Below are 139512 nucleotides of genomic sequence, written 5' to 3' on the forward strand. Positions count from 1 at the left end.
CCCAGGACCTCTCTTGCCTGCGCATGTGGCTGCAGAGGAAGGCAGATCTGCCTGCCTGGGGCTCTGTGTGTGTAACACTGTTCTCTTTGCTCTCCCTTCCAGCAGCGATGCCGTCACCTGGGCAGACCCCGACCGCTGGAAGCCCCCCGAGGACGTAGGCGACCCCCAGGGCGTGGAGGCAGGGAAGAGCCTTGAACTGTGAGGGGCCGTTAACTCTAAGATGTCCTTGAGCAGCGGAGCTTCCGGAGGGAAAGGAATCGATGCGAACCCGGTTGAGACGTACGACAGTGGGGATGAGTGGGACATTGGCGTAGGGAATCTCATCATTGACCTGGACGCTGATTTGGAGAAGGATCAGCAGAAATTGGAAATGTCGGGCTCCAAAGAGGTGGGGCTGCCGGCACCCAACGCGGTGGCAACCCTACCGGATAACATCAAGTTTGTGAGCCCGGTGCCAGGCCCGCAGGGCAAAGAGGGCAAATCCAAGTCAAAAAGGAGCAAGAGTGGTAAGGACAGTGGCAAGCCAACCCCGGGGACCTCCTTGTTCACTCCCAGCGAGGGAGCTGGTGGCAAGAAGGAGGCTCAAGGACGCTCTGGGGACGGCGCGAACTCAGGCGGCTTGGTGCCTGCCGTCACCCCGAAGGGCTCGGAGAAATCAGCCAAGGCATCTCGCAGCGTGGCTGGCTCCAAGAAGGAGAAGGAAGGCGGCTCATCCAAAAGCAAGAAGGAAAGGAGTGAGGGTGCGGGGGCTGTGGCGGAGAAGGAGCCCAGCGTGCTGCAGCCCCTGGCCCTGGCCGTGAGGGTGGGACAGTATGATGGGGGCCAGGGGACAGAGCCTGCTGCTGCCGAGCAGCTTGGGAGTATAGCTATTGACACGGGAGCTGCGCTTAATCCCTTGGGAGTTAAGTCGGAGCTGGAGGATGGGGAAAGTGAGTGCCGGCAGCTGAAAAAGGTCAAGTCGGAGAAGGTAAGAAAGGTGTCAGGGTGCAGGGGGAGGTGGCATTGCCGCTCGGCTCTGGCGGTTGCTCCTGTGCTGGGACCTGCCGCTGTGGGTGACGAGGGAGCAGGAGCTTATAGTGGGACCATGTGTCTTGTGCTGTTGGGGGCCAGCACTGATGTATGGCTGGTGCCTCTTGGTTCTGGCGCGAAGACGGTTTGGCCATGTGCTGTGCCAGGGTCTGGACACGGTGATGGGAGGGCACCGGTCAAGCCGTGCCTGGCTTCTTTGAACCGTGCACCAGCAAATCGCCTGCAGTCACCGTGCGTCAGGGTACCGTCCTGCCGTGCCCCCGGGGATTTGGTTTCTTCAGCGCTGCAGCTCTGCTGAGCAGGTCCAAGCCTCCCCAGCTCCGATCACTCTGTGAGAGAAGCCCAGGCTGGTGGTGAAGGGGATGTCCCGGTCCTGTGCCCACTCCAGCTCTTGACAGGACAAGGCAGTGTCTGTTGGCTGCCATGCTCTGGCTTCCCCTTGCGTGTCAAAGCTCCCTGCGTCTCCTGGAGGAATTGATTTCTCTCTGGTTGCATCATTTGCAGAGAAGGAGACCTTAACGTCTTAGTAAATGTGGGATCTGCGTGCATGTGCCAGCAAGCACCAGGTGCAGGGTTGACAGGAGTTACCACCTCGTTTCTTGGTCTGCCATTGGTATGTGGGCTTTGTCCCACTTGTGGTGACGATCAGCCTCGGGCTGGCGGGTTGCGGTGGGTGATTTTTTACGTGTTGCTCCTCCTCTAACGCGCAGCAGTGATGCTGAGCCGGTGAAGCTGCTCTTCAAGATCACCGGGGGCACGAAAAGCCAGTGGTGTGTGGCTGACGGGGTGAACAGCCGTCTGTCTGTCCAAGTGGCGTTTGGCTCTGGGTGGCTGCGCAGCCGTTTCTGGATACAGCCTCTGGAGTGGCAGCTGAGTTAGCTTGTGTCTTAGTAATCACAGCGACTGATGTGATTTCTGTGGGCGGATGGGGGGAGACTTCGAGTTTGTGGAGCTCTTCACGCTTGGAGCAGAAGCTCCTCCGCAGTAGCTGCGTGTGTGGTGTCACCGGTCTGTGCCTGCAAAGCCGTGTGTTTGCCGTGCACGGGGTGAGCATCACCAGTGTGTGCCTGCCCGTTGCCATCAACACGTGCTGGGGTGTCGGGAGAGCATCAGGTGTGCGTTGCTGTGCTTGTGGCCAGCAGCTCCTAAGGAAGATTTCTGCTTTGACACGGGGATCACTGGATTTGGGAGAGTTGCTGAGACCAGTGAGATGTTGGGGAGATTTTTTTTTTCCATCTACAAAAAGGTAGTGCAGAGCATGGAAATATGGAGAGAAGACTGGTGGGGATGGTTGGTCATGGGTCGGCTCTGTGAGAGGAGCTGCTAAGCAGGTCGGTGCTTCCTCTGCTTGGGAAGAAGGCTCCTGGGGCGGGCGGCTGAAGTCTGTAAAATTAAGGAGTGGCATGGAGATGGCGTCGTGTTTCCTTGGCTTTTCTGGCAGCAGAACCAAGGTGAATGAAACTGGGCCGAGGAGCAGATGATCTTTTGCATGATGGACTTGAATGCTGCTGCAAAAAGCTGTGTAAGCTGAAAGTTCACCCATGTTCTGGGGCACCTGGGTGCGTTTGTGGAGGGATGTACGGGGCAACATCTTTGGCTTGGGAAAAGCTCAAAGAGGGCTGGAGCTTGGGAAGTAGTTTGGAAGGTATCTCAGTGTGCTTGGCTGTTACGTTCCTTCATAGCCATCTGCTGCTGGCTGCTCTCAAAGCCAGCACGGTTGCTGGCTGGACCTTTGGTCATACCCTGCATGGCTTTTCCTCTTTTATTCACTATTAAGATTTATTTCTTTCACTGATTTAGCTGCAGAAACCCTCTGCAGGTAGAAATTACGAAGCGAGGTGGGGATTATGAAGACAGGGACCAAACGTCATGGTCCTTGATAGGCTTGAGGAGTGGGCCCATCTGAATCTCATGAGGTTCAACCAGGCCACGTGCAAGGTCCTGCACCTGGGTCGGAGCAATCCCCACCATCAGCGCAGACTGGGGGGGTAAATGGATGGCGAGCAGCCCTGCCGAGAAAGACGTAGGGATACTGATGGGTGACAAACTGGGCATGAGCCATCACTGTGCCCTTGCAGCCCCGAAAGCCAGTCGTATCCTGGGCTGCATAAAAAGAAGTGCATGTGGCAGGTGGAGGGAGGCGACTCTCCGCCTCTACTCCACTCTGGTGAGACCTCACCTGGAGTTGTGCGTCCAGCTCTGAGGTCCCCAGTGCCAGAAAGAGATGGACCTGTTAGAGCAGGTCCAGAGGAGGGCCGTGCAAATGGTCCGAGGGCTGGAACACCTCTGCTGTGGAGAAAGGCTGAGAGAGTTGTGGCTGTTCAGTTGGAGAGGCTCTGGGGAGACCTTGCTGTGGCTTTTCAATATCTAAAGGGGGCTTATGGTAAAGATGGAGAGAGACCTTTGAGCAGGGCCTGCAGTGCCAGGGTAAGGGGCAAGGGTTTTAAACCGAAAGAGGGTAGGTCTAGATGAAGAGGAATTTATTCCCAATGAGGAAGAAATGTTTTTATGGTGTGGGTGGTGAGACACTGGCACGGGTCGTTCAGAGAAGCTGTGGATGCCCCATCACTGGAAGTGCTCAAGGTCAGGTTGTTTAGGGCTTTGAGCAACCTGGTCTGGTGGAAGATGTCCCTGCTCACAGCATGGGGATCTTTGAAGGTCCCTTCCAACCCAAACTACTCTATCATCTCCGTACAGATACCTGTGAGGACGTTTCTGCCATTTTACTTGTCCAGATTCAGCCTGGAGGGTTGAGCCCTGTTTTGAGAAGTGATTTAAGGTCTCAATCCGCAGTAAAATGCATTGTGTTTGCTCTCAGGAGGAAGCATCGGCTGTGTTTCGTCAACCTCCTGGGGGCAGCTTAGGTGGCTTCCTTTAGGTTGGGAAAGCTGTGGGCGAGGCGAAGAAAGGTGTCTGTGTGGCGAGGGGTGGGAAAGCAGTTTTATTTCTTGAGGAAGAGCTTGAGAGTGGGCTGATGGCTGGGGCAGGGTGGAGGATGGAGCGGATGAGACGGAGGCGAGCAGTGGTGTTGGGCTCTTCCTGGCTCCTGAAAGTTGCAGACGTGCCCCAAAAATGGCATGTGGAGTCCAAAGGACAAGCGAAGAGCTGAGGTACATGCCGGCTGTGGGAGTGCAGCTCCCTGGGGGAGTGAATGGGGGGACGAAGGGGACAGGTTCCTGCAGGCCTGGGGACAAACCCTGCCTGGGAAGCGAGAAACTTGCTCAGACCGAAACAGGAATGGCCACAACGTGACTCAGCCCAACCTTTGGTCTTCGGCAGCTTGTCCTCTGCTTAACCCTGTGCCGCTTCTGTTTCGGGCAGGGAGGCTGGTCTCCGTCTGGGGATAGAGAAAGAGAGACTGTCTCTCCCTCCACCGGCTTCAGCCCGGGGTAGGTGACCTCCCTGTGCGTACGTGCTAAGCAGTCAGTCTCCAGCCAGGAGGTTTTGTTGTATCTCCTTGGCTGGATTAAAAAGCTCTTTAGCAGCAAGTATTTTTTCCTTGATGAGGTGCTTTGGTGCCACAGTCAGCTCACTGTTTGCCCCTCCTTCTGCTTTTGTGCTCTTTAAATATCTCACTGTAGGCTTTTGCAGCCCCCCGGTCCTTGCTGAGTGTAGGAAAGCTTCGCTTTGGGTTTTTTTCAGACAGCATGTCAGCAGATGCTTGAGCTGACACGGTCTCCGCAGGCAAGATCACCTTCGCTCCCGTGTCTGACATCGCAGAGATGGAGCCTGTGGACATGGCCCATGGGCTTGATGGGACGTGTTTTGCTGGTGTGACCCCATGGCTCCGCTGGTTGCTGCTTCCCGGGGTGAAGCTTAGGGAAATGAGTATCTCAAACGCCCTTTTTCTAGGTGTGTGTCTTGGCCGTATCCAGCCTCCTGTTGCGGCATGCCCCGGCTTGCTACGCACCCTCCTCAAACCTGGTGCCACGGTGTGTCGGGACACAAGCGATAACTTCACCAGGGATGGGGCTGATCATGATGAAACCTGTTGGAAATAACCCCTCTGAGACCTTCCAGGGTCTCTGGAGTGGGACCAGCAGCGAACGCATGTTTCCTTCGGGCTGTGGTTCGGAGCCTGGGCAGCTCTTTGCACCAGCCTGTGTCGCTGGAGCCCCAAAACGTAGTTGGGGGACAGGAGTGGGAGCTTAATACTTCTTGCAGCAGGGAGCAGAGTGGGTCTATGCTGATGCACCCATGTCTGGAGCATGTGGACCAGCAACTGGGTCTGTCCCCAACTGGGTGGGCAGCAAGCCGTGGGTCACTCGGGATGGCCAGAGCTGAGCTGGGGTTTGGTTTTGGGGGGGGCACCGGTGTTCGAGAGGGAACAATTGCTCTTGGCGAGCAGCCACGCTCAGCAAAATGGCCGTGCACAGAGGAGCAGCGCTGGCCGGGCTTGGGAAGCCTGTTTTCACCGCTTGCCCCACCGGCTGCTTTCATGTGGCCGAGCCGGCCCCGGGGCCCATTCGCCGGGGCAGTGGGCACTTGCTTGCCGGCTCTCCACCCCGGCTCGCTGCCCACGCCATTGCTCCTGCACCCGCTCCTGGGTGCGCTGGGGCGGGCCGGCCCGGCCAGGGGATGTTAAGCATTAAACAAAAGAGCCTCCCAGCTCTTGGCTGCCGCTCCGGCTTTGTTTTGATTGAGAGGTTGTTCAGCAGGAGGAGGGCGGGTGGTTGTTTTTTTTTTTTTTTTTCGTTTTTTTTTTTTCTCCCCTCCTTTTCTGACAAGCGTCCAGATGCGACGCTGCTGCAAACAAGGGGAAGGCAAACAGAAGCTGCTGGAGACTCAGCTCTTCTGAAAAGCCTCTCTGGGTCATGTGTGCTGCGGTTTTGGGCAGCGAGGAGGGTGGATTCGGTCGTGTCCCTCTGTGGGAGAGGGGGTAGGAGCCACCACAGTGCGTTTTTTGCCCTGAATTTCCCCCCACAACCACAGCGTCGTTATGCCCTGCGTGTGCTCTGAACAGAGATCCCCTGCGATGGGTGGCCCGATAGCGAGGGGACATTGTAAGGTGGGGGACGCCGCAGTGGACAGGCCCCAAGGCTGGTGTGATAATACACTTCTGGTTCTGTGGGAGGACAGCGTGGCCTTGGAGGTGGTGCTCAAGCAGAGGCTGGGAGGGCAGATGGTGGTGGAGGAAGTGGGGTGGCGATGCCACACTAGTGGCAGCTGCCAAAAAAGAAATACTCCCCAAAAATAGAGTCCTGGACTCTCCCTAATGCCACTGTCTTGTCCAGCAGTTTGCAGTGTAGCTTTGGCATCATCTGTGTAGACCTTCTTCCCCTAAACCCATAGAGCCAGACCTGCATGGTGTCTTCAGCGCTGTTCCTACAGTTGTGACTGTCCCAGCCTGACCGGGACCTGGGATGACACCTCAGGTGCTAGGTGTCCCCCACCCATTAATTCTTTACCCAGAATCAAAGCACAGTTACCTTTTGTTTTTGCTTTTTTTAGCCATTTTTGGTGGGAGGGATGAGGTTTGGTGGTGGATGGAGCAGCAAGGGTTGGGGTGAAGAGGTGATTGCATGATTCCAGCTTGAAGAGTTGAGATCTTCCTAGAAAGCAGTAGCTCTGCTAGGTCCAAGCCCAACGGGAGATGGCCGTAGACTGTCTTAGGGACACTTCTGTATGTTGGATATGGCATTTGCTTCCAGCTTTGCACCTCAAAGAGAGTGATGCTCTGTGTAGAGCCTGGAGACCACCATGGGCTTGGCCTCTACCTGAGAGTGGAGGCAGCTCCCTGCTTGTGGCTGTGGAGATGTGGCCGCTAATCCTGTGCTGCTGCTTTGCATTGTCCTGCTGGTGGGTATAAAGGGCTCCAGCCCTTTATAAAAAACCCAACACACCAAAACAGCTTTTCCCACCCCAAATGTCAAGGCATTTGATACGAGGCTTTGGCAAAACCTGGGCAGCTCTGACCCGAGATCCCCATCGAGGTGAGGATGAAGAGGGCTCTTCTGTGTTTGAGGTGGTGGTTTGGGAAGCCAAGTCGCTTGATGTGGGGCAAAGCCAGGATGGGGCATTGCAGGCAGGTCCCGGCCTCGTGCTTCAAAGACACACGTGCAATTTTGACCCAAATGTGATGGGTAGCGCCCGACATGGGTTTGCTTGTCTTGATGCCGGAATTTGGGAGGAAAAACTCCCAATGAAGGCGTTTTGGTGAAAACACCCTTTAGAGCCTCCTCCAAAGCTTGCTCCATCCATCCCTTCAAAGCTGGCATTAATCCTGTAATTCTTTTTCTCTTGGGGTTTTTAGGACATGTGGGAAGCCAAATGCTTGGGGTAGGCACCTGCTCGTACTGAAAACCCTGGGCAGAAGCCGTTTTCCTGCCATCCCAGCACTGCTTCCCACCCGTCGCTCCGCAGGGCTTGGCTCTTTCCAGGGAACAGCAGCTGGAGCGGCATTGGCAGCTCAAGGAAGTGGTGGGGAGTGCAGGCAGCCACTGGCTCTCACAGGCTCCTCTTGCCGTGGTTTCTTTTCTCCAGCCACGCTGGAATCGGCCGCCTCCAGAGCTGCTGACAGGGCTGTGTTGGGAGGCCTTGGGAATTACACCGCTCGTTTCCTTATCGTCCCCGGACCCGCCGCCCAGAGCCTTCTGCTGCAGGAACAAGGCAAGAAGGGGCACGCAGCCAACATGTGTCAAGAGCTACAAAGGAGGAAATTGGCCTCGTTCACTTAAAACCATGGGGTTAGTCTTTGAGTTTTGGCTCCTGCTGAGAGGTTATTTATATGTGGGTTTGTTTTTTTTTTTTTAATAACCGCTAGATGTAGCAGGCTGGGAGTTTCAGCTGATCCCACCTCTGAAGTTTTTATGTAGGAAAACTTGGATTTCTCCCCATTTGCTTTCCCGGCTGGCAACGTTAAGAAGGACTAGTTAAGGGGTGAGTTACTTTTGATGCACAACCCACTGGCGTTGCTGTGTTCCATTTAATAGGTCGTCGTGCCAAAATGCAGCCCCATCTCCACCGGAGTGGGAAGCGGGACCTGCAGTTCCCCGTCAAGGACACGGTGGTAGGAAACAGAGCCGCTCTGGGAAAGCGGAGAAAACATGTCCCGGTTCCAGAAGCGCGAGAGCAGAATGACAGTGCACTAACGAGGAGGCTGACGGAGGGGGGATGGCTCCTTCTCGACGGGGTCGGTGCACCGCTTCCTCGGTGTGGGTGAGCTGCAAATCTGCCCCCCTGATGCTTTGATTAGGAGATTCTGATGAAAAGGCCGGCGGGTGATTGATCCTGCTGACTCATGGACCTGATTTCTCCTCTGGTGGAGACGGTAACTGCTTGAGATGGGTCAGATTTTGAGGCTAACCGGCTCGGGTAGACTCTCTTGTGTTTGTTGCTTTGCTTCCAGGCTGGAGGTGGCTACTTATTAGCCTAATGACCCCAGTTACCCAGCACCATTTATCTGCCTGAGTGAGATTTCTTTAAAGGAAGATTCACGCATCTCGAGCGCCGCGCGACCCCAAAGGCTTCAAAACCCGGCGAGCTGCTCCCACAGCCCTGCCGGAGAGCTGATGCGGCGGGAGTGTGCCAGGAATAACCCGCTAATGAGCAAAGCTGCTCCTCCACCCGGCAGCCCGTGAGGCCGCTGGAAAGGGCTGCGGAGCAAAGCACTGCCTGCTTTTCCCTTCCTCCGCTTTTGAAGGATGGCTTGTTGGGGATTTGCCACCTTTTGCCTGGTTCCTGCAGGCATGGCGTTTTCTGTGCCACGGTTTTCCCGATGTTTGCCATGCAAGCATGGCGCTGTGTCGCTCTGCTGCTGCTCTTGAGGATGCTTCGGGCTGGAGCTGTGAAATCCATCCCACCTGGGAGTCCTTGTGTGCAGGTGACCTCAGAGATGTGCTGGGCGAGAGGGCACCCAAATATTCAGAGCTGATGGCAGGCAGCACCCCCATGCAGGATAAAAGGTGATTGCAATGGACTTTTTGGGGTGACTCCTTGTGATGTTCCCATCTTGTGGTGATGAAGGCCTGGAGGTGGAGACCTTGCCGGGCTGCATGGGGAAAGCCACCCCAGGTCTCATAGATGCTGAGCCAGCGGCTGGAGTCGGAGAGATGGGGAGAGCAGCCCAGGGCTGGAAAGCAATTGCTGGGCTCCGAAATGATTTAAAGCTACCAGCAGCCTGATGATATGTTGTATTTGGTGACAACATCTGCTCGAGATATTCCTGTCCCTGTTACTCGTTCCTGCCCACAGACCAGATCAGGGAACTGATCTGATGTAAATAAACGCGCTCAGGGTTTTCTAGGGTGAGTTCAGGTTGTGGGCTGGCACGGGTGGGCATGCCGTGCCACTGGGATGGACGGGATCATGGGCAGCAGTGATGCTGCCTGGGGCTGGAGACAGGGGCTTTGCCGGGGTGATGCTGTGGTGTAAAGGGTTGGGGGCTCTGCCCGGCCACCGGCCTCTCGCAGGGCTCGCAGTGACTTTGGCCAACATCCGCTCAACCCAGGAGGGCACATGGTGCTGGTGCCATCCATCAGTCCTGCTCCCGTGCTCCCAGCCTTATCCCCGGCTGGCTGAATGGTGCCAGCTCCATCCCAGCACACCATGGACAGGATAAATCCCTTTGCAGGAAGACATTAACCACAAAGCTTTTACAGGGTGTGGTAATGGCACATGCTTATTTATATCTGCTGATGTTTCCCCTGTGCTTGACACTGAAATTGGTTTAAAACTTGGTAAGTGTTGAGGTTTATTTTAAAATATTGCCTGGCCCTCATTCACTTTGAGACTTTTGGAATGTGCCATGATGAACTTTACAGGCTTATGCTTTAATTCTTGTCACGACAACGTTTTACATCCCATCAAGAGGGTGGGATGTGATACAATGCAAAAACACTTTTTGTCCAGTGCCAAGGGAGCAAGAGGAGCTGTTGGGGCTCTTGACTGCCATTCTTTGATGCAAACACTGGAGTCTCCATGCCTCAGTTTCCCCCATCCTCCGCACGGATCAGGTGCTCCCCTGTTAGGCATGAGCATGGACTTTGTCAGGGAGAGCACCCAAGGTGCTCTGGGTGGAGAAGGCACCATTACAGCTACAAATCCTGTGGTTACAGTGGTGTTTGTTTTTTTGTTTTTTTTTTTTTTTTTTCCCCAAGCCAGAAAGTAATTTCATTCCAGGAAGCTCGCTCCTCCAATTAGCTATGTAAATGCAATGTTGTGATTTTTTTTTTTTTCCCCCAGGTGCTATGCAAACGAAGGCTGTTCCCAGACTCCCCCCGCTTGCCTCCCATCCCTCCCTCCAGTCGTTGGGATGCAGATACGCTGCCTCCTGTGCTGGGAACGGCCCCGCTCATCTGTTTAACAGATGGATGTGGCTTGTTCTGGAGCGAACCGCATGCCGCGTGGCTGGCGGCTGCTGCGAAGGAGGACCCCGGAGCTGGGGCTCGGTCCTGGGTTCAAGCTCCATCGCCAGCCAGGCTGGAGGAGGAAGAGCTGTGGCTGATGATGAACCCAGTGGCTCATCTGTGGATGGTGGCGAGTGGAGGGGTGGGGTGTGTTGTCTGAGAGGGGCTTGTTCCCTGGGAAGGGCATCCCGGAAATAATTGGTAGTGCTAAAGGGTGCCGGGGTGCTGCATCGCTGGTGTGGTGTGACGAAGGGGCTGCGATGTCAGCGATGTCCTTGCGGTCACGTCCTGGGCATGGTGCGGCTGTGTACGCCAAGAGCAGCGGCTAACGTGACTATACCAGATCCAAGCGAGTATTTCCAGCTGGTGCTGCCCTGCCGGCTTGGGATCCCGACCCACCCTCCCCGGCGGGATGCACAGCCCCAGGTCTCTGCTCTGGTGCCTCCCGTGTCCCCTTGACCCACCGTGGCGTAGGCGAGAGAGGCCCTTTGCAAGGAGAAGGCGGCAAAGCCATGGGAGAGGCTGGGGGACGTCAGTGCTGGAGCTGAGCTCTAGCAGTTGAGCGGGGAAGGGAGGCTTGGAAGAAGAGGAAAGAGCCTGGGCCGGGCCGTGTGTGCTCGGGGAGATCGCTTTGGAAGGCTGAAAAGGATCCTGTAAGGGGAGGATGGCTGGGCGCCAGCTGCTTCTTTGAGGTGGTAACTAAGTCATCAAGAAGAGCTGGCGTGTGCTGGCGAAGCCTCTCCCATCCGGGCGCTGGGGAGACGAGCAGATCTATAGGATACCTTTTGTAAGTAGAGCGGTGTTTTAGGGTTTCAAGTGCTGTTTGCAGTTCTGTGGCTTGGAGGGGAGGAAGGCAACCGTGTATATATATCACAGAGCTGAACAGTTTGCTAACAGGAAGGTTTCTTTTTTTGCTTAGCATTAACATTTCAAGGTACAGGAACTCTTTAGGTATTTAGTGTTTTATGGTCTTCCAGACTGACTATTAATACTCTGCTTTCTGTACGGGGTGAAGGGACCTGGAGGGGCTGAGCTTTGAATGTCCTTTTGAAGGAAACCAGCCTTTTGGTAGAAACCCTATGGCCACGAGCAGGGTGTTTCTTAGCTGCCCTGACCTGGGGGAAGAGTTAAAGCCCCTTGCTAGAAGGGAGAGCGGGTGGTTCAGCTCTTGGGCCATGTTCTGCAGGGACTGGATCTTGCATCAAAAAAGCAAAGTCTGCCCATGAAACCACCCTCCAGTGTAAGGGTGACTGAACGTGCCGTGGCTTTGCTGGATTGCTGCCTGGTTCGTTTGTGGGGGAGCCACGTCCTAGCAAAAGGCCCTGCTTTTGAGGGGCTCACAGCCTATGCTCCTCTCTGCTCCATCCTACAAGACCAGGAAAATGGGAGCTGTTGGTGTTCCCCACGGTGGATAACTCAGTGGTAGCTATTGGGAGCTCAGACCCACTCGTGTCCTGTCCATGCAGTCTGTGTAAGTGGGTTCAGTGTTTAGCTGTTCCCCCAAGGGCATGAGTAGGTGCATAGTATTAAAAATGGAAATTCTGGGATTTCCAGGCTGTGTACTTAACAGTAGTGCCTTGGCTTCTGGCAGGAGCACTTCCCTCTGTGGAGCCCTTCAGAGACGGAAGACACGGTGGAGAGGGCAGCGGCAGATCCGATTCTGGTTTTTCTTGTGTGAATGGAGACTGTTTTGGGGTTCCTGCTGTACCACCTCCATACCCAACGCTCCCAGTGTGCTTGAGCCCTGGGGCTGAACGCATCTGCTTTCCCGCAGGGAAGGGGCTCTCCTCGGCCTGTCTTGGCCGGGAGAAGAGGATGAGTGAGATGCACCACATCTTTGTGGCATCCTGACGGTCTCCAGCCTTTGGCCGCAGGAACGGGAGCGACCAGACTTGTAGGTGCCTGTTGTTTCTGGGCAAGAAACCAATGGCTTCATCCTCCAGGCCACAGAAGCAGCCAGATTTTCTGGGCAAGGAAGGGATCCAATTTGGCGCAGATCCTGAGCCGGTAGCGCAAGGAGCCCATGATGAGAGGTTGGCTCCTCTTTTGAAGCCACCGTCATGAAGTGGAGCATGTGGAGTAGGGGTGGAGGATCGGGGTTTTGTTAAATTGGACATTTCTGGGCACGGAGACCTGTGTTACGATGCCGTGCTTTGCTCCTTACCCACTGCTCTGCCATTGTGCATTGCCCAAAAGACTTTGGGAACCGTCCTCCCCAGTCAACCTGTTTCACGTGGCACTAAAGCAGCACAAGGCGAGAGGTGCCACGGCAGCCCATATTGACAGAGCAATTCCAGCTTCCTGCCAGCAAGCAAGGCGATTAAAACCCAGTCTCCTCTGGGAGCTGATGGTCTGATACGGGAGATGGGAAGAGAATCGCGTTCAATTTCCCATTGATCCTAAGGAGCTGGTGTGGGAGACTCGGATGGCCCAGCTCTATCAGTGGCTATTAGCTCTGGCACTCAGTGCCGCTCTCAGGTCCGCTTTACTTCTCAGTTCTAGGAAATCGAATAAAGATAAAACCACTTAAGAGGATTTTAATCAGAACTTGGCAGAAGAACTTAAGGAAACCCAAGAAATCTTCTGACAACCATGCTTCACGTTGAGATTGCCAGTGAATGGAAAGGGCAAAGACGGGGCCATGGCTTGGGTGGGTTGGGTTTCTTCTGGCCAGTTTAACGGGATTGCATTAGCATTCCTGCCCCCCACCTCCGGGTTGGGTGAGAGGAGGGAGAAAATAAGCCTTCTTCGATGCGCTGGAGGCTTGCTGTCAGCTGGAAATGAGGCAGATTCCTCTGGAAGCAGTTGATGAAAGTTGTCCCAGACCTGCTGGAGATGGCCAGTGTGTCTCAGGAGGAGAAAATTTCTTAATTATTTATAGTAACAGTGGCCTTGCTGATTGGGGCAGTAGTGTGATATGGTTGGGTTTCTTCAAGAAGTTGACCTTGACAGGCTTGAGGAGTGGGCCCATCTGAATCTCATGAGGTTCAACCAGGCCACGTGCAAGGTCCTGCACCTGGGTCGGAGCAATCCCCACCATCAGCGCAGACTGGGGGGGTAAATGGATGGCGAGCAGCCCTGCCGAGAAAGACGTAGGGATACTGATGGGTGACAAACTGGGCATGAGCCATCACTGTGCCCTTGCAGCCCCGAAAGCCAGTCGTATCCTGGGCTGCATAAAAAGAAGTGCATGTGGCAGGTGGAGGGAGGCGACTCTCCGCCTCTACTCCACTCTGGTGAGACCTCACCTGGAGTTGTGCGTCCAGCTCTGAGGTCCCCAGTGCCAGAAAGAGATGGACCTGTTAGAGCAGGTCCAGAGGAGGGCCGTGCAAATGGTCCGAGGGCTGGAACACCTCTGCTGTGGAGAAAGGCTGAGAGAGTTGTGGCTGTTCAGTTGGAGAGGCTCTGGGGAGACCTTGCTGTGGCTTTTCAATATCTAAAGGGGGCTTATGGTAAAGATGGAGAGAGACCTTTGAGCAGGGCCTGCAGTGCCAGGGTAAGGGGCAAGGGTTTTAAACCGAAAGAGGATAGGTCTAGATTGGGAATGAGGAAGAAATGTTTTTATGGTGTGGGTGGTGAGACACTGGCACGGGTCGTTCAGAGAAGCTGTGGATGCCCCATCACTGGAAGTGCTCAAGGTCAGGTTGTTTAGGGCTTTGAGCAACCTGGTCTGGTGGAAGATGTCCCTGCTCACAGCATGGGAGTTGGACTAGCTGATCTTTGAAGGTCCCTTCCAACCCAAACCACTCTATGATTCTTTGATGCTAAGTTGTTGATAGCGACGGTAAATGCTGTTGGGAGTGAGAAATGCTGCTGTGAGGTTCAAAGCACTTGTGGATGACCACTGGGTTCACACAGAGGTGTATGCTTAATGGCAGATTGCAGAGTCTGCAGCCAGACTGGCACTGGGAGGTGTGTCTTATTGCTTGGACAAGCTTGTTCCTGTTGCTGTGGTGGGAGATTAATCTCAGCTCTCCAGACACTTGCTTAGAGCTGATGGCGAGTTTCCCATAACATCTCAAGTTTCTCATTTTGGGGTTTGGCTCAGTTGTAACTCCTTCTGTAAATTGTTATTTTGGAAAACTTGATTAAAAATCCATTGAGTGGTATCAGTCGTTTGACCACTTAGGGGAAGGAGAGCTCGGGAGTGGTTCTTGCTTGCGTGTCCTGCAAATGAGTAACCCAAACCAGCTTTTATTTTCCGATTCCGGGCGAGGTGAACATGTAGTTTTGGTTTATGAGTGTGGGCTTGGCACTGCTGAGCAGAAACCCCCCAAAGTTGTGTTTATTTGTAAAGGGCTCTTCAAGACTGCATTGTACCATTGCTTTTTGTTTTATTGATATTCCAACATCTGGACTGTTTTTCTAAATTTGCTTTCATCCAAGAAGAGGTTAAGGGAGTGCGAACCGTTCTGATAAACCTGCCAAAAATAATCTTTGCTTGAGACTAAGTACCACTCTCGGGACTTTCTCTTGTAAAACAATTTGTGGGTGAGTACAATGAACAGCCCTAGGAAGCCCCCAAATGCTCCAGCTGGTTGTTCCTGCTGGGGCTTACAGGACTATAAATTCTCTGCAAGAGTGTTTGAGCTTGTAACATGCTGTGTGAGGTGATCTAACAGCGGTCAGGGAAGTTGCAGGAAATCGTGGTTGAGGTGACCGAATCCTTGAGAGGGAGGGATCTGCATGTGGTTGGGTTGATGGGAACAGTGTGGAACCTGCTGATGCATGCATCCATCTTCCTCGCCCCTCTCAATGGGCTTTTGCTCCTTCAGGAAGACATTTGATCCTGCAACAAGCTGACAGAACAAGCCCTGATAGCTGGCATAGCTTTAGGTGTTGAGGATGCAATGGTGACGACGTGAAATGGATAATCTTTAGGGTATTGTATGAAGAGCCATCTGAAAAGTAGGTTGGTGCAGCATTGGAGTTGAGTGTTCGGCTCTCGGCATCTGGGAAGTGCAGCGCTAAGCTGAGTGCAGCAGCCTTAACTCTGCCCCCTTCGTCATGCTCCTTCTGGCAGTGTTTTCACTAAAAATCACACGTCCGTATGCTATGACTTTGTTTGACAACTTGTGCAGTGAAGAGGAGCTACGCTTCTTCCTTGATGAGATATGTAGGTATACGTGGCATGTGTTCTCCAAAGTTGCGTGGTCATGAAGCAAAATATGTTTTGATGCCGTCTGCTTTGTAGGGGGCAGTTAGATCCGCTGCAGGAAGCTTGATGTGCTCCCTTGGCTTGCATGGGATCCAACCCTGGCTTTGTGCTGTACCCTGCCTCTCCCGAAGGACCTGGGCTTGGTTGTATTGGGCCAGTTCAGTTAATTCACAATTAACTGAATACAGACATCTCTTAAGGTGCTGTTAAGAAAAGTGTGCTTGTAGGAGGGCTTTCTTCTGAACCTTTTGGCTGGTGGCTTGCATATCCCATCGAGCTTTAGGATTTATGTTCTGTAGGTGGGACTTCCCTGGTGAGAACATAGGTGGCTGTCGTGTCCTGTTGAGTAATATGCAAAGCCAGGCCTTGAGCATTCCTCCGCTCAAGTTCATTTAAAACAACCAGCAGCTTTGGAGGGAGCAGGAGTGAAGGGTGAGGGCAACCAGGGGATGACACCACCACCAGTGAGCAGAGAATTAAAGTCATGACCAGTGGTCTTGTCTCCATTAACAGTTTTGATACTAACTTGGAGGAGGTAGCATTGGTGGGACAGCGTGTCCCCTTCTCAGGGGCTTCTCTTGACTATAGAAACACGAACTCTGGAAAGCACTATCAGGCTTGGTGGCTCTGCCCACAGAGCTCCTCAAAGCACCAGAACACATCCACGCTAGTCAGGAGTTGCACCAGGAGAGTGGGGCAGGATGTGGAGCACAGCTCCAGAGACTTGCTGGAGGATTCCAGCGGGCTTGGAACCTGACGGGGCTGAAAGCAGCCACTGTTCCATCTGGGCCAAGAATTTGTAGGGGCTTAATTGACCTGTCCTGGCGTCGGGCTGTAATGCCGTTCCAGTGTCAGATTTATTGGTATTGGCAGGCGAGCGCGCGGTGTTCCTTCTGCAGCTCCTGCGTTCCTGGTGGGGCAAACGCTGCTTGTTTTTTTTTCTGGACCGAAATTAAAATCTCGGCATAGGGTTTCTCGTTAGGCTTTTTTGAAAGTCCACTACTACAGGTCCTGATGCTTCATCTTGTTTCTTATGGAGAGGCAATCGTATAGTGTATAGTTTTTGAGTGGTGTGTGCTCAGTTTGGTGAAGATTTTGGTCCTTCCTCTTACTTGGACCTTCTCTGCGTGGCAGGAAGGAATCTTTTACCTGTGTATATTTTTCATGAGCACGTTAGCAGTACGTGGCCTGGGCTTTAGGTGCTTTCCTGGGCAGTTTGCAATCTGGTGGTATTTTGCAGGGAAGAAGCTAACTGCTGGAGCAGAGCTGCCTGGGCTTCACCTTACAGAGGAGCTGCTTTTCTGCGGGGACAGGAGGGCTGCCTTGGGTTTGCAGCTTGGTCTGAAGGATGACCTGCTTGAATTGCAGCAGGACGTGGGTTGCTGGCACGTGGGTGTGGGTGCACTACCTAGGGAAGTGGAGCTTGGCTCTGGAAGGTGATTGTTTCAGAATGGTGGTGTCTTGCTCTGCAGGTCTTTTCCCCAACATCTAAGCCTGTTGTCTTGTCTCTGACTATTTCAGCACCTCTGCCATTCCCACCCATTGTCTTTGTAGAGGAAGCAAGGGAACCGGAGAAGCGAGGTTTGGTTCCACCTTTGGTCTCGGCAGTATCTGACTTGCAAACCCCTTGGACGGGTGGTGCTCTACGAGAGCCTGCCATGCTTGAGATGATGTTCAGCATGAAGATTTTGCCTGGAGGCACTGGATTGGGATTCACTGGTAAACGAGGCAGGCCAGTCATGTAAAACACTCCCTTTCACATGCCCCAGTGGTTCCTTACTGCCAGGGTGTCCTACCAAAGCCAGCTTGCATGTGGAAGCAGCAGTGTCAGCATGTGGGCACATGCTGAAGCACACCTGCATCTTGGGACATTGCTTTCTTCTAAGCTGAGTGTGAAGAATAGAGACCACAGCTGTGCTGACAAGCTAAATTGTCGCAAAATGAAAGTCTGCATTTTCTTAGCTCCTCCATAAATCTGTCTGAACATCAGAAGTGGACTGTTCCACCTCCTCTGCCATGTTGTAGCGTGTTCTCCTGGCCAACATCCTCTGGGTGCCTACATACAGCTTGCCCATTGCTCGGGGGCTTGCCACTACTTTTGCACCTTTTCTCTTAAGTGTCAGGTGGGTGATGGCTGGTTGAGATGTGAGGTCCTTCTGTCCTCCCTGCTGCCCAGGGGAAGACCACAGCCATGGTCTTCCTGCTTGATGGCTTCTGCCTGAAGAAGGAGACAGGGTACATGGGGACAGGAGGCAGCTTTGGGATCTCCAGTCTTTCCTGTTTTCCCGAACTGCTTTCAGCTCAGCCAGGTTTCAGGAGAGAGCTCTCTGGACACAGCAAATGTTTGATTATGATCTCTTGGAAGATAGGAAATCTCACAAAGTTCATGTTCACCCTGACCTTGGGCACAGGAACTTTCGTGCCTGCTTTCGTGATCATCAGAGCTTCACTGCTACGCTGGGAGGTGTTTGCTCCTGGCCACCTCTTCCCACACGGATGCTCAAGGGTTTGTGCAACCATGTGGGGAACTGGGTCAGGGAAATGATCCAATTAAAAGCTATGCTGAGCAACATCAAAAGCAGGTTTTAACCAGGTGGTTTCCCAACACTGCACAAATGCTTGTGTTGGTAAAAGAGGGTAGGAATGGGCAGCTGTGGATGGAGCGTGGTGGGATGGTTTCTTCTGGTGGTGGTGCTGGTCCATGAAGTCTTGGTGAACGTGGCCTGTGTTGGTAGGCAACTGTAGGGACAACAAACCTGACTCCTGCTGGGATTCTGGCTGGCAAGGCTTTGTTTTCTTCCCAGAGAGCCCGGTCTCGCATCCTTGCAGATGGGTTGATGTTTCAAAGCTGCCGTCACTCGCGGAGGAGCCTCCTTGCCACGCTTTCGGTAGGCTGCTTCTCTTCCAAGGGCGCAGCGCAAAGGGCTGTGGGCGCAAGAGGGGAATGCCAGAGCTGCACCGCACCCATGCCCATCCTCGCTGCCTGGGGCGAGGGGGGTTGCCTTCAGTAATCCTGACTAATCCTTTAATCTGTATCAACACTGATAGGTATTAAAGCAGCAGATAAGGTTCAGACCATGGCTTGCAGCTCAGCTGTATCCCCACCCTCTTCCAGCTAAATCTGTGCTGGTTGTGCTTTCTCTTAAGGGGACCGTGCTCGTTTGCTGAGCAGCTGGAGTGGGTTGAGCAGGTAGATTAGCTTCTCCCAGCTGGAGCATGCCCTTGTTGCTGGGCTCCAGCTTGCCAGACAAGTCCATCGATCTGTCTGTGTATGTTCCCAGTGACCAGCATCCCGTGCTTGCTGGAATAAACCCTTCCAGTTGCATGTTCCTCTGCCAGTCTGGAGCAGATCTGCCTCCTCGTGCCCTTTATCTGTTGCGCCCACCTGGATATAAGCCTGATTTGGTTCTAAACACTTCACAGAGCTCTTAGGCAACAAAGGTGAAGCTTTCCTGGATCAGCTGGTGCTGCCTATCTGTGGTTCCTTGCTGCCTGCTGCTCTGTAGCAGGATTTCCCTCTTATCCCACCTCCAGACTGAGACTACCACCACCACGTCCTTCTCTTCCAGAACTTCTGCCCTCTCTTCTTTTTGGGCACCTTTGCTCATGACTGAGGGCTGTGGTGTTCTCACTTGTACAGCATGCGGGCACCTTCAGTTCCCCAAATGATCCAGTGCTCTCCCATGAAGATGGGACTCCAGAGCGATCCACCGTATTTGGTGGACAGCAAATGAAGGTTGTTAATGCCTGGAAAAGCAGCTCCTGGTTGAGTTCCCTACACAAAGCAAACTGTCCCTGCTGTTTTTGCTGTTGTGGGCTTGTCTCCCTTTCCCTGTCCTCTTCCAGCTTCTCCCCATGCTCATGGCATTGTTTTGAGTTTGCCACCGGTTCCCTCATCAGCAAAGCCATGGTTAATCCTTCCCTTAAATCCGTTAAGCTGCCAGCAAACAACCCCCTTCTTAAACTTCTAGCACGCAAGCTCGTCTGGGACAGAGCCGGGCTCACAACCACATGGTTTTATTTTTATTCCCAGATCATCAGCTCCTGGTCCCATTTTCGGCTGGCACTGGAGGCTCTCCCGCCGTTGCTGTGGAGCAATGGGTGGCTCGCTTGAGCGTGGCCTGCAGTGATATATCCTAGGTGTAAAAATATTCAGGTTCTTAATTACCTAATGACAGCTTCCCTGGTGTGTCACGTTGTTTGAAGTCGCGGGTGCAAATTTGTTGCTTAGATTCAACGTGGCTGAGGTCTTGCCTCTCCAATGAGCTGCCTGTCCCATGGGGCAGTGCGTGTTGGCCTTGCTCCTGGTCTACGTGAGCTGTCCATGCAGCTGGTAGGGCCAAAATGGGCTAGAAAACTAGAATAAAGCTTTTTCCATAGGCATGCTTGCCTCTCTGCACCCAAACCCTCAAATCTTCGTGTAGCTGTTTCACTCTGAGCGACGATGATGGTGCATTGACAGTTTGGCTCTTCCAGGCTTGTTTACTCCTTCAAAACACAAGGTCGTATAATTGTTTTAGGTCATATTTTCATCAGTGATTAGGTTAAGTGCTTTGGCTGTTGCATGTCATCTTTTGGAGGATCTCTGAATATCCCCTCCTCGGAAAATTGGCGTCTGCTAAAGCATTTGGCAGAACCCAAGGGAACAAAAAATCAGCAAGCACTTCTCAAACTCTCAACCTGCGTGTCTTGAGTTTCTCTCCTGTGTAATTTGGTTTCTCTCTTAAAACTCCGGATAAATACGCTTCAGAGGTGATTCGATTTGCATTGCACTTGCTCTCTAGGGCTGTCAAACAAGCATTGCAAACCTTTTCCCACTCTTGATCCCAGGAGGAAGAAAGGCTCTGAGGCTCCCTGAGGAATATTGGATAGCATCTTGCCACAGAGTGGCTGTGTCTGGGGATTACTTGGTAAAACAGAAGGAAGGAAAAAAAGGTTAATACGGCATTGGCAGCCAGCAGCTCCAGAAGCTTGCATCCTTCAAGCTGCGATGGTTCAGATCGGCAACTCTCGGCTGACTCAGGTGCAGGTGGTTCTCAGCTTATCCCTCCGGTCTGGCAGAAGAAACGCGATTTGGAGGAAACAGTGTGTTAAATGTGAACTTCTGGAAAATTCATTTCTTAAAATTGATTTATTGGAAAAAAAAAATTGGTGCACTTGTTAGCATAGACTAATTGTGAAAGCCATGTGGCTTGTGAGAGCGGACCTGTGAACACCCTGTTTTTGCACAGGCTGTTTTGCTGCTTGCTCCTCGCCCGGCAGCGCAGGAGAAGGGACCACTGAGCTCCTTGTTCAGGCGGCGTCGCACCAGCTGTGGATTCACGGAGCAGCCAGCTCTGCCTCCCAAGCCTGTAACGCCGTGAAAACCCTGGGGCCAAATCAGGGGTGAGTCGAGGTGGGAGAACACCCACGGGCAGGTGTCAGGGCAGCTGCAGAGCTGCTCCCATGAGCGATGCTCCTGCCTGCTGGTTGCCATCACTCTTTCCAGGAGCTTGAGGGAGGATCAGCCTCCCGGCGTTACATGCTTTCACGCAGGCTGATGTACTTGCTCACCTACCACCAGCAAGCATGGGCTTGAACAAAAGCCCGTTGCCTGCATCTGCGTGCTTTTATTTTATTTTCTCTTTTTTTGCAAACAAGCTGGGTGATCTCGGCTTGGCTGTTGGCACCGTGTCTTGCAGCATATGACAGATAATCGGCCTGGCTCCCTGCCCGCGGGGGAGGCGAGACTCCTATCGATATGTGACCTGGAATGGCACGTCAGCTTTATAAATCACTGCCTGCTGCCGCCGGTGCTTCGCGCCTCTCTCCCGCTCCTCGGCAAATTCAATATCTGCCGCAAAGCTACCCCATCGCTCCTTGCCGCTGGGCAAGCGTGCTGCTTGCGATTGGAGTCTGCCTGGGGTGAGGAGGCATGGCAGGCTTCCCTTCCAGTCTCTTCTCTTCTTTTAACGTGGTTTCTCAAGGGATGAGCAGAGAAAATGACTGATAAACTGCAAGCTGGTGGCATGGCTCACCCCTCTGCCTGCGCTCCTTGCTGCGTGGAGGACGTCTCCTTATGGGCACCGGGACTGCCACCCAACTCAACCGACAGCCTAAATCTTTAAAAACCAAGGATCGGTGGATGAAGGATGGTTTTATGTTGGTTTTGCTGTAGCAAAGCTCGCTTTTCGAGCAGTTGCCCAGTGCTTAGCATTGGCGTTCATCAGGTTTCCAGCTCGTAGGAGTTAAACTGCACCAACTCCCCACAGATCTGCCATGATCGGTTGTGAACAGTCCTGGGAGCAACAGCGAGCTGGGAGTGGGGTCTGCGCCTCTGATCCTTTTTCTAGAAACAGTGAAATCAATGCAGTGAAATGTTGTGGCATCTCCTTTGGGGGTGCCAGGCAGGCTGTTCCTGCCGGCATCGTTGGAGAGAAGCCTTTCCTGCCAGTTCCCCACTCAAGCCGGTGGCTTTCCAGCATGGAGTGCCTTGTGCCTTTTCTCCAAGGGTACCTGAATTTGGAGCCCAGCTCGTTGGATTTTTGAAGCCACCAGCAGGTTTGCTTAACAAGCAGGAGGAGGGCTTGGGATCTGGCCAAGGATTCCGCTTGGCTCCGTGCTTGACGGGTGGACTGGGGCTGAGTTTTGGGTATCTCAGGCTGTCCTGTCTATTGGAGGGAGATGGGAGGATGAATCCCCTCGTCTTGGCACAGGCTTGCTAATGAGCTGAAAGCCATTTTCTGTTGCTGGATGAACTGCAGCGAGAATCGCTCGGCGGGGGCACGGTCAGGCCCTGAGCTTTGCGAGCGCTGGCAGTCCCTGGCACTTGCTAAACAGAGCAAAAAACTGCCGTAGCGCTTTATTCCAACAGCAGGAGCAGAGGCGAGCGGAGCTGCCAGCCTGCCTGCGCTCGGCGGAGCACGGGGGGACTGCTGCTGCCTGACTTTGCCATCCTGGAGCAGGCATCATCACCAGGCTGGGCTGCCAGACACGATGAAGAGGAGGGTTAGGTGAGAATGCTCCAAACTGCTTGGTGGACAATTCCCACGGATGCTTTCCTCATTTGTCTGCCTTTCTTTCAGGGCCAGCTTTTCCAGCTGGGGATCAGACCAGCAGCTCCTGCTTGATTTCCCCTTCCTTTAAGGTTTTTGCGCCAGCTGTTGGTGCTGCTGTATTCAGGCTTTTCCTGAAGCATCTACTTCTTGTGGCTAAAGACACAGCAAAGCCAGCCATGGATCCTGGCACTTGGTTTGCTGCTTTTTGGCGATGGTGGTTTTCTGGCATCCCAGTGTCTCCGCTTTCCAGGTTGCGTTTGGGGAACTGCAATCTCTGGGATCGAGCCGTGGAGGCTTTGAAGGACGGTGTCTCCCAGGGACGAGCTTCGCTGTTCTTGCTGTGGTCGGTGGGACAGGCGGGGGGTGATGACGCGGACTCAGCTCTGCTTTGGGTGGCACCTGTGGTGCCTTTGCAGACCAAAGCCTTTTGATGGTGGGAAGCTCTGTCTCCAGTCCCCGCTCGGCCTTGGCGGTTTGGGGTTTTGTGATGGCTTGTGGCTCTCGGGAAGTGTGTGGGAGGGTTTGTGCATGTGGAAGGGTCGGAGACCTCTGTTTGGGGCTCAGAGATGACTTCAGGAAAAGGACTTTGGGGCTTAAAGCATAAAGCAGGCCGCATTAGTGGTCCGGGTACAGCTCAAGAGATGCTCTGGGAGCAGGATGGAGCGGGTGAGGCCACCGCAGCTGTAGCTGCAGCTGTAAATAGTGCTCCTCTCCTTAGGGGAAGAGTAAATTGTTTTCCCTTGCTTACTGCATCCCTTTCTCTCTCCCAGGGCCCTGTTGTTCCTCCTCCTCCCCCTTGCCATTAATTTCTTAGTGATTGCTGATGCAATTAAAACAAGACGTGTCTGCAGCCTCTGCGCTCGCCTCCCTCCTCTAGGGTTTTCCTCTGCCTGCATGCGAGGAGGTGGGAGCTGTTGGCTTGGGAAAGCAGCTCAGGTTGCCGCGTTGGGCAGCAGCCGTGTGGTCCTCCTGGAGCTGGGGAAGCGACAGGCTGGGGCTGGAGCAGGGATGTCTCTCTTGGCCCGAGAAGCTGGCTGTTTGACTCTTGCCGCTCCTGACGAACAAACTGAAGCAGAGGCTGGCTGGCTTCTTACAGCTGGTATCTAACAGAAAATGTGTATTTTCCTTTGCTTGGGGATCAGGGTTTGGTTTGCAAGTGCGACGTTGTAGGCATCAGCCTGATGAAGTGTTGGGAAAAGCCTACAAGGTTAAGGAAGACTTACACGGGGGAAGCAGGAGGTGAGGAGCCCACCTCTTTGGGTTTTTTGGGTGGTCTCCATGCTCCAGAGTATCCTCCCGCTCTCCAACTGCAGTGCACGTGCTCCCGCGGCTTTGGTACGGTTGTGAAATGCTGGAGCTGAAACCCCAAGCTGGGCCTGGCCCCCAGGAGGACTAATGGCACTGGTTGTCCCAACATGGCCATGTCTGGACTGGAAAGCACGTAGCACTGGACGGGCCAAGGCAGGAGGGTGGGCGAGCGGTTGGGCAGGGTGGGTTTGAGTAGAAGGGTGCGATGCCGGCACTTGTGCTGTGACGGCTGGTGGAAACGCTCCCAAGGCGGCATAAATGAGGTCTCCTCTGTGTCTTTTGTTTCCAGCTCTGGAGCGGCTCTCCGTGGCCTGCGGTTATCACCTGCATGAGGTTTGCGTGGGTCAGTGCCTTGCCAGCAGAGCCAGGCCTGGCTGCGCTCTTCCTTGTGCGTCTGCTCCAGGCTGTCCTGTAGCTGCCAGGCTGAGGTGGTGATGACTGATGGGCAGGATCAGGCCCCCCCAGTGGGGCTGGGGATCATTTGTGCAGCAGCTAAAGCTGGATGACTGATGACTCGCAGTCCCTTGGCTTTCAAGGGGAGAAGAGTGACAGCCATGGACCATAGGAGATGCTCAGCTAAAGGAACGGGACTGTGGCTCAGTAGTCTCCAGGGACAGCAACTGCAGAGGCTGCTGGTAGGGAGGCTAGAGAAGGCACAGGTGACACTTGCCCCGCTCCAGCTGGGGAGGGAGGTTGCTAGTGTCATGAGGAAAGGGTTTTCTCCTCTGCTAGTCTGCATCTCACATCTCTCCCTGCCTGAATAGCTCTGCCCAAGGCCGTGTCCCCTGGTGTGATTCCGTCTGGGCGCCTTCCCCTCCGTCTGAAGCCTTGTGTGTCTTCTGGTCTCTTTTTTTGCTCCTTCTGGAAGTTGGCGCTGCTCCTCCAGCACTGCCTGTTGGCTTTGGTGTGTTGCTTTGGCTTTTTACATCCTTATCTGTGTTCCTCTGATTACTGCTACCTTCTTCAGGGACCTTTTTCAGATCACCTTCTCCATCATGTCTGTGGTGGTGTTCGTCTATGTGAAGGGAGTAATTCCTTGGCTTTTTACCAAGTTTTAACTCTTCAATCCTGTTGAATCCCTCCCAGCCTCTGGACCTTTCCTAGTCCCCATGAAGCTCTGCTAAGGCTTTCATCCCTGCAGCCGTCAACTTTTCTCTCCGAGCCAGTGCCATTCAAACAGCACCATTTTGTCTTTAGTCTCCACGTCCCAGAAACATCTCTTGGATCTGACATATCAGCTGCACCCCTCTCCCTTCCTGGCAGCCTCTGCTGCCATGCACGTTTGATCCCTTGAGCAGCGCCTCTCCGACTTCAGGTCTGGGGCAGCATGGCCTCTCCGAAAGGCTGTGTTTTGCTTCCTAATTCTTTTTTTGCCTCTGTATTTCTGCCTTCATGGTGGGACTGGGTTGGGTTGGCCAAGGACTGTGTCCTTGAGTTGTGCCGCTGGGCTGCGTTGTGTTGGATGCTCTTGGGGAGCTCCTTGGTTGTCCATGCGTGAGCTACACTATGTCATTTACGGGATGTAGCCACGACCTGCTCTGGAGAGGAGCTTGGCGATGTTCAGACAGGCGCTGGGGCTTCACCTTCTGCCTCTGCTTGACGAAAGCCACCATCAGGTGCAGATGTTGGCAGAGACCCAAAGCGATGGATGTTGAGGGCAAGAAGGGCTTTTGCTGCCCACACCACTCTTAAGCATGGGAGTTGCCCCAAACAGCTGTCCATCCATCTGCCTCTTGCCTTCATGTGTACCTTCCTGCCCCTTCCCAGGGTGTCCAACAGTTGTGCAAAGCCCTGCTGCTCCCTGGCTGGTTGCCCTTCATAGTCCCGACGTGGGACAGCCCTGGAGTCTGCAGACAAGCAGCCCATTACCATGCCCTGGCATCCTGGAGCTGCTGCTTGGCATGTTGGGGACCTTCTCCCTCAGTCCAAATAATGTCTCATATGATTATTGGCAATAAAAAGCTGTTATTCCTTTCCATCAGGTATAAGGCAAGAGTAGGAGTGTGTACGGGCACGCCACCTCCATGTTTTCAATAGAGTTGTTATGATTGAAGGTCAGGTGGGTTTATTCCAGGGATTTGCAGGCAAAAATATATTTCTGCTTCTTCAGGCTGAAGTAGAGGTATCTAAAGCTGTTGGCCAACCATTACGGTAGTCCTGTAGCTTCCAGTGTAGGCTCTGAAAGATTATCCCATTGGTAACAGGGAATCCTCTCTTACAGGGTGCTGTTGGATCATGACACCGATCCAGGACAGGCATGTGAAAAAGACATGCTTGGGAGGGACTCTGGTATCCTGCCTTGTCCCATTTGCCTTGGTTTTGTGTTTTTGGGATCTTCCTCCCAAGAACCTGGACTTGAAAAAAATATTTTAAAATCCCTAACTAGGAATAAAAGGTCAAGAAATGCTGTGGGACCAGCTTCCCAAGGAGCCTGGGAACATGGTGCTGTAGGCTAGTGGGGTCCCTATATAAGGGCATGCTTTTTATGGAAGCAAGCAGAAAGATGGCTTGAATGTCATGGGATGCCCACCCATGGCCTCCAAGGCAGCTCTGAGCCCTCAGTGGAGTCCAGCTCTGAACCCTCAGCATTTCTTGGGCAAGATGATTTTTTAATCGTCCCTCAAAGTCATCCATTGGGCATGGAAAGCCCTGGAGAGCAGATAAGGGCTCCCTGATCCCTTCCCACTTCTTATCAAGGCAGGAGGGGAGGATGGAGGAGGTGGAAACATGCAGTCAGTGGGTAATCAACCCCAGCACTTGCCCCTTGTTGACTTTTTTCCCCTGGGAAGAGCTTTCCGCAGCTGGGAGCCTCTGTGTAGAGGTGTTGGGGTGCTCAGTGGCTGCCATAGGCTTCCCTGGCTGAGCCCATGGCTGCTTTCCTGGGCCAGCTGGGGTCCTTGGGGTGCAGTGTCGACACTCCCCGTTCCTGCCAAGAGCTCCCTCTGTTGATGGCCTCCTTGCTGGGCTTAAAAAACCCTCCAGGCTCTGGTGTAATGACTCCATTGCATCTTTCCAAACAGGACTTCTGTTCTCCTCTGTGGGCTGCCTGTTTCAGCTGTCAGTGCCGTGATCCCTCTTGGCCTCAGTTGATTTTTAATGACGGGCGTCCAAGCTCAAGGCTGCGGTGGCCAACAAAGCCTGATACGTGGCAGGGTGCCTCAAGCGTGGCATCCATGGTGCTAAAATGACTGTATTAATCCTTATTCTGCTCTTTTTCATAATGTTAGGATTGCTCTGCCTTGGCTGGCTGTTAATTTGAAGAATCAATCAAATTTAAATGGGGAGGGGGAATAAGATCGGTGAAGATTTGGGCTTGCTTATGGTGGGTCTATCTCTAGCAGTATCTTTGCTTTATTTTAGGGATGCTAGCTAAAAGTCTTGGCTGAATATAACCTTGTCTGGCTTTCTGCCCCGCTGCTGCCCTGACCCGTGTGCCTGCCAGCCCCAGCATCTCATTTTTGCACACGTACATGCAAAAGGTGCTGCTGGGTGGAAAGAGGCACAGTGGCTGCAGGTGTAGGATGGCGTTTTTTTCAGTGGCGACTATTTTCCGTCTCATTTCAAAACAAGCGTTGGGCTTTGTTTCTTGGCGAAGGGGAGTGATTTCTCGTTAGCTGGAATTCGGTGACCTGTGGGTATCCCTGCGTGCAGCCTGAGAAATGCGAAGTTAGAGGCTAAAAACCTTCCTGGAGCTTAATTGGGCTGGAAGAAACCTTCAGCCATGGGTGGTGTTGGCATCTCCTTTCGGTGGGGGCTTATTTGGATTTCAGATACAAGCTCTTCCCCGCGCTACAGTCCAGAGGAACTGATGAAGCAGCCACTTGAAGCTATTTTTCTATTTGAGTGCTCTCAAGAAGGAGCATGGCTGCGGGCGGCATAGTCCTGCGAAGCGAATGACGGAGCTCTGCTCCCTTAGATCTGCTGAAAGCCCCCAGCCTGGCTCCACTGATCTTCAGCTGGTGGGTAGCCTGCAGGTGATGAGTTATGGTCTGGCTCGGGTCTAGCTTGTCTCCTCCCTGGCTGCTCAGCTTCCCCACAAGCGATCGATCCTCTGCAGCCATGCTGCTCGGCTGCCGGCGGCTGTCGGTTGTCAGCACAAAACCAGCCGGGTGAGACCTTCAGGCATCGCAGCCCAGCTGTGTCCAGCATCTGGGGCACCGGCTCACGGCGGCACCGGCTGTGTGGGATTCAGGGCACCGCAGTTGACGCAAGGGTGTTTTTTTCTCAAGGGCAGCACAAGAGAAACTGGACCCAGGATGAGTGTCCAGGGCTTGACTCGTGCTGCACGGGCAGGTCAGGAGGAGCGGAAGTGCCTCACTTGACACTGTCATGCTCGGGGTGTTAAAAATGGGCAGTGTTGAAGGCTGCGACTGAGCAAAGCTGTGGTTATTGATCCCGTTTGGTGCGAACCAAACTTCATTGGCAAAGCCCGGCTTGGGGTGGGATGTTCCCCCCGGTGTGGCGAAGCCCATGCTCCTGGGGCAGAACCCTCGGCTCGGCTCGGCTCACCCTCTTCCTGGCAAATGCTTTTGATCAGAACAGAGGCAACGAGAGGCATTTGAGACGAAGAAGGGGAGAGCTGCTTTTCATCTCTGAGGCTGGAATTAAAATCCAGAGTGATGGTAGGTGATGGGAGCCTGTGGGTTCACGTTCAAAGCTTGTACCCCCTCTTGCGACACATCAGTAGAGATTTCATGGCAATACACTGTGCTGCTTTGCGGCTGGTGGATATGACTGGGTGCCGTTCTGCTTGGGGGTTTAGAGAGGCAGTGGCTTGATATCAAGAATTAAAAAAATCCTTGGGAATTGTATTGAAAAAACTTTCTGTCGGAACTGCTGCATCCTGCAGGCACCGATGCATGTGTGTTCCCAGCGGGAGCTGATGGACAAGGGTGCAAGCCGTTGCTCGAGGGACTGGGGAGAGCACAGCGTTTGTCAGCCAGAATAGGAGTATTGGTTTGTGCTGCTTTAAAAATAGGATGTTTGAAAAAATTTGCTGGAAAGCTGGCATTTCGGGAGTGGAGGGAGATGTAGGATTTGTGGGACCCAGCACAAAAAGTGAAGGTGTTTGTCATCCCCCATCTTAGCGTGAGGTTTCTGTCTTGTGTGCTGGGGAGACAGAGGCACGTATTCACCAGGTGAGGGTGGGAGCTGCTCCTCCAGATGGAAGCCCTCAAAGGGCAGCACCATGCTCGTCCCTACTCTGCGGCCACCTTCTATGGGACACGCGCGGTGACATCCTCCTCTTGCTCACCCGCATCCTCGTATATCATGTGATTGGACTTACTTCTTGCTCTTTCCACTCCTGTAATCCCCCCATCAGGCTGTCAGACAGAGCCGGCTTTGTGTCTGGAAACTACCAGGATCTCTCCTGGCAACTTGAGCAAAACCTACAAAGAAGAGATGAGAGCCAAGTGGGCAGCTTCCTAAACGTGCAGCCTGCAGGGGCTGGGATGTGAAAATCATACCAAAATAGGTCTTTAATATTAAATAGATGGAAGGAAGATGTCTCCTCTTGCCTGAGGGATAAATAGATCTGAAAATCCTCCTAGACTTTGCTGCTTATCGCATCTGAAATACGTGTGTCTCACCCTGGAATTGAGCCTCTCCAGAAACTGCGAATAACCGGCTACGATGTGCCCATGAAATGCTCCTGCTTATGCAGCATGTGCGCAGCGTGCCAGCAAGTCTCCGGATGCAGCGCCCAGTGAATGAGTTTGCTTCTTTGCCCCCAGATCCATACCTGGGTTCACCCCATGGCCTGGACCGAGGAATGAGAGGTGATGCTTCTCAGCATGCCACCAAGGCTGCGGTTCCTCAGTGCCCTCAAAGCGATGCTCCCCTGGTGCTACATCTCCTCCAGGAGCTGTGCAGGTGGCTCAGGAGATGCACCCCACCTCGCAGAGACCTTGTGTCATCCTTCCCCACCATCCCTTTCCCAAGCAAATTTTCTAGGTGTGAGCACTGAGTGCACAGCTTGGCTTCTCATGCCTTGGAGACAAGAGTCCACAAGACCTTCAAGACCAAATGTTGTTTGTTGCCACAGGCTGTTGTGTTTCTTGCACAGGAGAAGTACTTAAAAGTTCTTCAGCTCTCCAACTGCCATTTGTAGGTAGATCAATGCAATGAGAGAAGGATTTTTTTTTTTTTTCCTTACCTGCTTGGCCATGGACCTCCTGGTCTGGCCATAGAGGTGGACTTTCATGCTCTCATCACAGCAATGCTCCTTACTGTGGTTGCAACGTGGAAGAGCCTCAGGAAAAGATAACCCTGCCAAAATTTGGCCAGCTTCAGATTTGCTGGTGCCTCATCTGAACTTGGGCAAGTCCAAAACTGCTGGATGTTGGCTCTCTGTTAAAGGACAAGGATTGCTGTTGTGTCTCGGGAGCACCATGAATGTGGCTGTTGGCAATTCAGAGCCTGTCACGCGGAGGATCTGGGGTGTCAGCAGCACTTGAGTGCTGAGGGGGTGCCATGGGGAGAGATGTGGCTGTCCCGTGGTACCAAACGGAGGGACGTGGGGAGAGGGGAAGGAGGAGAGCCGGGGAAGGATGAAGGATTTTCCCACTTGGAAAATACTGGTGTGCTTAGTTTCACTGCCAGTAAGCTGTGGCCAACATCTTTCTTAAATGTTCCCATCCTTGATTCATCCCATTCCTCCTTGCTGTTGCATTCCTCTGCATTGCCCTGCATAGTTCCTCTCTCCTTTGGGTGTTTTCATCCGCCATGCATTTGTAGATTACAGCTGTGTCCCCACTTAGCTGTCACTGAACAAAGTTATCCATATTTAGCTCTTTTAATCTCCTCTTCTAAACCAATCCCTTTAGCCTCTGTGTTATTTTTGTTCCTCTTCTCTGAACTTCCTCCAATTTGTCGATATCCTTTTTGGTCATGAGATGTCTAGAGCTGAGTGCAATTGCTGCTGACCTGAGAAGAGCCGTCAGGGCAAAACTATTTAATTTAGGAATTTTTAGGGAATATTTAAGGGAATTTAATTCCACCTTCTCTGATACTGTGTCCCAACTGCACTGGGGTTGAGAGAGCCAAGGACAATTTGATGTAGACATGGCTGAGCCAAGTACTGTTTGCTGCTCCTGGCTCTGCCTCTAGGTCTCTTGCAGTCTGATCTTACTGCAATAATACCTGATTTACTGCTGGTTGTGGAAAACAGGACAGGTGTAGCTGAGCCATCTTGGTGACACCTCTTTGCACCTCTATACTATCTCTGTGTTTTGAGGAACCCCTAGGCCATGTTGCATGGGCGAAGACCAAGAGTGTAGATTTAGATTGGATGTAACAAATTTTTTACAATGAGGTTGGTGAGACACTGTGAGAAGTTGCCCAGAGAAGTTGTGGGTGACCCATCACTGGAAGTGTTCAAGGTCAAGTTGGACAGGGCTTTGAGCAACCTGGTCTAGTGAAAGATGTCCCTGCCCATGACAGATGCGTTGGACTAGATGATTTCTGAAGGTCCCTTCCAACCCAAATCATTCATGAAGATCGCATCTTGGAGATGATCCCCTTCTACGTCACTGGAAGGACCACCTTGGGGTAGTGCGTTGTGGTGAGTTTACCCTGGCTGGATACCAGGTGCCCACCAAATCCACTCTGTCACTCCCCCGCCTCAACTGAACAGGGGAGAAAAAATAACAAAAGGCTTGTGGGTCAAGATGAGGACAGGGAGATCGCTCAGCAATTACCGTCACGGGCAAAACAGACTCAGCTTGGGGAAATTAGTTTAATTTATTACCAATCAAAACAGGGTAGAATAATGAGAAATAAACCCAACTCTTAAAACCCCTTCCTCCCACCCCTCCATTCTTCCTGGGCTCAACTTCACCCCCGAATTCTCTGCCTCCTCCCCCCGAGTGGCACAGGGGTACGGGGAATGAGGGCTGTGGTCAGTTCATCACACCTGGTCTCTGCCGCTCCTTCCTCCTCACGGGGAGGACTCCTGACACTCTGCCCTGCTCCAGCATGGGGTCCCTCCCATGGGAGACAGTCCTCCATGGACTTCTCCAGTGTGAGTCCTTCCCATGGGCTGCAGTTCTGCACCAGCTGCTCCAGCCCGGGTCCCCCCATGGGTGCCGTCCTTCAGGAACAGGCTGCTCCAGCCCGGGTCCCCCCACTGGGTCCCAGGTCCTGCCAGCAAACCTGCTCCAGCCAGGGCTCCTCTCTCTCCCCACGGGGCCACAGGCCCTGCCAGGAGCCGGCCCCAGCGCGGGCTGCCTACGGGGTCACGGCCTCCTTCGGGCATCCCCCTGCTCCGGCGTGGGGCCCTCCCCGGGTGCGGGTGGAGATGTGCTCCCCCGTGGAGCTCCATGGCTGCAGGGGCACAGCCGGCCTCCCCATGGGCTTCCCTGGGGGCTGCCAGGGACCCTCTGCTCTGGCGCCTGGAGCCCCTCCTGCCCCTTCTGGAGCTGGCTCTGTCGGACATGTGGGAAGCTTCTGGCATCTTCTCACAGAAGCCGCCCCTGCAGCTCCCTCCTACCAAAGCCTTGCCATACAAACCCAATGCATTCTCAACTGCTCTATGTAAGGCTGTAACTCTGTATCCCCACCGCTTTTCTTCCATGGTGACTCCCAAGCATGACTGATGCTTGCTTTTGGACCCATTCGCAGCCCTTGGATGTTGCAAGGTGCAACCCAATGCTGTAGTTCTGGTTGTTGTGGAAGGTACAGCCGTCCCCATGCCACATTTACAACTTGGTTGATGAAGAAACCTGCAAGTCAAGCCCATCTTCTACCCCACACCCCATATGGGGTTTTTTAGGCTTTTCTCTGAAAACACGGTGGCCTTTTTGCACAGCATCTCTTGTGCTTTACCTGATGTAAAAGCTGGTTCCTTACTGGTGTGATAAAGCCACATCTGCACGCACAGTCGCGTTGTCCATCATGGGTTTCCTTTGGCTCGGCAGCAACAGCAAAGAGGATTGCTGTGGCTTGTGGGCCGGGTTTTATCGCTTCTCACCTGGGCACGGCTAGCAAGGCAGTTGCTCTGGGTACTGGGATGGATGGGGAGAAAGGTGCTCCCTGGACCATACTCCCAGCAAGCACAGAAACCTAGATGAGGCGGATCTGAGCCCAGCTCATCATTGCTGCAAGTCTTGGATCCACCTCTCCCCTCTAAATTTACTAAATTTACATTTATGTTGCTCCTGTGCCTACTGTAATGTGCTGGTCAAAGAGTTCAGTTTTATACTGAAATTGTTAGTAAATCCTGAGCTGTGTCTCCTTGGGTTGACTTATATATACTGCAGCTTTCCAAAGATAAGAACTTTGTGCGAAAAGATGTGCATGGATGGGCATCATTAATTAAATAACTTAATTATTAATGCTTCAAGTTTGTGTGCCAGTGTGTGTGCTTATGTGGCTGTGCCTTGGTGCGAATTGCTAGGGGCTCGGCAGCCATGGCGTCCATGGCTTGGAGGTTTAGACTTGCAAGACTGAGGTTGAGAAAAATTGGGGGGAAAAAATGAAGAAAAGGGTGAATCAGGCAGGTGGAGCTGTGCCATTTCCTACGGCCAGTTGAGCTGCTGTGCCAGCGTCTTGCACTCAGCCTGACCTTGAGTCAAGGCAAGTGCCTTGGCTCGTGTTCCTTGTTTGCTAATCCTGGTCAAAGTTTGTTGTTAATTTCTGGGTTATCATCATCTTCAGCATCTCCAGAGACCTGCTTTCACCCTCTTATAGCGCCCAGCAAATTGGGAGTACCATGTTTTTCTCATCTCTCTGAAAGTAGTGGAGGCGGCAGGTACCCTCTGACTTGGACCTGGCCCAAGGTGTTTGTACAGAGACCTCTAACTGCGGTGGGAACCTGCTGCCTAGGGCTTATGCTGGTGTGTACCTGGCATAGGCATGGTGATGTTTGCAGTAAGAACTGCATACATCAAGCATAATATCCTTCTCCTTAAAAACAGAGATCAACTGCTTTCTTTATAGCCCCCTGGGAGTTACGTGATTACCCACGCTTACTGGCAGGGCAGACCTGTTGATCTGCCTAAATGGAGATGCCAAGCTCTTGAATATGTTCTTTGTCCCTAAAGCTGCTCGGGTGGTGGGTCATTCCTGGATGGACCCGTAGTCCTGGCACTCAGGACTGTGTGGCACAAGGCAGACCCCATAGGTCTTGTTGCCTGCCGGGGAGCTGGCAGGGTTAAAGCATCTTGCCGTGAAGATGCTGCTTTTTTGTGTGATTTCCCTTGCCTGCTCTGTGGATTTGGGTTTTAGGGTTGGCTTTAGCTTGGCTGTTTGCAACCTCCGTATGCTTCAGCTGGGTTTTATGTAGCCAGCTGGTGGTTATCAGCAGGCTTTTAACAGTGGCTGGAGCTGCATCACACCGTGGCAAGCAGCTCATGAAAGGCCTGCCAGATTTATATCCTCCTTCTGGGAGATTGATGCACCGAGGCGCTCGTGAAACATTTATGTTGCTCCTGTGCCTGCTGTAATGTGCTGGTCAAAGAGTGCTACTATTAGTGGTGGCCATTTGAGCACTGCTCAGATTTGGGCATGAATTTCATGTGGCCCAAAGCAGAAAATGTGTCTGCCTTGCTGTCATCTTGGCTTTGGTCGTCTTGCTTCTGGTCTTCCTAACGTGAACACCTTTTAGTGGGAACAGACCAGGAAGTGAAGGTGGGGTAGTTGGTTGAGAGCGGCTGGGCAACAGCAGCTGGTGGAGCCTGGTGTAGATGGACATCATGAGCTGGGGGGGTTCAGGGATTTGAAGAACTGCCTTCTGCAAGGAAGTCGAGTGCAGGGCTGAGACCTCGCTGGGGAGCCTATTCCCAGGGAAGAGATGGTGGCTTCCAGCCCAAGAAAGCAAAGAGAAGACAACATGCATGTCTCTGAAGGTGGGCACTGAAGAGGAGGGCTGCACTGGTGATTGAGAAGGTTCCCAAGAAAGGGGCCTGCTGTGTCTTCCATGGCAGGGAAGGATCTTTTTTCTTGCCTGGTTATTTTGCTGGGCTTGGAGGAAAGAAAAATAAAAGCAAGATTTTGCCCCATGGTGGTTCTTCCACTTAGTGTCCTGGTTTGATGGATGCATGGCTGTTGTTGGTGTTGCGGGAGGCAGAGCAGCAATCTAAGAAGCCAGCCATGCGTTAGTGATGTTGCCATGTTGACAGGAAGGTGGGCACTGGTTGGGAGGGTTAATGTGAGACCTGGGTTCCCAGTGGACACAACTTTGACAGCTGCTTGCTGTCATCAGAGCTTTCCTGCTCGGACAGCACTGCCGGATGTGAGGATGACTCTGGTGACCAGGAGAGCCTCTGCATGGCAGCAGCAGTGCTGAAGAAGGGACCAAAGGCTGGATCGGTCAACGCGAAGGATGCTTGCAGCTGTCTGCGGTTGTGCTCCCAGTTTCCAAATGTCTCTGCCCTCTCTTGATCCAGACGCATCTCTAGAGCTTTCCCGCTTGGGATCTTTCCCCTTTTTACCACCAGCTGAGCTGCTTCGCATTTTAATTCAGTAAAGGAGGTGAGCCTGGTGCAGCTGCTCTGGGGGTTATTGATTGTTGGTGGTAGGTGAGCCGAGACCCCAACAACATGTCATCAGTCAACAGGTGGGACCGATGCATGGAGGTCCCAGCTTGGATTTCTTTCCCATGTCTCTCACTCACGTCAACTGTCTCCTTTCATCACTGCTTTTCACTACCTCTCTCCTACCAGAGACACCTTCCCCCCCCCTTTCTTAGAGCAGATCTGATAGTCTTGTAAGTGGTTGGAGCAGGTGACTTGGTGCCAGCACGTCTGTCTTGGATACTATTCCTGGCTTTATTGAAGACGTGGTAATATGCAAGACTGTGCCTCTACGCCGTCTGCCTCCTCTTGATCTCGAAACTCTGCAAGCACCGAGATAAGACTTGTGTTCAAGCAGGGATTTATTCCTCTCTCCACCGGAGAGCGGCAGCCTGGGGAGAGAAAGTGGCTGGTCGGAGGTTGTGCTGGGTAATATTTGAATTTCTCCAGCAGTGTGGCTGGGGTTGATATGCATACGACTGCCTGGATCACCCACGAGCAGTGTTTGGATCAGTCCCTCATCACTACTTTGGTGGGAGGTTGTACCTCCAGCGTTACCGGATGGGCTGTCATGCCCCGTTGCCACAACTGGGTCTGTTTTCAGCAGTGCTGGCAGCGGGGCCATGAGCTTGGTGCAGGAGTCCTCAGCCAGGCTTTGTTTTTTGTGACTTGCTCGTGTGTGGCCGGGGCAGGCTTCCCTAGCTGGGTCCTCCCCAAAATGCCTGGCTAAAGATGAGTCTGGGTTTGAAAAGCGCCCGCCGACCTCAGCCGGTATGCCACGTTATGCTGGCTGTTTGGCCACCATCTCCTCCTGCTGTTCTGCAGGGACTTGCCGGCCAGGGAAGGGGTTTGCTTGGATGGGGGGAAAGCTCCTCCGTGCAGGGGACAGCTGAACGTGAGAGTTGAGCCCTGGCATGGCCGGGAGAGGATGCGCAGGCAGAGCCTTCCTGTCACATCGTGCCGTCAGCAGCCGCGCGGCTGGGAGATGCAGTGAATCTCAAGCAGGTTTCTGGAGGGGAGAGAGCAGACGGTGAGGAGCACTGGGGACAGGCTACCAAGGAGTGTGGGGAGGAATTGTCCTCTCCTGGTTTTTTTGTGGGGGTACGGTGAGGGTCCTAGGTGTCCACTCGCCGTCTCCCTCCCAGCCTGCTGTGCAGCCTGGGGCTGGCTTTACCTGACGGCTCCCAAGGACAAGCTGCTCCTTAAGGAGCATCCAAGGAGGGAAACTGGGACCGCTGCTCCTTAAAAATCCTTAGTTCCCATCCAAATTGCTTGGCTCTTCTGGTGGTGGCACTGGCCATGCGGTCCTATGCTTACTTGTCCTGCAGAGTGAATTCAGGGAGTGCGATGCTGAGCCTGCTCCACTCTGCAGCACGTGGAAGCATTAACCTGTCCTTGTTGCAGCATTTATGCTGCTTGCTGGAGGGGGCTGTTAGGAACGACAATCTTCCTTTTTTTCTTGCACCAGCCACCCTGATGTCCCGTGGGCTTGGATTTGCCAACTGAGAAGCCCAGTGTCCTTGGTCCGCAGAAATAACTGGCTTTGTTTATTTAAGTGACATCATCTTGACACAGTGGGGGATGTGACCAGGAGCTCTGGGCAAGTCTGTTGGAGCTTATTGAGCAATGCTTGCAAGTAGATTCGAGATTGAATTGTAGGCGTGGTGGGCACTGGTGCCAACAAAGGCATTTGTCTTCAGGCTCTGCATATCTGGCTTTGGGGGTCAGATTAGAGAAGACTTCGGTTCCTCTTTGAAATCCTTGCCGAGGTCACCACCGGTGGGGAAGAGGCACCTTGGGTCCTGAGGTTTGGAGGTGCCCACCAAAGCAGCTCATCAACTGGATGGATCTGCTCCCTGCTTATCTCTCTCCAAGGAGCTGGAAGCTCATGTTCCCAGGTCCTACTCTGAAAAAGCAAAGCTGTTGGAGATGTGGTGACCGAGCAGGACAAGAGCAACAACATCAAAGCTCCCAAACATCGGGCTGAGCCGTGCAGTGACATGGGAAGCATTGGCTGCAGCCTCGAGCAATGCTCCTGTGATGGGACAGTTTTGGTCTGTGTTTTGTCTCCTGGCACACGGCAGCTAAGAGTTTGTGGCCAGTAATGAGACTCCCTCTTGGCTTTTGTTGTGTGTCTGCATCCGCAGGAGTTGAAGGACCCTTCTAGATGAGGAAAAATGGGTCACTGCGCCGCGTGACTCATTAACATGGGGATATGCTGGAAGACTAGCCCAGTCTACGATGCATCAGTGGTCTCACTGCAGGGTCCTCGCTGACAAACAGGGTGCAGCTCTGTGGGTGCCCTACACCACGTGGTTGTTCGCACCCTCTCTGTCCTTGTAGATGCACCACAAATATCTCTGCTGGTTGGTCTTTTGTTTTTTTGGCATCCCTGTTGGCTTCTATTGCTCAAAAATGCACTTTTTTTGCCTGGTTGGTGTTGATTATTGGGAGCAAACCAAAATGCTCATAAATATGAGTGGGTGGTCTGGGTGGTTTAGGGGTTGGTATCAAGGTTAGTATGGTGTTTTTATTTTTGTTGCGCCCTCTTCTCTTTCTCCTGTTAGCTAATTGCTGCTGTGAAGTCCCCTTAGCGGTGACTGATGTTAACGAAGCCGCGCTGGCAGAGCTGTAAGATGGCAGGAGCTGCTTTGTGTGCATCTCCCCATGCCGACACCCACCGCCGTGCTTCCCTTCACGTGGGACCTTGTCCTACCTTCGAGTGAGTGCTATGATGAGGGGTAGGTTTTAATTACCCACCCGGACCCCTTTCCCCAGGACCGGCATCGCGTGGCGCCGTCGGCATCGCCCCGGACTCTCGGTGGATTTGCTTTTTCCCCATCGAGCAGCGCTTGTGCTGGCTGCCGCCTGGGCTTGGCTCCGTTCCACTTCTGTCCTCGGCGGTGGTGAAAGCACGTTCCTCGTGATGGGAAAGCCTCCGCCAGAAACACAAAGGGCTTTCATTAGGGGAGGCAGCGGCGGGCGGACGCGGACGGCCAGCGCCGGTACGGGGAAGCTTCACCCCGTCTAACTCTTGCGCAGGGGCTGCTGGAAACGTGTAAGCTCCCTCCAGCAGCGAGCAGGAAGCGGCTGTGTTTGCACTTGCCAGCATTTAATCTCAGAGCCTACCCAGCACGGAAGGAGAAATAGATTTTCCTTCTGCAAGAGGGGATTCGGGGCCCAGAAGTGTTAAGTGATTTGCTCGGGGGGTGGCGTGTGTTGGAGCTGGCAGCCAGGAGGGTGCAGGGTGTGCTTTGGGGAGCTGGAGATCTCCTCTAGCTCCATCCTCGCTAGCTGGAGGAGATGCGAAAGCTGCTGCTCGAGGGTATGAATGCTGCCCAACGGCCCCAGTGCCAGCATTGCCCTTGGCATCTGGCCCGGCAGAGGCAGCTGGGTGCCCGCCGACGGTGAGAGCGGGACCCGGGGCTGCCTCGGCTCCCCCCAGCCATCCTGCAGCCACCAGCGGCTGAATCTCCTGACCTTGCTCGATAAAGCAGGAGGATGAAAAGGCGCAGCACCGGGAGATAAGACACATGCAGGGTGGGGCTGAATTCAGGGGCTGATCCATCTGTCTCTTCCGCCGGCTTGGCTTTTGGCTTTTTTTCAGATGTGTCCCAGCAAGGTGGCTCTGTTCCTGCCCTCAGCCTTGGAGAGCCACCCCGGGCCTTTTTATTTTGCTCTTGAGCTTCGGGCGAAGGAGCAGGAGAGCCGCCTCGTCTCCCCACGGTTGCTAAATGAGGCTCTGTGTGTTCCAGTGCGGGGCGAAATATGAAATCCCATCAAGCCGCCTTGCTTATTAGAGAGATCTCAGCGAGCTGCTTATTATGCACCGTGGCGTAATGCAGATTACGAATGTGACCGGGCGATAATTAGCAGAGCTGGAACTGTAATTAAACGCTCCTGTGCTGCGCTGTGGTTTCTGTCACAAAGTGGAAAGAAGCCGAACGGTTTGAAAACCTGCAGGTCCTCGGTGTGCGCACATGACCACCGCGCCCGGGGTGGTGGGGGCGAGCACTCCCCATCACTGACTGGGCTTTTGCTCCTGCCCACCAAAATCAGGCAGCCCTGCCTGGTTCCTCCCTGCCTGTTTCATTAGCCAGGGACTTGTTTTTGGCTTGCAAAATGTGGTGTTCACAGAATCACAGAGTCATTAAGGTTGGAAAAGGCCTTTAAGGTCATCAAGTCCAACCATCAACCCAACACCACCATGCCCACTAAACCATGTCCCAAAGTGCCACGTCTGCACATATTTTGAACACCTGCAGTGATGGTGACTCCACCACCTCCCTGGGCAGCCTGTTCCAATGCTTGACCACTCTTTCAGTAAAGAGATTTTTCATGAGTGGTTTGCTTTCTTGAGCCCCTTCCAAGGAGCATGGTGCTGCCTTTGAGCATCTTTCTGGATCTGCCGAGATGCCCAGGATGGGGTTGCTGTATTTTGCGGGGGTGTGGGGGGTGGGATTTATCTGTGGGGGTGCAACCTTCCTCTCCAGCAGGTTTGTGGGGTTTTTTTAATACCGAAAAACCCCTTCTCGAATCTCACAGGATGCAGCTGGAGCACTGGCCGTGGGGCAGCCTTGGAGGTGGTGGTGATGGAGAGCTGGGGATAGGCTCCTGGGGGAGAGCTGGTCCTGCCGGTGGGAGGTTGGAGGCGGTGTGTGGGGAAAAGAGCTGTGAAGCATAAGCTGTGCTGCTGGAAGAGGGGACCTTGTGGTCCAGCCACTGCTCCTCGAGACCTTCAGGCCATCTTTAATGCTCAGTGGGGTGGACGCGCTCTGATGAGCTGTCAGGAGAGAGGACGGATGCAGGAGGACAAGGAGAGGGCTGCAGGCACGCAGGCAGAAGGTGCTTTGTGTTCTCCTGCTGGAAGAGCAAATCCACTTGCCCTGGCAGAGCCAGAAGACCTTCAGGTTCTCCGTGGGGGTCACGTTCGTGTCCCCTGCCTGCAACCACCCCTGTGGGAGCAGGCAGAAGCTACTGGGCAGATGCAATGTCCTGTCTGCTCCTCTGCCTGTAGATGTGCCTCTTGCATGTTCTCCACTTGTGGATGGTGTTTGTGTCGCTGAGGGTGTGGAAAGGCTTTATGGAGTCACGAGTTGACGGGGAGATGGGATGTTCCAGCCACTCACTGCAGTTGTGGGCACCGTATTGTGTGGGGCAGGCGAGGCTGGACATGCAAGCTTCTGCTGGAGTTACTTATCTTGCTTAAAGGATGGAGGCATGTGAGCAAGAGAGGGAGCAGATAATTTGGCAGCTGGTCAGGACCAGGATGCCAGCTCAGGGTGGGAGTCTGACCGTTTGGTGGCTGTAAGCAGCATTGGCCAAGGAGAGCCAGTAGTGAGGTTGGAAATGGTCATGGGCCGCTGTCCGTGTCCACTCTTGGTGACCAGCAAGCTTGGCCTCTCCAGGGTTATAATCATCTCTCCTCAGCAGAGGCTTTGGAGGACATCTCTGGGCGTAGTGCTGGATGCTCTAGAGGGATCTTCCCCTCCTTGAAACCGAAACCCAGGTCAGCGCTTACTGATGATTTGATTAGTTTCCTTGGTCTGCTTCTCTTTTGAGGTTGCTCAGTATCTTATCGAGATCATAAACCATAAAGAGAGGAGGTCTGAGCTGAGGATGAGCAGCTAGCCCCAAAACTGCTGCAAATCCTTGTGAGCCAAGGCAAGGGGATGACTGACTGCGGCTGGCTTGGCTGATGAACCCTGAAGGGCAGGGAGGTCTCCACCTTACCCTTCCCTTGGCCAGCAGCAAAATCGGCCCGTCAGCCATCCTTCTCCTAACGCTGCTGTAATCTGCTAGCGTGGCGGAGTGGCCAAGGGCCTTGGCTTGTCAGTGGCAGGGTGACTTGGCTGTGGTTTCACTTGGCGTGTTGGCTTGTTGGCTTTCCAAGCCTGGCTCTGGCTGTGAGATGTGGTTTCCATGCGCAAGGAGAGCACGATGGCTGGTGCAGTTGGCTTGGCTGTCAGCTGCATCAGGCGCTGAAGTGGGTACTTGTGCAGAGAAGAGGGATGTGATCTGAACGCCTGTGTCTTCAGGTGGTCACAGGGTAGATTTGGGAGTAGGAGGTTGTTGGTTTTCATGGATGCTGGAGGGAGACCGCTACTCGTTTGTCCTGTCCTGCCAGTTGAGCAGAAGCCTGTACATTTTTTTTTTCCTTCTAATGAGCCATCAGGTCTAAAGTCATTGACTGTGTTAACATCTGAGCCATAGCCAAAAGGCATCCTCACTGGGGATGATTACACCTTCAAAAGCCATTGGGGAAAGGAACTTGGCACAAACCCTTTCAAGCAGGAGAGCAGATATCTCCTGCGGAAGGACTTTTGGGTGTGATCTATATGACTACAAAGTGCCAGCTCTTCAGGGTTATGTGGGTATGGGCATGCCGGGGTGGGAGAGACCTGTGAGATCCTTGTCCTCTGATGGGGTGTGGGACTCGAACTGCCTGCTGGCACAGGCCTTGAGAAGGTGGCAGCCCTGGGCTTGAGGTTCTCCAGGAATGTAGGTGCCTGTTGATACTTGCTCTCCTTTCTGTGTTCCCGATGGTGACCGGCATTTCTCCTTCCCCACAGATGGAGTCTCCGGTCTCTACACCTGCGGTGTTGCCCTTGCACCTCCTTGTCCCCGTTGTCAACAACGACATCTCATCGCCTTGTGAGCAGATCATGGTACGCACTCGCTCGGTGGGAGTGAACACTTGCGACGTGGCCCTGGCCACCGAGCCCGAGTGCCTGGGCCCCTGCGAGCCTGGGACCAGCGTGAACCTAGAGGGCATTGTCTGGCAAGAGACAGAGGATGGTAAGTGTCACGGGAGAGCTTTTTGCTCTCCTACAATGTCATTTTGGAGTTACGGCAATCCCTTCCTTCCCATGTCCCTGCTGTGTTTCTTGTTGGCATGTCCCAGGCTTTCCCCACACCATCTGGGTGGTCAGCACAGAGGAGCTGTGTGGGAGCAGCCCTTAATCTGTCCAGCAAAGGGAGTAATGGGCCAAAAACTTGTGTCAGCCCAATGTGTTGCGTTATCCCCTTGCCCAGACAGTGGGCGAAAATCTAAGCAGCCATTTCTCTGCCTTTCTACAAGAGCGAACTTCTTCTGAACGTGCCAGAGGAAAGGCCGTGCCAGCCTGCACGGGAACTCGACAGAGTTGACTTCGTTTCTGCTTGGCAACCCGCAGGTCTGTCACAAAAACGTTCAAACCCTGGGAGGTGGCAGAAATCTCCTGCTGGATTAAAAAACCCCAGCGGAGCTTTCAAAATCGACTCGGCGGGAGATCGGGCTCTCGTCTTTCTTGCCAAGCCAATCGAATCTTTTTTTCCGCGGGAGCTCTTCTCATCTGCGCACAGCTTGGTTTGCTTTCCCAGGTCCTTTGATGGGTTTTTGTTGCTGTTGGGGCTCTGCCAAGTAGCGCAGGGATGAATAGGTGGCTCAGTGGACCACGGCGAGTGCTGGAACCTGGCCTTCCCTCCTGCCTTGTTGGGATGCTGGAGGTTTCTGCTTCAGGAGGCTCGGAGTGAGCTCCTCATATTTGTGGCTGGCTTCAGTTGGGGTCTGGAAGCAGAAACAAAGCCCAGAAGCACAAAGGTGAGAAAGAGCAGCGGTGGTAGAGGCTGGTTGATGGTTCATCTCTTGGACATCTGCGCCTGCTCTTCCATCGCTGTTGTGTACGGAGAACGAAGCTGTTGGCCCGTGGCCGCTCCTCACTGCGACTGTTTTTGTTATCTCTGATGGAAGCTGAACTGAAACCTGCGTTCCCATGAGCTGCTACTGGGGGGGCCCCTTCTTGCCCCATGCTTTGGGAAGACTGGGATGGGCCCAGTTTGCCTTTCCTCTCTCCTTACTGGGAAACAGAGATACAAACTGTGGTTGGCGCAGGACCGACTGCTGCAATGGCCCCTGATGCGGAGGTGGTGAGCACTGAAATTGTTCCTGGTGGGAAAAGTGTCGTGACCTGAGCTATTTGGGAAGAGAGGAGTGCATAGATCATGCTGGAGGAGACTGGGATGTGCCAGCTTGGGATGAGGACCTCCATACTCTTCTGCCCGGTCTGCTTCACTGTCCCTTCCTTATGGAAAAACTCATCTGGATTGGGGCAGCCGGGAGCTGTGTGCATTTTCTGCTGCTTCAAGGCAGAAGGATGCCACATGTTGTAAATTCGGGCCCAAGGATCCTCTTTTTGGAGCTAGTGGGGACAAGGAAACACAAAGCAGGAGCATTCGAGAGCCCTGCTCTGCATACCCCGGGGCTGGGAGATCTGCTGGGGGTATCTGGTCAGAGAAAACCTGTGGAAGGTCTTCTGCTGAGCTACCAGCGCGCTGGCACTGGTTGCTCGGTGTCTGCAAAGAGCCTGATGGCCCTACAAGATGTGGTACCTTCAGCTGGGGAAACTGAGGCACAGCTGGGCTGAGTGTTGGGACATGCAGCAGTGCTGAGGAGCATCAGCACCCCCCAGTTTTGGGGCTGCACGCTAAGTGCCCCACCTCCTCCCCATCCCCACCAGCGTGCCATTCTGGTGTCGTTTCCCTCAACGCAAAAGCCCCAGAGCTGCAGAGTTCGCTGAAAATCCTAGGGCTTCTGGAGACCCCCACGGGCAGCGGCAAAGCTGATGAGAGGTTGGGCCTTGTACGGGTGGGTTTTTTTGGGTGGAAATCAGAAAAAAAGGCTCATGGTGGGCAGAGGAGCCCATGTGGCCGTGCTGGGAGGGACGAACAGAGCATCCCTGGGGCAGAGAGTGCAAAAACATCCTCCCCCCTGCCAATTCCTGGTTGAGAGGCAGTGAGGTGGGAGCGGTTTCTTGTTTCCCCTTCCTTTTCTCTTGCTCTTCACCCCACTACGAAGCTCTGCGGCCTGTCTGCCTGTCCGTCCGCGCTACCCCTCGCTTCCGCAGCCACCGTTTCGGAGCACGCTTCAGAGGCACCCTGCGATTTCCCACAGCCTGGCTATTTTTAGTCTGTGGTAATTCGATGAACTCACGCAAAGATCCTTCTCCACCGGCTGCTGCTTGGTGGCCACCGTCGGGAGCAATGATTTTTATGGCCAGCCCTGCAGAAGACAAGCCCTGCCGTTGCCTTTGGCCGCTTCCAATCTGCTGTGTTGGCTCCTCACGTAGCAACATCTCTCGTCCTCGAGTGAAAAGTCAGGGTGAAACTGTCTCTATTTCCTGCCTGGCACCTCTCACCTGCCTTCCTCTTGTTAATGGTGGGGGACAAGGGCGATGCTGGAGGAGATGCTGGACCTGGCTGTCCAAAGCTGGAGCTTGTGAAATGTATAGGGATGCAGTGAGCATCTCCCCTTGCCCAAAGGATACAGGAGAGAAAGCTACACCGAGGGCATATCTACAAAGCCAAACTGAGGTGCTTTCAGCACATGTGAGCACGCCTGTGTGCCTGGAGACTATCCCCAAGATCTCCAGAGGGATCTCGACACCATCACCCAGACGGATCTGTCTCTCCCCCTGCTCTTTGTGATGCTGCAGCCTTGCTGGAGCACTCGGAAAGACCCCAGGGCCGCAGGAGCAGCTCTTAGCTTGCATCAAGCATCTCCTCCAGTGGTGGAGAAGAGCTTGCTGGCTCAACTGCAGCAGCTGCTTTTTCCCCAGGGGTGACATCCCTGAATCCCCTGGAGCGATTGGCATGGGGAGGTGTAGAATTACAGTTGCTTCCACTTATGTTCCAGTTCCCTGAGTGGGATGCTGTGGGCACTTCAGGGTCTCGGCAAGCCCCTCGCCACCGGGCAGCATCGCGAGCATTTCCCACCAAGCCTCTCAGGAGATGGGCATCTGTTCCCGGCGGCGTGATGCCTCCTTGAAAATTGTATTTGTGTTGGACGTGCCCCTTAGACTCCCACAGTAATTGCTCTGACGTGAACCTTTTTGCAAGCTGCTCTTCTCCCAGCTGCGCAGTAAAGGCACATGCCCCCAAGCCGAGGGGATGTGTTGCTCTGTGCATGCTGGCAAAACCATGTTTGGGCTCAGGCAGTTGCTATTTACCAGCTTGTTCACCCTGAACTGGAACTGACCCATCTGAGACGGGAGAATGAACATCCAAGGAGCCCCATGATGTCCCTCGTGCCTTGAACACCGGTTTTGTCCTCTGCCCTACTAGAAAACCTGCTGCAAGACAGTGATTGCCGCCAAAGGTGTCCCGGTGGGCTCCCACCACCAAGCATCTGGCTCCAGTTTTGGGCCATCTGCTCTGCTGCCGTCCCAGGTTGGTGTCGGGCCGAGGTCTGGTCGTGCCGGTGGTGGGTGCCGGTTGTACACGCTCTCCCGTGGCCGTGCTGGTGACACCGTCCCTTTGCCGAGCCCTTCTTGTGCCGGGATGTGTTTTATTGAAACGCTTTTGGTGAGGAGCAGCTGTCCTGGCAGTTCCCCTAATTCTGTTAGGTGTGATTTCGATCTCCAGGAACTATTAGCTGATCTAATTACACCGGAAAGCATCGCTCTGTCTGCTGCCTCGTTAGCTGCCAGGTCTCTTCCATCCCCCTCGGTGGAGCTGGTGTCACCTGGCTCAGAGCACGTCACCTTCTCGCCTCTGCATGCAGCGAGCAGGCTGGGTCCTGGCGTCACACGGCCGAAACAAGCTGGCATCTGAGACACAAAACCTCTGAGCAACGACGATCATGGTGTGGCAGCACCAAGAAAATGGCAGCAAACTCTCTTCACATCCCTTCCTCCAGCTCCACGCTGGGACAGTGGTGGCAGGTCACCCATGGCCGAGCTTTGCACGCTCTGGGTGTTTGGATTGCCCTTCTGCAAACATCTCTTGGGGGTGTGATGTAGCGTGCGTGTCCTCGGGGCCTGCAGATGCCAATGTGGACACATCCTCATTCGGAGCAGGAGAGAGATGCCATAGACTGGGAGCGGCTGGGGAAGGTTTGGAGGGTGAGGGCAAAGGCTGGAAGGTCACCGTAACTGTGAGGAAGCCTGACCCCAAATTTGATGGCTCTACCCACAGCCTTCAGTTGTGCCTCCAGTTGCTCTTTGCCCCTGGGGATGTTTCAAAAGGGGCATGTGCCAAGGCTGCACTGCTTATGGGTGGGCTTTGGGGCTTCAAAGGGGGACTACACCATCCCTTGCATGCACGCTCCGGTCTTCATAGCTGCGTGTACTCAAACCCAGAATCAGGAGGTGAGATTTTAAGGCTGATGCAGCAAGGGCGAGGAGCGGGAATGTGGACTTCTCGTTTGCTTTAATGGCATTTCCCAAAGTAACGAGCAGTTGTAAATCCCCTCCAAGGTTGCCGAGCCAACGCGCAGGCTCAACACGCTGCTCCAAAGCCTCCTAAAGCTGTGACAGTGTGGCTGTGACCGCTTTCATCTTCAGATCAGCAATCCAGCAGCTCACTCCGGCTGGGAGCATCATCCGGCTGATGGGGCATCTCGTCTCTGGCACTGCGGGGTTGTTGGTGTTTTGGGCTGCTGCCTTGCGCTCTCCTCCCATTTCACCGGCGGATGGGAAGGCAGCAAGCCCCCCAAGCGCGGTGGCTGCTTGCCTGTCGGCGCAGAGAAGCAGAGCTTTATTATGCATCGCTCCCCGGTGCTCCCCCGGCGCCACCGCTTCGTGTCTAATATCTGCTGGCTTGACAGTGCGGGGAGCTGGAGGAGAGCTAATGCACCGCTTATCGCTCTCGAAGCATCTGTCAGCTTTGTACGGAGGCTGTTTTGTCAACAGGTGAGCAATATTCCGCTCCAGACAGGACTATTGCTCGCGTCCATCTCCCTAAGGCGCGTCTGTAGCTGCCCCAGGTAATACCAGCTGGGGCTCCTGCTTTAGCTGCCGAGCACTGGATTAAAGGGCTTGTTTACAAGGAGGCTCTCGCGCCGCAAGCTGCTCTGCCACGCTTTCCTGGGAGATAAATTGGTTTTGATTCCTCTGCCTCCCTTCTCAGGGAGCATGAGGATGGAGGTCTGGGCTGCTTGCAGATGGCCCTGGGGGCTCGGTGCCATGGCTGTGCTCCTCCTGCCCTGCCAAGCCTTGAGAGGCACTAAGGTCCCCAAAATCCTGGAGGCATTTTCTGGATGGGCTTCAGGTCACAGAGAGGGAGCTGTGGCCCCCTGTCCCACGCGCATGCTGGCCACCGTGGGTCGCAGTGGGACCGCTTGCAGGACGATGTCAGGACCTCGCTCATAGTCACATCATCACCGTTAACCAAAGGTGGGCACTTGTTGCAGGGTTTGGGCAGGAGCGTGGCAGTGGATGTTGTGCATGCTCAGCAGGCCCTGGCGAACTAAATGCCCACGCCATGGGATCAGCAACAAGCGGTGCGACTTCTCACAGGCACTTTGGTCACTGGGACCCAGAAACACACCCTTGCTGGCTCCTTGTCCCTTGGTGTGACCCAAGCTGAAGCTTTTCCTGCTGCTTTTTCCATGCTCCAGCATCCAAGGCCCCTCTTGTAGCCCTCCTGTCCCTTGGAAAGCGAGGTGTTAGATGACCAGTGACGGTAATCCACCATCCGAGCATCCATCCCCACGTGGTTTAATGGAAAGATCCTCTCTCCCTCTGACCCTGCCTGGGTTTGCCAGGCAAGGTTTTGGCAGGAGAGGGCTGCAGGGGCGGCTTCTGTGAGAAGTTGCCAGAAGCTTCCCCCATGTCCGACAGAGCCAGTCCCAGCCGGCTCCGAGATGGACCCACTGCTGGCCAAGGCCGAGCCCGTCAGCGATGGTGGCCGCGCCTCTGGGGAAACAGTTGAGGAGAAAAAACCAGCAGCCGGAGAGAGCAGTGAGGAGGTGTGAGAGGAGCAGCTCTGCAGACACTGAGGTTGGCGAAGGAGGAGAGGGAGAAGGTCCTCCAGGCGCCGGAGCAGAGGTTCCCTGGCAGCCCCCGGGGAAGCCCATGGGGAGGCCGGCTGTGCCCCTGCGGCCATGGAGCTCCACGGGGGAGCACATCTCCACCCGCACCCGAGGAGGGCCCCACGCCGGAGCAGGGGGATGCCCGAAGGAGGCCGTGAGCCCGTGGGCAGCCCGCGCTGGGGCCGGCTCCTGGCAGGGCCTGTGGCCCCGTGGGGAGAGAGAGGAGCCCCGGCTGGAGCAGGTTTACTGGCAGGACCTGGGACCCCGCGGGGGCCAGGCTGGAGCAGCCTGTTCCTGAAGGACGGCACCCGTGGGGGGACCCGGGCTGGAGCAGCCTGTTCCTGAAGGATGGCACCCATGGGGGGACCCGGGCTGGAGCAGCCTGTTCCTGAAGGATGGCACCCGTGGGGGGACCCAGGCTGGAGCAGCCTGTTCCTGAAGGACGGCACCCGTGGGGGGACCCGGGCTGGAGCAGCCTGTTCCTGAAGGATGGCACCCATGGGGGGACCCAGGCTGGAGCAGCTGGTGCAGAACTGCAGCCCATGGGAAGGACTCACGCTGGAGAAGTCCATGGAGGACTGTCTCCCGTGGCAGGGACCTCACGCTGAAGCAGGGCAGAGTGTCAGGAGTCCTCCCCTGAGGAGGAAGGAGCAGCAGAGACCAGGTGTGATGAACTGACCACAACCCCCATTCCCTGTACCCCTGTGCCGCTCGGGGGGAGGAGGCAGAGAATTCGGGGGTGAAGTTGAGCCCGGGAAGAACGGAGGGGTGGGGGGAAGGGGTTTTAAGAATTGGTTTTATTTCTTAGTACCCTGATTTGATAGGTAATAAATTAAATTAACTTCCCTAGTTGAGTCTGTTTTGCCTGTGACGGTAATTGTTGAGTGATCTCTGTCCTTGCAGGCGAGGTGGTCCTTGTGTTGGCCATCCCATGTCTCATGGTGTCCCCTGCTCTCCTGGCAGCAGCAGTGGAGCTTTGCATGACAGCCGTGCATCAGCTTTGGGTGTTGTGTCCTAAAGCCTGGGCATGATGGGTCAGGGCTTATGGCAAAGCTGGAAGCATCCCACATCCCAAAAGTGATGCAGCTGGAGGAGAAATTCATGGTAGAAGGACCTTGAATGCTTCCAGATGCTGGAGGCTTGGTGCTGCCCCGGAGCAGGATCAGTGTGGGATGAATCCTTGCTCCTGCTCACCAGTGCAGATGGCATGTGGGGCTACACCGAGCTGGTTCATGGACCTGCAGGCAAACTGCCTCTCCTCAGGGTGGGAAATGCCCCTGGCTGTCACCCCATTGCCTTGCAGAGGGCTCCTGCACCCCAAAACTAGTGGAAAGCTAGCAGAGCTGTCACTGGGTGTCCTCACCACCTGGAGAGGCAACATCTGCTTGCTCCCCACAAGGCTGGGGACGTTCCTCCAAGCACCATAAGCAGTCCCCATGATGCCTGGGGACCTGGCTTTGCCGGAGACAGCTCAGTAGCATCACGGCTGGGTGATGTTGAGCCACGTCATGACACTGGTTGTGTGTCAAACCGAGAGCATCCCTGCTCGCTGCGGGTGCTGGCACCCTGGTTTCTCAGCAGGATTTGGAGATGTTCTTGCTTGGGCTTGGGGGCTTCATCTTTGCAAAGGGGGGAAACGTGCTCCAGGTCCCTCCAAGGGCCTGGGCACACTTCCCTCCAATGCGATGGCTCCTGGTGCCCATGGCCCCAGTCTGAAAGCAGAAACCACTGCCTGCATTTTAACATGGAAGAGCTGTACCCCGGCAGGGATTATCTATCAGAAGGGCTTAGTCTGGTCTAATGTAGGGCTCTGTTGGAACGGGGGACTTCATGCAGCGTTGTCCTTGTCCATCCCACTTCCGCACCAAGCTCTAGCACTGCTGCTACAGAGTTCCCACATGGGGATCATAGACGGACCAGGTGGTGCTTTTTTGCATCCCCCAGCTCCCTTCATCTCTTAATCCGGTAAAAATGGATAATCTCGTACACGGTCTTGCAAGACAGCAACTGGCATCGTCAACCCACCGTTAATTTTTCCTGCCAGGGCACGACTCTGCAGTGATGTGAACACTTGGCGGCCAGCATGTTTGCACCCAGATTAGTGCTTAAGAGCATCCAAGGTGTCACCTTCCCGTGAAACCAGGTGGAGCTGGAGTTATCCGAGTGGGATTCCTTCTCTGCAAGAGCATCGCTGCCAGCTCTTTGTGCATGAGCATCTCTAGCCCTGAGGACACGAGGGCATTGCCTCCTCACTGTCCGCCCTTGCCCTGCCTGTGCCTGTTCATCATCCTGCCACGGGAGGGGAACACGGCGGGTGGAAAAAGCTGCTTAGGATCTATCCCCGGGGTTTAAATTGTCCTGGGTTATTGTTGGAGGATTAGGAGGGGATTTGGTATGATTGGTTGCAGTGGGTTAAATATAGGCTGGTGTGTGTTGGAGGGTTGATGCTCCAGTGGGGATGGAAGGGAGGGACAGCTGTGTGCTGGCTCCTTCATCTTCCATCTCCCTTCTGTCATCGTGGCGGTGGGCGGGGGGGTAGAGAAAAACCAGCACGTCCTTTCTAATATCGCACACCGACCCCAGGATGCGCAGGAGACTCCGGTGGCTTGTCGTGCAATTAACTTCCAGCAGCGCACATGGTCTTCGCCGGCTTCAAAGAGGGATTGAACCGGCGCTGGCTACGCGGTGGGGAGGGTGGAGGGAGCTGCCCTGAGCCCTGTGCCTGGGAGGGACGAGCTGGTGGGGTCTGGTTTGGGGCTGCTGGTCCCTCAGCTGCCGCTTGGTCCTTCTGCAGCTCCTAGGACCATCCCGCGGCTCCACAGAGGTGTCCTGGGGATGGTGGGTTTGGGCTGGGGCACAGGACACAACTGTTAGCTTCCCTGGGTTTTAAGGAAAGGGGGGACAGGTTCCTGCCTGCCAAAAAAGCCATGTTAGGAGGCATGGGGGCTGAAGACCACCCTCTGCACACCCTCCTTGGGATGCTTGGGATCAGCATCCCCCTCTCTCCCTGTGTGGGACTGCGGGCTCGTGGTGGTTGGTTTCGCCGCTCATTTCTACCCGGCGTTGTCTCTGGCATCCTGTCCTGGCCCCGTCTGTGTTACGGCAGGTCCCCAGCGCCTTCCTCCGAAGGCAGGATCCAGCTCACCTCCTGCTCACCTCCTGCTCACCGGGATGAGCCGGCTGTAGCTCTTGACCACGGGGCTGGCACCACATCTTCCCACGACCTTCTCCACCAGAGCACCCATCATTATCTAGGAGGAGAAGGGGAAAGAGAAGACTTGCATTTCATTTCTCTTTCCGAAGGAGACCCACGTGTCGGGCCTCAGCTCCTATATTATCCCCCCTGAAGCCTGCAGCTGGCTGCTGGCACAGCACAACAGGGGTTACAGACTGAGATTTATAAATGTGCTTCAGGCACAGCTGCTCTGGGCTCCCTTGGCTCCATCCATCTCCCGGGGCTGCACGGCTGTATATCTCACCGCGCTCATCAACCCTTGCAAACGAGTTTCCTATCTCCCGAGTTTTACCCTGCTCAGGTAAATGTGCTCGATGCAACGCACTCCACTCCTGGTCAAATTAGTTCTGCGATAATCAGAGCGGTCCACGGTGGCGAGGAGATACCCACAAAGCTGAGTGATGCCATGAAAGACCCCCCAACTCCAAAAAGAGATGCTGAGGATCCGTGTCCTCGGCACGGGTGTGAGCCAGGCTGCTTGTCTTGTTGAATTATCATGGAAAAGCTGAAACCAGCAGGTTTTTGGAATGCCCGATGCTCCATGATGGGAGGAGATGCGGCCCCATGTATGGTTCTGCAGGCAGAGATACAGGGCTGATGGGTGTCCCAGGGGTTGCGGGAGTGAAGCAAAGCTGGGGGTTGAGGGTTGCTCCCCCGAGGCTGGGTTCTCCTGCCATGGTGGTCGCCTGTGCGGGGATGCTGGGCTCAGCTTGCCATCTAGTGGCAATAACAGCATTTTCCGGAGGGCCGTGGGGTTCATGGCCGTGCATAGGGGTTCATAGCCCTGCTGGGGGGTCTTCAGCTCCACATTGGGGTGCATAGCCTTGCTGGGGGCTGTCTGCTTTTCCCCCAGGGGATTCCCAGCCCTTGCACCCCAGAGATTGCCTTCCCTACCCTACTTGAGTGCACATGGAGCCAACGTGGATCTTCAGGCCTCCCCAAATCCTGCAGTCCATTGCGGGTCGCTGGTTTTAGCATCACCATGAAAATGGGGAAGAGCGGTGAGCAACTTCAAGGAGGAGAGGTTAGGAGGATGCCAGCCAGAGACGTGCCAAGTCAGGACATGAGCTGGGGGTCTCCAGCTCCTATCTTGGGGCCCTTCCAGCCCAGAGTGCAGGGTCTCACCTCTCCTGAGAGCCTAAGATCCCTTTTCCGCCTTCCTCCAGCCCTAGAGCTGAGCTCTTCCTCTTGCCTATCATCTCGAGGGGTAGATCCCCTTTTGCCCCCATGCCCAGGGAAGGGCGAGACACTGGGGGGGTCACACCTGGCCCCGTCTGACCCTCTCCCCTCGTCTTACAGGTATGCTGGTGGTCAATGTCACATGGAGGAACAAGACGTACGTGGGGACGCTGCTCGACTGCACGCAGCACGACTGGGCACCTCCCCGGTAAGCAACTGGTGGGGTCCGGCAGCGCTCTCTCAGCCCCTTTTGCCCAGACGCAGAGGCCAAACGCAGCCATGTACGGCCCCCGTGGCACCCCCAGTACTCTCTGCGCTGTGCCCATGGGGCTGTCTTTGGGGGTTGGCATCTCCTCCTTGCCCAACTGAGCTACTTCTGTGGCTCTTTGCCCCCGTGGTTGCAGGCTCCCTTATCCTGGAGGTTGGAGATGGTTGAGCATTTGCCAGTGGACCTCCCAGGTTCCTATGTACTGGTCAGTGGCAGGGACGAGCTCGCAGGACTGATAGCGAAGGGAGGAAGGGGGTCCCCACCACGCAGTGGGGATGGCATAGCCCGGCATGGCTGTCTCTCCATTAAAACCTCCGTGTCCTCCCGGCAGGTTCTGCGACTCTCCCACCAGCGACCTGGAGATGCGCAACGGCCGGGGCAGGGGCAAACGCATGCGCCCCAACAGCAACACGCCTGTCAACGAGACTGCTGCTGCCTCGGACAGCAAAGGGACCAGCAACAGCAGCAAGACCCGAGCGGGAGCCAACAGCAAAGGGCGCCGGGGAAGCCAGAACTCCTCGGACCACCGCACGCCACCCGGCGGCACGGCGGAGGACGTGAAGGCCAGTCCCTCCTCCGTCACCAAGCGGAAGAGCAAACCCCTCTCCGACATGGAGCTGAACTCCAGCTCGGAGGACTCCAAGGGCAGCAAACGCATCCGCACGAACTCGATGGGCTCGGCAGCTGTGCCACCCACCACTGTCAAGGTGGAGCCGGCTGTTCTCGACCGAAACTGCCCTTCTCCCATCCTCATCGACTGTCCCCACCCAAACTGTAACAAGAAGTACAAGCACATCAACGGGCTGAAGTACCACCAGGCCCACGCGCACACGGATGACGACAGCAAGCTGGAGGCAGACGTGGACAGTGAGTACGGTGAGGAGCCCGCCCTGCACACGGACATTGGGAGCTGCAACGGTGCTGCCGCCTCTCAGAAGGGCTCGCTCTCGCCAGCTCGCTCGGCCACCCCCAAGGTGCGCTTGATGGAGCCCCACAGTCCCTCCCCATCCAACAAGTTCAGCGCCAAGGTCCCCTGCAAGAAAAAGCTGTCTGGGGAAGGAGACACTGACCCGGGTGCCCTGTCCAATGACGGCTCTGAGGATGGTCCCTCGGTGGCCGATGAGACGAGTAACGATGGCTTTGACTCGCTGGAGAAGCGGTGTGTTGATAAGGACAAGTCAAAGAAGGCATCTGGTGCTAAGGCGGAGAAGATCCCCTCCAAAAGCTTGAAGTCTGCCAGACCCATTGCGCCAGCCATCCCCCCCCAGCCGATTTACACCTTCCAGACAGCCACCCTCACCACAGCCACCCCTGGTTCCTCCACGGGCCTCGCCACCACCGTGGTGCAGACGATGCCCAGTAGCCCTCAGCTCAAACCCATCCAGCCCAAGCCTACAGTGATGGGAGAGCCCTTCACGGTCAATCCTGCCCTCACCCCTTCCAAGGAGAAGAAGAAGAAGGACAAGAAGAAGAAGGAGCCCAAGGAGGTAGAAAACCCTCTGACTCCCGGCAAAGCCTGCAGAGCGGAAGAAGGCAAGAGCCCTTTCCGGGGGGAATCCAGTGACCTGGGGACGAAAGGCGAGGGGCTGCTGAACGGCTCGTCTGACCCCCACCAGAGCCGGCTCGCCAGCATCAAGGCCGAGGCGGATAAAATCTACAGCTTCACCGACAACGCCCCAAGCCCCTCCATTGGTGGTGCCAGCAGGCTGGAGAACACCAACCCAGCCCAACCCATGACCCCGCTGCACGTCGTCACCCAGAATGGGGCAGAGGCAAGCTCGGTGAAGACCAACAGCCCGGCCTACTCGGACATCTCTGATGCTGGGGAGGATGGGGAGGGCAAGCTGGAGAGTGTGAAGGTGAAGGATCCGGAGCAGCTGGTCAAGGAAGGCGCCAAAAAAGCTCTTTTCCCCCCGCAACCGCAGAGCAAAGAGTCTCCCTATTACCAAGGCTTTGAAACGTACTATTCCCCTGGCTACCCCCAGGCAAGCCCGGGGCCCTTGAACCCCGGCGGCCAGGCCGTGGCTGAGACGCAAGCCTTGAAGCTGAAGAAAGACGAGGAGCAGGAGAACCCAGAGGTGAAGGTGAAGAGTGAAGGCTGCGAAGAGAAGAAGGCAGAGCTCAGCAGCTCCAGCCAGCAGCCCTCGGTCATCCAGCAGCGCCCCAACATGTACATGCAGTCCCTCTACTACAACCAGTATGCCTACGTGCCCCCCTACGGCTACAACGAGCAGGGCTACCACGCTCACCTGCTGAGCACCAACCCTGCCTACCGCCAGCAGTACGAGGAGCAGCAGAAGCAGCGGCAGAGCCTGGAGCAGCAGCAGCAGCGAGGACTGGAGAAGAAAGCAGAGCTAGGCTTGAAGGAGAGGGAGACAGCGCTCAAAGAGGAGTGGAAGCAAAAGCCGCCCATGCCCCCGACGCTAACCAAGGCCCCGAGCCTCACGGACCTCGTCAAGTCGGGGCTGAGCAAGGCTAAAGAGCAGGGAGCTCCTGACATGGCCAAATCTGTCATCATCCCCAAGCTGGAGGACTCGTCCAAGCTGTCTGGCAGCCAGGTCGCCGAGGGGCTCAAGGTGAAACTGAGCGAGGCCAGCCACCTTGGGAAGGAGACCGCTGAGACGAAGCCTGGCTCTGAGTGCGGCCGGCAGGCAGAGGTGGACCCTGTGCTCTGGTACAGACAGGTAATGCCTGCCCGCTGCCACTCGGCTCTGCCCACCAGCCCGGTGGTGGGCTTTCTCCTGGAGGGGTTTGCTGGGGCCATCACCTCAGAGAACATGCGTTGTCCTCTGCTCGTGATGGGACTCCATGAGGTTCCCTTGGGGCCAGCAAAAGGATGGGGCAAGGAGAGCCCAGGGAAGGGGAGCGGGGTTTGCTATCTCCTCCAAATCCAGCCTGGTTTTGGGGGAGGCAGCCGCTCTGATGGTTGGCTGGTTCTTGCAGGAAGCCGAGCCCCGGATGTGGACCTACGTGTACCCGGCGAAGTACTCGGACATCAAGACGGAGGACGAGCGGTGGAAAGAGGAGAGGGACCGAAAGTTGAAGGAAGAAAGAAATCGAAGCAAAGAAGCCACATCCAAGGAGGACGGGAAGGAGAGCACCAGCTCCGAGTGCAAACTGACCCCCACCGAGGAGGCTCGTATGGTGGGCAAGGATCCCAGACCCAGCGTCCACGTCCCTGTGTCTTCACCCCTCACGCAGCATCAGTCCTACATCCCCTACATGCACGGCTACTCCTACAGCCAGTCGTACGACCCCAACCACCCCAGCTACCGCGCCATGCCCACCGTCATGATGCAGAATTACCCAGGTAGGGAGCTGGGGTCTTCTTGGGGACGTCCCCTCCCAGGCTGTCCCTGCTCCCGGAGCGGTGGATGGCTGTGGGACATCCTCTCATTCCTGGAGGCACACGTGCAGAGCTGCGTGCTCCTGCTGTGCCACCCGAAGACTCCTCATGCCCTGACTGCTTTTTCTCCCCTCCAGGATCATACCTACCCTCCAGCTATTCCTTCTCCCCGTACGGGAGCAAGGCGTCCGGCAGCGACGACAGCGACAAGTCCCGAGCCAGCCCCAGCGTCAGTTGTAAATCCAGCTCGGAGTCTAAGGCCCTGGACATCCTGCAGCAGCACGCCAGCCACTACAAGAGCAAATCACCCACGGTGAGGGTCAGGAAGGTTTTGGCTTTGTCCAGCTCCGTGCATGAGCTTCGGGATGGTGCCTGGATCCTATAACTAGCCTGGAGCAACTCTGCCTGCTGAGGGTTTTTGCCATTCCTGCTGCTGTAGGAGACCTGGGGCCGAGGAGTAATCCCACAACACAACCCCTTTGGGATGGACAAGCCCAACCTGCGGGCAGGGCTGGCCCAGAGGAGCACCGGGGCACCAGGGCAACACTTGTCCTCAGCCCTGGAGCTGGTGGGTGGGATGCAGGAGCTGTCTCCATCCCACGGCAATGTAGGGTCACAAGCTCCTCTTGGGCTGAGCTGGGATGACACAGTGGCAGGTAACCCTGGTTTTGGGCAGGAAGGAGCTGCCTGAAGTGGGACTTCCATCTGCCCTGCTCCTTTTGGGCTGGTCACCGGCCATCCCGTCATCTCCCAGCAGTGTCGTGGGGAGCCTTTGGGCAAAGGCAGGGAGAACATCGTCCCGATGGGGCAGCCTCGAGTGCCCGGTGTGGATCTGATGCTGCCCTGCGCCCCGGGGTAGCGGGTAGCATCCCTCAGTGTGCATCTGCTTTCTCCTCTCCAGATAAGCGAGAAGACGTCTCAGGAGCGGGACCGCAGCGGCTGCGGGGTGGTGGGAGGCGGTGGGAGTTGTAGCAGCGTCGGGGGAGCCGGCGGGGGTGAGAGGAGCGCTGACCGGCCCCGCACCTCGCCATCTCAGCGCCTGCTCTCGACGCATCACCACCACCACCACCTCGGGTACTCGCTGCTGCCGGCGCAGTACAACCTGCCCTATGCAACAGGTGAGAGCCCAACCTCACCCCGGCAGCCAGCCGGGGCTGTGGGCACAGCTCAGGGGAGCCGGGAAGAAGCCGTAGCCACCTTTGGGTGGCATGAGTCCTTATGCTGGGCTTCGCTTTGACCGTATCCGGTGCTTTCCAGCTCCCCCGGCACGGCTGGGTGCCTGTCCCAGGCTGCTGGCTCCTAACACCGCTTCTCCTCCGCAGGTCTCTCCTCCACAGCCATCGTTGCCAGCCAGCAAGGCTCCGCTCCCTCCCTATATCCACCTCCCCGGAGGTGAGAACGGTAAGACTCTCCTCCCGTGGCACTGGCACGGCCACCCTGCTTCGCCTGCGGGCAACCGGGCTGGGGTGGAGGTGGCCGGGACGGGCACACAATGGGTGCCCTTGAGGGCAGAGGGTTTGGGCTTTGCCTGGGGCTCGTGGGGCTGCTGGCAGCGGGAGCTGACTTGACCTTGGGTCGTGGCAGGACGTGACGCGCCGGGACGCCTGGGCTGTACGAGACATGTGACTGGCTCACATGGGGAAGTGCTGGAGACTCCTTTAGACATCAGTTGAATGGTGTTAATTGTTCTGCTTGACATTCCTGCCGCGATCTGAGGCAGACTCTCTCTTCTCCCCCCCATCGGACACACACTGACTCCCCCCTCTACACCCTGCCCTTTGGTGAGCGGGCGAGCTGGTACCTGCAGAAATATTTATTCTACTGGGCACTGGCGCTCGGGACGGAGGAGACTCGCCTGCCTGGTGCATATGAAGAGGAAACGGAAGCACTGAGGTTTCTCGATGGATTTGGGACCCCGCCGTGTCCCCGCGAGCCGCTGCTTCACGATGGGGCCGAGCGCCACGGGACTGGGGGCAGGCAGGGGCGCGGCCTCTGCCTGCTCCTCGCAGAGCTCGAAGTGCGGGGCTGAGCCCGCCGCGGAGTCACAGTCTCAGGAAAGGGAGGGCTGGCTCACGTGGGTGTCAGGGAGGCTGGTACGAGCTGGGGAGGGGGTCGTCAGCCTGACTGGGGGCAGCCATGGGGCACAGGGACGTGCTGCATGTGGGGCACGCCCTCTCCCAGCCCCACGGCTGCTCCCGCACCCCATGGCACCCACTGTTCTGTGCCTGTGTGGGCAGGAACCGCCAGCACGTGGTCAATGGCTGGAGCAGTGGGTCAGGGGAGCCGGGGGCTGCTCTCAGCCCCAGTGAAGCGGCCTCTGCCCCCCTGCACCCCGGGTGGCTGGGGGCAGCCGGGCGCAGAGCTGGGGGCTGTGCCCGTCACCCAGCCCGCTGCCAGGGTTCCTCCCCAGTGCCTTGCATGGTCCAGACCTGCCTGAAGCTCATGCCCATGGCTTTCAAGTTGGTTTCTGAGCTGTGACTCTGCAAACCCCCGGCCTTTCCTCTGCCCCCGCTACCCCAGCGAGTGCTCCCCAAACCCTGGGGCAACACATCCTGCTCGGAGTGGAGGGCGAGGGCTGTGGCTCCCCTTTGCATCCACCTTCTGCTTTTAAATCGGCTTCACCAGGCCGTGGGCAGAGCCCAGCGAGGAACAAGCACACTTAGGCTCTGCCAGAGGCACTTGGGGCCATGCCAGTTTGCCCTCCGGCCCCGTGCTGGGGCGCGGGGCACCGGGCCCTGGAGGAAGCCGGTCCCTGCTCCTGAGGACAGGGGCTTTCTGGTCCTCTGCTCCCCCAGCCCCGGAGCGGCTCTTCCCTGGGCCGATGCTCTACCTCGGCCCCGCAGCAGCCGGGCCGCCCCGGCTCTCTCCGTGCTGCTCCCCGCTGCCTGGCCAGGGGAGCACAGGGGACCGTCAGTCTCGGTTGTGTCTGTGTGTCCGTGTCGCACCCGGCCCCGAGGGGCCGCTGTACCGGGATGCTCTGCCCGCCGGGCTCTGTACATACTGTAAAAAGCAATTGTTTGAAAGCTGTTGTTTTGGGTTTTGTTTTCTTCCCCATCCCGTTTCCCCCCATCCCACATTACCCAGTTGGAACGGAGGCGCTCGCTGGTCTCACCCTGGGTCAGGTGCCGGCAGCACTGTGGCCCCAGTCTGTCGTTCTTCAACTCATTTTTTCTTCCACTCCTGTCTTTGCAACGGACGGGGCCGCGTGGCCCGGCACGCTCCTCGGGGACAGGGTAGGCGATGCCGAGCGACGGCTCAACACACTCCACGCCTGTTACGGAGCCACATGCAGCCGCCGGGCTGGGGACCAGAGGGGTCGGGGTGATGGTGGGAGCCCCGGATCCCACCCGTGGAGGATCGTCCCACCAGCTGCTCCTACCTGCAGCCTCGGCCGCCCCGGCAGAGCCTGGCTCCCGGCATGGCCGGGGCCCACCAGCAGCTCCAGGGGCGCGGAGGAGGGCGTGTGGGCTGTGCAGGGGGTGATGGGGGGTGCCACAGGCTTTGCTGGCAGTTGAGGGGGGTTGGGGGGCTGCTCCCCACCTTCCCAGTTGGGTCTCCCTTTAGGTGTTAACTGAAACAACGGTTTATGCAGAATAGGTTTGAGGTTTGATGTTTTCCGGGTTTTCCTGGTCAGCCCTTGCCCGTGAGGCTGGTGCCCCGGCCCCCCGCAGCGGTGCCGCTCCCCTGTCCCTGGGGTGCCCTGCCCCCCGGCCCCCCGGGTGGCCGGCCAGGGCATCAAACCATTGGTGTTTATAGCTCTTGTTTCCATTGGCGTTGCTGTGTTGGGTTTCATTTCAGTCTTCCTGATTCTGCCCTTCTGTAAAGTGTACATTATTACCAAGTTCCTTGTTTTTTTATATATATATATATAAATATATATATATACAAACTGTACTCTTCTTGCCTTTGTACATTTGGGCAAGGAGAGAGAATAAATCTTTTTAAGAGACAATCACAAACCTGTGAGGGTGGCTTTTTCTCTCCATTTCCACTCCCCCAAATTCTGGGTTTTGTCCCCCAAAAGCTGTGGCCAGTGATTTTTTGGGGTGGGGGGTGGGAAGGGGATTCCCATCTCTGGGGCATCTGAGAGGGCTTAAGCTTTGTGCTGATACCAAGCTCATTGGTCCACAGCCACCGAGGCTGTGGCAGGGTGGCCCAGTGGGGCAGCAGGTCCTGACCCCCAGCACCTTCCTGCTTGCCACCAGCAGACACAGCTGCACCTGGGGATGCTGCAGCCAAGCAATTGGGTCAGAAGCAACAACAATTTGGGTCAGAAGCCCCCAAGCTTGAATCCCTGGGCATCATCACCACTGGGCAGCTGCCCCACAGCGTGCGGGGGTCCTGCCCTACACCAGGCAAGCCCACCTTTGCAGGAGGCAGCTGGACAGAGCCTGGCTCCTCCGCCTTTGCCCTGGAGGGAACCTGTGCAGGAGGCAGCACCCTGCAAAACAGGAAGCACCTTTTAGATTTTCAAGAGGGAATATTTCTGAAGACACGGGGTGATCCGAGACCTCTCCCTTCGACCACACTTGCTTGAACCAGGGCAGGGCAGGCAGAGGCATACGCACTGGCACAGCCTCGTAACCACAGATTAACGAGCTCAGGAGAACATCCTCATCCCAAGCTCCCAGGACAAGAACCTTGCACTTCATTTCACCAGTAAGGCAGGAGCAAAGCAGTTGCCAGCCCCTGGCATGAGGGATGTGCCAGCAGAGCGCCGTGGGGCAGCAGCAGGGCCCCGCAGCCTGCGGAAAGGGCCTGGGAGGCAGCTCCAGCTGGGATAAAGGGATAAAACTTGGCCTTTCAAAAGCCAGAACCAGAAAGCAGCGTTGTTCCAAGCCAGGGGAGAGGTGCAAGGTCTCCTCTGTCCCTGCACCTGGAGTGAGGAGAGGAGGGGCAATGCCTGTTGCAGAGCCAACACTAGAGGGGCTAGAGATGGGCTACATGGTTCTACATCAGAGATGCTCCCACCAGCACAGCCCAGCCTTCCATTTCAAGCCAGACTTGGGATTTAATGCCTCACTGAAGAGGGATTAGAGGCACCAGCCCTGTCACTTCATTGGAAGGGAAGGAGGGAAAGAGACACACAGACTTTAAGATGATTTATTCACACAAACTCGTATCCCAGTCCCACCTCTCTCCCCCAAACAGAAAACACTGACCATGACGTTTATGGAATGGCTCGGCTTCAGCTTTTAACAAAATCCTCCACAGAAGGGCAAGAGCACAACAAAGCACACAAGGACAATTCCACACGCAAGCAGCCAGGCCAGGAAGAGAGCTCACGGCACACCTCCGGGGCCTTCAGAGAAAGCCAGCCGGGTTACATCCACATGGCACAAAGACAAGAGCACAACCTCCTTCTCCAACATCAGAAGGGGCAGGGTTGAAAGAGGAGCTACTGCCAGCACCACAGCCCCATCCCTCCAACCTGGGACAGCTCTGGACAGGAAGAGCAGCCCACCGCGACCAGCGGATCCGCTGTCCACGCCAGCCCCCACAGGCAACCCCCTTTGGTTTGCATACAGCCGTTGGCTCGGTGTCTCAAGTCTTGAGATCATCTCTTTGGAAAGGCAAGGAGGAAGAACAGAGGTGACGGCCACGGGCCTGCTCCTTACCCATCCCTGGGCAGAGGATAAAGGCGTGAGCTTTTTTGGCTCTTTGGACCTTCACAACCATCACACTGCAGGCAGGGAAGGAAACGTTCCCCCAGAGCGGACGTATCGCTCCGAACACTCACTTGACCCTCTGAAACCATCATGGCCCTGCAGGAGGCCCACCAGAGGCTCTGTTCCTGTCAAATAAGCAGCCCCAGCTGTGTGAAGTTCATCTGAATGCCCCTTTTATTGAACACTGTGATAGTGCAGTGGTAACATTGAACAGAGTTAGGACTGCTTAAAACAAAAGCTGGAAGAGCAAGAAGTTTAAAAAAAAAAGTTAGACCAGTTAAAACAGCATGGGTCGCCCCAAAGCAGAGACGCACAGGGGGTTTTAATGTAGTGTTAAAGGTTAGCTTGAGCATGTCTCCTCCACACACCTAACACCCAAAACATGCCTTCTACCTAAAGAGTCTGAGTGAAAAACAGAAAGGTAGTTGTCAGATGAGCGCACATCGAGTGATTGCGAAAGGACCAACACGGGTTCAGAGAAGTCAAGGAGTTGATACCGCATCTACTGCTGTGCTCCCCCACGCACGGCCTGGGCACCAGGTGCCCCTAGGCTAACACACCACGCAGCTGCACGTAAAGAGCTCCTATACCAGTTCATAAACATCTTCCATTTACTATTTGGTGATTACATGTGTGTATATATAGTTCTCTAGGCAACACATTTCAATGAGATAGTCAACTCTGAGGATACACAGGCCAATCTAACAATGAGAAATGCAGTTTCAGTCCAACAGATGCTTGTTTTCCCTTTCCTCAAGAAAGGAGGTGCAACCCTCTCTCCCCTCAACAGCATCTTCAGGTCACACTGGAGTCCCCCGCTGCAGCTATTCTTCATCAGAGGAAGAGTTCTGATCCAGGGGGTACACCATGAACATCACATCTGGCCGCGATGGGACAGAGGGGTGACCAGGCCTCACGATTTCAAAGCCCAAGAAGCTGAATGTCTTCAGGAGTGGAGCTACCAAAGAGAAGGAAATCTGTTACCACCAGGAATAATCCTTTTTACCTGCGTCACCCTAGAAGCCACAGGTATCAATGTGCACCAAACACCCTCTGCAAGCACATCCAGAGCTTTCTGCACAGAAAGAAGCCATTCTAACATGACAGCCCTCCCAGACAGGAGGTTTTGTCTCTTCCTGCATTCATCACAGCTGCTGCTAAGCATGAAGGGGATTTTCATTGTGCAGCAGAGCAGGTTTGTCCATGTTTATCCTGCAATGTCTGTTCCATCCTCTCTGAGAAACAGCGACGGCTGGTTATCTACCTGCACCAGCTGCACAGACCCGCTTTGCCAGGATGCACGTGGCCATCCTGCAACACGTCAAAGTTTTTATTCTTCGTTATGTACCTACATGGATTGCAGCACCCTTTGAGCCCTGAGTGGGTCAAACAGCAGCAAACAGGAATCTACTTACTCAGGGTCTAGATAGAAATTTGCTGCCTCTGTGAGGAGGACCAGCAGCTCAGTGGAAACTCAAGACAGCTCAGCAGAGCTTGGTGCGGTCCCCCAGGAAAGCCACCATGGGTTACACACAGAAATTCAGAGCGAGGTCAGTCTGGAAGCCCCCCCACACACCTTGTCTCACTCAGACAAGGCTGTGTCACCCAGTGACTGGATGCACGCTCGCTTGTTACTAAAGCGATCACTTCCCTGTGACCCATGAAAGTTACCCTGGTGCAGCATCCAATCTCTACAGCATCTTCTGATGATCAGCTTCAAGCCACCTAACGGTCATGCAGAGGAGCTCCTATATATTCTCAAGACAGCACTGAATTTCAGCTGCACAGACAAGGACCCAGGGTCTGGAGCGCTCCAGAACGCATATAAATAAGGCAGGTCCAAGAGCAACACATAGCCCATTTTTAAAAACAAAACCCATTATCAGATGTCTCCTGTAACCAGCCACTGCAGAGGTCACCTGTGGTGGCAGTGACATTATAGCAAGAACTTAATCTGAAAATTATTCTTGGCATTGTAACACGGAATGACATCTTCCTGGGCTGAGCACAGCTTAGCTCTAATAATGCACTTTGTTTCAGAGAAGACAGTGCCACTTGTGAAGCAGCAGAGTAAAATTAGAATTAAGGTTTGAATTACTCCTGCCATGGCAATTGCTTGGTTACTAGCCTGCGTCTAGTAAGATTTAAAATGACACATCCATCGCTTGGTAGCTCACCACAAATCTCCTCAAACTTCCATGCTGTAATCATCCAACACATCTATCTTTAGATCCTAATGCAGCCCCCTTAAGCCATAAGCATTTATAGCCAGGGTCAGGATTAGACCTTCCTGTAGGTCTAGGAAGGGCAAAAGTGCTGGGAGATCTTTAAAAAGCAGATGAACATCAGGGCAACAAGCTACAAGCGTTCATTTCCCATGTAATAACCTCTCCCTGGTCTCTCCTTCCAAACTGCAGAAGCCTGGTGCCAAATGGAGACCTTCACTCCTTAGCAAAGGAGAAATACTAACCAATTTCTGGACAAGAAAATACTCCAAGTTGCTCAGGAGCAGCTTTCCACATACAAGTACTAGTAATAATTTAGCTGCAAGACAGTAAAGCATACCTGCTGGAGAAACCCAAAATACCTAAGTCTCAAGAAAGGACTTATTTTCTCCACGAGAAATTATTTCTTCCTTTGCAAGAACAACATGAAAATTATGCCTGTAGCATTTGCTGCAGTAGGAAGTGTGCTGTGGAGCCCTGCCTTGGGATTACCAGATTTCTGTGCAGCTCCAGCAGCACCGTTTTAGATCTAGGAAGCAAACCTGACAGCGGAGGCGAGTTCTCACCTCGATCTTCTCTGCTTTTTCTGAAGCAAATAAAGACATAGTTTACTTTCATTTTTTCTTCAGCAAACTCCAACAGTGCTGACAACCTGCCAAGGAGGAAGAAAACAAAAGAACATGAGCTATAGGAATTCCTGTCCCAAGGAAGCCTCTGAGCATTATCAACTGTTTGGATGTTTTCAGGCAGAAAGATTACTTGTTTACAGACCCCTTCCAGTGAACAATGGGTGCTGAAACAATGGGCTTCCTGCTTCACTATCCAGCCCTGCAAAAGTAGGAACTATCCTCACACCAAGTCACCCAACGCGTCACTGTCCTCGGCGTCCGCATGCCAGCGTGCACCCACCCCCACCACCCAGTGATTTTGCCCAGGAGCCTTCGTATGCAGGAAGCTGAATACGGCAGCAGATCCCGAGCCAGGCCACATCCCCTCTGCCAGCACCATACACGAGGGGATCTGCAAGTTTTGCACCTTATGCGGGGAAAAAGAAGCTCATGCCAGGCAGAAGAAAAAAAAAAAAAAGCATTACTGAAGGAGCATGTGCACAGGCAAAGCTGTTTCCTGAACAAATCAGCTGGATGGCACAGCTGATGGACCCCGAATCCACGCTTCCTGCCTCTCCAGCTAAATTATTTCTGCCACCTCTTGACGGAAGCAGTGCCGCATTAACCCCTCTCTGAGCCCCGGGGATCGGCACGGCAGAGCCATCACTGTCACTGCTGACCTCGTCACCATTTACGATGCAGGCTGCTAGAGCGGTGACAAACAGGGCTTCAATCGACATCTAATTAAACAGCAGTCAGCGAGACTGGAGTGCAGTGAGGGAGATTAAATTTGCAAGGGTTTTGTTCATATGGTAATGAACTATTTTAATTATAGCCTCTACTAGGCTGTTTTACCTAGCTAAAAATAAATCTTACAAAACTGGCATTAAGTCACAGTGACACAGGCGGGTTAAGTACCCTCCTGGAAAAACCTGCTCCCAGGACACCTAAAGGACTTACAGGCCGACTCAAGAAATAACACAAACCTTTAGCTGGACTCAGAGTCAACTGAGACAAGTGCGAGACAGTAAGAATACTGGCACTTACTGAAGGTGCGCAGTGAGGTTTTTTTTTTCCTCCTTAGTTGGCTTGTGTCATTTACAGATGAACCTTACTTGGAGATTTAGGAGGACTTCAGAGAGCTCTGCAGAGGAATCCAGTAAAGCCACATCTACGCCAGAGTGCTCCCCGCCAGCGGAGATCTCTGGCAAAGCACTTGGCAGGAAGTAGCTGCTCTGGAAGCTGCGTTTACACAAACTTCCCAGAGCAGAGCTGTCTGGACAAAACACTACCGTATTCTGCCAACGGAGAAAAATCAGTGGCTCTGGCAGAGCCCAACGCCTGCGTGGCAGCACTCCAGGCACAGACCCACCTACTGATGAGAAGGAGCACATCAATATAATGGAGTTGGTTTTTTTTTTTCCCTTGAAAGAGAGGAAAATGCCTGCCAAAATAAGCTTGCCAAGTGGCCAGCAGAAAAAAAATAAATATTGGAGAAAGGCTTGTAGATTTTCCATATCAAAGTATGCAAAGAATCACTCCGCTCATTTATTGCTCGTTTTTCATTAGGATAGGGACTCGAAAAAAACCAGTAAACCATCTGAAATGATCAATAAAAAGGGAGAAAAAAAAAATATGGAGGACTAACAGGAGGACAGTTTTCTGAGGACAAGGGAGTAAGGACATACTTCAGATACACAAACCTGGAACTGTGCTGCTGTACGTACAGCCCATTCTCCCCGCACGCACAGCGTCACCCATGTAAGCAAAACCTTGCTCCCTGTGGAGCCATGGGCACAGCTCTGGGATCCTGAACTTACCCTTCTTTGCTTCCATCAGCTAATAATCCATCAGGGATTTCCACAAAGAGGCTCTGATTAGAGAGCACTGCATCCCAAGAGGAGGTCTTCACCTCTGTGACCTTGTACTGGAAGTGGACAATATGAGGCTTCCCTTCGTGCACTGGGACATCTTGGTTAACAGTGATCTTCTCGTCCTGTGCAGGGGAGGGAGGAGAGCATGCTTCGGGGTCAAAGAAAACTATCCATGAGATTGTAGACCAAAAAAAAAAGTAAGAAATCATGCTTAAGTGAGCGTGCAAAGGGACTGTGTTTACAATGGGAAGGCCCTCCTGAAAAAGGACCAGCCCTTACAGACTGGTGCGCATCCAGAGTTCCAGCCTATTGCTAATCTTCGCCCCCGCGAGACTCACCATGGCTCGAAGGTACACACAGTCAGCTGCAAGCTCATGTCCGAGCCCCGGCGCTCTAAACAAGGGCGTAAGCGGTTAAGAGCTTTTGTTCTGACCTACCTGTAATACCTTGCTTTTATTCTAACCTAACACAAAAATAAAGAACAAAAAAAGTGAAGTCCTGCATTATAAACAGCCATAACGACAGAGATGCAAATGCAAAATAATGTAGTTTTACTAAGAAGAACATTATACTCTTCCCTTCCCCTTTCACTGGCTCAGGGAGACACCACAATGATTACTCAGTCCTCGGAGTGATTTTCTAGTCATGTTTTCCTGTTCCAGGGAATGCAGTTTTGCATATTTACATTGTATTAGATTTCTGGGTAGTGAGAGTCCATTCATTCACCGCAGGTCCCAGCCGCATCTTTGAAGGGCAGTTCATGAACTACCTTCAAAGAACACAGCTTGAACCGACAAGCTGGAAAAGCATCTGCTGCCGCAGTCTGACCAATTTCATCGTCTCCCCAATCCCCAACACAGTCTTTTTGTTTAAGGTATGACCACAAATTGCTTTCCCAGATTTTACAGCCAACTGGTATGGCAAGTGGTTTGAGGGAAGAAAACACACAGCGCAGAGAGAATCCCAGAACAGAAAGAAGCTACACAGATTTGAAGATCGTGACAAGGTCTTTTCCAGAGACCACAAATGTACACGTCCCTCTCCAACACTGCTCTAACTAGAATGCCAAGCATGCAGTCCACCTCAGATTCAGCTCAGCAGTTCCTAGAAAACAATTTCATGGTTAAACTCCATTCCTCCTCCTGACAATTTTTGCAGGCGGTTGGCTTGCCCAATAATGATTTCCACATTTCACTGCAAAGAGCCCCAGTGAAACGGCAAACAAATTCACTGGGTTGCCCAGCTAACGCTGTCAACTGCAGCGGAAGCTGAACTGTTCCCATCTGCCTGGTTACAGGCTTACGCGTACGGACTCTCACACGTTGACAAAGTCACCTGCCCAGCTCTGAAGGGCAGAAGTAAGCCAGATAATACAAGTGACATCTGCTCCGAGTCACAGGAACAGCTGGGAAAGCCCTGTGCCCCCCTCTCCTCAACAGCAGCGATAAGTGCGGTGGAAGGTCCTTTACTCCATCAGGTCCTTAGGTGAGCAACCACCCAGCCTCCAGGCATTTTCTTTATCAGGGTGATTAATTCAGTTCATGATGAACTCTCATCTACTGGCGATCAGCTGGACTGACAATGACACAAGTGACATTGCTCACCAGACGAGGTTTAATAAATGCTTTGTAGTGACATATACTTATTTCTGTCCCCAACACACACAGGCAGCCAGTACAGCAAGGAAAACTTAGCCCAGTTTGGATCTGCAGTGAAGAAGCATTTACAAGCTGGGCAGCACAAACACATCGCCAGCCAGCGGTGCCCAGTAAGAGGGTGGACAACTCCTCAGTATCGCCGCTTTTCAAGCAGATGTTTTCTTGTAGGTACTGTGAGTTATTAAGGAAAAAGCATCACTGAAAGACCAGCAGTTCAGCAAAAAAAAAAAAATCTCTGAAGAACCTTTCTAGGCTCCTCAGGCCTGTGTCCCAGTGTTTTAATTCCTATTACCACATGTATTAAAATAGATGCCTCTTGGTTTGACTATTGTGACAAGGAAGAAGCCATGGACTATGTTAATGTTGGTGACAAAGTAATGCCACATGCAAATCAGGAACTGCCTGTCTTTGGTGAGGGGAAGCTGCCATTTGTTTAAAGTCCACAAAGCTTAGCTGAAAAACAAGTTTACACTTCTTCAGAATAAATATCCTGTAGGAAATAAGTTTATTCATCGAGTTTTGAAAGAAGTTTTTGTAGTTGCGCCTGCTGCCGGGTTTTACTACAGTTTTAAGCCAAGTGCACTAAAAAGCCTACTGACAGCTGCTCAAGTCAGGCTGCTGTTGATAAAGCCACCGCAGAGCCAGCAGCAAGTCAGATTTGAGCCCAGCAAGAGCTCCGCACTAGAAAGGTGTATTTAAAAAAAAAACAAAACCAAGATTATATGCACATCCTTCACCAGTGACTTTATAGGATCCTCTTACAGTTGTTGTCACTGTGCAGAAAGTGTGTCTGTTTCAGAAAAGCTCCTTCTCTCAAGAAAAGCTCACAGATGCTTCTTTTCTTATACTTCATGAAAACAAGAACAGGGAGAAGTTGAGAAAAGCAGGCTGGGACTGACACATCAGAGGGGGAGGCACATGCCTGCATTCGTGCAGGAAGACTGGCAGGAGCCTGCAACAGGAGGGGAAAAGCTTTCCAAGCCTTCTGGCTTAGCCCTTCTGTCACCAGAAGTTATGCCCTGTGCTCCAAGCCTAGCGAGGTGTTTCCACTTAAGAGCCCCCTAATGCGACAGCCCACTTAAACCAAACCGCAGGGATTAAGAGAACCAGTTCCCCCAGTTCAGTGGGAATTACGTTTACACAGCCTATCTTGGGCAGCTGGTATTTTATTTCTAGGCATCAAAATAGAGACAGCGAGATGCTGGGGAGAGAGGCTGTTCCTGTGAAGCAGCAGCCCAGAATTCTTTGGAAGCCGCTCAAAGCAAAATCCTGTTTATGCAACAAATGTTCGGTTTTAGTTCACCCCTGCAAAATCTCCCCGCTACGCTATCGTGGGCAAAAAAACCCCCGCGAGGCTATCTTTTATACACAGCAGCTTAAACCACCGGCTCTCCAGCCCTGGGCTCCATTTCAGTGAAGTAAAGCCGCAAGGCCCAGCTTCCACTTGGTTACAATTCATTGAGCGCAAGGTTTTCCAACCCGGCTACGCTCCTCAGATGTCCCGAGAAGGACGGGGGGGAGGCCCCTACGTGTTGGCAGCGCAAGAAGAAAGGATGTTATGATCTACCATAGCCAAGCGACTCGAGAAAACCGTGCAAGCAGCCTCCTGTTGGCATGTGCTACACCTGCAGCCTCCTGCCAAGTTTGCTAGCCGGAGCACGTCCCTTCGCAGAAAGCCCGTCCTGGCTGCGCGGCACTGATGCCGATCACCATTGCACTCCCAGCTCAAAGCTCCCTTGACGAAGGGCCGAGTATTAACTCTCTTAACACAAAAATCGCAGCAACTACAGGGAGCCCCAGCTGCTTAATTTATAGCGCTGTTGTATACGAGCACCAGGCTGCGTACTCCGAAGGAGGCAGGCTCCTTCCGAAAGGTCATCCCTTGAACTAGAACAGCTGATACAGCTGGAAAAAGTACTTAAGCTTTTGGGCCCAGATGCTTTTCCAGGTCACGCTGAAGCTTGCTGGCTGAAAACCTCAGCCTGCTGTAACTACGGCACCGCTAACTTGAGCGGACGACTGAGAGGGGCAGAGTCCCAGTAACCCCTGTCTGATGCTGGACTTTAAACCACTGGGCAGCGCAGCCCACTCTGCTCTGGGGTGAGCTATGTTACAGAAAGGGCTGCTTTTCTGAGATTCTGCTAGGTTTTGTCAGCCAAAAAACCAGAAAGAATTGCATCCTCATTTCTGGGATGCAGCTATCTAGGTCCCCACAGGCAGCAACCCCTGCACCTATGCACTATGCACCACTGCCAAAAGCTTCTGTGTAAATTCGAGGCCATACTGAAATCAACCACCTCCAAAGTGTGGTTCTTTCCACCAGCACCTCCTCCACGTTGAGCCCATTTTCTGCCTTCGGACCTTGCGTGTACGCCAGGCATGGCAAAGCTGGCCTGCAGGAGTCCAAGTTGCAAGGTCCCCTATTTCTCAGCCCCTCCCACCCAGAGGGAATTGGTTATTTGTCCTGAACCCTCTTGAAGCTATTTATGCATCTTTTTCATCCAACAGGAAGCCTGCTGTGCTCTTTGCTACCTCTCCACTGCTCCTCTGCATTTCATATCCCTCTAACATCTGTGACAAGTCAACTCGATAGCATTAAGCTGATGTTATTATTAAGAGGCTACAGAGGTTGACTTTCATTCACAAGGTAAGCGGGTGAGGCACATGCTAAAAACTCACCAAGGCTGCATTTAGAGAAACCTCCTCTGAAAGCAGCCATGAGGTCTGTGATCCTCTCATGAATTTCAAGAGGAAACTTTGGTAGCTGTGACCCAAAAGGGCCTGTATCTATTCATCATAAAAGTCTGTGTGCCTCCCACAGGGTAATTAAAAATCAAGTCTAACGCCTATGACAACACTCCTGTCTGAACAGCCAAGTTGGCAAGCTTAGCACAAATTCAGGCTACCTCATCTGATAACACTTTGGCTTGTGGAAAAGCAGTCCCCATCCCCGAAGGGAGACAGATGTGTGCCACCCTAACACAATGCAAAGTTGCACAAGTGCCAATTATTCTACAGCAAGGAACAGGCAGGTCTCCTCATTGGAAAGGAAAGGTCCCGTAGGATGAAGAGGGCCAACCGCTACACAGATCCACGTGCTGCTAAGCGAGTCTCAAGACACCAAGCCTTCCTGATCTTGCCTCATCCTAGGCAGATGTTCTAGAAACGTTCCAGTCTGCGAGACAGCCAGCCGCCTCGCCCTTTTGTGAAGTCAGGAGTAACTCTACATCAGTTCAGGCCGCTGCCAGGCCCCGACAGCTCTACTTTCCGGACTACGGCGCAGGAAGGAGCTTATCAACCATTCTCTCTCTGTGTTTCACCTTTCTGCTTCCCACTTCCTCCTTTTGCGAGACATTTAAGAAGTTGTTTCATGTTTTGATACTGCTGGCTCTGCATTCAAGAGCCAAAAACAGGCCTCTGGGAACAGGGCTAGTAAATTATTTGCTGCACACCTTTAAGAAAAGGTGTCTTGTTTCTTAACAAAGAGGTGATATTTAAGCAGGAGAGCGCTGCATGCAGCTCAGCAACCTGCCAAGAGGGTCGCTGAAAAATTAACTGTTCTCCCAATTATTACCTTGGAGTTATTCACATTTATTCCCACCAGACTGTGAAAGGAACCGAACAGAGTTGCAACACGGGTACAGGTCATTATTTAGATGTCAGATCTTTCTCACCTTATATATCAGAGCTGAAAGAGAAGGATCCCTGCTACCCCCTCGCCCACCGGGGATCTTCGACAGTGGGTGAGGGGCATCAGGAGCACCACAGAGGCCCCGGAACAATGTGCCTGCAGCACTGCAGCTGGGGACAGTTACTCAAAGGTAAAATACTACTGCAAGAAAAAGAGAGAGAACACCAGGTTACATTAGCAGGGATCACACTTTGGATGCTACAGCTCCTCAAGACCCCAAACCACTCGTATCCCTGCTCCTCCACAGCACATCAGAGGCAGCTATCGAGGCTTTAGCACCCAGACATCTACATTAAAACCAGTCGCTGCCCAGGTCGTACCAGAAACCGGGGCTGTTCTGTTAGACGCGGAGGAGGGGCTTTGCAGCCAAGAACCCAGAGAGAGTGCTGAGCAACCTCATGCTAATAAGGGACGCCTGGAAGGCTGCCGATACCAGATGGCTGGAAACGCATGACCAGATGAGCACACATGTTCTGTAGACAAATATCTACAAATAGATCAACAGGACCCAGAAGGAGGAGGTTCAAGTTTCACATTGTCGAAACGAGGAGGAGTGAAAGGGCTGGTTCTGCAGATATTTTCAACAGGTTCTACGACGTCTGAGCTGACATTTTTCACATGCAAATGAAACATCATACAAGCATCCTTCACCCCAACCCTAAAAATTACAAGCTTGCCCCACAGATCTACTTTTAAAGAGCAAGAAAATAAGTTTCCCTTGCGGTTTCTAAGTTTGTTTGGATGCCCTACACGCAGTCTTTCAGGATCACTTTGAACGCAGGCTTTAATATCTGCCCTAGCTTTTAGGAAGTTCATGAAAGCAAATTATTTTACTTCTGGAGCATTGCTCCCTTTATCAGCACCACAAAAGCTCTTTGCTGAGGCACTGTGCAGCAGCCGTATTCCTCTAACAAAACCTGCAAAAGCAATGCACAGAAACCAATCATTCCCTGGTGTTCCCATTAAGAAATATGCCAGCGCAAAGGTATATAAACATGACCAAAATAAAGGAGAATTTGAAGAGTTTTCAATAAGCACACGGAGCGAGGAACAAGGCTATTAAGGGACAGCCTCTGTAGCTGTCTTGACAGCTTACTGTCTGTCCTAAAACTTCTCACTCGAGCTGTTTGTTCCCAAGACAGTGGTTTTCTACTCTAATCCCTCTCCACGAGGGAACAGGCTTAAGTATACAAAGACCAAGTACCAACCTGCACTATCAGAACCATGTGAACCACCTATACAGTATGCTGGAACGTATACCAGACTGCAAACAAACTACTGAAATTTGGCATTTCTGTATGCCAAAAAGTGACTCGCAAATGCAGTTACGACACAGGCAGAATTTGCAAAGAACTTGGCTTGCCATCTCATACCAAAATAATCTTTCTACAGGAAACTCAAAAGATTCTTCCTCCACCTATTTCCTCCTCCAGGTTCGCTAGACGGGGCTCTTCAGCAGCGTTCCCATGTGCCATGGCCCACAGCAGACGTTGCCTGGAGAAAAGGCTGTTTAAACACTCTAGGAAAAGATATTAAGCAGTTGCACTGAAGATGTCTCAGGGCAAACCCCTCTGCACACATGCTCAGTGGCGTTTTGTATTAATGCAGTCCCTCCGCACCGCATGACTGGGGCTATCAATGGACCAGTGTGTATTCAGTAGTAGTGGATGTCGAGAGGCATGACAAAGCACTTTGCTGTGCAGTTCCCCACCCCCAGAAAGCTGTTGGCAGCTTTGTTATTCCCTTCCCTCCTCCCTCACCCCCCCAGTCAACAATGTACTATTGATAGCTCTCTCCAACTTGTGGCCAAGGCATCAAGAAGCTGGATAATGAAGTGTAGTTGGGGGGGGGAAATTAGAAAGAGAGAGGCTGTAGTTTTCATGCAAATCAGTTCAAGACACTTCCCAGTTCTGCTTCCTCTGGCACATGCAGAAGTCAAAACACAAGACCCCTTCAGCCGCTGAGCCCTGCCTGCGGCACGAGGGCCTTGCCTAGCCCAGACCTGCACACCACCGCTACCCTCCTCCAAAACGTGGCAACCAGTTAGGGTCCTGAGAGCAGCGCAGGCAGGGCAGCACCACCAGGCAACACTGGGGAGCGAGCGTGTGTGCAGGGCGCAGGGTTAAACGGGGTTCTGCTTCCTCCAGAAGCACGTTAGCACCCTGGGAGGAAGTTCGTGCAAGCACTCAACAAAGCCTGATCCCTCGATGCACCCGCACACAAGCGGCCGACTGCAACTCTGCTCCTTGAGGCCTGTTTAGAGCTTAAAAATTAGGACTGTGCTCCCTTCTAGCCTCTCTTCTCTCTTGAGAAGCTGCTTTCCAGCAGCTTGGTTTAGATTAAGATGCATTTAGATCACCCAGGGCCTTTCCCTGAAGAAACTCTCAAGCGAGTCCTGCCTGAAACAGGAGCTGGAAGCAAGCGTACGTTTTCAGCCAGCGGGTATAATTTTAACTTGCTAAGCTTCCAGCGATCTCAACCCCGTGCCCTGTCCCTGGGAAACACGAAGGACAACTCGGCAACTTCTGAAGCCCGTCACGGCCGCTCTTCAACAGCCGTGGCACCTCAAGCCCCAGGCCAGCGCTGCTTTCAGTCCACGACAGCAACCAGCACCTTGCGGTCTAGAAAGCTGCACATTTTCTTGGATTTTGGGGGTTTTCATTTGCACCAAACACATGCACCTGATGGAAGAATCCACGCAGCACCCTTGACATTAGAGAAACCGAGTTTTTTTGTTTTCTTTACCCACCGCCCCTTTTTAAAACAGGCGGTTTGCACTTTTAGCCCGTAACAAGAAGATACTATGCTGCCAGCCATTGCAAGTCATACACTGAGGAACCCGATTTGAGGATCAACTTGTAAACAACCATCTGCTGAACCCAGCATAGCTCAAGTGTTGGCCATACATGCAGCGGCCAAGAAACAAGGCCGGTTTACACACATCCTCCAAGCGCTTATCTGCACCGTACGATAGAGGCTCAGGAAATGACACTTTTGGGACTCTAAACACGGAACAGACACACAAGATAATTTGGTCAGCTGAGAAAAACACCCACAAATCATGTAAGTTCATGCTCGCTGATAACCAACCTGCCGGGGGGGGAATCACCTTTCCTTTGAGATGCGCAGGGGCTGCGGGAAGGGCGGGCACAACCCCCCCTCGGCGCTAAAGGTTTATTAGCAAAAGGGTGCTCAGACACTCGCTGCTGAGGTGGCCTCTCCCCGCCACCCCCGGGACCCAGCCCCGCTGCGCCCAGACACCCGCCCGGGAGTCTCCCTCCACGCAGAAGGGGGGCCCCGATGGGGATTTTAACTCGGAAGAGGCGGTGGGCCCGCTCCCCCTGCCCCCCGCCGCCTCCTCAGCGCCCGCCCACGCCCCCGACCCGGCCGCCGCCGCTCTGAGGGGGAGAAAGGCCGCGGCGGGGTGGGGACCGCGCCGGCCCGCACCTGTCCTGGGTGTTTATCATCCTCGGCTCGCTCCGGCGCGGCTGGCTGGGAGGCTCACTCGCTGGGTCTGTCTGTCTGTCTGTCGGCCGGTCCGCCCGTCCGCTCGGCTCCGCCGCCCTCGCCCGCTGCCGCCGCGCTCCGACTGACCCCGCGGGCCCGCGCCCGACCCCGCCCCGCCCCGCCCCCCCCCCCCCGCGCCGCGCCGGGCAGCCTGGGAAACCGCCGCCCCAAACAAAGGCGCGCGCCGCGCCACGCCCACTCACCGCGCAGGCGCGCCGCGCTACCCCGCTCCCCCCCCTCCCCCCTCCCGGCTCGCCTAGTGACGCTGCCGCGGCGCGCGAGTGTGCGCACGCCTTCGCGGGGCACGCGCGGCGGCCGTTTGGTGGCTTTTGGGGACCGTTGGTGGCCGCTGGGCCCCGCCGGCTCCCTGAGGGGGCTCTGCAGCGCCCCGCACTCTCCCGTTGGGCTGCTGGCGCCCCGCAGGCTGGGCGGGGAGCGCGGGGGCGACGGGTTCTCGAGGCCCCAGGGGCCGGTCCCGGGGGCCGGGAGCTGGGCCTGCGGGAGCACCAGGAGGCCTGGCAGGAAAGGGGAGAAGCGACGACGCCGTGGCGGGAAGCTGAAGCGTGTCTGCGTTGTTTCTTACAGTGGAAGAGGCTGGGGCCCTTCACTTTCCAGAGGCGTTTTGGCTCCCGGTGAAGCAGTGGGAGAAGAGGTTGGGGTGCAAGGAGACTTAAGTGATGAACTGCTGGGCCCTGGTGGTGCCACTACGGAGCGAGCCACTGGCACTGGTGTGTGGTAGCCTGCTTATAAAGTATCATGCCGGTGCTTAAAAGGTGGCCCAGGGAACTGCAGGCTCATAACCTGGATGAGTAGGAGCTAGAATAAGGAAGAGAGGAATGAATATGTGGATAACTGGATGCCGAGCTGCCCATGGCGAGGCTCTGCAGTGGCTTGTGATGAGCAGCATAACCATAAGGGAAAGGCAGTGGCAGTCATCTGGACAAAGACGACGAGCCTGGAGAACTAGGCAGTGTAAGCTGTGATGTTCAGTCCCACAGAGCTTAGTGGATGCTGAGCCTTCACATGGGCTCAGAAACCGAGCAGCTCGCTGGAAGAGAAGTTCTTGAGACCCTTTGGACACAACCCCTGCAAGTTGGAGTCCTGGGGAAGTCTCACACCTACTCACCTGGTCTCACACTGTCTGTCTGATGGTGTTCACACAGCATTGGAGAACACAGGCCTGGCCCTGAGTGGGAGCGGAGCAGGCTCCTGAGTGACGTATATGGCAGCCCAAGGCATGATGCCCCCGCCGAGCGGGTGGACTACAGGATCTGACAGGCGGCCCTCGGCCTGGGCTTCCTGGTTCCCAGCACAGCGACGCTGCCCTTCGCTCGGCAGGAAGTGACCAGCTGTTCTGCAGAAAGCTGGATGCTGGCCAGAACCCGAGTTCAAACAGAGCCCGTTAAATGGCCTTTTCCCCCTTCCTCTGCGTTTAAAGCCCTGCTTGCAGCCGTAATTCTATTTATAATACCCAGGAAAAGCGAGCTGAGACTTTCCCACAGTGCCGGTTTCTCAGGCGATTGTTGTTCGGGAAACTGGAATGTACGTGGTATTATTTTTGTATCCCCACAGGAAGGTGTTTTTTTTTTTCAATTGCATGTCACTCCGCGTCCCCATTTGTGCTGAGGAAAGTTTGCAAAGCGCAAGGTCTCCGGCTGCTGCTTGCAGCTCTCGAATGCTTTGCCGAGATGCCGCTGGTTCGGGTGCCTCTGCCTGCGTGTCCCTGTTGGGGAGGGTGGTGGGCGCTCTGAGGGGCGTCCTGTTAGCCAAGTAGCTTAAAGGCAAAGAGGGTATCACTGGTAGCCCTGTCTTGTTGATGAAACCTGGGAGAACCTGTCATGTTGCTTGCTTGCTCTCTGCCTCAGTGTCCCCCATGTGCGGAGGAGGGAAGACCGATAATCCTGCTCAGAGAAACAGGGGCTCACTGTTACTGCCCTGCCTGGGGTTTTGGCAACGAGAAGTGAAAGAGAAACCCCTGCTTGTCTTCTCCTTAGGCACCTGTCACCTGGTAAGGCTGCCTGCGGCGCTTGTGGCTTTCCCTGCTCTGCGAGGCCCTGCGCCGCTTTCCTTCTTGCTTGGGCACGAGGGCGTTTCTGCTGTCCCTTGTTTGCTGCCCTCGCTGTAGCAGGGAGGCTCTGCCAGGCGTTGCCACCCTTCTCCCAGCTGAACTGTCACCCTTCTCCCCTTTTCTGTTTCTCATATAAAAGCTGTTCGCAGGCAGCGTCCCAGGTCTAAGAGCTCCACATGTGATTTCAGCCTGGTAGCCAAGAGGCAGCCCAGCAGAGCGCTAGCTGTTTCTGCCATGCTCCAGTTCTGCCAGCGCTGCGTCGCCCCTTTCCAAAATTGTTTCTGCTCTGTCCTCACCCGGCCGGGAAATGGTTTTATTGCCCTGCCCAGAGTTTCGGCAATGAGAAGTGCTGTTGCGCCACATTGTTGGGCAGGTTTTTTTTGCTACAGCCAGTGTAACATAGGAAGGGTGCCTCTGAGTAGCTTTGCTGTTTGTCGCGCCGGGTTTTGGTGTTGATTATCCCAAATTCTAATTGCGGAACAGATGATGTCTGCAACCTTTCTATATTACAGGCTTGCAACATTAGTTGTGCACCTCCTTAATTATTAATTATTGTGATTAATTGTGGACTATGTAGCGCTCAATACTTTCCATCAGGACAAACTACAGAGAGAAGCGATGCAGTTTTTCCCAGCTGGGGAGTGGAGACTCAGAGCTCTTCTGCGCCTGGAGCTGGTGACAGCTTGTGGGCTGGGGCTGGGCAGGCAGGTAGCCCCAGCCTCTCGGCACTGCCTGACACCGAGATGGAAGACACTAGATGGAGACAGGCGAGGACAAGATGACAGGAGGACAACCACTCGGCCACAGCCTTCTTGTGCACGGGACTGACAGCAGAGACACTGCCCAGATGTTTAGGGCCACGGAGGAAAGCAGGGTCCCTGTGGGACGGGCTGTCTCTCCAATGTTTGCTTCATGCTCTTCCTTGGCTGCAGTCCTGGTCGCGCTGTCTTTGCCTTTGTGTGAGAAACGGCCAGAAGCGAGTTCACCCGCCCGACCGGCTCCATGGCAATGCAGTCACAGGGTCTCTTGCTGACCTCGCAGTGATGCGGCTGCTCAGATAAGGAAAACGGCGCTATGGCAGAGGCGGTTGTACCAGGGAAGCAGCGGGCTGTAGCCCTTCCCTGTGCCCATTGCCCCCCGTGAGTACCACACACCTGTCCCTCAGCTGTGCCGTCCCCATCATAGCGAAGCGCGGCCAGCGTTGGGGTGCCACGTCCAGCCAGAGCCTCAGATGCAGTTCCTTTGTACCTACAGCAGCGCTGCATAGCTGGCTGTGTTTGAAAGGTGTTGCCTAATGGAAAACACTTCCAAACAGAGGTTTCAAAATAGAGAAGGGGGTTGGTAGCTTTATATGTAATTCATACCCTGTAGTTATTTAAAAACATCTTTAGAAATGTGTCATTCAGAACTTTCTAGGGCTGCATGCATACCTGGGAATGTAATTATGTTTTTGAGAGCTGCCTTTTCATCCCCTGTTCTGTGATTGCTCTTTTTTGTTTGTTTGGTTGGTTTTGCTAGGGGAAAAATAAAAACGAACACTGCCAGGGAATTTTGTTTTCATACCTAAGTCCTCCCAGCCCAGGTGCCAGTTCGGCCTTCCTGTGCCAGCATGTTACAGCCGTAGTAGCACCAGGAGTGTTCCTGGGATTTTGGCTCCCTGTGTTTCTAGGTGAGCCGTGGATAAATTCCCTAAAGCCAGTCCATCTGTTCAACCGTGAGGCTGGAATCGTGTCTTGAGGTTTTGATGTGCGTGTCCACTTCAGAGGTGGATTTTCATTGTTTAAACTGTTGGACTGTTTAGTGTCGCTAACCCGTGTCTCCTATCTGCTTCACACCTGTAACAAAACAAAGAGGTTCCTTCCAAGTCGTTCTGATGCAGTATTCTGATGTTCCTTTCAATTTCCAACGGGATGAGTTGTTTCCTTGGCAGACCTGCCTGAATCTGGGTGTCAGATTTAAGGCACATTGCTGACATCAATAGCTTTCTTTTTTAATGAACTTGCTAGAATTTGCTATTTAGCCATTAAGTGGTGCCAGCGCAGAGTTCACGCATAAGCTGAGTTGAAAATCTGTTAGGTGTGAATTAGTGATGAGAGAAAAGCAGGTCAAGGAACATCTTGTTTCAGAGCACACTGAGCATCTCAAGCTTAGCTTGGGTGATAGCTGGTGCGTCCCAGGCCTTGAACCAGGGTATGCGCAGAAGAACGAACGTAGAAATCGTGGCAAGGGATGACTTTCCTCTGCTGTGCTCTGAAGAGGCATCGTCCCTCTTCATGCCAGTGGAATGTGCATGGGCACCAAGTGAAGGTGCTCCTGTGCAGTGCAAATTTGGGGCATGTAGGAGTGGGATGAGGAGCTGAATGGTGTCAGGGGGATGAGAGCTGGTGATAGAACATGGCGGCCCACCTCAAGATGGGTCTGTCATGGACTTGTGTGTCACCGATGAGCCCCACGCTCGGGGATGAAGCTCTGGGCCAGCCCCAACACCTTTGCAGACGCTAGAGAGGACTCTGCTGGGATTGATGGGACAGGCATGAGGTGAGATGCTACTGCGAAAAACATGGCAGAGCGAGTCTTTAAACCTGCTGTCCCTCCAAGCACAGAGTAGTGGGATGGGTTGCCCTGGAGAGGCAAGCAGGGGTTTTACCAGAAAACACTGGAAAAAAGGCCCGTGATCTCCTGTGTAACTGAACCTGGGAATGGGGCGTGATGGAAAAAGTAAGCCATGATGTACAAAGCCTACAGCAAAGACAGGAACATGTAGGTGCGAGGTTCAGGCATGTGGCTCCCAGCTCGAGACTGCGTCAGCTGAGAGCTGTCAGCAACACCTACCTGTGGAAGCAGCGCTTTCCCAGCAGAGGTTAGCTCAGGAGGTCACCTCTTTCTTGGCAAAATAAATGCTTCTGTGTTTCCCTGCCTCTGTTTCCCCTGAAGGAAGCTTGCCCGTAGCCATTTCTCTGCGTCATCCCTGCTCCTCTGTGCCTGGAGCTCTTTTCCATGGCTGCTCTTGGAGCAGGTCAAGCTCCAGGACATGGGCAAAGTGCAGGGTCTGGTGAGTGGCACCAAGAGGCAAAAAGGGGGAAAATCTGAGGACAAATTGGTAAAAAAGAGCATACAGGCAGTGAGGAAGTCTCTTGCTGCTGGCACGTTGCACAGCTGAATCCACCTAAGTCTTTGTATTGATTTTTGTAAAAGCTCTTTCAATTATTTTTACAATGAGCTCATCTTTTCTGGCATCTCTGCTCCTGTGTTCATTTAATACAGGCATGGCAGGCTTTGTTTCACCTCTCTTTAGTTATCTGCGTGTGAAGCGGGAACAGGCAGCTCTGCTTGTTGTCCCTGGAGAAAAAGTTACCTTCAGGGTGTCTTGTCTTGGCTTCTTTTAGATGCTGCATGAAGATGAATGGATGCTGGAGGTGTTTCTAATAAGAGCTGCCTGAACTTAGCCAAAATCAGGATACTGCCTCTGTACAACGGGACTTGCTCAGAAGCTGGTTTTACTTTTCATTGTGGTTTTGCTGGTTCGGGATATGTTCCCATGAATGGAAATGAGGTTGTGGAAAAGGATGTCTTGAGTGCTGTGTTGGTGTGAAAAGGCACGATGGTGATGGGAGCCACTGCTAATCCAGCCAAAAATCCAAAAGGCATCTTGGAGTTGCATTTTTAAGACCACAAGCTGACTGCACATTGCAAGGACAATCTAAAAATTAAGGCCTTGCATCTGCTCATGGCATTTCTCAGTATTTGACCAAGGCTTCTCAGAAATTTCACGTGACAAGAAGTCAGAACTATGCCTTGAGGGAGCTTGTTTTGTATCATTTGTCTCAACCTACGGCTATACCATAAACTAAGAAATCTCAGAAGGGTCAGCTGGAGTCCCTGCAGATCTGAAATCCTTAAAGCGCTGTCTCAAAGCTCCCTAAGCAGAGGGTGTGTGGTGGTGAGGTGACACTGGCAGCACGGTAAACCCTGCTCTCGCATCATCTTAGCAGCACAGATTTAAGCAGACTTAGCCTTGGAGTGGGTCCCGTGGGTCTGACATTTGGGTTTTGGTCCCATTCTCCAGTGGAGCCTGTGTGTTGTTTTTTGGGGAAAGGTCTTGGAGATGCTGCGCTGCAGCACTGGATGCCTTGGCGTGCCCGTTCCATGGGGCTGCGCAGGTGGTTCAGGGCCGAAGGTTCACTCATGGCTGCAGAGCGCCTGTTCGCTGACACCTCTCAAGCTGGCGGTGAAGCTGTTGGAAACAAAGAGCTGAGAAGCTTGAGGACCTGTCCAGGCAAAACACCTCCTCTATTTGCTTTAATAATTTTGTTTTTCTCAATTCTACACCCCCATAATAATGTGTCTGGGCCTGTTTTAATGCACTGGATCACTCAGAGGCTTCAGATGAGGTCTGGTATCCAGAGATTTCTAGAACCTGGTCCTGCCTTTGTCCTCTTCTTTGGAAGAGGTAACGTTCCTCTTTCCGTGCCACAGGTGCAAATGTGGACTTTGCTGCCTGGTCCTGGGGATGCGCTCCCTGCAAAAAACCCAAATCTGCATGCTTGGATTCATCTCTTTCGTGGCTCTTTGTGCATGTGAGGCTTCTGCTCAGTGCATTTCCGTTCCTGCGCAGCTGGATTCATAAAGTTCATGTTTTTGCAGCCCCGCAGGAATTTGCAGGCTCAGTGAAATTGCTGGGGGCTCCCTGCTAAGGCTGGCTGGGTGTTAGCCCTCTGGATCGTTTGTGAAGAGAGGCAAAGAGCTGATGGAAGAAAATATTTCTGCAAAGCTGCCTGCCTTGCTCATGACCAAAGCATGATTTCTGGCTCCTCTCTGCAGCTGCAGCATGTTAACCTCAAGCCAGGGTGCTGCTAGCCCTCAAGCTGCTGATTTTCTGGAGATGAAATCCTTTGTGTTTTCCAAATACTGTTAAAACTCTCTCTGGATAGTTTTATTATGAATGTGTATATATATGTAGGTGCTTGTCTCCTAGAAGTTTGTGGCTCTTTATGGTCTAATGGATATTTTTCCAAGAGATGCAGATCAATTATTTATTCACAATATGGATAGCTAAATTGCTTCATACGATATAAACTTAAAAACCTTTCCTTTAGGATAAAACAGTTTCATTTCTGTTGGCTGTTTCAAACCCTCCAAATACACCTTTCCCTAGTGATTCAAAGTTGCTGTATTCTGGTTTTTTAGATGTGATTTAATTTACTGTTATAAAACTACATTCAAAACATCCCCAGAAGTCACTTCTTGGGCATGCAGAGAGGGAGAAATATCTTGGATTCTGAAGGAGTTGAAAGTTTAACTTAGCGGACGGAGGGCAGTTTGTGCTAAGAATGAGAAAAATGCCATGAGCTCTTTTACAACCAAGGTCTATGCTGTCTTCATAAAAGTCTCAAAAGCTCAACAGTTCGATCACCTGCAACTCTGGTAGCAAACTGGTAGAAAGGAAGTAAAATCTGGGTTTCTCATGCAATTTCCTTTAAAAATAGATGATTAATGACTCGTTTTTTATCTTGCAAAGAAAAACTGCAGACCCTTTTGGGGGTTGTCACCACGCATCCGTATCATGCCAGGGTGGGACGTACACCCACGCTGGAGCAGGGAATGCAGCTGGGAAGTTTTCGTGTGCCCACAAGGTGGGCAAGGAAGATCTCCAGCGCGTTTCTTTTGTCCGCAGAGCCCCCGCGAGTGTTTGTGGGTGCCTGAAGTCGTTCTCTGCCTGCCTCTGCCTGACGGGCAGCTCCTGCCCTGTCTCGTGCAAGTGCTCTTGCTGGTGGGTTCGCAGCAAGGGTGTGTGCTGCCAATTGTTTTCCAGCATTGTTATAACAGCAATGGAAAACGTGATGAGGGTTTGTCAGCTCAGAACATGTCCAGATGCCAAACCTTTTCATACCGATTACCTTGCATTTCTCCTTGTTCCAGGGAAGTGTTATTTGAACACAGCTTTGCACAAAGAATGGAGAGAGGAAAGAAACGAGGGGGAGACAGGAAAAGGGCCTCCCTGAGCTCTGCACAGTTTTGCTTCTGATTTGGGACAGAAACACCTTTGCATTGCAGGTGACTCCGGCTGGGTTCATCCTGGTCCATAGGCCACCGAGAGGCCTCCCTGAGGAACCAGATGCCGCCTTCTTCAAGAGCCCACAGCTAAAAATGTTTCCACAGACCTCTCTCCTTTGGGAGACCCAAACCAGGTGCATGGTTGGGCTGTAATGCTGGTGTCTTTGTGTAAAGCGGCAGTCTGCAGTTCTTGAGGCTCCAGTTCCCGCTGCCAAGCGACCCCAAGCTCAGAAAGGTCTAAATGTTTGCAAGAAGGAACTTGAGAAAATGTCCATCAAACAGCCAAGTAAGGGATACCTGAGCAGGTCATCTGTAGTCCTTTGAAACACTGATAAAAAGCTTCACGAGCTACCTGCATGGAGGACATTCCCAAATATGGTACCAAGAGCTGAGTGTACGTGTGATGCTGGAGCTCACCCTTAGGTGTAGGATGTGGATAAAGGTATTACACCCACTGAAGTGGCATAATAGCCTCGTTACAGACCATAGGAGCTGGTAGGAGAGCATGCCGTCCTGTGGTAGGGGCTCATGAAGCCTCTCAAAGGGAAGCTGGCACTTGGATCCTTCGGATTTGAGTTTTTGCATAGTCCTGCCTTGCTATCTACGCAACTTACCTAAGATAGATGCCACTAGCAGCTCTGGTGCCCAGTGTGCAAGGGCTGAGCCTGACCAGGAAAGCATCCTTGCTCGCTGCCTCCTCCTGCACGTGTCTGGAAGAAGGGATGGGAACCGCTGCAAGACCAGCACTGCCGACATCCACCTCCCAGAGTGCCCCCTTCAACCGGCCCTTCAGGAGCAAGAGGAAGTGGTTTTGGGCTGGAGCCAGCCCTGGGCATTTCGCAAAATGTCACATAACAGCTCTGCTCAGGGCTCAGCCTTGCTCTGGATGTCGAGGAGAAATCACCTGAGATAAGTTTCCCAAGACCTGCTCTCCCGTGGCATCTGCTGGCCAGCTGGGTAGCAGGCAGACCAGCTCCTGGCTGGGAGCAGATCCCACCCCAGGTGTCATGGCCGGGGGGAACGCCGCGTGGAGGCTGTTCCCAGGCTGGGGCCAGCTCTCGGCCTCTGCTTCCACCCAGATCGCAGTGCTTCCGCCACCACGTTCTGGAGCCGTCCAGCGGCCGCCAGCCGCAGGAAGTGCAGCAGGTCGTGGGAACCGGCCTGAGGACAGGAGGCTGAGCCGCTGCAGGAGCCAAGAGCAACGCCCCAGAGTGCTGCCTCCGCGCTGCCGGGCGAGGAAGCGCAAATGACGCAAGGAGCTGGGGTGCACACACCACCGGCTCAGGCACACAGCCCCTTGTAGGCTGGCATGACACGTGGACTCATCCTTTGCGCATGTTCCCGCCATCGCACTCCATGTGCCCCTCACCAAAGTGTGGGTGCCCAGTGTCCCTCTTCACCCCTGTTCCCTGCTCGGTCGTTGCTCCCACTAGCCGTGCCCCCTGACTGAGCTGGTGTTGGTCGTTGCATGAAGCCCAACAAAGGGGCAGGTTATCATGGACCAGCTGAAATGTCTCATGTGCCTTTTAATATTTTCCTCCTTTTTATTAAGTGAGGAGCCTCTTCTGAACACTAAAACCTCTGAATACTTGGGAGATTATTAAAGTGCCACTTTTGGCTATGCCAGCATTTTTTTTTTTTTAAGCTTTTTTAAAACTACTTGCCAAATTCTGCTTTCAGTTGATGGAAAAATGGCATGTTTTGGAGCTCCTTGTCCCCCAGATCTCTCCCAGGACTTGCTGGGGCTGTCATCCTGCCCTAAGAGCCCCAGGAATGTGGGCACAGCAATGCCCTGTCCTCGTCCCTGAGCACAGCCTTGTCGGGCACACATCACCCCATGGCCCTGTGGTCTTTTTTTATGGAATATTCAGCCCAGCCACATCTCCTGGCTGTTTTGTTCGGTGTGTTTCCAGCTCACTTCTCTCACCATGGGGCTGGATGCATGCAGGGAGGGTGGTTTATTCGGGATGGGACTATGGGATTGTTTGGAAGCCAAAGGGAACAGCAACAGGGGGTGAAGCAAAGGCAAAATGCCAACTGAGATTTTCTGTAGAAATTGCTATTGGTGTCGTGAAAAAATAGTAACTTTCTGGCCCGAAGCTGCGGTTGCCCCTCTCCGTCGGCCCCCCGGGCTGTGGGGCAGGCGCAGCCACGGGATGGCAGTGTGCTCTCGCATGCGGCACTGTCTGGCTCCGCCGCGTCTGGGCCCTTGGCCAGCTTTATTGCAAGCTGGGTGTCCTCCATGCGGGACTGTGCCTGATAGGCGTGGGGTGGATTTCCAGGCACTTGGTGGGTTTATTATTTTGCTCTGTATTTCCCTGGCTCGCGTCAGTCACTGAGGGTGTCCAAGCTGGGCTGCGATGGAGTGAATCCAGGCGTGAGTGGGATGCTGAGGGAGCTGCACCGTGTCTGTCCTGCTGCCGGAGGGAAACAATGTGGGCTGGGGGGCTCCCCGGGACCAAACCCATGCCTTATCTTCACCCTACGGCCACCCTGTGCTCCCTCTGTGCCCCAGCTCCAGGCAGCCCCTGTCAGTGTCACTTGCCACCCCATCCATTACCTGGTCTTTTGTCCCTCCCTTGGTCTTCTGTCCTCTACACTCCCACTAGTGAGTGCATCTTCCTCCATTTCGTGGGGTTTATGTCAACTCCTGTGTGATCTTCGCATGGCCTTGTAGGGGCACAGATGGCAGGTGTGGACCAGGAGGGTTCCTTGGAGGTGACACGAGGAGCAGTGGAGTGTGTCACTGCTGCTGGCGGTGGAAATGGAGAGATCGATGCATTTAAATTCTGAAATTTGGGGGGCTTGAATATATTTTCAAATGTTTTAATGCAAACCCAGGTTCTTCTCCTCATCAGCCTCCTTCACCGCCTGGCCTCCAGTGAACTCCTGCTGGAGAAGGACACGGGGCTACCTTCACCTGCAATACTCCGAAACTTTTGTTCCTGTCTTGTGTCTCCCCGCAGTGGTTTTACTCTTTGCCCTGGAGATGTCGGCTCTCACTGTCTGGCATCTCACCAGCTGAGACACCGCAGAGGTTTCCTTCCAGCACGACGGTTGGGGTCACTCTTTCACAACGAGCGTTTTTCTCCGGAGCATGAGTTACGCTTTCCAATACAATGAACTCTGAGCATTGCATCCTGTTAATGTTGCACTGGACAGGATTTCAAGCTCTCGGGACTGCGTTCTCTGGGAAGAACGTGGGGTCAGCAGTATCTCTGATTTTAAATAGTGCAGCCATACAGGAATAAGCTTTTCATGTGGCCTCAGAAGCTCGATAAATTAGTGTTCAAGCTCCTTGGGCTTCTCTGGGTCTGGATCCAGCAAGGGAGCTGGGATCTGTTCATCATCTGGCCACTCCTGGCTGTCATCGGTGGGGAGAGAGTGATGTGGCTTAACCTCGTAGCGTCGTCCCTGGGTCTGGCACATGGCCTCACACCACTGCCATTGTCACAGTCACTGCAGCACCCTTCGTGGCACCCTGAAACCGTTGCGATCCTGGGGCCTGGGGAGTGTGGGGTGATGCCAGCACCCTGCTGGGCTCCCTGTGGGGAGGACTCATCCCATGCTTGGTTTTTCCCCCCTGCCAGACTTACAATTTCTCCCAGGGTGGCCAGTGGAAAATATAATTTGAAAGCAGTGAAAAAGACGTTGTGGCTCTGCCCTGGCTGGCAGAGATGGAGGATCTTCCCCCAGCTTGCTCCCTATCCTTTCCCTCACCCCTGCCCATCTCAGCACCCTCCTCAGCTGCTTCCCCCACCCTGGCAGTCTCCAAAACACCTTCTTGGCATGGAGAGGGCAAACACCCACTGAACCCATCTTCGTCCTGCCGGCACGTGCCCTGCAGCACCCGGCTCAGCTGGGGAGAGGAGCTGATGCTGCTGCGGTGCGCGGGTCTGGCTTGCCGTGGGCGCAGCAAGGTCCCTCCCTGGGCCAGGCTGAAGCCCGCAGGCTCTCCCCTAGAGGCGAGGGGCCGGGGGCGGCCAGGCTGGAGCACCCTCAGGGGGTCCAGCCATGCCGCCGTCCCATGTGAATGCGGCCTCTCCCAGCCTGCCCAGGGCACGCGCGACCACGCGGGAACGTCCTGCCTGGCGGAGGAGTTGGGGGGGACAGTGGGGGAAATGTGGGGGTGGGAGCAAAGCATTGCCTGGAGATGGGAACCGAGGAGGGGTTCTTCAGGGATAAATTTGGTGGCAGCGAAAGAGGCCAGCTGGCTCTGGCTGGTGCACGAGGAGCCGAGCGTGCCAGGAGCGTGCATGGCTCCCGCCGTCGTTGGGTGACAAAGCCCTGCCAGGAAGCCCGAAACACCCGATGTAAGATAGGGTGGGGAGGGGGTAGCACTGGCCCATGGAGCCCCAGCCCCATCGGCAATCCTCCTCCCCAGATCAGTAATCACTCGAGGAAGAGGAACTTGGGGAAGATGTGCTGGGGCTGATTTGGGAAGCAGATGGTCCCAGCACACGGTGCTTTGCAATTCCAGAGCGGTGGCTTTGTGGTGTCGGGCCAGGGCCTGGCACCACGAGGGAGCCAGGAGAAGATAACTTGCTTTATTAACAGCGCAGTGGGGAGGGTCCCGTCTGCTGAACATGGGGACCGGCCGGGGCCAGTGACACCCTGCCACTACGTCACAGGAGGCACGGCGCTGGCGATGTCCTGGGCCTCGCTGGGTGGCCAGTGCACAGCGACGCCGGCTGGCCGCTCCTCCCGGCCTTGCGGTGTGGCAGGGGCATGTGAAATGCCGTATTTCCTGGGGCAAAAATGTTTCCCCCTCTGGATTTGATCCTTATAGAGGGGCAGCCCTGAACAGTGCTCCCTTGGGAGATGGTGCTGGCAGGGAGCCTTTCACACTGCTCTTTAGGTATTTCCCTGCGCTCCCTGTCATGCCAATCCTGGAAATCCCATCCCCTGGCTTTTCCTTTGGCATTTACACCCCTGGGACGGGTCTGGTGATGGCTCAGCCACTGCTGCAGTGCTTGTCCCATCTCTTTTCCCCCTACCCCGTCCCTACATCTCCCTTCTTGCAAAGATGTTCACGTGTGCACCGGAACATCTCCGTGAGAGCAGGCCGGGCTCAGATGCCAAGTTGTGCCGCCCTCTCCTTGCGCCCCATGTGTTGGATCGGCCATGGAAAACCATCCTCATCTTCTGATGGTGGCGGGCAAGCCAGGCATTGCTCCTTCCCTGCATCGGTGCTGTGGCCTGCGGCTTTCGCAGGCGACTTTCTGCTGGCGTCTTCGAGCCGACCAAAATCATTTTGTGCTTCTTTCCTGCGTCAGGGAAAACACTTGCCATGTTGTTCATTAACCTGGTTAGTCATGTAACCGTAGCGCTGGACTAAATATTATTTAAACCGGTGAACCCGAGCTGCGATTCACTCGCTCCTTTCAGCTCCAAGGTACCGCAGCTCCACAGAGGGGGAAGTTTGCACCGTTGGCTGCCTCGGGGAGAGCTGAAATGTGGAGGGCAGCAAAGGATTTGCCAGGGGTGAAGGAGACCTGTTGCAAACTCTCAGGGGCTTGTAGGGCTGTGGGTATTCCCAAAACCAGGGCCTGGTTTGGGTTTGAATGTGGTTGGCTTTTGGGGCCGCACCGGCACCATTTGCTGCTGCGTGTGCCAGCCCTGCCCCGCGCCGGCAATGTTGCCGTTCCTTCCGCTTCGCCGAACAGCAGCCGGCCCGAGATGGAGCCTGTTTAATTCAGCAAGTCATAAATTCATAATGCTTATTTACCACACAGGGCCATGAATATTTGATAGCGGCCACCGGCCCGCTGCAGCGCAGTGCGTGGAGGAAAATGGGGTGGTTGGTGGGGGGCTGGTGATGGGGCTGGTATGGGGCAGGGCTGCCCGGGCTAGTGTGGCTGTGCCGAGTCAAGGCTGGAGAGACGTGGACTCCTCCTCCAGCCCTGCAAACCTGCCAGCAGTGGGGTGAAGCTGCGATGGCTGTGCGGAGAGGAGCGTGGGGGCCGGGACGGCAGCTGGAAGCTGTCAGGTCCAGGGAGGAATGAAGCGGGGAGCCGGCCACGGAACGGGGAACCTGGCGATTGGTGACCGTGGGGGAAATTCAGGGACCTCCGTGGGACGATGACTGGATTGTCCCCAGGGCGTCCCAGCGACGACCGTGGGGGGCTGCCCCGTGTGCACCGCTCGATGCAGGCTCCACTCGGCAGCAGTTCGGCGATTAGCGCCGTGAACTTGGGAAGCCCCTTGACCCCCGACCCCAGCTCACTAATTGGCTGTGGGGAGGAACGTTGCCGTTCGTGGAGGGGTAAGGAGGAAGGAAACCTTCTCCCCGAGAGCTGCTGAGATTTCAAGGAGAAGGCACGGGCGGGGGAGTTTAGCTGTACAAAGACAATATTTTGCAGTTCACTCCAAAAGAGCCTCTTCCTGCTTATGGATCGCGAGCATTTTGCCCATCGTAAGCAAAAGCTGTTGCAGTCGGCGGCCCCCCCGCAGCTCCTGCCTGGCCCCTGCTCCCTGCTGGCAGCGCCTAGAGTCCTCTTCCTTGCTCTTTTGGAGGGGGCTGCTCTCTCCTTGTCTTCCCTTCGCTCGAAGTCCCCACTCCCTTGGGTGCGTGAGGTGATGGAGGGAGCCAGGCATGGGCTGTACCCCTGGAAACTCTGGGCTCCCCCAGAGCCATCCCGGCTTCCCACCGAAGGGCCGCAGCAGTGAGGGGACGGTGTGTGGAGCGGGGCCTCGGTGGCCAGCGGAGCCTGATGGGCTGTGACGGCTCCAGCCGGGCGTGCGCGTTGCCATCGCCGGGAGGGGACGGGGCTGGGGCAGCTCAGAGGTGCCCCGCTGTGTCGGTGCCTTCCCCAGCATTGCTCAGCGAGCGCCAGTGGCTGTGGCATGCCGCCGATAAGGTGGCCCTCAGCCACCAGAGCTGTGGTGGCACCCGCTCGCTCAGTGTTCACTGCTCTCCCTGCCGTGCTGAGACAAGCCAGGCCAGCCCGAGTGACAGGTCTCCCCTTTTACGGTAGCTTTTATCTGTCCCTGGGGAATGCGGCCCCACCGCCGGCTCAGCCCGTGGCGGCAACACCGGCAGCTGTGCCGCCTTCCCTCCTGCTACCCCAAACTTTCCCATCTGCTGGCCACGTCCCTGCTCCAGCAGCTCCTGGACCCACCACTGCCACACCCCAGGGATGTAACAGGAATTAAAGCCCCTTCCCAGCACACCCAGGGTCCTGCCCTGCGCTGGCTTCGCTGGGAGCGGAGAGGGCATGTGTCCGGTGGTGGTTTTGCTCTGCCCCAGAGGCTCCTGCAGCTCGGACATGAACTTTTCACCCAGGGCGTGACTCCACACACTCCCCTGGTCAGTGGGGCTGCTATCGGGGCTGCGGCTTAGGGGATTTGGGAGCATGGCAGACGTGGGCAGCTCTGTTTTAATTTATGGTGGCAAATGTTTATGGGCCTCATGCTAGAGCCCATACTTCACTGTCTCTGTGGTCGGCTTCCTCCTCTTACTGCCTAGAAAGGACTAGATCGCTGTGGGCTGGTGCCAGGAGAGGGGTTTCCCATGACAGCACGCACGTCCTCTGTACCAAACGCTGTCACCGTCCCCCTACAGTGAGCCCAAAACATGGGGTGAGAGTGTTGGAGCACAGTGACCATGCTGCTTGGAGGGGCTGAGGGAGACGGGTCAGCTGGTAGGAACAGGGAAGATGGGGTCCGTCTCGGTGTTTGCTGGGAAGCAACTCTGGAGTGACGTAGGACAGCTGATGGACGGGTGGACACGTGTACAGGAACAAGCTCTCGCTGCTGTCACATCACTGGGAGCAGAGTGGGAAGACACCAGATACCTCCAGGAGAGGTGTCCTCCTCGGTCACTGCCCCAACCGGCTGTTTTCAGGCTGTCCCAGAGCTCTGCTCTGCCGGGTACCTCCGCTGGCGTGGCCTGATGCTCCCAGTCGACTCCCAGCAGCACCCCTGCCAGACCGCACCGTGGCCGCCGCGCTTACAGGGTGGCTGGTTGGCGAAGCGCTCAGCCGGCTCCCGGCCCTCCTTCAGGTGCCTGTTCCTCTGAAATATTCATCAGTGTGCTCCGTGGGAGACGCCGAATTGCTCTAAACCTCTCTGAATATTTCATCCCCCACCCTGCGAATGGTGCCACCGTTCTGCTGGAGCTGGTGATGTCCCTGGGCTCAGATCCCTCTGAAATAAGATGCAAAAAAAGGCAGGTTGGTGTCCCACAAGCCTGCCTGCTCACTGGGGCTGTGACACCAGCCTGCCCCACCACGCAGCCCCCTTCTCCTTCTCTTCTCCCTGCTGTCTCCATCACACCTCCCAAACACAGCATTTCTTGCCCACGCCGTCCCCGCAAGCAACTGTTGGCTTTCAGGGATCCAGGAGACAGTCCCAACAGGGACACCAGGAGTGGGTGCAGGCAGCTCTGCCAGTTCCACTGGGTGCTGCCCAGGGTGGTTTGGGATCAGCGAGGTTGCAGGGATGGGCAAGGTTGCAAGGATTAGGGATTAGCAGATGGGTGCATGTGCTAGCAGTGGGTGCAGGATTTAGCAGGGGTGCAGGGATGAGCAGGAGGAACAGGGATTATCGGGGGCGCAGGCATTAGCAGCGATGCAGGGATTAGCAGAGGGTGCCAGGTTTTGTACAACAGCTCTGCCTTTCAGAGTTCAACAGTTGCTGCTGAGTGCTTTGAGGCACCCAAGTTACTCATTATTCTGATTAATTCATCAGCAATTTTGACCAAATAAGTCAAGAAAGGAAAAATATCTGAAGAGCTTGCCCCTTGCTGTCCTGCCTGGAGTGGGGTTGGGAGCTATTGCTGCACTGCCAAGGCTGGTTGCCAGCCCCTCCGCTGATTTTACTGGCCCTGGGGATGAGGGACGGAGGGAAATCGGGGTTGCCCACCCTAGGGACACAGAGAAACATGTCTGGCCCCATCCCACTCCTTGGGGGGCTCTTTCTCCATCTCTCTGCTCCAGGAGTTAAAACCTTCCCTCCAGCCTGGCGTTGCTCATGGAAAGTTTATATATAGCCTTTTGTTTTTGCCAGCGTCCCCCTTGAGTTTAAATAGCTCTTCCCTGTCCCTGCTATTGACCCCGGATGTATTTATAGAGAGCAATCAGATCTGTGCTCAGCACCAAGCAAACCAAGCTCGTGTCTTCCCCCCGTGGGAGGCTCTTACATCAGCGTGGCTTCATGTTTAGCCTTGCTCCTAAGGAGGAGGCCTCAAGAACTGGAGAGGGGCTGCTTGGAGAACTCATAGCTGGGGCTGTGCCAGGCCACGGATGTCTTCCTTTGGGGTGGCTGAAAGAAGTCTGCCCATGGAGCAGCTTTTTGGATTGCCATCATTAGGGTTCAGAGTGAACGCTGGCTTGCGAGGGCCAGTGCCGTTTCTCCTGAGACTGCCGTTTCATGTGTTCCATGTTATGGAGGTGAACCGTGCCTCCGGTGCCATGGGCCACAGCAAGGCAGGGCTGCGAGCGATCCCGCAGGGTGGTTTAACTCCCCAGGGTTAAACAGGAGTCTCCTGCCACCTCTCCTCCAGCCAGCCCGCACCCCCCGCGGGTGCCAGCTCCGCTCCCGCCCTGGAGGTCTGGGCCGCTGGGCGGTCTCCCCTCCAATCTCAGCTCTTGACTATTTAAGGCAAATCTCCTCGCTGGACTTTTAAACAAAACCCGGGCTCCTCTCGCTCTCCTCGTTTTAAATAACTCGCCTGGCGTAAACAGAATGAGGCATAAGACTATAAATCAGGCATTCCTGGGACCAGCCTGGCAGGGCGTGCGTGCGGGGGGCTCGCCAGACCCCCGAGCTTCACCAGGAGCTCTTTTCAGTGCCCGGGGCAGGGGGGGAGCGGGCGCACCCGGGGAGCGATAAGAGGGCAAGAGGGGCTCTGGTGGGACAGGCGTTCCCAAGGAGACTAATGAGATTACAGGGTGAGAGGCACTGCCTGGGCTGCCGCCGTTTGGGGTAAAATAATCGAGGTTGCAAAACAGTTTCCATCACAGCCCCTTGCTTCTTCTTCCCCACCAAGGCTAGAAATTTCCAGGCCGTATTCCCTTCCTGAAAAGGAATTTTTCCTGGGAAGTTTGCACTGGCCAATGGTCAGTGACGCAGTGGGTGTTTCGCAGGAATTTGGGATTTGGGGGGAAATGCCTAGCCTGCAGGCATGAGCCCATGGTGTCTGTCACGGGGACCACAGCGTGTCCCCTCCTGTCCCATCAGCCGAAGCAATCGGCAATGGCCGGCTCTGGAAAATCAGCCCTTGCTGCCGTCGGTCCTCGGTGTTTACGCGCTGTGGTCGAAGCAGAACAGAAGTAATTATAGCTTGTCCCAGGGACCAGTGCTTCCCATGATAAAACTCTTTGTTTTCTGTGGTTTTAGGGCTTTGCCAAACTTTATTCGTGAGCTGAAGCCTTTCATGCTGGGTGTCCAACATACCAACATACGCAACTTCATCTAAGCAGTCCGGCTTAAACAAGTCTGGCTTAAACAAGTCTGGCATTTCTGGTGCTGAGACTCAGGAAGATATATTACTTTGGTTTGCTGCCAAGGCTTGAAACTCTGAGGGGTGAGACTTGGGGTGCCCTGGGGATGGGATGGGCCACTAACCGTGCCCATTGGGAACCCCGGGCTCTGGCCAAGCCAAGGGGCCCTCGAAAACCCCACCAGTCGTGCAGGCTACTTGGCTTTGACCGGCTGAGCTGTGGTGAGCATCCCCCCAGCAGGGCAGTAGCAGCCGTGGAGCCGCACTGCCGTGACTGGCCTGCCCGCCAGCACTGCCCGCTGCCTTCCCTTCTCCGCCCAAAGACGAGCAGGATGGATGGAGCAGCCTCTTCCAAGGTGATGCTTCATTTAGCTCTCATCCTCCCCTGACTTGCTAATCCCTCTCGTTATCCACATGACTGAGGAGCAGCCTTCGAAGTGCCGCCGGCAGCTTTTGCAGAGCAGGTTGTACCCCTGGCTGGGAATTGTCATCTCCAGGAGGAGGGCATGGGTCCTCCTTGACCAGAGGAGATGGCAGGCTGGAATCAGCAGGAGATCTCCTCCATGCCATGCTTGGTAGACTGGGATCTCGTCCATGCTGGGCAGTAGCACGCAGGGGCTGATGACGGAAGTGTCCCAGGCTGTCCTCTGCCGTGCTTAGCACAGCGAGGCTTGACTTTCACCTGGAGAACAGTGGGGAGGAGGAAGGAGGCTACAAGGAGACTTCTTCCCTACCCTTGAAGCCACCTATGGACACATACCCCTGGGGTGGAGGTGCAGAGGGCTGGCCAAGGGGAACCCATGGGAGCAGGGAGTGTCCTGGGGAAGGACATGATAAATGAACTGATAAAGGGCTTTTCCAGGCTTGTGGCTGCCACAGAGAAGGTGCCACATCCAGGCTGCAGCGATGCTCATCCCACACGTCCCCTCTTGCTCACTGGGCTTGCTCCATCAGTCTTTGGGAACCACTGTGCACCACGGCCTGTCGCTGGCAGCAGTGGTGGCAGCAGGGGAGCTGAGCCGTGCCGCGTGCGGTGGGATTGCTCACTTGGGTTTTTGGCCGTCTGTTTTCCAAGTCAGAAGGTCATGTGTACGTTGGTCGTGTTGCCAAGGATTCCTCCACAAGTCCTTTTGTTTTATTTGACAAGGTCTCCAGTGTGTAGAAGGGCAGGACATTAATAACCTTTGTGAAAATGGGACACTTTTTCTCTTGGGAGAGTTTGGGTAACGCTTTCTGTGATGACCAGGGAATGTATCACGTGGCAGGGCTCGAAGCTGCCCCTCTCCTCCGTTACAAAGGTGGCCCTTCTTGACTGTCTAGATGCCTGATGGCAAAGCTTGAGAGCATTTCTGTCCACCATGTGATCCGTAATGTGTGCTAACTAGGTATGAAGATAATTTAGCAGAGGATGAAGAGATCCTGGTCTGGAGAGGCCATGTTGATGGTCAGAGGTGAGTCTGCTGAGCAGGATGAGACATGGCTCTTCCACTTGGTAGCACTGACACCCAGGTCAGGTGCCTGCTCTGGGTCCTGGGAGTAAGGACAACACACGAGGGCTCAGGACACTGATGACACTGATCCTCTCTCAATGCCCTGGGTCAAGTCATGTCCTGTCCCTGCTGCTCCAGTCACCCCCATGGGCACTGAAGCCGATGTTCTGACTGAGCACCCTATCAAAACCTCAGTCAAACAACCGCAGAGGGTGGGAAGGGGCAGGATTTGGCCTGGCAAGGGCTTGCCGCCGTGTGTCGTGCCTTTTCCCTGCCGCTGGGACAGCTCTGGAGACCATCGGTGCCACATTGTCGGTGCCGAGTGCCAGATGCCGAAGCAGAGCTGCGCTTGCTGCCAGAGGCAGCGATAGTGGGGCTGGGGGAGCCTTTCCCTCTGCAGAGCTGAGAGCCTGTCCCTCCGCCAGCGGGGCAGCTCAGGGAGGGAGAAATCCCTCCGTTGTGGCCTGCGTGGGACCGCAGCAAGTGGGGCGGCTCCCAGCTCCTCTGCAGACAGGGCATCATACTGATGATATCATCGGTGAAGTCCAGCTGCAATACGGGGAGAATTTTGACCCCTGGGAGCACTGTGGTGGCTTCAGCTGCTCTCCTGGCTGAATGGTGGTGGAAGGAACTAGAGGGGATGGTGTCCATCCAGAGGGAGAGCTCTGATGCTCAAATGTGCCTGCGAGGTCTGGGCACGCCGCATGGACCTGGTGCTGAGACAGGCCCTTGCCCCGCACTCAGCAAAGCCGTGTTTCTGCCTCCGTTAAGGGCCGGCTATTGATGCGCCTTGGGCAGCAGTTCAGTGCAGGAGTGCTGGAGCCAGGCTTGCAACCACCCCATGCACGGGGTTGCGCTGGCTCTGGGGCCTTTAACAAATGCCTGTATAAAAGATTCCCACTGGTTTGTTCCCCCATAATTAATACGCCCAGACAGTGCAAATGACACGTTAATTATGCAACTGAAGAGATAACAGTACACTGTTTAAGCAAGGAGAAGCACTGCCCCTTTTTTCTCCATATTTCATCTTCAAGGCAAAAAACCAAAGAGTTTTGGGGCAGACCAAAGTACTGTCTTCATTTCCTAGGTGAATAAACGGCAAAAGCCCTCCACACAGCAGTGCTTTTTCCACCGGGATATTGCCAGCATGCTGCATCTGCAACCCATCAGAGGAAAGAGTTTGGGTTTATTGTTCCTGCCCCTGGCTCCAAACAGGCTTTTCTGTTTGGCGGCATTTTTTAATTCAAATTTTGTAAACACGAGCTCTCCTCACCCCTTTTTGGTCTGAAGCCCACTCGGTGGGTTCACGTCACGGGGCGCGGTGAGCGTCCTCAGAGCCGAGCTCCAGCGGCGCTGCCAGGAGCCGCTCTGAAATGCCCATAAAAGCAGCTTTGCAGTGATCTGATGCGTCTGAGCAAACATTTGCGCACACCTCCGAGCCCCTGTCTTTCTTGGTTAGCTTCAGCTCGTCCTCCTGGGGGAAGGCAGAGCTGGAGAAGACGAGTGGTGACGTACGGAAAGGAATTAAAGTTTGAAAGCGCTCACTGCCATCCTCAAAGCAGCTACTCCAGGCATGTGATGTTGGATGAGCCCTGCTGTTCCCCCACTCCTTGTCTCTGCCCAGCACCCACTGGGCCACCCGAAATCCTGCGCAGCCCCCAGGATGGGGCTGTTTGCACCCTGTCATCTGGTGCCCAAATATCAATGGTCCCCGTTGCCAATTTTCCCACCATGACTTTCATCCTCTGACCTTTAGTGGTGCTACTAAATCAATCCCGGGGATGTCAGGGGTTTTGGAGGGGCAGGGGCCGGCAGCGCCTCACTGATCGATTTGGGGCACAGAGCAGATGCCCCGAGAGGTTGCTCTGGCTGTTACATGGGGTGACCCACTGCTCTCCTGCCTTTGAGCATCCTCCTGTTGCTCTGGAGTCCTCACACCTCTTATGATGACCTTGCCTCTAACTGCAACACACAACTTGGTGTGCACATGCTCCAGGGCTGCCCAGCACCTTCTACCAGGAGGAGCCTTGTGTCCTGCAGCTATCATGGTTAAATACAGCAAAAGAACTGGGACCGGCAGGAATCTGAATGGTTTGACTGGGCAGGAGCAGCCCTCCGCCACCTTTGCGGTGCTTAGGACTGGTGTAGCCATGCAGCATTTGGTCCAATGCATGGAGATGGTTGGGAGCTGCTCTTCAGCCTGGCCTTGGCCAAATGTCATCCCCACTGTTTGGGGGCAGATGGGCCAAAGGGAGTTGTGGGACTGGGAGGAATGGCTGGGTAGGCTCTGCATTGGGCAGAGATGGGGACTGGGAGGTGGGGGAACAACAGAAAGGGCCAGTGAGGGGTCACCAAGGAGCTGGGCTGGGTTAGTCTGGCCAAAATGAGGTCAAAAGGGAGTCTACTAGCAGCTTACAACTCCTAGAGGGGTGTAGTTACAAAAATGGAGGAGCTACACTTTCCTTGATAGCGGCAGATGATATAACGTGGAGCAACAGCCACAGATGGTGGCTTTGGAGGGTCGGGTTGGGTGTTAGGGAAGACTTCTTCCCTGCAGGATGGTGCAGCCTTGAGATAGATACCTGGAGAGGTGGGGTGCTCCATCGTTGGGGGTTTTCAAGGCAGGACCAAGCTGATCCAGTGCTGGTGACAGTCCTGCAGGCTGTTGGATGGGAGACTCCAGAAGTCCCTTCCCACCATTGCTGTGTGATGCTATAACAAGTCTCCAGATGCGTGGATGCTGATCCATACCAAAAGCAGCATCTCAGCCCTAAATCCCTCTCCTGCCTGTGGCCAGAAAGGTCTCTGAGAGCTCATTTGAGGTCCTGTAAAGAGTCTTCGGTGATACCAGCACCCAGCTTGTGTGTGCCCATCACTCACCACAGCAGCACCAGCCAGCCCCGTGGCACAGTGGGCTCGGCTGGTCTGCACTGCTCGCTTGGAAATCAGGGTTTCTTCATGTCCCACGGTTAGTAGCCTCTTGCCAGCTGGCATTGCAAATCACAGTCCAGAATAATTAACCAGAAGGACTAAGAGCATGAGGTTGGGATGGATCGGGGGGTGTACAGGTGCGTCTCCGGGGCAGGATGGAGGAGAGCAGCAGTGCTAGCTGACGTGGTCCAGGGAGGTGTGGGTCTTCCCAGGCAAGGACAGGAGGAGGAGAAGTTCCACCAGTGGTGACCAGAGGAAATCTTCCCTTCACTGTACCTCAAACACGTTGGAAGTGGCACGGGAGCATCCTCTCTGCCCTGGGACAACCGCTATGGCTCAGCTGTTGTGCCAGATAAGCAGAGAAACAGCAGAACAACCCAACACCTCATCCAAAGCGTGGCACAGCCTGCGATGGGCTTGGGGTTAGCAGGGACCCGAGGTACCCCCTGTGACAAGCCCCATGGTCCCCAAAATGAAACTCATTGCCTCTCTACAGAGGGATGAACGAGTCCTGGGATCACCAAATGAATGGGCAGCAGACACAGGATGCAGGAGCCCAGCCGGAGAGAGACATCCCTCCTTTATTAGCTATAACCGGCGTCCAGGCAGCTGGACTGCACTGCTGGCTATCCTGTCTCCTGCGCCGGTGACTTGCTTGTTCAAGAGCAAGAGCGAGCCCTTAGAAAATGTGAAGCTGAGGAACAGCGTATAAAACCACAAGATTGTCTACAGGTGTTGTCATTTCACGTCCCACTGTGATTCCTCAGCTGATTGAAACCTGTTTCTATCTCAAGTACTTAAGTAGCCCCCTCCCTAGGACCTGCTTGATGGTTGTGAGCACCTTGCAGTTTTTATTGCCTTTCCTTTTTGGGACACTGCAGTTCCCATAATTTACATGTGGGAGAGCATCGTGTGGAGCTGCTTGCATGGGACAGGTATATCCCTGTGCATGCTGCCCTTCCCCATGTGTGAATTAAGCATGGAGGAGACCTGGAAATTACTCTGGAGGAGAAGATGTTTTCCAGCTGGCAGTGACCTGGCTGGGGCTTGCAGCTCGGAGGCCTCCCCAGCAAGCTGCTTTCTGAGCTCTGCCACATGCTGGTGGCAGCACAGTGTGGTTTTTAGGTGGGCACTGAATTACCCCATGCTTGTTGCGTGCGAGCTGAGAAGGTTACAACACCACAATTAAAGTTTGTTTTCAAATAATCACAGGAGACCATGCTGTCTTGGGCCCAAGAGTAACTTTTTGGTCTCACTTAAGTGCTTTTCATCAGCGAGGAGCTGGCTTCACTGCAAGCTCATCCACCCTGAACAAGAACCGATGTGGGAGCGGTTGGTGGGCGCAGGCTGGATAGTCACAGCATCACCTCTGCTCTTCTAACCAGTGCACCTCTGTGGCCATGGTCTGGCAAGATCTTGGTTAGACTGCCAAGGTAGATGCTGTTGGGTGGTAGATGCCTTGGGTTGAAAAGTGTTGGTGTGAAAACATACCGCTGTAAAATTTGGATAAATGTGGTCCAAGCCAGAGAGTCACCCTTGTCCTGTACCAGTTCAGCTGATGCGGTCTCAGATCATGCAGTTAAAGCCGAGCAACTCCATGTGGAAGTGGAGGACCACCCAGAGAAAAAGTCTTCAGCCAAAACCGCTGCAGAGACATCATGGTTTTCTGAGGGACTGGCTCACCTGCCTGAGCTGGTAGCAGTAACTGCTTCATTTGTCCCATCCGTGTAAGCTCCTGGGGACAGGAAACATCTCTGTGCAGTTTTTTTGACCATCAGTGGCTCCATGCGCTGAAGCACATGCTGCTTCACCGCAGTGCTCTGGGAGGGGAGGGGTGGCCTGGGTGTGATGTTTATGGGGACATCAAAGGGACTTACGAGCCACAAGATGCTGGGATGTAGGGTGCTACCACCGCATACAGCTCTGAGGCGTGGTCATGCAAGAAGGATGCTTCTCTCTTGCCCAACAGCAACACGATGAACTTGCCCATGGAATGAACCGTGGGTTATCAGTCTGGCAGCGACATGGTGGACCTGCCATCATTGCCCCAGTGCGACGGACGCAGCAGCTTTTCCGCTTGCGGCAGGTGGAAGAGGCAGCGTGTTTCCTCGGTGTGTGCGCGCAGCGCAGCTTCCTTGGGGGTCTGACGAAAACCCGCCGCTGCTTCTGACTTCCACGCCTTTGTGTCCTCCGCTTGCTGCGGGCTCCGCGTCTTCTGGCTCAAAGTCTGTAGAAAGTAAAAAAATCCAAACCCCTAAACACTGAGAAAGCTCTGTGAGGTTACACTGGTTTTTGCTTAATTAGCACAGGAAGCAAATATTCCTGGTCTTCGTCAGGGCAGGCTTGCTCTGAGTCTTTTCGGCACAGCAGGCAATGTTATTTTTGGGAGCTATTCCCGTGCAGCCTTACGCTGGGGGTGAAGTTATGAAGTGCAGCATCGCTGAAGACCAGAGAAAGCCCTTGCTCTGCTGAGGATCCGTCCCTGCCGAGTGCTGTGGGTGGATCGGCGGCTCTCACCGTGGTTTGGCAGGGCTGGCTGTATTCTTTGTGCAAAAGGTCTCCAAAAAAATCACCCTGTAGAACAACATCGTAAATAAGTCAATAGTTTTTTGGGTTTTTTTTAATTAAAAAGTGTTTTTCCCCCCTCCCCGTCCTGCTAGACCTGTCAGGGATCGGGCTCTCTGGCTTAGCGGCTCGTTACACAGCCTGACAAAAAGAAATAGTGGCTTTGCTGCTGCCTGTGTGAGAACTCAGTACACAAATCCACCGTGCCGCACGCAAACAGCTGCTGCTGCTAAAAGCCCTAACCTAGAAAGCAAGGAAATGCAAAGCCGAGGCTCCCAGGAGGATGTGCACGTTTCCTCCCCTCCAACGCGGGGCTTGGCAGGCGCGTGCTTGACTGTGGGAACCACCTTGGTGATGGTGCTGCCTGCACCTCCTCTCTGGTGCTGGACCGGGCGCTCCTTGGGTCATGCTGGGTGATGCTTGTGCATGGGGACAGCTGAGTTTTTAGGGTTAAATTTTCCTGGGGAACTTCTGAATGACCAGGTGGCAAAGCAAGTCAGAGGCTGGGGCTTGAACAGGGCAGTAGACCCAGGTGTCAGTGGAGAAATCAGCTGTGATTGCCCCCAGCCAGGCTCACACCTTTTCACAACTCGCACATGAGCAAAACTTCACCCCTGAGCCACTGCTGGGAGCAAATGGTCGCTCAGGGCCAGTCCCGGACTCAGTTTGATTTTGCAGTGACATTCAGTGTGGTTGTGACAGCGCAAGCCATGGGTGCCTTGGGGCGTCTCCAGCCGGGGACAACCCTGGCGAGCCAAGTCCTGGGGGCATGCGTTGCTTTTGCAGCGCCGGGGGCACCATGGGACCACTGGGGCAGGGTAGGGCTGATGTTTCCCCTCACTTCCACCCAGCCTTGGCGCTGAGGAAGCAGCAAGGACTGGGTACAAGCAACACTGGTTAAGCTCACGTGGCTCGGATCCCCGAACGCCTCCCACGTGGCAGGCCGACCCCCGGCCATTGGGGTTTTACACATCTGCCTGGCAGCGGGGATGCGGCATGCAGGAACGAGCCACGTTCCCCATTTTCTGCTCCCGTTTCGCGTCCCCAGCTGCGGGCTGCCCTTTTGCATGAAGGCCTGGAAGAAGGCAAGACCCTTCTCAGCTCGAGCTGCTCCCTGGGCATGGTGGGGAGCTCTGTGCAGGTGGGCACAGCACCACGTCGGGGAGCTGGAGACCCTGCCAGCGCCTGGCTCCGACCCGTGCCAACCTCCCTGCCTAATTTGTTAGGATGAGGCTGGTTAGGCAGCGGTGCAGGCAGGGAGAAGGGCAAGAAGACAGAGGTGTCCCAGGCCTGGGAGCAGGGCTGTGCTCCTGGCACCCACCGGCTGTCCCGAGGAACCGGGGGCTGCTGTCCGGGGGGAGATGGGGCTGCTATCTTGGGGTCTTAGGACCACCGTCCCGGGGGATGTGGGGCCACTGTCCCGGGGTTACAGGACCCATGTCCTGAGCTCCTGAGCTGCTGTTCCTGGGCCCCGGGGCTTTCATCGTAGGGATACAGAGTTGCCGTCCCAGGGCTGTGGGGCTGCAGTCCTGGGGTGCTCGGACCCCCGCGGGGTTTCGCCACGTCCCCCCCTCCCCGGGGATGCCCGGGAGGGAGCAGCCCGGCCCCGCTGCGGGCGGAGAGGCCGGCGGGCCCTTTAAGAAAGTCGAAGCCCGAAAGTTCATCAAAGTTGAGAAAGTTTTTCGTGGAAAAGAGAGGGGGAAAAAAAATAATTAAAATAACTCGAGCCCAACAGAAAAAAAAAAAAAAAAAGCCCCGCTCCCCCGGGGGCCGAGCCGGGCCGGGATTGGCGGCGGGCGGCCCGGGGGCGGCCCCGGCGGGCGGGGCGGGGGCGGGCGGGTCCCGGCCCCGCGGCTCGGTGCGCGGCGGCGGTACCGGGAGCGGCGGCGGGGGCTGGGGCGCGTCGGCCCCGCAGCTGCGGCTCGTTGCGCTCCGCTCGGCCCCGCTCCGCCCGGCCCGGCCCTTAACAGCGGCGCGGTCCCGGGACGCCGCATGTGAGCCCGGAGGGCACCGCCGTTCCGCACCGCTCCCCGCACCGGCACCCCCGGCCCCGCGGAGCTCCGGAGCAGCCGGCACCGCCGCCGCCGTCACCACCACCGCCACCCCCCTCTTCCCGCCCCTCTGCTCCGGCACCCCACCATGAGCAACCTCAGCAAGGACACCGAGCACACCAACGGCAGCGGCAACGTCGAGGAGGAGGTGGGCGCCGGGACGGGGCACGGCGGGGCTGGAGCACCGGGGAGTTGGGGGAGCGGGGCTGCGGCGTCGGGAATGGGGAACCGGTGTGTCGGGACTGGGGATGGGGAACGGGGGGGCCGGGGACGAAGCGCAGCGCCGTGGTCGGGGAACTGAGGACGCGGCGTCGGGGCTGGCCCCTCCGGGTAGCCAGGGGAGCGGAGGCGGGATGCCGGGGCCGCCCTGGGCTGGGGAGCCGGGGCCGGGCCGTGGGAGCCGCAGTACGGAGGCGCCGGGGCTGGAGCACCCCGGGCCGTCGCGGGGAGGGGGTGGGGGCTGGGGGCCGGGCAGGGCGAGCCCCGGCTCCCGGCTGGAGACTCCTCTTCAGCCCCGTGTTCCTGTAGCCCCGCGGGGTCCCCGCTCCCTCCAGCCTAGCCGGCGCCCGTGGGCACAGTGTCCCGTCCCCAGGCCCCTGCGGCCGGAGGGCACTGAGCTCCCGCCCCCCGGCACCGCTCTGCCCGCGTGGGCTGCTCGGGACACGCTTGGACCGCGGTGATGGAGACCTGGCACCGCTCCCCATGTGCCGGCAGCCTGGTTGGGGCTGGAGGGCTGTGAGCTGCCCTGCCAGCACTCCCCCTTCCCCTGGACAGCCATTGCAGCCTGGATGCCACTGGACCCCTCTGGGAGGGCTTGCGAGGGTTGCTTGGCCATAGCCACATGCCAAAGCGGCGCTCGCAGCCCTATGCGTTTGCCCGCTGGCTGCGTGGTAGCATTGCCGTTAGCGCAGCGTCTCTCTCGTTGCACCCCTCGAGCTGGCGTTGGCGCAGTGGGTTGCCAGCTGCCCTCCATCTTGGAGAGGGTGTTGGAAAACGCCTGGCCTCAGTAGCATTTTGCTGCAGTCCTCCGCGCCCAGCCCTCAGGACTGGGGAGGTGCTCTTCCCCCTCCCCTCGCTCTCTATCAGCGCGCCGTGCGCTCCTGCCGCCGCAACATGGCGCCTGGCTTGTTCCGCCACCCACCAGGGCTGGAGGGTCCCCATGCACCAGCTGTCTCGGGGCCATCGTGCCCACTGGTCTTCAACCCCCACGTGGAAGGACCCGGGTAACGGGGCGGAATGGATCGGCAGGAGGCGGCTGTAGTGGTTCCCCGTGTGGAGCAGGGCTTAGGTGATGCGATGGGACATGGGTGTGATGCTGCTGGTGACAAGTCCCAGCCTCACCAGGTGGCACTGGTGTGGGTGGGTTGAGAGACGGAGCACCTGGGGCCCTGTGCCGCTTCCCTGGTGCGGGGAGGCTCGGTACCAGGGGGTTTCACGGGCTGTGCACGCGTGCGCGGAAGGCTCAATGCGGCTCCTTGATCCAATTATTCACTGGCCTGCAAAGCTCCCCGAGGTTGATGCTGCTCGGCACACCCCAGTGCCGTCGCTCCGGCTGGGCTGGTGCCTCGTAGGTGGTGGCCGGGTGAGCCCTTGGCGCTGGGGCAGAGCCGGCCTGTGCCCCGCTGCCGAGTGGTGGTTTGGCGAAGTGGGCGCTGGAAGCTCTTGCGTTTCGGGAGCTTGGGAATCCTAGCCCTTTTGGGGAGCCCGGTCCTCCTCGGAGCGGTTGCTTGGTGGCTGGGAAACTGAGTTAAAGATTGCATCCCTGGGGCACAGGACAGGGGTTAAACCGGAACGGCCCCCTGCTCTCTATCGTGCCACCTCCAGGTGTGCGTGGGGAGGGGGACGGGATGGTCCAGCTGGCTGGTCTGCAGCCTTGCCGGGGGCATTTGTCACCCTGCAGCAAAGGACCGACCACCCTGGAGGAGGCTGGGGAGGCGGTGGGCTGGGACTGGGGTGGGAGGTGTCCCCACCCCTGGTGGCCTTGCTGTTGGAAAGCCCTTTCTCCACCAGGATCCATCACAAATAAGGCTGTGGGCTGGGCTCTGTGGTGGCCGCTCTGAGCGTGCGGGAGCCCTCTGAACGCTTGTTTTTCCTGCACTGACCAGGAGCCATTCCTCACTGCAGAAGCAGCTAATGGTGGCATAAGGGATGACCTTGTCTTCAGTGCCTCTGCACGGTCTGGGGGGCTTATTCCCACCTCCCACCCAAATTCTTGCCCAGAGCTTCCCCCTTGATACAGAACGATAAATACATTTAATGCAAAGTGGAATCCTTCACTTCCAATATACGCAGGAGGGTGTGCTGGAAGAACTCCGCCAGATACTGGCGCTGCGGACGCTCCTCCGTTTCCCCTCCCTCTGAGCCTCCTTCACCGCCTCCCCAAGCGCCTGCAGAAGGGTGCTGTGCGCCCCAGATAGGGCGGGGGCGAAGCTCCCAAATTCAGCCTGTCCCTTTTATCTTATCCGCAAGCCCCTGGATCTCGCAGCCCCTTCCTGCCCGGTGACATGCGGAGGACAGGAATGCCTCTCGCTCCTCTCGAGGTTGTTAACGGGAATGTTAAACAAACAGGGCCTAATGTCAGTCCCTGCTGTTCCTCACCAGACACCTCCCCAAACCCGATCCCTCCCCACTCGCTGCTATCTTCTGTTTAGTTTTCCAGGCAGCCGCCAATCTGCATGGCAGCGTGTGTCCCGGCGCTCCCCAGGGGTGGTGCGAGACGGGCAGCTGCCGGGGTGCTGCACACCCCTGGTGCAGGCAGAGCTTCTTCCAGCGGCCGGAGGAGCTTGCTCGCTCACCATGGGCACTGCGTGTTGTGTTCGTGGCTGGACGGCAATAAGGACCCCATGTGCTCACCCTGCTCTCTTGGGTGTCTGATGCAGAAGAGTTGCTTCTAGTCTAGAAGTTCATCCTTGCTCTCCCAGGAGGTCACTGGAAAGTTGTAGGCTCATGGGGAGCGGGGGAAATCTGGAGCTGGCTGTCCAGGTGCCTAAAGCAGGTGGCTGAAGCCTGTGGTTATCCCACATGTCCTCTTGGCCCCTTCCCTCTGAATGATGGTGGCCAGTCTTGAGGGCCTGCTTGCAGCTCTGTGGATGATGGCTGCTGCTGTTGTGGTAGAGCTTGGAAACCATGGACTGCTGAATGTGGAAAGCATCAAATGCGAGGCTGTGCTGGGTGGGCAGAGCCCAGATGAGGACCAGGAGAAGCTACCTGGCTAAGCTCTGCTAGGAGAGGGTCATCTTCCTTGCTGGTCCATGGCAAGGCTGTGGTGTTGCCCATCAGAGTTAGAAAATCCCCTGTTAGGGGAGGCAGAAGGCTCTTGGCTCCCAGATGGCCTCCTTGGTACCAAGTACTTCATCCCTGGCCTTTCTTAGCTGTTGCATGCTGGGGCTGCCAGAACTACCCGGGAATGCCACTGGTGAGCAGCCTGTGTTACGTGCTGGATGTCTGTAGCACTTCATGGACTGGTGCCAGGCATCTCTTGATTTCTGTAATCTCTGCTTGAGTGGACCTAGATACCTCTTGCATGCATGGATTCTAGCGCTCTGACTTGAAACATGAGGTTAAGACAATTTCTGAAGTCAAATGACTCTGTGATGCCGCTCTTTGCTACAAAGAACTTGAGGGCTGTAGTAGTTATGGTCGCCACTTGCTAATCTTCTTGTACTTCGTCCTGCTGAACCAGAATGGTGCTTCAGAGCAGTGTTCATCCATCGTAAAAGTCCCCTCAACATTAGATGCAGCTTTCTGTTGGTGACAGATTGTTGGCTGAGCAAATACCCTGAAGTTGCCATGCATGCAGAGGTTCTGGGAACTGGTGTGTTCCCAGACCTTCTCTCGGTCTATCAATGAGTTGCTTTTACTGGGGAGGGATGTGGGAATCTCCCTGTTATTGCCTCATGTTCTGGTGCCTCTGTAAATGCCCTGTAAAGGAGCTTTCTTCTCCTTTCTTGCTCTTTCAAATCTAAGTCTCTTAGACATGAGTCTAAGTTTCTTTGAGCATCAATATCCCAGCTGTCCCAGTGATGAGGTAACTGTTCTTCCTGGTGCTACCTGGTGGTGCAGCTGGTCTAGTAAACAAGACCCAGCTTCAGAAATTAGTCTTCCTCCTTGGCTAATCTGAGGAGTTGCTGAGCGGAGCTTTCCCTGCTTGGCCTCAAAATGAAGGGGTGTCTGCAGAAGTTATGAAGGCCAAACCCAAAGTCTCCCTTACTAGCAAGAGTCTCTGCTTTCCCCTCACCGAAGTAGGAAGGATGCCCTTGGAGATGTCTGGGAGGTAGCTGTCCTTTCTCATGCCTCTGCTAGAGGAACTGGTACTGTGGGAAGTTGAGCATGACTCTTGCTGGAACTGGTGGAAGGCTTTTGGAGCCTAAAGACCCTTTGGGCTTGCTGGTCATGGCCATGCAGAGTCATGAAGACTTTGCTGCTTGGATCATGGAGCAATGCTTTTGCCTGTCCTGGACCTCTGCGTGCCTGAAGTAAAGGCTTCGGCTTGAAGCCTCACCAAGGCATGAGTGTGGAGGTGAGGTTGGCACCTCACCTACAGTGCTCAGCTCCTTCTCCCCAGGAGTACCAGGCACTAGCTGAGACCCAGTAGCTTCCTCAGATTTGGAGGTGAGCAGTCTCAAAAGTGTGTTCCCAGAGATGCCTGGCAAGGGAGCAGGACAGTGGGACGCAGCCCCAGCACTGGAGCTGCTGAACCTGGGCCATACTGAGGCACATCAGCATGGCTGTGGTCCCGAGCCAGCCCAGCGTGTCTGATGAGGAGGGACCCTGGGGCAGGCAGTGGTACCAGCACTGTGAGGAGATGTGTGCCAGGTGACCCTGTCCTTGGCATGGCAGAACACTTCTGCAGGCTTGGCAAGGACACTTTGACTGCTGCACTGCAGGGTCGTGGTGTGGTTGAGAGGCTGCCTGTCCCAGGGACTGTTGTCTTCCTCAGTGCAGCCCCAACAGAGAGGGGTGTTGTGATGCTTCGGATGATGGCTGGATGGCAAGGGAGTGTGGAGCTAGAGGCTTACACAAGGTTTGGGCTCTTCTTGGTGTGTCTGGGGTGGTGAAGTTTCCTTTGGCCCCAAGGCTCACCCGCTGGCTCTTGCTTGGAGACAGGAGCAGGGATGGTTTTGAGGCTTGCTCTGTCCATCTGTCTGGTGAACGTCATCTGCTGCACCTAGTCCTGTGGACAGGGACAAGATGTTGACCTCTGCTGTATGCCCTGTGGGAAACAACAGTCTCAAGCCCAGGTGGCCAGTTGGTTATCCGGTGGCAGAGCATAGATACAAGATCCTGCCTCTAGCCAGCCTGGTGGCTTCTGGGCTGGGTTTCTCTAGAGGACACTTGCATGGGACTGCATGTGCTAGCCTTGCACATAGCTCTCCTTGATCACTGAGCACAAGCTTACCTGGCCATAGGCTGTGGTTGCTGGAAGACCAAGGACCCAGTAGGGCAGTCTTGCCCATGGGGAGGATCTCCAGCCCTGCTGCATAGCCCAGAAGGGGCTATGGGAATGTTGCACCTCCTAGGTTGGGATGGCACATTCCCTCTTGTGCTGTGAAGGACATGGTGATGGGTTCTTGCATTAGTGTGGGGTCAGATCTTGGTATGGGGCTGTATGTTCAGAAGCTGTTGACCTGGGGATGTGTGGCCCTCCCAGCCCCTTTCAAGGACAGGGGGCTAGTGTCTGTCTGAAAGTGTGACTCTGGTGGGTCACCTATAGCGGTGGCTTGAAGCGCAGAGCAAGCTATGGACTCGAAGAGAGCAGCCAGTTCTTCTGGGAGGTACTGGAGGAGAGAAGGAAACTTCACCTCCTGGGGTTTCCATGTCCACAGTAGGATGCCAGTGGGGAGCTGGCTGGGACATGACCTGTTTCTAGCGGGAGGCCTTAAAGCTTGGGCTGTGTCATATCCATTCTTGCTACGTGCTCTGCCCTGTTCCCCAGGCTCTCCTTCTGGGCTGGTGGTCTTACCTCCACCTTGCCCCCGATGTTGTAGGGGCTGGGTGCCTGCCTGGGGTCTTGTGAAGAGAGTTCCCTGTGGCGCAGAGCGAGATCAGGGCATGATGCTGGTTAGGATTGGCATTTCTGGCCCACTTTTGGGTAGCACAGCCCCTCCCTACTGCCTAGTGGCCCTGTCTCACCAAGAGCTGGACTGATGCAATGGTGGCTTAGTCCTGTGGGTGCTTGTCATCCTACCAGTGTCTCCAAAGGTCTCCCTGTGATTGGGGTGACACTCCAATAACAACTATCAACAGTGGAGAGCTGCTGCAAACTTCCAGCTCGCCATCGCTTGGGTTTTGTGGAAGATTTGCTTGCTGTTGGGCCATGGAGATACCCGGCAATGCTCTGTGGGGCTGTGGCATGGCCATTAGTGTGCTGCCCTGAATCAGGTTGATTTGAGGAGAGGTTCACGAGCATCTCTGGATGTGTCCTTTCTCCATGGGCAGAGGAGGCATAGGACTGAAAAGTGCCCTGGAATCGCCTCGTGGCAGGACAAAGCAGAGGCAGATATACTTGTTTAAGGACATACCTTGTGAAGGTCCTGCATCCAGACCAATGTCTTCTGCTTAGGGCAGAGGCTGGCAGGAACTCGTCTCACCTCTGTGTCTCCTGCCCGGAGAACAAACACCTGGGTGTGGGCAGGAGGAGCTGGTCTGCAGCAGGCTTACCCGGTGTGAGAGGCGTCCCCGTGGGTAAGGTCCATGGCTCTGGCCGATGGTGAGAGACATCTGTAGGTCCCTGAACATCGGAAGGTCTCTGGAGCCAGGGGCTTAGTGCAGTGGGCTGGGTAGTGCAAGCATGGATGTGAGCGTCCTTCAGTTGGCTGTGATACTCAGGGATGCTTGCTCTCGCTTAGCAGACCTCTTGGCAAGGTGGGAGGCTGCGACGGCATCCTGGGGATGCTCAGCCAGTGTCTCCCTCAGCTGGGGAGGTGCCCGGCTGGGACAGTGATCTCTGGGGAGCTGTGGAGCAGGCCTACCCCAATGTTTCAACAGCTTTGAACCCCTGCTGTGGCTGAAGCCTCCCTGGGTGCCATCCTCTCCGTGAGATCCCGCAGAGACACGGGGGACAGTGGGGAGCGGAGGGGAGGCTCCGTGGCAGAGCCGCACCGGCAGCGCTTCCGCCGCCGGGGCTGCAGGCTATTCTTGGGCGCTGCCCTGTCGTGCCTGGACTTATCGGCTGCCATGTGCTTCCTGCTCCCCCGGGCTGGGGCTGGTGCCTCTCCCGGCTTCCCTGTGGCTCCAGTGCCTTCCTGCCCTGACCGCAGGGGTGGCTGAGCCCCGTTGGCACCCCGCTGCCTGCGCCGGGGGTGAGCGATGCTGCGGAGGGGCCGGTCCAGCTATAAGCGGTGCCGCACGCAGAACGCCCCAGCCTGGGGGATGAAGCGCCTGTGCACTTGGGCTTGCTTGTGGTCAGCCGGCCTTCCTCCCCCCGGGCGAGCAGGATGTTGGTCCTTGGGTGCCTCTTTTGCAAAAGGCTGACTTCGGAGGGAAATGCCTGAAGCCCTCCTTGTTTCAAGTGCTGGGGGAGGTTCAGGGCCCTCTTTCCCCTCTGGGGATGGGTGAACATATTTCTGGCGCAGGGGAGATGCCCTGTGGCGGTGGCTGCTCGGGGCCTCCTGGCTGGAGCAGCTCCTGGTCTGATCCTGCACTGGGGCTCAGTGCTGCCTGAGGACCTCGGAGTTCAGCCAGTGCTGGAACTGCGAGCAGGCAAGCCAGCTCTTGCAGCCTCTCTGCTCTTGAGCCCTGCTGGCGGAGGGGAAACTGAGGCACGGCGCCGCGAGGGAGCCTGTCAGCACGCTCCATGGCGTCGACGCTGTCCCGCTTCCCTGCTGAGCGGTCCCTGGCGCAGAGCAGCCATCTGTTTTTTCTCCCTCTGTGTTTCCTGGGAGCTTGGTGCGCTGAGGAGCAGAACTGCCCAGCGCCGGGTCCAGCCGGCGTGGCGGCAGCAGCCCTGCAGCCCCACATCCCATATGGGGCAGTGAGGGAAGGGTGCCGCCTCGTTTCGGAGCCCCGTGGCTGGGCTCCTGAGCGTTCCCCTCCCCGCAGCCCCGCTTTGCGAGCTCGCGGCCGTGCCTTATAAGTCCCGGCTCCCGGGGCAGCCAGCAGCCTCGCTGCATTCCAGTGGCCTCGCGTCAAGTGGCCCCGGCTGCACGGCGGTGGCCGGGGCTGGGGCTCCGCGTCCCCCCCGGCGCCTCTGCCAGCAGCCCCGGGTGCCCGAGAGGCTCCCCCCATCCCCCCCACGCTGGGATGCTCTCCCATGGGAAGAGCCACGGTCCGTGTGCCTGAGCTGCTGGGACCAGCCGAGGGGGAGGCTGCCTGGAGCGGGGACTGCCCTCGGGGTGCCGTGGCGGAGCTCGCCCCGGTCCTCAGCAGGATGGCGCGGGGCTCCCAGCTGCTGGTGGGATGGGACAGAAGGCTCGGTGGGTGTATCGGTGTGTAGGAGGGGGCTTGTCCCCAGGAAAAAATGCCATGTAGCTGGGGCTGGCTGCCTGGAGAGGGGGGACAGCCGCCGGCACAGTGCGGATGAAGCACCAGAGCATGTTCCTGCCGTAACTGTCCTCAGACGCTTCCCAACCACTGGTGGTAAAGCTAGTGTGCTCCAGGACCTGGCCGATTTTTTGGGGGGCTGGAGTGGCCACAGCTGTGCAAAAGCAGGGCTGTGGGTGATGCAGCTAAAGGGCTGATCTCGCGGGAGGGCAGGGTCAGCCTTGCTGGCTTCTGGGAGGATTCGGAGCAGTCTCGTAACGAAAGCCCAGTGCTGGAGGTGGGTACTGGTGCCTTTGCATCTAACGTTTCTGACATAACTTGACCCTTGCTGGGCTGCGGGGCAGCGTCTGGCTCTGCTCAGGACTCCCTTTCCCTCTCATTTAAAAGCAGAGGTGGCCAGAAGATGTGGATGTTGTAAGACCCATGCTGACCTCCTGGCAGCGCTGGAGCTGTGGTGGGAAGAGGCAGGTTTTGCTGCTTGGCTTCTTTAAAGCTTTGGTGCTAAGGACCTGGCTGTGCTCGCACTAGGTCTGTGTCTCTTCTGGGAGACGCAACTGTGTAAGGACCCTAAAGCCACCGAGCAGCAGATGGGTTTGTCCTTGTCCCTCCCTCCTCCTCCTGCGTGGGAAGCTATGCTGGGATCCTCCCTCTGGAAGAGATGGTCTTGTCCCTACTGGCACAAAGCCTGTTTTCCATGGCTCTCCTCCATCGCTGCCGGGTGTTTGGACTGGGGACATCCCCAGAGGGGGCAGGGATGCGGAAAGGAAAGTGTCTTCTGCAGGGCCGCCAGCAGCATCACCCTGCTGGGCTGTCCTCGGCGAGAGCTGCCCCACTGCCCGGTGTGTTCTCTGCGCCTGTCCAGTTGAGATTGGCATCCTGGGTGAGATGGGGTTGCTCTCGCCTGGCGTCTCGAGTGGCTGGTAGCAGATTCTAAGCGTGAGCATAAGAACAAGGTATCCCTGGAGATCTGCTGATCTTCTCCAAGCTCCTGCTGAAGATGTAGTTTGGCCCAGGCAGTCCCTGATTTAGCCCTAGATGGATTTTTTTTTTACCTTGTGGCTTTTCCAGCTGCTCTGTGGGGAGACTGAATATCTACCTGGATCCGGTGCTCGGTGGCAAGGAGTTGAAGCAGGATAAATATATTCAAGCAGAAGCCTACCCTGTCTTGCCATGTTGAGTGCAAGGGCTGGAAGCCTGGATTCATCAGCCATGGGTGGTCCTGGTGGCCTCCCAAAGTCTGCAGGACTTGGGCTGCAAAGGGGTGACTGGAGAGTTCCAGTTCGGTTAATCTACTGAAAGATGCTTCTCCAGACCCTCATCTACAGTGTCCTCTTTTTGGGAGCAGGGGGGAGAAGGCTGGACCAGGGCTGCCCACAGTGCGCATGATGCTCAGACTGGCAGGTTGCTTCCTGTTTTTTCTCCTGTGGGATAACCCAGATGTCCTTGGCTTTCCAATTGCTGCTGATCCCATGTTTATACCTGGTATCAGAAGTGATCTCCCTCTCGCTTGCCTTCAAATGTGTCACTCTTGTCTCTCCCATCAACCTCATCCTCACTTTCTCCTTACCCTTTTCTAGATCACTTATGGATGTGCTGGATTACAGGGATCTTGGACAACCAACCACTGGGTCTCATTGCTTCTAACAAGCTCTTCTGAGCAGGGACCTTCCTTGGTCTGTCTTGAGGCCCTTGGCTAAACCTGGTTTGAAGATGTTAGCTGGTGGTGTTTGGGATTGCCCAGAGCCCTTGGTGGGTGCTGTGGGTTGGCTGGGATCCCACTTCCAATGCTGGGTATGGTTACAGACTGGACCTGGAGCCCAAGGGAAGCTTTTGGCCTGCGAGAGGTCTCTTGCACCCGTCCCTGGCAGCAACTTATGGGCCTGGCATTTGGAACTTGTTACCTCTGACAAAGAGCTTTCCTGGGCACCTGCATTGCTCTGTTCAGGCTGTTGCAAGGGCTGCGAGTAGCTGACTTCCCCTTTCCTGAGCGACCACGCGTCTCCCATTCTGTCATGCCTGTCGCAAGGACTTACTGAGCGACGCATCACGGGACCTTTTAGAGACCCAACAGGGATGCGGATTTCTATCTGCTTGGAAGAAGCATTCATTCTGGGGTCTGAGCACACTCGGATCCTGAAATATTGAAAAGGGATGGTGCTTTCACATGGCTGAGGCACACGTGTGCCACCAGACTCTGCACACTCCTTCCCTGCAAGAGATGGCCGTGCGTCTTCTGGGAATGCATTGCAGGAGCTCCGCGTAGCTCGCGCTGAAGCGCAAGCACCAAGGTCTCGGAGGCAGCAGGCTGAGAGACAGTGCTGTTGCGGGCTCTCTCTGGGCAGGAGGCGGCCCTGGAGTGATGCATCAAATGAAGGGCTGGGTGGGGAGACCGTAGGACTGAGCCTTGGCGTGGAAAGTGTTTCTGGAGTGCTCCAGGTAGCATCCCGCTTCCCTAGACAGGGCAAAGCAAAATCTGGGGTGCGTGGTAGGGCCGTCTACACTGAGGGGCCGGGGAGGGGATGGAATGGATGATCGGTGGTTGTATTCTGCAGCTGTCTTGAGATATGCCAGGCTGGAGAAGGCTTCTGCGCACTGATTCGGGGTGGTAGCAGCCCTTTGTCTCGGCATGCCTGGAGAGCAAGAGGGGCAAAGGACCCCAAGACTTTCATGATCGCTGTCCATCTTGGAGGGCTTTGGCTGCCCCCTGAGTTGATGTGAAGAGTATCTGCCCTGGCAGGGCTCTCTTGGGCACAGGAGCTCAAGGAGGTGTGTGCTTTCTCCTGCAACTAGGAGAAACTTCCCTGCCTGGAGGAGTCTGAATCTGGCTGTCCCCAAAGAGTTACAGGGTGCAGAGGCTCTGCTGCACGCTCCTGTGTTTTTTCGGTGGCCGCTGTCTCCAGCCTGGGAGCAGGGTGAGCATGTGCCGCTCGCTTTGGTGGCAAAAGAGGCTTAACAAGGTGTCAGATACAACCCGCTCTGCCTGGGGAAGAGGAAGCTGCTGAGCAAAAACTAAAATGTGGGAGCAGAGTGCTTTCTGCCCTGCAAATGTAATGGGGTCACACCATCTCCTGGCCCGCTTCCAGTCTGGGCTCTGGTTTAGGGCTCCCGGTCCTGCTGCATGTTTTGCAGCTCCAAAGCATCTGGTGCCATTGTGAGCATCTGGGTGGCAGTGCTGTCCCATAACCTTCTTGTGGCTTGTCTGGGACTGGCTTGGTGGGTGGCATCCTTGTGCAATGAAAAGTGAGGAACACGGAGCTCCATCTCATTCCTCTAGTCTTCAGTCTTCCCTTGCCTATCTGCCAGTGCTGGCCGAGCTGTGCTCGTGGTCTCCTGGTCCTTGTTAATGATGACTAGCGTCTTGGTGACCTCTGTTGTGCATAACTTCTCTTTCCAGCTCTGTGCTGACTTACAAGAAGTCTTGGCAGCTTCATCCTGCTGCTGCTTATGGAAATAGGCTGCCAGCCAACATCTACTGCAGGGAGAAGGTGGCCGTGATGGTCTGACTGTTGAGCAGGGTCCTCCCAGGCCATGAGCCTTCAGCACTGTTTCTTCTTCCTGGCCACTCATGTGAACTATTATAGATAACTTCAACAGCTACCTGTTGAAATCTTCCTCTGGTACTGTATTTTTTTCTTATACATGCTGAGTGCATTTGGTCTTGGTACCTGTCTTCTGCAGCTTGGGAAGAGCAGCAGCCTACATGGACTTGGTGCAGCACAGTTGGCTTTTAGCTAGGCACAATAGAACAAATGCTATAAGAGCTGGTTTGGGAGCAACTTCTGAAGGATCTGATGTGTGTTGGTGAAGGAGCTGGGACAGACCCAAAAATCATCCTCCCAGTGATGTTCTGGGGCTTTTGCAGAAGTCAAAAGATGCAAGTATAGCAGTGAGGTCTGGTTTTTGGGGTTGTTTTTTTTTTTTCAAAATTGAGGGTTGTCTTTGAATCAGTGGCTGAAGAAAAGTGCTGGGACAGGCTAGGAAAAGGAGATGTAGTGTGTGATCTCTAGAAAGAGCTAGAGAGGCAACTGGGGTTTGTACTGGTCTCTTCTGGACCTTTGGTATGTGTCAAACTGTTTTTTGGCAGTGTATGGTCTTCTAGCAATCTTCTCAGGTTTTAGTCATCAAGATCAAGCCAGACTAGTCTGCTAGAGACTGAATTTTTGTAAAAGTCTAAATCCTTTGTGGCAGGGAAGGAGACTGGGTCTATTTTATCCTGGAAAATGCTTCTCTAATGTGGGGAAGGGTTAGTGCCTGCAAGGCCACCTTTGGTCCAACGTGTCCTACTCTTATTGCACCAGGCTTCTGAACTGTGCTCTGTACTCCCACTGTGGTACTAAGCATCTCCTTTCAGTAGACCTCGTTGACCTCTCTCCTAGGTACGGACGCTGTTTGTCAGTGGCCTTCCTGTGGATATCAAGCCCAGAGAGCTCTACTTACTCTTCCGACCATTCAAGGTAAGAAGGTCTTCAAATTTGGTCTCTGGTGGGAAAGATGCTGTCTTGTGGCCAAGCTTGCAGCAAAAATCTCTTTCGGGGCGGGGGGAAAGCAAGGACGAAGTGGAAGGTAGGCCTTCTGCGAAAGCTTGGGGAGCCTGGTTATGAAACCAGCATGGTATTCTATGGCTTGCGCGCAGCTGGGTAACCTCCCCTGGAGCCTGTTGTTGAAATGATGCTGTCTCCAAACTTGACGAAGGCTGCCTGGTCAGCCCTGCTGCCCAACTGGACCAGCCCTTCCTTGAGGATGTGTCCTGATCCCCTAACTGTCCTTCCACCACCTAGGCTGTCCTTGGGGGAAGTGGGGTTCCCTTGTCTGCACTCTTCTAGCACAGGGTGCTCTGTGGTCTCTGGGCACTAGCCAGGCAGGGTGCTCATTTTAGTAGCTTGACAAAGAGCTAGAAAATGGGGTTCCTTCCCAAAGGGCCAGAATGGACTAGCTAAGATACCTGCTCTGCCCTTAGTCTAATCTCAGTCGTCTTTTTTGGTGGGAAAGAGAAGTGTTAGTGTACCTACTCCTGCTGCAAACCCTGCCTTGTGAAGGGTTTGGTGCTACAGGAACTCCTGGAGCTGTCGCATCATGTCTCGGTTGTAGTTTGGCTCCTTCAGGAACCTGACGCTGACTTGCTTTCTTCCCTTCTGCAGGGTTATGAAGGGTCACTGATCAAGCTAACATCAAAGCAGGTACCTTCTTCTTCCAGCTTGGGTATTTTTGGTTTTTGCTAGAAAACCAGACATGCTGGGAGGTGGGGGCAGATACCATTTCACTGTGTAAAGCATTGTCTGTGTTCAGCACCTCATATATAGCTGGGTTCTGCTCACCTCCACTGACCTGGTGGCACCCCCAGCTCTCAGCATCTGCTGAATGGCTCCATACTTTCTCTTGCTGCCCAAGGCCATATATGCTTCAGCCTCAAACCCTGTCCTGCCAGAAACCTTCCCCAATCCCATCCTAATCAAGGCCTTATGGGCAAGGTGTACCCTTGGTGGGGGCTACTAGGGTGAGCAGTGTCCCCATGTGTAGGAACGCCAAAGCATTTTGGTGTGGTGGGAGCAGATGCAGAGCAGGAATCTTGGGCTGATGACCCAAGACCCTTCAAGCTCTGCAGCTTTAGATGGCCTCTTCTCCTTGCTGCCAGCTGTCTGGGGCAGAGGGGGTGGCAGGGTAGTCTGAGGAGCTGGAATAGGCTTCCAAACTGAAATCAGCATTATTTCTTTTAGCCAGTTGGTTTTGTGACCTTTGACAGCCGGGCTGGTGCTGAAGCAGCAAAGAATGCCTTGAATGTGAGTACCTGATGTGCCGGGAGGCCCTGGGGAGGGCTGGGCCCCATGCGCCCTGCTGGAGCTAGACCTGGAGCTTTGGGCTAGAGTGATGCTTGGCTTGACTGTAGCATAGGAGAGGTCAGGGTGTCTCAGCTGTGAACTTTGAGTAGGGAAGATAAATGGTCCTGCAGCATCCCACCAGGGAAGCAGGAGAGCTGTTTAAGGCTACTTTTCTCGAGTTGGCATGTACCTCCTTACTCAACAGCTGGCCTCTGATAACAGGATCCAGGCTGTGAATCCTGTTCCTTATCCATTAAGTGCTGTACGGGGAAGAGTTGTGGACTGAGAGGGCCCCCCCCACCTTGTTCAAATGAGCATAGATTACCTATGACTGTTGATGTGTGGCTAGAGCTGCTCTTCAAAGAGCTTTTCCTCCTGCTGTCTGTGCTGAGCACCAAGGTGGGGCCTCATCCTAGATTGACTGCTTGACTTGAGCTTGGCTTGGAGTACCTGAAGCAGGTAGATTTCCTCTGAAGATCTGATGAACCAACCCTGAGGAAACAGATGAGAAGAGAGGTGTTGGGGGTATAGGTGGTTCCCAGGCCTATACAGGCATAGGGTAATACCCATTTGATGCTCTTTAATGCTTTAACGAGGCAGGTGGAGCTCAACTTGTGTTTAGCATCAGCTTTTTGAGGCTCTAGGTGGAGCTCATCAGGGTATGTGGGTCGTGAAGCAGGCTTGTTGTCAAGCTGGTCTGTCAGGTGGCTGCAGGACTTGCTTGGTGCTAGTGGCCTCGTTAAAGCCTCACTTACCAAATGCCCTGATGAAAAGCGTGTCGCAGTTCAGCAGAGCAGGTCCTTGTCCTGGACTCTGGCAGCCAGAAGGTACTTCCTTCAGAAAGGAAGTAAACCAGCCTTCCCATGCTGCTGTTTCAATGGCAGGGCTAAAGCTGTCTGGTACGGGCTCTTTAGCACTTTCCCGGCACTTCCAAACTGCTGCAGCTCAAGAAAATGTCTTGAGGATGGTCAACATGGCAGGCACAGCCAGAATGATCCCCATCCCATGCGGGCCTGCAGAAGTTAGTTGGATCTAGGCAGTAAGCCATGCTGATCTAATTCTGCTCTGCTGGAGATCTTACCCCGGGCACATGTGCTGGTGTCTCTGCCCAGGCTGGCAGTAAGCTGTGGGAGCTCCAGTATAGATGGGGTTATCCCAGCTCTGGTGGACAGGTCTTTCCTGGCCAGTGTTGGTAGCTATCATTACTATGCTGGTCGGTGAACTGCATGTAAGGAGCAAAAGAGTGTCCCTCACGTTGGAAGCAGTGGTCCTAGGCCAGCTAAAGATAGAAATACAAGCATGTGGGAGCTTGAGTGTTGCAGTGAGGTGACAAAAATCTGTGCATGTGACTGCAGCATGATGGCCTCGGTTCCCTGGTTGGGTTTTGCTCTGTGAATAGACACAGGCTGTGCTTGGACTGGAAACATCACCTCTGAGAGATTCCTGTGCTTTCTTCTGTGACAGGGCATCCGCTTCGACCCAGAGAACCCCCAGACCTTGCGGCTAGAGTTTGCTAAAGCCAACACAAAGATGGCTAAGAGCAAGCTGATGGCCACACCAAACCCCACCAATATCCACCCTGCCTTGGGTGCACACTTCATTGCACGGGACCCCTGTGAGTATGCTGGGAGGGACTTTGAGGCCGTGGCTGGCCCAACCTGGGAGATGCCCAACCCTGGGAATGCTGCCAGGGTGGAAAGGAAACCATACCCACGTATGGTCTGGCTGAAACCTGCCTGGTGCGGGAAGGCCAGCATGTTAGGGTTGCAGGAGAAAAACAGGCATCTGATAAGGCTTCTGGCCAGCACTAGCAGTGTTGGGAGAACAGAGTTGGCTTTGGTAGCTCCAGCGACACCAGACATCCTCTAAACCATGCCTAGGTGCCAAGCAGAAAGGACGAGTCCCGTGCCATGCACCCTCAGCGTGGCCTGGTGGGGCAAGCAGCCCCACTGAGGCTGGCTGGGCAGCCTGAAACGTGGTGCCGAGAGCCCTGTTGTCTGTCCCGCCGTCCCGTGGCACCAGCCCTGTTGCTGTGTGCGTGAGCCAGCCTGCCCAAAGCCTGCGTGGGGTGCTGAGCAGTGATGCAGTGTGTTCCTGGATCCTCTCGGCCCCGCCGAGAGGCCAGAGGAGCAGCCGGTCACAGAGACGCTGCGGGGGTGCTGTATGCTACACCTCGCTGAGATGGCAGCGCAAAGCCTTAGTTCGGGGTTGGGACTCCAGAGCCTGTCCCCAAAGCAGGCTGTTGGGGCCGGCTACTGAGATGCTGTCACCTTGTCTCCTCCCGTCTAGATGACCTGACTGGAGCGGCGCTCATTCCAGCGTCCCCCGAGGCGTGGGCTCCCTACCCACTGTACACCACAGAGCTAACCCCCGCCATCCCCCACGCTGCCTTCACGTACCCGGCGGCTGCCGCTGCGGCCGCTGCTCTTCACGCTCAGGTGAGTCGCTCCCCGCCTCCTGTGCCAGGATCCGGGCTCTCCTCGCTCCCGTGGGTCTCTGCTTGGACAGCTTGACCCTGGCCTCTGCCCCTTGGCTCCTGGGCAAAGCCCCCTCCCGGCTGAAGCGTGCGGAGAGGCCCCCCCAGCCCTGAGCAAACCGCAGGGGAGAAGTCTACGCGGCCGAGAGCGGTCGGAGCTGGGCGATGGTTTCTGACCCTGCAGGTCCAGCCCGCTTCTCCGCGAGAGGCAGGCGGACGGGAGGAAGTCAGGGCTCTATTTCTGGCCGACTTGGCTCATCCCCATGGCCGGAGAAGCGTGTTGTGGGACTGCTGGGAGGAAATGCCTCCTGCCAGCAAGTGAAATAGCTATGAAATGTCCTCCTTGGAGTCACAGTGAAGGCAACAGGCTTAGCTCAGTGCTGAAGCCGAGTGGCTCAGCTGGGACCCCCTTGGGCCAAGCGACTCCAGCACTTTTGAAGCTGGAGGAGGATGTTGTGCAGGTGGGTGGTCGGAGCCTTGCCAGAGTGAGGAACTCTGATGGGACAGTGGTCCCATGGATGCAGGCTAGAGAGGGCGACTCCGTGTAGGAGCCTCTGGAAAGGCTGGTGCAACCAGCTGCTACAACCTGGTGTCCCCGGGTATGCTTGCTGAGAGCTGGAGGCGCAGGGATGCCTGTACTGGTCTGAAACTGGAATGCTTTAATGTACTGAGACCAACAGCCCTGCTGAGCGTGAAGTCCCTGAAAGCACGGCAATGCCAAGGGAAAGCCAAGACAGAGAAGCAGTGTCCTAATACGGGGTTAAGGTGCTTGGTTTGGAGCACTTGTACAGGAGAACATGGAGCCCCTGTCCCTGCCCTGCGTGGTGTTACCGGCCGGCTGTGCTCTGCCTGCTTCGGTCTCTGCTCTGGCAGTAGTGCCATGGGGGACGAGGGCAGTGGGACTCTGGGCTTAGACCTCAGAGTGTCGGGGCTTAACCTCTGCGCTCTGCCCTGCCAAAGAGGGTGTTCAGCTCCACTTTTCCCTGCTTAAATTGAGGGGAAGAGCAGCGTCCCCTCACCTTGTCCACCTGGCCGATGGCCAGCTCAGCTGGCCCTTTGGCATCCTCTCGCTTCCTGCAAGTGTCTTGACTGTAACTGCCCAGCTTCAACCCAAGCTTGTTTCCCAAATGCAATCTGGAGGCAGTGGAGGGGATGCAAGCTCCTGGCCTCTGTAGGCTTGTCTATCCTGCCCCTCGCACATCCGCAGGCCTCTTCTGCTTTTGCCCCTCTTACTGGTGAACTAGTGTTGGGCTGAAGCTCCTGCAGGGTAAGCAAGAAATACATGGGGCCCAGGGCAGGACCAGGCACTGGCTTGCTCTACCAAGAGCCTTCCAGAGCCAGGCTGGTCATTCCCTGGGAGGGTTGTGCTTGCTGGTGTTCTGCAAAAGTTACAGATGGTGCCCGCAACTACAGGAGTGTGCTCTGCTCCCGGGTTGCCCAGGAGAGCAGATGTCTTCCTTTCCCTGCCCCTTGAGTGTAGGGTAGTGGAGACAAGGGCTGTTGTGTGCTGAATCACCCCTGGCAAGGAGGACCAGGAAAAAAACCCCTCTGGCCTGGCTGAGGGTTGGTTGGGGCGGGTGAAACCATTACTGCACTTCCTTCAAGGACGATCATCAGTAACTGTATGGGTACCCCGAGTGCAAGGGTTAGACACCAAAACTTTATGGTGCCTGGTGGGGGAGGAAAACTCTGCTCTCCTAAAGTAGTGGGGAGTATCAAGGCAACCTTCAGCCAGAGCCTTTTCCTTCTGGGAAAAGGAGTCTCAGTTCTCGCAGGAACTGGGGTCTTGGTTCCTGCCCTCCAGTTGGCAGACTGCTAGCTTTCAAAGAGGTCTTCTGGCCTGAAGAATGACCCTGAGGCTCTAGGGAGCTCCCTGTATAGGTAGGACTCCCTGCCCAAGGAGGTCCATAAGTGATGCCCCTAAGCCTTAGGAAGCCAGCGTAGCCCCTCCAGGCCGTGGCCAGACCCAGCTCTCTTCTGAAGAGCAGCTGGGCTGGCCCAGCAGTTACAGCTGCTCCTTGCTGCGTTGTGCTTGAGCCGGCAGTGACCTCGCAGGGAGACATTCTGGCGCAGGATATGTTACCAATAAAGTTTCATGGGGTTAAACATTACTCAGGCCGGCAGGTCTGAGCTGCCTGGTCTCCAGGCTGGAGCCTTCTCCCTTGCAGAGCCGAGGCAGGGTGGAGCGAGTCAGTGGGATGACTTTGGCTCACAAACTGGGCTAAAAGCTGTAACCTTAGTCTTGGTGTGCCGAGCCCTCTGACCTCTCTGGTAGGGGCTGGTTTGCCTCGCTGGCAGGGTGATGGGCGCATGGGTTGTCCTCCAGGACAGCTATGGTTCTTTCTCCCACGACTGGTGTTGGCTGGAGGACATCCACGGGGATGGCCGGAGCTGTAGCAGCTCCGTAGGAATCGGTCCCCAAGCGGGCGTGAGGTCGGAGGCTGTAGCTAACCCGAGAGCTTTCTGCAAAAGGTTTGAACCCCAAGTGCGCGTCCTCTCGCAGCTCTGTGTTCGAGTCCGGTAGCGAGCGGGAGAGGAGGTGGCCTCCCCCTGCGGCGCGCCTATGCGACCCCCTGAAGAGCCGCTCGGAGGGCTGGGAGGAGACGGCGCCAGGCTGGCCGGCCCCCGGCTCGCGCGCTGGCGGCCGTCGGTAAGCCGCTCGCGGGCCAGACTGATGGCTGGTGCTCCTGGTGCCGCTGTGCCGCACCGACGCTCCCGGCAGGCTGCTCTAGACGTGGCTGTGGCCTGGCCCTGCACACTGAGAGCCTCTACCTGTGGGGACTCTGCTGACTTGAAGATTGTCCCATCTGCCTTCCCTCCCACCCTCTCTCAAATCCCTCCTTTGATGTCCCTAGTGAACTCCAGCCATGATGCCAGCGCAGGCTAGCCCCGAAGCTCAGAGCTGTCCCTGGAGATGGGACACCCTAGTGATGCCTTATTGCAGCTAGTGCAGTGGCTGTACGGCAGCTCCATTCCTAGAAGTGTTAAGCATGATGGCAGCCACGTCTGGAAAGACTGGTAAGGTAACCATCTCTCCTCCAAGGTACACCATGGGATTTGCAAGCTTCTGCCCATCTCTGTAGCCCGTATCTCCTTGGCAACCCAGTGCATGGGCCTCACGCTACCCACCCACCAGAGCCTGGGGAATGAGATACCAGGCCTTCTTTTCTAACCCACATCTCCAACTTGGCAGCACATGACATGGCGCACACAGCATGGCACCATCTTACATCAACTCCTCCCAGCTGAGCCAGGCTCAGCCAGGTCCTGCTGGTGGGAGGGGAGCAGCCCGGTTGAGCCAGGGCAGAGACAACCCTGCCACTCGGTCTGAAAGAAACCTGGTTTCTCCCCAACCACGACCCTTTGAGGGCAACCAGAAATACACCTTGACCTCACTCCTGGCACACGGTGGGGGAGGTGAGTGACGTGATAGTGATAGCACACAACTAAATTCTAGCGGGCACGTTAGACAACAGCACTTGCCGGTCACTTTGTTCCAGGATTGCATACCGGGACAGACCCTGCCCTTAATTGTGGGTCTAATCTCACCTCTTTCTTCTCCAGTTACTGGAAATGGAGCAAGTTCCTACCTGGAGCTTGGCTTCTCTCTTGCAACCTGAAATCGCAGGCAGGACGCAGGTCTTGTGAGCTGTAACGATGGGAATCGGCAGCCTGGGAGAGATGGGAGTGGTGTAGGAAACTGGGAGCTTGAGAAGAGGGAAGATGGCCTGGCCTGGGACTGATTGGCAGGGAGGATGGTTGCTGTGGACAGCTCTACCTGCAGGAACCGAGTCCTGGCTCATTTCTCCTTGCAGTGGTTCTGGGTAGACTTTTTTCCCTCTGTGTGGCAGTGATGTTGGGGAAAGAAGTCATCAAAGATGGGGGCCCAGGTCTGCCTTTGACCTTGGAAGTCTGTGAGGTGCGAAGATGTGCAGAGTTGGTCTCCTGGGAAGATGAGGAGGGATTGACAAAAGCGTAGAGCCAATGATACAGCTCGTCTCTTTCTGCTTGGACCTGGTGAACAGTTTCATCTGTCGCCTGTGTGATGGAGTTGGGCTGCATTGCCTCTCTGATGTGAAACCACTTGTTTTGGGGTGCCTCTAAGCCAGGCTCTGGGTGGCTGGTAGGCGAAGCCAGGGGTTATCGAAGTTCCTGGAGCTCTTCTGCAAAGAGATGCTTCCAGCTGTGGCAGCACCCTTGAGGGCAGGACTCTTGCTATGGGCAGGACTTGCCCTGGAAAGCAGCAGCTGGATGCAGGTTGTCCTATACGAACATGGGTGAGGCCGGTGGTGGTTACCACATGGTGCCTGTAGGAGATCAGGCTGACGTGTTGGGTACTGAGAGCCTGGGAGAGTGTCTGTGGTAGATGCTTCTAAGGCAGGGAGCAGGTCATGGACTGAAAGCTCACCGATGCCAATCTTTTTGGGGGTGGGCTGCCTAAGGTGCCTTCAGAGCATCCACGTTGCTGCTGCTGGCAGCAGCCTTGTCTGGAGGCTTCGAGGAGTTGGTGGAGGTGGGCCTCTGAAGCTGGGACCTGTCCAAGTGAGTGGTGGGTGGAAGGGGCAGTCCTGGATCATGGCTTGGTGGTGGTAGTGGTGCAAGAGCCCGGCAGGACCCTGAGGCTTCCCAGCACTGAGTTGAGGCAGAGCCCATTGATGGAAGGAGAGGTCAGTGCTCCAAGAGAACCTGTCCCTCTTGTTTGCTGCCTGGGCTGGCTTGGAGCAAGCTGGATCTCCTGAGCACTGGCTGCTGTTGCGGATGGATGTGAGGCAGATCCCAGTGGCTGTGATCTGGTGCTGGCCCTGGAGAACTGGGAGCATGGGGAAGATCTGCCAGGGTGGGCTCAGGTGCTGTGTTCTTCCTCAAGTACTGCCTTCTGTTGGGATGCTGCTGTTTGGGGGTGTGACCACCTCCAGGCCTGGCTGAGCCCTGGAGCATCAAGCAATGGCCACCATGGTAGATCTGCTGGACAATGGGGAACCTGCCCCTGTGAACCACTGACCTCTGGACTCACTTCATGGTCCCATCTGCAAAATCTCCTGAACTTCATGTTGTGGCAGCTAAGCTGTGATAGACCCTCCCTGGAACGGGAGGCTGGAGACAGTGGTGGATTTTCTGTGCCTAATAACTTGTTGCCTGTTTGTTTGGGGTTGTCATGCAGGACTTCCCTGGATAACTTTTTCTAGGCAATCTCCATGCTTCCTGGAGGTGTGAAGCACTCTTCAAGACCTTCATAGCTATGGTGTCTTCCTAAACTCTGGTAATTTAGTGCTGGCATAGCTGGCCAAGAGGCCCTGAGCAAGCTCTCCCCAAGCCAGACGTTTCCTCCTACCCAGAGAAAAGCAGGCAGGAGATGTTCTTGGCTCCTCCAGGTACCTGCTGAGCAGCTGGTCTTGCTAAACTGTACCTGATGAGTTGAACTAGACAGAGATGCCATCAGAAGTGACTTCCTGACCTGTGGCCAGCACTGGCTTTCCCTGGCAAGCTCAACCTAAAGGAAAGCAGCACAACTCAATTCCACTCTGGGAAAAGGAGAAATGCCTGTTTGCCGCTGTCTGCGAGATGAGAGTGTCTCCACAAGCTGTAGCATAAGCTGCCTCAAGGCCCAGAGAGGTACAAGGCATTGGATGGACGTTAAAAGATGACTCCTAAGCAATAGGATGGATCAGTGCCTGCCTTCTGTGTGCTCCTCAATGTGGTGTGAGATGATGTGCTGATCCTCCAGCTCTCCCTCACCAGAGCTGCCTGGGGAGATGTGTGTGCTTGATTTGACTGCAGCAAGGTTTTCTTGGTGGTGAGCTGAGCTGCTTGGGTCTTGCACAGCGTGCAAGCATTTGGATGCTCGTCTCTTCAACCCAGCCTCCTGAAGGATGCTGGAAGTGGGTGGCTTGGGTGGAAGTGTGTGTCCAGAGAGCACTAATGGATGTCTTTGCCTGCCCTGGGTCATGTTCCCATCAGCTATGTTTCATAGAATCATGCAATAGTGTGAGTTGGAAGGGACCTTTAAAGGTTCATCTAGTTCAACCCCCTGCAATGAGCAGCGACATCTTCAACCTAGATCAGGTTGCTCAGAGCAGCTCTTACTGGCCACCAGTGTAGCCTGGCCAAGGTTTGCAACCAGTGACGTGCAGCCTGGGGGACATGGTGACCGCGGAGTGCTCGTGGCTTGCCGGGGTGATGCTGTCTCAGCAGCACAATTGAAGATGCCATGTCAGCAGCTGGTAACTAGATGCAGCTCTCAGACATGCTTGTTGGGGTCCTACCAGCTCCCAGAAGCACAACGGAGTGCTTTGATCCCGGACAGGGAGCCTTTCTGCTACCTGGGGAAGAGGTGGCTGGGTCTGTTCCAGTTATTAGGGATAGTCCTGAACTCCGTGAGTGGGCATGGTGGTGTTGGGTTGGTGGTTGGACTTGATGATCTTAAAGGTCTTTTCCGACCCCAATGATTCTGTGAGATGCTGGGGCTGACTGCAGAGCAAAGATAAGCAGACCTAGAAGTAACTAAGGAGGAGAGGCAGGCCACCCAAGCTAGAGGTGCCTTGAGGATGGATCTGTGTATTCGGTCCTCCCTTCCCCTCTCTCTTCCTGCTGAAGGAATTCCTCTCCGTAAGCACAGTGGGCAAGAGAGGAAACTTAAATTCTGAGGGTAATTGGGAGTGCCAGTGGAGGACTTGACAAGGAGAGTGAAGCACTGATGGGGTGCTTATCTGCCCAATTTATCGTTTCTTTGTGATTTTTAGGTAGCGCTGGTCGTGTGCTGCAGCAAGGGAGAGGCTCCTCCCTTCTGGACGTTTCACCTGACCTCTGGAAGGTGGCAGGTAGAGGCACAAATTTCTCCAGCTGTTTTCTGGGACAGATGTTGAACGCGGCAGCGCAAGGCTGGCTGCAGTCGGCTGGTGGTGTCTCCCGTCCCTATGGGTGGGCGAGCAGGAGATGTTTTCAGTGGCGTGGCCAGACTCCTTTCCAACTGTGAGCTAATGCAGCTCCAGAAACAACTGCGTCTCTTCCAGTAAAAGCCTCCCTTGCTCTGCGTTCCTCGCCCGGCATTGGATGTCGCCATCCACTCTTCCTCCGCTTCCTCATTGACAGATTCTCTATTTTGAGAGATAACGGATCTTCCGAAAGCCCTCGGAGAAGCTTGCTCCCTACAGGGAGCTTGGCCTGCCGGGTCGCAATGCTCTTGGGACAACCCTACGCAGTCTTTTGTGCTGGTGTCCTCTTGCAGGTGGCTCCGGGAACCTCCTGTTCGCCAACCCTCGCTGGTAAAAAGAGGTGCCCGAGACTCTTTGAGGGATGTGAAAACTGCCTTGGCAGGTGCCGCTGTCCTAAAAGAGCATGTCCTCTTGTCTAGCTGCTGGCTCTGACCTGGTCCTTGCAGTGCTTTCTGCTGCTTTCAGAAACAGCCTCCCTAGTGAGGGGGTGTTCCTGCTCCATCCCATCAAGGACTTTAATCCTTCTGTGGGATGAAAAGACCTGGCAGGACATCCCCTCACCCTGCCGGTGTGTCAGAGCCTTGGCTTGTGCCCAGGATCATGGCGTCTGCACCAGCTCCTGCCAGCCCCCAGGCTGAGCCCTTCTGGCTACTGAGCTGCACCACTTGTGGGTCGGGTTTGCGCCTATGAGCGGCCGCCGGGAGAAAGGCAAGGAGAGATGGTCCGTCAGAAGTGGAGGGTAGTGCCAGAGCCACCAACAGCGCGTGTTTTAGGAGAAAAGCAGGACTTTGTTGAACCTGGAGATGCTGGAGGCTCTGGCCAGGCTTGGGGTGGGGTGTGCATGCGGGGCAGAAGCTGGCTCAGGCCCCCCGAGGAGGGGATAAAGAGGCTCGAGGAGCCTTGGGGTGTGTGTGGGGCGGCCGTCTTGCACATACGCGTGCAGCTGCTGTGCCTGCCTGCATACGGCCGTGCTGCTCGCCCCGGGCCCGGCGTGGGACGGAGGCAGCGCTGGCGGCCGAGCGCTCGCAGCCCCGCGAACGCAGGGGGAGTTTCCTGTTGCCGCGGGGCAGGAGGAAACCGCTTCCAGCTGTGGAGGGGAGCGGTGCCGGCGTGGGAGTCCTTGGCTGGGGAGGAGGACTGCTGGCTGCCGAGGAGATGTGGCTCTGCTGAGCGAGCAGCTCCCGGTGACCGGGCTGGTGGGGAGCAAGTAATGCTGGTCCTCGCCCTGGTCGCTGCTGTGGTGGCCCCATAAGGTGTCATCGATGCCACTGCCCGCAGCGGGCTGTGAGCCTTCCTGGCCCATGCTGGTGTGAGGAGAGGACCGTGCCCCAGAGCCGTGTGGTGGCCCCAGGCCAGGGAGCGAGGGTGCAGCTTGGGTCTCTCGCAGGCTACCGGAGAAGTGGAGGCGTGGTGCGCGTGGCACCAGGATAGCACGTTGGTCATGACATTAGGTGAGGCCCTGAGGCTGGACTGACTGGGATGCACCTGGCTGTTGTGTCACGGAGCAAGCTATGGGGCGAGCTGGGAGCATCCACTGGCCTCATGAAGGTGTCTGGCAAGGAGTCCAACCAGCCCAGCGTGTCTGGCTGCAGACAGCTGCCTTGAGCCTGGAGCTGAAGCCTGGGATCCAGCACATCTAACCGAGCTGGTGAGAGACTCCTGCTAGGACAGAGCCTCTGCAACTTGCAGGCCTCCTCCCTGTAGGAAGCATCACAAGAGGAGGCACCTGAACAGCCCCAAGCGTGAGCTCAGGGACCTCAGCTGCTGGTGTCACAGCCCTTGTGATGGTGGAGGGAGGATCTGGCCATTGCAGGCAGCTGTGTTTTCTGGGAGATGTGTGCTTCTTGTCCCCTCCAGCTCCTGTAGGGAAGCTGGCGTGTCAAGGTCTTGGCCGTTTGCTGTGTGTCTCTGTATAAAGGAATTGGGTGTCAAAATTCTGCTTCTTACAGGGGTAAAGGGAGTAGGGTTTTGAAGGGACCCACTGAGAATGTGCCTAGCTTGGAGAGTAATCCAAGGGCTGCTGTTGAGTCTCTGGGTGTCCTGGTCTTCAGCTCTGTCTCTTCTGAAGACCAGAGGTCTTGTGCAGCTTCTTGAGGTCTCAGGCAGCTGGGGTTGGGAACAGAGGTCTGCATCTCCACTCCTGGATAACTTCTGGCACATGCAACACAAGTCTTGCTGCATCCAGTGCATCGGTTGGGCAGCCTACGTCCTGTTCCCTCTCATTGCCAGCTGTCATCTCAACCTAGAGTGGCTTTCTTGATGTCTCTTGCGTGCTTACCGCCTGCAGGGGAGACCTGACTCTGGCATGAGCCCTGTTAGGAAGAGGCTGGCAGAATCGCCCTTGCTGGTGTGGCAGTAGCGCATCAGCTGTGTTGGGGTTAGATGAGCTCCAGAGCCTCTGGGGCCAAACTAGATGCTTTTACTGTGGCTGCAACTCTTCCTTTGCCCAACTGACCTGGGATCTTGCTTCAGGAAAGCCTGCCTGTCCTTGGCCGAGGGTTCCTCTTAGTGTGACAGTGTCATGCACAGGGTTTGGAGCTGGTCTGGGAATACTGGGGTCTGTCTTTTTTTTTTTTTTTCCCCTTTGGCCCTGGAGTGGTACATGTGATTGGGAGGGGAGCATCTAGCCAGGATTGTTCAGGCAAGGGGACAACCTTTCCAGGATGGTCTGGCAAGGGGAACAGTTCACACTGGGCTCTAGGGGACTTTCTGCCTCTCTTCTACCTATGTTAGAGCAAAGTCCATCATTGTGCTGGTACCCAGAGCCCCAAATGTACCTGCTGGTCTTGAAGCCTGTCTGCACTGGGGCTGTGCCCTCCTCCCATCAGCTGGGAGGGAGGAGAGGGGAGATGGCTGCTCTGTTTCAGCTCCCTTTGCAAACAGCATCAGGACCAAGCTCTGTTAGCTGCTCCTGCCGCTGGGTCTGTGCTCGGTCAAGTGGCAGAGTCCTCTCCTGCTGCTCTCAAGTATGAAGCTGATAAACTCGGCCTGGCCTGGTGTACTGCTCTTGCAGACCAAATGGGAGCACCTGGAGGTCTGATGCTATTCTACTGGATGTTGCCAGCTTGCTGCACCTACTGACAGGCTGCAAAGTATCTCTTCGGTTGGGTCATGTTCAGTTCCCACGTCTGCTTGTTGGGTCCCCATACAGCAGTCCTTCCTTGGCAAGGAGGAGGCCTGAGCAGTAGATGTGTCAGGAACGACCTGCCAGGGAAGCCTCCAAGTCTTGCTGGTTTGCATCTCTACCGGGTTTTTCCCATGATGTGGTCTGTATGGAGCCTTTCCTGATGGCTGGGTTGTGGTTTAGGAAACTTCATGGGTCTCTTCTGTGATAGATGAGTCTGTTCATGCCCTGTGCATGTCATGTAGAGGTGGTCTGGTTTAAGTGTGTGGCCTTGATATGCCTCTTTCTGCTGGTTGAGGGCAGAGCAGCCACAACCTTGGGGTGCTGAATGCCTAAAGTGAGCCTCCTCTGCCCTGTCTGAACCTGAATTGGGGGGAAAGATGTAAACTTGGGGTGTATGGGGGAGTGAGAGCATACTGGGGAGGAACAGGCCCTCCTTGTGCACGCTTCTGGTAAACTTCATAGATAGCTTCATGGTGAGGAGCTTTCCTGGCTTGAATGGCAACATTGTCTGTTGTAGTGAGCTGTGGCCAGGCTTGGGTGTGAGTTTGGGGGCTGCCTTCTGGTTATGCCACTAGGCAGAAAGTACTTGATGTCGAGGCAAGCCCTGAGATGGGGTGCTACCTTCCTTCTTAGACATGTGGGATCCTGCTGTGCTCCTTAAGGGAGGACCTGGCGAGGTCCCAGCGCCTGGTGAGCCTGAGTCTGTCCTTGCATGAGCCACCAGAGCTGGCCAGTGTGGGGCTGGCACGCCGGGTAGTGTCAGGACGGTGCAGCCCTAGGTTGGGATGCCACCTGAAGTATTTGTGGCTTACCCTGGGGCCTCCTTTCTTATGCTGGAGACATCTCTACCTGGTGTACCTCATATGTGGCCTGAAGGAGCTGAAGGTTTGGGCTCTGGTTGAGATAATCCTGGATCATGGACCTCTGGTGTGGCTTTCTTTTCCAGATGCGCTGGTATCCTCCCTCTGAAGCTACTCAGCAAGGATGGAAGTCTCGTCAGTTTTGTTAGTTTGTTAGTAAGTAATTAATTACTCATGGAGTCGGGTCCTTGTCTTGCTCGTCCCTGGGCTTTTGTGGGGAGGAGGGATGGGAGCTCAGGCTCAGCCCTCTGCATCCACCCAAGGATGCAGCTGGGTTACCTTGATGGGTGATGGGGCCGAATGCGCCCTGGTGGCAGCAGGGGGACCCACCAAGCCCCGGGGTGGGGAAGGGGCTGCAGGTGCTGCGCGGGGAGCCGATGGGCCAGCCCCGCTCACCGCCACTCCTCTCCCGCAGCGTTCTCTCCTCGGCTTGTGTTCCTCCTCCCTGCCTCTCCGCGGAGGGATGTGCCAGGGACGATCGTTCAGACTCCTCTCTGTTTGGTTGGTGGCCAGCGGACAAGGCGCCCGGCCACGGCGGGCTTCCCCTCCCCGGGGCTGCCAGCATCATCCCCCCTCCCCGGACTGTGAAGCTGCTGCGGCCCCGCGCCGCGGGCCGCCTCCATCCCCCCCGTCCCTCCCTCCATCCCCAGGACGTCCTCCCCGGCTGAGCTTCGCTGTCCGGCTGTGCCGAAACCCAGCCGGGGGGCTCAGTCCTGGGCTTTCCTGGGCTCGCCCTGCCCTGGCGGCTTGGCTGAAGGAAACGAAAGGCAAAGGATTTTGCATGTTTTCTGGCATGAATTAAAACACTTAACTTGTGTATGTGTGAGTGTAAGTTTGTTTGTTCTAGCGTTTGTGTAACCGTTAGCAACAGGTCTTGGCCCAACGGATTGATCCATCAAGGTTTTCATCTTGCTTCGGTGAAGACTTGGCTTTGAGAAATACTAACTGTCCTTGTCTCACCCCTTCTCCCACCTCTGCCCTCCCTTTCCCACTATGACCAGAAGAATTTGAAAAATTTTTTGTTGTTTTTTTTTTTTCCAAGTACGATGCACTGGGTTTCTGTTCTCATCCATTCTTCTCCAGTTTTAAAGTCAGGGTTATTTCTTTTTTTTTCCTTCTTCAGACTTCTATATATAGAACAGCTGTAAAATATCGAACATCTTTTTTTTTTTTTTCCACATCCTTCTGATTGGAGAGCATCCAGTCCTGCCAAATAATCAGCCATCCTTATGGGAATACCGAACAAAAAAAAGTACGAGTATTTTTGTACCATGTGTAATAAGGAAATATTTATGCATCATAAAGAATTTCTTGTGTGTTTGTGTGCAATTAATTATTATTATTAAAGAGAAATTGTAATCCTGTAAGATAAGTTAATGTTTAGTTAAAAGCTTGAAAGAGAAGGGTTGTCTTCTGTAACAATGATTCAGTCAGACATAGTAAACAAGAAATTGTGCAATTTTTGTTTTAGCATCTTATTGCTTGGTATTGAAGTGCTTTAAGTATTACATGACTATGGCTGTCTCGCTTGTATTAAAAGATTTGAGAATAAGTTGCTATATAATTGCTGATCCTATGAGAATGTGAAACTGGATAATATATGAAATGCAACAAAAAAAAAAATATACCCAGAGGCTGCTGTGACTCTTTTTCTGTGGTCTGTTGTACGTTCTTCTGGGTCTGGATTGGGATGGCTCGGGCTCGGTGGTACCTGCTCCCCCTCTGCCGGGAGCAGCCCTGCCCAGAGGGATGTGGGGTGGTCGTGGATGCCGCTGAGGACCACGTGTGGGCCTGGGGCATCTCCCCCTGCCCCGACGAAGGGCAATGCCCTTGCCTGGAGGGGCATGTGTTGATGGGAGTGGTGATGCTGAGCTCTTCTGCAAGCCCCTGAGAGGGCAACCATGAGCTTTTTTGGGTTTTGGGTGGGTTTTTTTGGTTTTTTTTTTTGCCAGCCTGGTCCCTCCCCGCCAGCGGCGCAGCGAGAGGAGATGTCCATAGAAGGCAAACGTCCTCTGCAGCCGCCGCATCGCCCCACGCCTGCCCCGCTCCTCCTCCGGCCTTATCTCTACCTGTTAAAACAGCCGTGGGAACGGCAGCCCCCGGGCTGGGGCTGCCTGTCCCGGCGGGGTGAAAGCAGGGATGGATGTTACAGCGGGAGCTGCCTGTGGATGCGCTGGAGGCAGCTGGCTTAAATCCCAGCGGGGGGGCCTGGGTGGGCTCCCCGCTGCGTCCAAGGGGTCCCTGTGGCTCGGCTCAGTGGGTCCCTGCACTGGGGTGCTCCTAAAGCCCTCCCATGCAGCTTCCCCCCCCCCCCCCCCCCCCCCCCCCCCCCAGGCATCAGTGTTTTCCTGGGCTTCGAGGGCAGCGCTGAGCAAAGGCAAGGAGCAGGGAAAGAAAATAAGAAAAAGCAAAAGGCGGGTCTAAAAATAGCCCTGCTGGCCACCGTGCCTGGGAACGGGCTCGGCTGAGCTCTGCCGCTCCGGGAAGTGACTCGCGGCGGGGCCCTGGGCTGCCTGAGCCGGAGCAGCACTGCCAGCCCCTTCCCCGCGGGATCTCCCGCCTGTGGTCCAGGCAAAGCTTGCTCCTGCCCGCATCCTGGCTCCTGCCCGCATCCCGGCTCCTGCCCGGCCCGCTCTTCCCTGCTGGCCCCGTCCACATCTCGCAGCTCTGCTCACCTAAGCGGAAACACCCCGGAGAGCGGTCGGGGCCTGGTGATGGGAGCGTGCAAGGCTTTAAATTATAGAGGAGATTTTTTTTTTCCTTAAAAAAAAAAGCCTTTAGCACATGCATTAACATGGCCGGGCAATGAATAATTTACGCCTGGCTCTATTAAGCTTTTACGCCGGGACCCACGCAACACGGCTCGCCTCGTAGCTAAAGTAGGTCACGTCTGCTCCGAGGGTCCCTGGACGTCCCCCTCCTCATCCGGCGCGAGCGTGTGTGCGCACACGTGTGCGCTCGCGCGCGCCCGCGATGCCCCGGCCGCTCCCAGGCTGCTCCCGCTTGCGTCCTGCCCGAAGGGACGGTCCCGGGGCAGCCGTCTGGGCGGGGGGGGTGAAGCAGCGGGGCGGGGAGCGGTGCTGGATGTGGCATGGCCGGACGGCGTTGCTGGGAAAAAGGGCGCAGGCTGCTGGCGCCCGGGTCCCTCGGTCCCTGGCGCTGCCCGGAGCTGTCAGCGGCTGCAGGGGACAGCGGCCAGAGAAGAGGGGGGTTGGCGTTGGGGCTGGAAGAAGAAGGAATGGGGGAAAAGGCTGGTTTGGGCACGCTTTCATTTTACATTTTACTGGAAACTCCCTCTCTTCTTTTCCTCGTTTTGAAGGTGGGACAATAAAGAAATAAATCCGGGCGCTTTGGGACAACTTCCTCCCTAAAGCCCTGCGCTCCGCCGCGGCGTGTGGCCCAGGCAAGGAGCGCTTCGGAAACAGCAACCCCAGCTGCTCCGACGCAGAAAGGCCTCTCGGCGCAGCCGCTGCCGGGGAGCTGGCCCGGGCCCCCGTTTGAGCCGGCCAGACACGCTTGCAGCAGGCCAGGGCGTCTTCAGCGGGGTCAGTGGGAAGCCCAGATGCAAAACCCAGCTTGAAACCAGAGACACAGGAAAGGAGACGGGTCATCTAACACCCGCAGAGCTCCTGTCTCCAAGGCCAGCAGTGCCTCGCAGCGCTGATGCTCTCCTCGTGGTCCTGCATACCTTTGCTGACCATTAAGGGTACCCAGATGCGGCTTGGTCATGCAGGTTCAATGATCTGGTGCCTTCAGCCCATTTCTACGGCAAATGCTGGTGAAGAGCGATTCCAGCGGCTTCTGCAAAGGATCAAAATGGCTCCTGCAAACCCGAACAACTTCCATCTGCTGGTCCACACCGGCAGCGCAGGCAGACGAGCCTCTGTCACCATCTCCTTTCCCCAAGGCAACCCTCCTCGCTCGGGCTGAAGCTTTTTGTGGTGGAAGACCATTTTGACCTCAGGCTGGAGGATATCCCTTGTGAGTCTCCAAGGAGGGAGGCAGGCGTGTCTCCAAACCTGAGCTCTGCCTTCAGTGCTGCTTCTCCATTGTTAGTTCCAGTCCTGCTGGTGGCCTCTTTTCTGCAGTTAAACTCTACCTGACTGGCCAGAAAGTCAAACTCCGTGGGACCACTGGAGTCCTCCCAGTTGTTCATATGTTTGGCCGACATCAATGGCCACAGCCATGAGGAAATGTCTGAGATGGCCTCAGATCCGTGCTGCGTCAGGAACCGCCAAAATTTCTGGCTTTAGCAGCTACCCCTCCCAGCTGACTTCCAAGAAGCTGCAGCTCATGTAATGTTACTGGGATTTCCCTGGCAAATGCACATGGACCAGCCCCGTGGGGATGGGGAGCAAGTCTGCTGCGGCCAGGGAGCATCACATGTACCAGCTCTGTGGAGCCCCAGCCCGGCTGTGGCACGTGGCCAAATAAAACGAATGGCCAAGCCGCTTGCCGATGGATGAACTCAGTAGCACACCTCTGGAAGAGGCAGGCTTGGCTGGTGGGTGTACAAGTAGGCTTACCCAGGCCAGAAACGTCACTGGGAGGGCAGAAGGAGCTGGGAGATGATGGAGAACAAGCAAGGAGAGAACATGCTGGCCTGCTCCTTGTCTCGCATTTCCTTACCGCACAGTGCCCACTCTCATGAGTTTTGCTTACCTGCTGGGCTCAGATATCACCACACTCTTTTGCAGCTCCAAAAATATCTTTGCTTATATCCCCTGCCACCCACCCACTTGTTAAATTATTCCCCAACCCAGCAAGAAGTTTGTAGAGACTTGGAAATGTCTCAATCCCCAAACCGTGAGCACGGAAAGACACATCTGATGCACAACAGACAGCACAGGGGTCACGTAAGTTTGTAGGGACAAAACACAGGCTGCACAATAACTGCTGGTGAAAGGTGAGGGGTACCAGGGCCCACCCCCAAAGTGATGGATCACAGCCCAGAGGGGCTTTGGCAGCCAAGGCGCCGCTGCGATGGGCTCCTGCACAAGAGCCTGTAACATGGGAACGGTGAGCGGGTGGCTGGGGGGGGTTCTTCATTAGTTAGAGGAGTTGCCTCCACTCTGTTACAAGAATGCGTGGGATCGGGTCAGGTCCTTGAAGAACAAAAGCTGCTCTGAATCCGTCAGGCTTTACATGGATTTGTTATTTCTGATAGTGCGATGGGAGAGGTCCTCCCGGTAGTCACAGCGCTTTAACGAGATGCACAGTACAGTGGGAAAGCCAGGAGGTGGCATCCGAGACCGGAGCACACGGACCCGGGACGCTTTCCCAAGCAGGAGCTTAACAGGAGGTTGCAGTTTGGGATGGTGGAGAAAACGTACATGGATTTTGTCCTGCAGCTTCCTCTCCCCCTCGAGACGAGGAGAGTGTAGGCACTTTAGACAAAGAAACCCTGTATTAAGTGAAAAGGGGAAGGTCTTTTCACTTTTCAGGTCGGCTATAGCATGGTTACCAAAAATACACAATCTCAGTGGGCTTGCTCAGCGAGGTGGTCCGTAGCCCAACCTGGCTGTGGTGGGACTGTCACCAGCGCTGACTCAGGCCAGTTGTGGCTCAGTCCGGCTGAGCCTGGGAAACCCCCGAGGATGGGGATCCCCCTCTTCCGGGTGCCTCTCCCAGCGCACAGCTTCTGGTATTACTCATTCAACTAAAAAAAGAAGAAAATATAACAGCCTTATGTGATGACACGACGAGGACACATTCAGCTCTTTACTAGGCATGGGGCAGAGGGGGCTACCTGGGCTTGGCAGTGGGCTACTTGGTCCAGCTCTCTTTTGCAAGTGAGGTTGAGGATGGAGATGGCCAGGAGCATCACCACCACCCTACGATGGTGGTGGGTCAGACAGCAGATGGCACTGGGAGATTAGCCCAGGAAGGGCTGAGCAAGTCAGGGTGCCTGGAGCGGGCAGAGGCCATGGCTGGACTTGCAGGTCTTGATCCAGCACAGACTGTAAAGCTGCTGGACAGGAGACCAAGAGGAAAGAAACAGCTGCAGCAACCCAGGCCCCCGGCACAGGGAAAGCGGGGAAACACCAGCCCCTGATAAAAACCTAGAAGTGTCTCCAAATACACCCAAAATATCCTGCTCCCTTGGTCTGAGGAACTCAAAGCAGGAGAAACGCCAGCTTTTCCTCTGCAGTGCAGATGGACTGGAGCCTCCAGGGTGCTTGTCCTGGTACAGGAATCCACAGCTCGCCCCTTCCCACACTCTCTAGGCTCGGCAGCCCAAGCACACTTTATCTGGTGGGCTTCACCTGCTGGGCTTCGTTGTGATTGACACACTCCTTTCACCCTCCTCAGGGTCACGGGAGTGAGTGGGAACTCCCGAACCTCTCCTGGGGACCAAATCTCCATGTTGCTCGCCCAGGAGTTTCAACAGACAAAGGGGGGATGCTAGCTTGTGCCAACGTGTCAAACCAAACGTCTGGTGCAGCAATTACTGACTTTCAGGGCATGCTGGTACCACAACCAATGTATTTTCATCTGCCCTTTGTCCTCTTGCTGTCCTTGGTGTCCTGCTGAGGACTGGGTTAGTTGCTCAAGGGTCTGTGGGTGACAGCATGGTCCTGCTCCTGCTCTCTTGGTGAGGTGGGTACCTGCTGTCCTCCGCAGGGGCTTTCCCTTCTCTGCTGGCAAAGACAGCAAAGACAGCCCTCTGTCCACCGCCAGTGGTGGGTTGAGCTCACGCAGGTGTGCTGGAGTTTCTCAGGAGATCACAGAATGGTTTGGGTTGGAAGGGACACTAAAGATCACCTAGTTCCAAACCCCCTGCCACGGGCAGGGACACCTTCCACTAGACCAGGTTGCTCAAAGCCCCATCCAACATGGCCTTGAACACTTCCAGAGATGGGGCATCCACAGCTTCTCTGGGCAACCTGTTCCAGTGCCTCACCACCCTCATAGTGAATAATTTCTTCCTTATATCTAATCTAAATCTTCCCTCTTTCAGTTTAAAGCTCCCATCCTCTCACTACATGCCCTTGCAAAAAGTCCCTCTCCAGCTTTCTTGTAGGCTGCCTTTGGGTACTGGCAGGCTGCAATAGGGTGTCCCCAGAGCCTTCTCTTCTCCAGGCTGAACAACCCCAATCTCTCAGCTTGTCTTCACAGGAGAGGTGCTCCAGCTGTCTGATCATCTTTGTGGTCTCCTCTGGACTCGCTCAAACAGGGCCATGTCCTTCTTATGTTGGAGGCCCCAGAGCTGCTCTCCAGGTGGAATCTCATGAGAGCGGAGTAAAGGAGGACAATCACCTCCATCAACCTGCTGGCCACACTTGATGCAGCCCGGGATACGGCTGGCCTTCTGGGCTGCGAGCGCACATTGCTGGCTCCTATTCCGTTTTTCATCCACCAGTACCCCCAAGTCCTTCACCACAGGGCTGCTCTCAATCCATTCTCTGCCCAGCCTGTATTTGTGCTTTGGGATTGCCCCAACCCAGGTGCAGAACCTTGCACTTGGCCGTGTTGAGCTTCATGAGGTTCACTTAGGCCCACATATCAAGCCTGTCAAGGTCCGTCTGGATGGCCTCCCTTCCCTCCAACGAGTTGGCCACACCACACAGTTTGGTGTCATCGCCAAAGTTGCTGAGGGTGCACTCGATCCCGCTGTCCATGTTGCCGACAAAGATATTAAACAGCGCCAGTCCCAATACCAACCCCTGAGGAACGCCACTCGTCACTGGTCTCCACTTGGACATCTAGTTGTTGACCGCAAACTTTTGAGTGCGGCCATCCAGCCAATTCCTTATCCAACGAATGGTCCATCTGTCAAATCCATGTCTCTCCAATTTAGAGAGAAGGATGTTGTGTGGTACAGCGTCAAATGCTTTGCACAAGTCCAGGTAGATGATGTCAGCCACTCTTTCCTTAACCACCAATGTTGTAACCCCGTCATAGAAGGCCAAATTTTTCAGGTATGATTTGCCCTTAGTGAAGCCGTGTTGGCTGTCACCAATCACCTCCTTATTTTCCATGTTCTTTAGCATTGTTTCCAGGAGGGTCTGCTCCATGACCTTGCTGGGCACCGAGGTGAGACTGACTGGCCTGTAGTTCCCTGGGTCTTCCTTTTTTCCTTTTCAAAAATGGTGGCTATGTTTCCCCTTTTCCAGTTACTGGGAACTTCACTGGACTGCTACAACTTCTCAAGTATGATGGATACTGGCTTAGCAACTTCATCCGCCAGTTCCCTCAGGACCCTCGGATGCACCTCATCAGGTCCCATGGACTTGTGCACCTTCAGGTTCCTTATATGGTCTCGAACCTGATCTTCTCCTACAGTGGCCAGTTCTTCATTCTCCCAGTCCCTGCCTTTGCCTTCTGCAACTTGGGCAGTGTAGCTTGAGCATTTCCCGGTGAAGACTGAGGCAAAAAAGTCATTGCGTAGCTCAGCCTTCTCCATATCCAGGGTAAGCAGGTTTCACACTTCCTTCCGGAGAGGGCCCACATTTTCCCTGGTCTTCCTTTTATCACTGACGTACCTATAGAAGCTTTTCTTGTTGCCCTTGACATCCCTGGCCAGATTTGATTCTACCGGGGCTTTAGCTTTCCTAACCTGATCCCTGGCTGCACAGACAATTACTCTGTGTTCCTCCCAGGCTACCTGTCCTTGCTTCCACCTTCTGTAGGCTTCCTTTTTGCTTTTGAATTTGTCCAGGGGTTCCTTGTTCATCCATGCCCGCTTCCTGGCATTTTTGCCCGACTTCCTTTTCGTTGGGATGCATTGCTCCTGAGCTTGGAGGAGGTGATCCTCAATATTAACCAGCTTTC

General features: G+C 55.1%; 3 protein-coding genes across 3 annotated transcripts; 2 read left to right on the forward strand and 1 right to left on the reverse strand.

Moving 5' to 3' along the window:
* Window positions 1-220: 220 nt before the first annotated feature.
* ZNF609 (zinc finger protein 609) lies at window positions 221-57606 on the forward strand (the record flags this gene model as incomplete). The annotated part of the gene is made up of 8 exons (XM_082005192.1): window positions 221-967; window positions 41965-42190; window positions 52717-52804; window positions 53196-55548; window positions 55808-56174; window positions 56348-56523; window positions 57112-57328; window positions 57533-57606. The coding sequence occupies 8 exons, from the start codon at window positions 221-223 to the stop codon at window positions 57604-57606; spliced, it is 4248 nt and encodes a 1415-aa protein (XP_081861318.1).
* A 5097-nt stretch (window positions 57607-62703) lies between these two features.
* On the reverse strand, window positions 62704-75402 carry OAZ2 (ornithine decarboxylase antizyme 2; the record flags this gene model as incomplete). Its single annotated transcript, XM_082005020.1, is given in 6 exon segments — window positions 62704-62837; window positions 64671-64756; window positions 66533-66708; window positions 71919-71999; window positions 72001-72073; window positions 75383-75402. Coding segments are annotated over 6 exon segments (570 nt in total).
* Window positions 75403-103010: 27608 nt separating this feature from the next.
* On the forward strand, window positions 103011-131172 carry RBPMS2 (RNA binding protein, mRNA processing factor 2). The gene is made up of 8 exons (XM_082004917.1): window positions 103011-103193; window positions 115903-115980; window positions 116665-116703; window positions 117241-117303; window positions 118807-118957; window positions 119632-119780; window positions 130824-130893; window positions 131153-131172. The coding sequence occupies exons 1-7, from the start codon at window positions 103134-103136 to the stop codon at window positions 130884-130886; spliced, it is 603 nt and encodes a 200-aa protein (XP_081861043.1). The 5' UTR covers window positions 103011-103133; the 3' UTR covers window positions 130887-130893; window positions 131153-131172.
* The last annotated feature ends 8340 nt before the right edge of the window (window positions 131173-139512 follow it).

Source organism: Phaethon aethereus, assembly GCF_964289735.1.
Source record: "Phaethon aethereus genome assembly, chromosome: 12".
Classification (NCBI taxonomy): Eukaryota; Metazoa; Chordata; class Aves; order Phaethontiformes; family Phaethontidae; genus Phaethon; species Phaethon aethereus.

Coding starts and splice junctions, on each gene's coding strand:
- RBPMS2 (XM_082004917.1), top strand. CDS start 103,134: ATGAGCAACCTCAGCAAGGACACCGAGCACACCAACGGCAGCGGCAAC. Junction 103,194..115,902: donor GCGGCAACGTCGAGGAGGAG/GTGGGCGCCGGG, acceptor CCTCTCTCCTAG/GTACGGACGCTGTTTGTCAG. Junction 119,781..130,823: donor CCGCTGCTCTTCACGCTCAG/GTGAGTCGCTCC, acceptor TTTCTTTTCCAG/ATGCGCTGGTATCCTCCCTC.